Source organism: Nymphalis io, chromosome 7 (assembly GCF_905147045.1).
Source record: "Nymphalis io chromosome 7, ilAglIoxx1.1, whole genome shotgun sequence".
Classification (NCBI taxonomy): Eukaryota; Metazoa; Arthropoda; class Insecta; order Lepidoptera; family Nymphalidae; genus Nymphalis; species Nymphalis io.
The window spans coordinates 2,616,963-2,734,429 of NC_065894.1; the positions used below are offsets into that span (position 1 = coordinate 2,616,963).

Below are 117,467 nucleotides of genomic sequence, written 5' to 3' on the forward strand. Positions count from 1 at the left end.
CGAGAACCCCCTAGGATTAGGAAGCCCGCAGAAGCGGGCCAACCGTCGGGACGGCACGGTAGTATGCGCAAGCGATCCCGTGACGTCCACCGACAAGACGGAATGGGTACCGCTGGTTTTTTAGTGGGTATTCCGGTGCCTTCAGCGCCGGAGAGTCCCACATACCCCCCCCCCACCTCATGTGGGGGAAACACATAAATGTGTTGTTCCAGCGAGAAAAAAAAAATGGGTGCCAAATGTATTTATAAGGGCACCCAACAGAACTTGAGTCATTCCTGTTCGAGTTATTAGAGCGTACAGATCTCTCGTGACGTACAACTGAATAAAACGACATTGATAAAATCAGTCGACGATTTTCTACTACTATATTATCCGTAATTATTAGTGAAATGGTGACGACGGCTATGCTGACGTCGCTCTATAAAATTTACCTCGATATGTCCCCCTGCATATTTATATGCATATTTGTCAGCCAAAGACATTTTTTTCTCTCAACCAGCATACTCCATGATCGCTCGATATACATCTATCACCATTTCATTCCATATAAGCAGGCTTCCACACTAAGTTTTGTTACACAGAGATGATTAATTATATGATGATGATGATTATAATATGACGCGTCTACGCGAAGAACGGGATGTTTTTTCAACTGGCTCTGACCTTGGCTCCATATTATTTTTAAAACAAATACTATAAATTTACTGTTAATTAAAAAAGCAAAAGTTTAAAAATGCATAAGCTTTCGCCATCAAACAGAGTGATAGCTAATCCTATATTTATATGTGAAGAGAAAACTTTGTACATCCCTTGTAAGCATGTTGCGTAAGTGTGAGAATTGGCTTAGTTAGTCTGTAAGGAGCGCAGAAAGCGACAATAAATCCATAATATTTATTACACAAACATAAGACTAAATAAAATAAATCATTCTTACTTTAAACCCAGCCTCATTGTTCCTAATTTAATATTTATTTTTCGATACCAGCTCACGTTTTCCCATCCTGTTATAATCTGGGTTCATACATCTTATAAAGTCATAAGCTTTGTAGCATATAATTGCGAAATTATTGTTGAATGTTCTAAATTACCAGAAATAAAATATCAGCTATTGGAATTGAAAATAATATATGATGTCAAATTTACCAATTTTTAATAAAAATGAATTACGGTCGAAAATCGAGCAAAAGGCGATCAGTAGAAAGAAATAAAAGGCACTGAAAAATATTTTCATCCGGGTTTGCGGTTGTTAAAGCCCTGGAATTACATATCAAGGAGACATTAACGTAATTACCGTTAACAGCCAATACACAGTTATTACAATCCACATGACATTATTGGTAATACTGCATCTGACATATTACATTATTAGAAACAGTAGATCTATTCTGTAGAAACAAACCCGAAACTTGCCACATAACACAATCGTGATTTGTACAAGCTTGTCTGGGTAGGTACCACCCACTCATCAGATATTCTACCGCAAAACAGCATACCTAGTATTGTTGTATTCCGGTTTGAAAAGTAAGTGAGCCAGTGTAATCACAGGCACAAGTGACATAACATCTTAGTTCCAAAGGTAGATGGCGCATTGGCGATGTAAGCGATGGTTAACATTTCTTACAATGCCAATGTCTATGGGCGTTGGTGACCACTTACCATCAGGTGGCCCATTTGCTTGTCCGCCTACCTATACTATAAAAAAAGTATCAGAAAGTGATATGCATAAGAGTACATGTATTAAATAGTATAAGTAAGCCAGTTAAATATATAACATATTTAATTAGTGAGTTACGAAGAAAGTCCTTATATAAATAGAATAGCAACGCAGGTTCCTATTAGATATATGTTACCGAAATAAAATTTAATATAAAACAAAAGTGTTTTGTGCAAACCCGTCTGGGTAGGTACCACCCATAACATCGCATGTTCTACAGCTAAACAGCAATACTTATTATTGTTGTGTTCTGGTTTTAAGGGTGAGTGAGCCAGGGTAACTACAGGCACAAATAACAAGTCATAACATCTTAGTTTGCCAGGATGGTGGCGCATTGGCGATGTACCGAATGGTTAATGTTTCATACATCGCCAAAACCTATACGCGGTGGTGACCAATTACGATTGCATTGTCTTTGTAGGTTCATTCTTCTAAAACATTTTCACAAATTCATTTTGAATTATATTAACATATTTTAGTTTAAATATTATAATTTTGGTACATGTTTTTGTACTATTTAAACCCAGGCTATTATTATTTTTATTTGGTGCAAAACGAATGAAAATAGATACCAATTATGGGGGAATAAGGGTCAATTTCGATTGTCAATTCTAAATAAGTAATTACATCGCCAACAAGGAGATAACAAGCTATAAACATACAAGTGCAAGGTTTACTTATCAAATACCAACAAATGCTATAACTATTTGAAAAATTATTTCATTTTTATAAAATGGTATTATAAACTTTATCTTTTGCCCAACTGGTTTTGTTCTTTGATTAAAAAAATAATAATAATGGCGGGGAGTTGAATAATGGCAGGATCGGAGGTCGGTACAACAATTGACTCGGTTGTGATATAAATGAAATCGTGTTGTATTGTTTTGATTAGGTACACAATGAGTCTTTAATATACGTCACTACAATAATGAGAAATAATGTGTGATTATAGATGTTAGGTATACTTAATATAAACGAGGAAATATGTGTATGGGGTATTTAATATGCATTTTATATATTATTTCTATCATAATTAAACAATTATAAAATTCCTAAAACTTTTTACAACAGATCAAATAGTTATTAAATTTTCTAAGAATCTAGAGAATTCGATAAATGTATTTTAATTGTCGCTCACGAATATAAACAAAAGTTTTATTTTAATACTAAAAAAGAATAACTTTTGTTAGAATCGCTTATAAAATTCACCTTTTGTAACGAACATTTATTTTGACAGCTTCCGATTTCGATAGTTTTTATTTGTACCAATGTTACAATGCTCGTAACGAGAGAGCCACTCGCTGTTAATGGCTCTAAAAGCCGGTCGTGGCTCGTGCCAGCCAGTACTAAACTTATGGGATGTTTTCGGCTTACAAACATAGACTATGTTATATGAAATCATAAGACTTGCTGAGTCGCAGTTTGATAATTCCGTTTATTTTTTAAATAAATTTTTTACTTTTAATCTACATATACAAACTAATAAAATTTTATTGTACACACTAAATATATGCAGCAGTACTTTTAGTAATAAACATTAAACCTTATTTCTTTCAGAAAATTTAAGAGTCTGCTTGTATTGAAACAGATGAAAAGGTGCATTACGAATTAAAGAATTTAGAAATTTATTTAAAAATACAAATAATATTGTAAGTATGTATGCATAAGCATACACATCAATAATTTAATAGGCTTTATGTTTCTTACGGGAACAAATAATTAAACAATAATTTGTCTTCTTCTTTGGAATGACAAAATAATGGTGATAGAAAGAGATTACTATGCGTCAGTCCCTTGGAAGGAACGTTGCAATAGCAGCTGCTATTACTGATGAAATTCTGTTGGGGTTGGAATACTACATTCCTTACTCAGATCTCATCAGTAAGCGTACGCGTAACCTTTGGTTCACTCGCGAATGTGCCGATGGTTTTTTTTTCTTTTATTTTCTCGCAGTGGAAACCTTCAGAAAGGTACCCGGGTCCTATGGGGGTGGGATTCTTACTCACTAAAACCACTGCTATGGCCGTCCTCGGCACGGATCGGAGAGGCTGCGGGATCGTGTTGATATAACGCATCCGCGGCCTCTCCCGTGCTTTGCTCCACTCGTGGCTCGGCTTCGTGCCGATGCTATGTTATCTAAGCAAGCGGCATATCGCGCGTGGATCAATGGCTGCGTTGGTAGGGCATCTTACACTGATTCACTGAAAGCAACCTACAACAAAAACTCCAAGTCCTGTAAGAAGGCATACACAAAAGTGGATGCACAGTGCATTGTGCAGATTAGCCATGACCTTGTTTCACATCCCGTAGCTTTTGGCGTCTGACCAAGCCTGTGCAAAACGGATCACTAGCTCACAGTCCGCAGGAAAAAGCCGATATTCTGGCTAAGCTCTTTGCGGATAACTCTGTGATCGATGATTGAAGTGCGCTACCACCAACAATACCACCGTGTGGCCACACAATGCCTGATAATAAAATCAGGCAGCATCATGTACCTGCAGAGCTGCAATCACTTGATGTGCGGAAAGCTAGCGGTCCCGATGGAATACCAGCTATAGTACTGAAGAAGTATGCAGCGAAACTGTCTACCGTGTTAACGCGCCTAATCCAGCTTTCTCTTTCTACAAGATGTGTGCCGAAGGTTTGGTGAGAGGCTAATGTGCAAACAGTTCCCAAAAAAGGGGATCGGTCTGACCCGGCCAACTATCGGCTAATAGCTATCACTCCAGTACTTTGTAAGGTGCTGGAACGAATCTTAAACAACCAACTGATCCATTACCTAGAGGATCACTGTCTTATTGTGACTGTTCGGTGTGACCTAAATCCAAGGGATTATATCGAGGCTGTTATCAAAATAGCCTCACGGAAACTCGGGGTCCTAACAATGTGCGGCGTTTTTACACGCCCCAACAACTGCTCCTGTTATACAAAACGCAGGTGCGGTCTTGCGTTGAATATTGCTCGCACCTTTGGGACGGCTTCGCTAAGTATCTACTGGAGGTCTTGGATCGGTTGCAATGACGTGCAATTCGCATTATTGGCGATGTAAAAGTGGCTAACATCCTTGAGCCTTTACAATTGCGTCGAGAGATAGTTTTCTATAAAATGTATCACGGTGAGTGCTCTGAGGAATTATTCCGTCTCATTCCTGCTTCCCCTTTCTTTCACAAGTCTACGCTTGCTTGCTCTCGATATATAGGCGGTGACCTAACTGTGACATCAATTCCATCGTGGAAGAAGAAATTTGGCAACTTTTTTCTTTGTCGCACCACTACAAAATTGAATTCTTTACCAGAACACGTGTTTCCCTCCTCTTAAAACCTGGGTTCTTTCAAACGAGGCGTGAAGAGAAATCTTGCGGGCCGGCAGGGCGGGGGCGGCTAGTGCAGGACATTATTTCCGACTGCACTGGCCGTCGTCGCGTTTGGACTCCACTACCACTTATCATCATGTGGAATGGAGTCATTTGCTTTCCCGGTATATAAAAAAAGAGAAAAATCAGTGTTTAATAAAACATCTGCTAAACTACATGCAAACGGCATGCTGTCAAGCTCACTCTCAGCCGCCTCACTCTACTCCCCTATATGAGCGTGGCGCGCTTACTTCGTTGCTATATAATAATTTTAAAGAAACTATGTTAATATTTATATTATTTCACATTTATTCATTGGTTTAATTGCCAGGCGTCCCGTGACGCTTAAATAAGTTAAAAAGCGACAGTAAATAAGAAAAATCTGTTTCGAAACGTCTGATTTTGGTGGGTAATATAGTAGCAGTATTTATAAGGCTCGTAACAAGGAAACCACTCGCTTCTAATGGCTCTAAAAGCCGGCCGTGGTTCGTGCCAGCCAGAACTGAACTTATGGGATGTTTTCGGCATACAAGCGTCGGTACATCCTTGCGTTTTGGGTGCGTAACATTTATAACCTTGTTTTGTGTAAATTATAGCACTTTCAAAATACATTGTGTTAAGCCTTGCTGAGAACATGATTAAATTTATCGTTTGTTAAAACGTTAAACAAAATTTTCAGTGATTCTTTTAACAACGGAGCGAGGGAAAATCAAGTGTAACCAGGTGTCTTTTTTTACTGAATATATATGTTTAAATATTAACAGCTTTTTCCAATGCTGCGCTAAGGCCTCTTTTACTTATAGAACAGACTGGTGACATTACTGGTGGTAGTGCTTTGTGCAAGCTCGTCCGGGTAGGTACCACCCACTCGTCAGATATTCTACCGCAAAACATCAGTACTTAATATTGTGTTCCGGCTTGAAGAATGAGTGAGCCAGTGTAGTTACAGGCACATAGACATAACATCTTAGTTCCCAAGGTTGGTTGGTTGGGGCATTGGCGATGTAGGCGATGGTTAACATTTCTTACAATGCCAATGTCTATGGTCGTTGGTGACCACTTACCATCAGGTGGCCCATGTGATCGTCCACCTACCTATTGTATAAAACATATTTGTGCTTTTTGTGTTTATAATTCATCTCATAGTAAAAAAGCATAACTACGAGAGACAACCTTCCACATATGTTTGGTTAATCGTCATTGAAGCCACTAATGATTTAATTCTTTTTAAAGGTATTTGTGATCTTGTTACCTGTACCTTGTTACCTGTTTACACCTACCACCAGTAAATAATGCATCTTACCCGGAATTTTATCTGTAATCTTTGGCTTGAATCACGTATATCCATTGGGCTACTCTAACTTAAAGTAAAAAATTTAATTCAAACCGTTTCCTAGGTAACATTGTTATAATAATTTGACTATACTGTTTTGTATACAGTTCAATTTCAACTCAAAGTGGAATAGTGCTCATGACAAGCGCCATTAGCGGCCTGCCTTTCGCAAGCTAATCGATTTTATGCATAGGACAATAATAGTGAATATCTACCCTTCTACACGTGACCAGTCGTATCAAGACGAAGCAGCCAATAGTGGCATTATTAATGCACTTACCGTGTGAAGTAAAATTCGAAGTACTTTATTTGAAGAAAATGGTCCTTGGTTGCAATAAGATTAAAATTTCAATGTCGAAATTAAGCACACGTAGTGAATGCTGGGGTCCCCCAGGGATCTGTGCTATCTCCCACACTCTTTCTTTTGCATATCAATGATATGCTCTCGCTTGGGAACATACATTGCTATGCAGACGATAGTACAGTGCATGGTGGATACCACGGACGCGCAGTGGCTGGGCGAGCGGAAATTGAGGAGAGGCGGAAGGATCTTGTCATTGAACTCCATAGGACGTTAGAGCTCATCGCCAAATGGGGCTCTGATAATCTTGTTGAGTTTAATGCCAAGAAAACACAGGTATGCGCTCTCACGACGAAAAAGTCAACATTTTCCCCTCTTCCCTCCCTCTGTGGTACTCCGCTGGTGATGCAAAGCAAAATCGCCATGCTGGGGATTGACGTTCGCTGCGACCTTAGTCCAAGGGATTACATCGAGGCTGTTATAAAAACAGCTTCACGGAAACTCGGAGTTCTGAACAAGGTGCGGCGCTTTTTCACGCCACAACAACTGTGCCTGCTGTACAAAACACAGGTACGGTCTTGCGTGGAATATTGCTCGCACCTTTGGGATGGCTCCGCTAAGTACCTACTTGAGGCCTTGGACCGGTTGCAGCGACGTGCCGTACGCATTATTGGCGACGTAAAGGTCACAAACACTCTTGAACCTTTACAATTGCGTCGTGAGATAGCAGCACTGAGCGCTTTCTATCGACTGTATCACGGCGAGTGCTCTGAGGAATTATTCTCTCTAATTCCTGCTTCTCCTTTCCTTCTTAAGTCCACGCGAGCTGGTTCTCGATGTCACCGCCTAACTGTGACATCAATTCCATCGCGAACAAAGAAATTTGGCAACTCCTTTCTTTGTCGCACTTTCAAGAAATGGAATTCCTTACCAGCTCACGTGTTCCCTTCCTCTTACAACCCGGGTTCCTTCAAACGAGGCGTGAAGAGGCATTTTGCGGGCCGGCAAGGCGAAGGCGGCTAGTGCAGAACGTTTTTCCCGTCTGTACTGGCCGTCGTCGCGTTTAGACTCTACTACCACTTACCATCAGGTGGAGTAGAGTCATTTGCCCTCCCGGCGAATATATAAAAAAAAAAAAAACATCGAAAATCTAAATATTCGTTATTTATTTTATTATTGAAAACATCAAACATAAATAATAATAGTTATAATATAAAACATTTTGTTGTTTTCCTTAAATAAATAAATAAACATATAGTTTGTTGTTTACCATACCGATATGAGTTTTTACAACTATTGTAAAAACTATTCTAGTAATTCGTGCAATAATAATAGTTTTTAATAGGCAACCCTTACAAATTATATAAAAGTTAATAAGAAAATTTACTGTAACACAAACGAATCTATATACTAGATCGATTTACCATAGTAAACGAAGCTTTAAAAAAAAATTAATAAAAATAATTATGAAAATGAAAATGTACTTGGTAAATAAAAAATAAAATCTTTACAAAAATAATAAAAAACTAGAAGTTTTTCAAGACCATGCAGTTCAATTTCATCGGAGAGTGAGACAGTGTTCATGACAAGCTCCATTAGCGCCTGCCTTCAGCAATCTAATCGATTTATTTACACAATAATAGATATAGCTTGCCTCCTGTATATGACACGTGACAGGATGCTATGGGAAGTAATTGTGTCATAGGACCCGACTGATATAGACTAGTTCTATATTTATTTTTAAACGATCAATCGTCGGTCTATTAACTGCCTTAATTGCCTAGTAGTTATATATATAGTTATGTTATACGGCTGGAGATCATGGTCAAGGATCTCGGATTCGGATTTATTTCTCTGCGTTGCCGGTATTATATCTCTGGATGGTCTTGCAGATGTGATAGTCCCAATTTTATTTCCCATCTTACAGAAGTATTGTCAAAACAATCGTCACCATTCATTACTTCCGTAACCGTACCCGTAACAGTATGTGAATGTCCCACTGCTGGGCTAAAGGCCTCCTCTCCTCTTTTTGAGGAGAAGGTTTGGAGCTTATTCTACCACGCTGCTCCAATGCGGGTTGGTAGAATTCACATGTGGCAGAATTTCAGTGAAATTAGACACATGCAGGTTTCCTCACGATGTTTTCCTTCACCGTAAAGCACGAGATGAATTATAATCACAAATTAAGCACATGAAAATTCAGTGGTGCTTGCCCGGGTTTGAACCCACGATCATCGGTTAAGATTCACGCGTTCTTACCACAGGGCCATCTCGGTTATTCATTACTTACATAAGTCGCAATGTGAGTCTTTGCTTTCATGTTATCCATGGTAAGCCCGGTAGGTCATCTCTCACTATAAGTGTACACATACCGGTGCCTGCAGAGCCGATCGCATGAAATTGCTAGAGCATCCTTTGTTCCAGTCAACTTCAAATTCCCGTCCTTTGTCCCCCTTTGGTCGCGTGTTTTTTATAGGTTTTCACGCCCATTTGACGACATTCAGGGGAATGTCCCACCAGCATGTCCTGGAGCAGAAAGCGAACTATGGCTGTTGCCACCTTATAGGATATCATATGATATCTTCATACTAAGGATATTACTCGTACTACGGATAGCCACTCTCAGCTACAAACTCTGGAACTTTGTTGCTTAAAAGCAAAAGAGTGCGCGCCATAGAGGACCATCAATCGCATGACACTGGCATAAATATGGCCAACATTCACTCTGAATCCCCCGAGATTGGGCAGCAGTCTTTGAATAATACATACCTGTAATAAGACCCCCGGTTTTTCTCTTTTCTATAAGAGAATATTATGAAGCTTGTTCTACCACGCTGCTAGAGCGTCTATATCATCCGATATATGCAGGTATTCTTCCTACGGTTTACTTTTGTCTAAACAAAAGTTATTACGAATAATTATATGATAAAGTATTTGTGTTAACCAGAAGAAATATACTCATCATAAGAAACTTTTCCTCATTTATTTCTCTGTACTTGGTACAAACAGATCAATAAAGTACGTTAGATACGTACATTTGTATCGTATATACTAAAACAAAGACAAAGTGGTTTTAAAAGTTTTATTACGAAACGAATTTCCATATTACCTGGAGATACAATGAACTACAGTTCAACTTTTGAAACAAAATAAAATCACCATTTTTCAATACAGCGCATTTCGAGCGAGGCAATCGAAATGCAGAGACATAAAATTTTAAATTAAAATTTATTATTGCTATTGAGATGCATCATAAAATTCAATTTTATAGTGTAGATGTGAAAAAGATACATATCATGACTTATATGTGAAAATTTTGTTGTACCTAAAATATTTGTAGGTTAATATTATTAGGATTAACGATCAGAACCGACTCTGTTCTATTAATTTTATGAAAAAGTTAGAGATACATTTCAAGGCGGATGTTCACATCACATTTATTTATATAATACACCTTATATTTTTTTTAGTGATACGACAAGGATTTGTAGCCAAGAAAGTCGGGGCTTGCGGCCTAATAATTCAGTCAAAAGTCTAACGATATCTGAGTAGAAATCGGGTTATGGGGATTGAGATTTCCTTTTCGACATGGATAGAAGAGGCTGAGGGAACGTTTCGACATTAGATCCGCAGCTTCTCGGCACGGGTGTGCTTCGTTCGAGACTCGGTGAAGATGCAGAGGGCAAGAGCGATCTCGCTTCCCATCACTATATCGCCATTCAATAGACAAACAAAGCAGTTAAAGATATGAATATATACAGACCATGTAACCTATTCACCACTTTAATTTACATTTTAATATGTCACTGGTAATACGGAGTAAATTATATCAATTTTTTCTTAATCTTTCACATGTTTGTTGCTATATTTCTTCAAGATTAAATTTATATGTTTATTTCCCAAGCGTCCTCTGATTAGTCTGCACGGCTTCCTGAGGTAGGCTATTTGGGCACGCCTTCGTTTCCCGCTCCGCCTTTAAATTTGTATACCTTGATTGGTACTTACATAGAGTAATATAAATTTCTATATTATATTTTAAATATACTTTATTCAGATTTAATTTATGCTAAAATGGCCCAGTGGCTAAAACACTGTCTTAACCGTAAATTGATCAGGCCAAAAACAATTGAGTTTCTCTATGCATAATTTATATTTAAAATTCATCTCATTCTGATCAGTGAAGAAAAGCATCGTGAGGAAACCTGCTAGGTTTAAAATTCTGCAAATTGTGTGGTATTAGCAAAAACCTTCTCTTCAAATGAGGTCTTTGCTCATCGATGGGACATTCACAGGCAGTTCATTTAGTACTTTTTACTGGCAATCACTGTAATCTGTTTTAGATACTGACCTTATGAAATAAAAAAAATACATTTGATTGGAATATCTTGCATAACATTTAAAGCAATATAGCCTCGACTCTTTTAGAACTATTTAATATATTCGGCATTCCGGCCCTTACTTTCTGACTATCACTAGGGTCGACATATTTGACATATTTTGGAAAAACAAAATATTAGTTTTGCTTATAAACTACATTAACAAACATGTTCATAGCTTAAAATGAATATTTATCTATTAGAAAGCGAATTTTAAATAACTTACACATTTCTGATGACGTCACGGTGTGCTAAAACGATTCCGTTTATAAGAGAAACGGATACCTTTAGCTGAAACTGATTGAAGTTTAAATAGCATATTTTTAAAAAATCAATAAGCGGACAGGCAAATGTACCACCTGATGGTAAGTGGCCCCCACCACCCATAGACTGGCACTGTAAGAAATATTAACCATCTCTTATACGGTCAACGCCCTGCAAACTTTGAGAACTTGTTATGTCCCTTATGCTTGTAGTTACACTGGCTCACCTTCCAACTGCAACAAAACAATACTTATAAATATTGTTGTTTGGCGGTCGAATATGTGATGAGTGGATGGTACCTACCCAGGAAGGCACAAAGCCCTATCTTTGTTTTACGTTTTATTTATTTATTTATGTAGTAGTGAAAAAGAATGAAAAGAATTTTTCAAGTATTTCATATGTTTGTCCGAGTTTTAAACGCGATCGTATTTTACTTTGCCGAACGATCGTATTTTATTTTTAAATTTTTGATTCCATCCATTCTAGGATTCCAAACAATTCTAGAGGTATGCAGAAAAATCGAAATATTATTTTTTTAAGAATGACGAATGAATTAAAATGTAGAACGTATTATAAAACTTGAACTTTCTATAAAATAATTAATTAGCTGTCTCGACTTCGTACGAGTAAAATAAGGAATTGCAAAATATTTTTACTTAAGAGATATAAATGTTTAATGCAAAGCACTTTCCTTATAGTTTTATCAGCGTTTGCTTCAAAAGCCCCTGGACCGACAATTTTCTCTTCGACTATGTCGGCGCGTACCCGACTTTTCCATTGAAAGGGTTATCAAATGATCAACTTAAAGTAATCGTACTGTTGTGTGTTATTGTAAACTGACGTCCTATATAAAACGAATTGCCATTATCAAGTTACGAATAACGGTCATTTAAATATCTTCCTATAAAATTTTAGGTATTCTACCCGTAACGCACAGTTAATGGCTAATATAATTGGTAAAAGGGTTATCTTACTTATCGATTATTTAGTAACCCGATAATAAGTAATAATTGGAACCATTTATAATGGATAATTCATAAGTAATATTTGCAATATTACTAATGAATTATCCATTAGCTTTTCGTCTTTTAATATCAATAAAAAAAAATTGTTCAACAGAACATGGTAATAACAGCTTAGTGGATATAAATTCACGCTCATACCAAATTATATTATGTCTAGACGCACTTTAACCGATATAAGTTGCGAAATTCACTTACTTTATCATTAGATTTATAAGTACAGTTATCACTTTATCGCAATCGAATAAAAATATGAACATTGAAACCGTATTGTTCATAAATAAAACAATTTTATCAGCTTGAAAATTTTCAAAACGATTACAAAAACAGATGGCACGGACAGATGCACGTCCAAAGCAATTAAATATACCCAATTAAAAGCTCATTACATATTAACATTTAACTAAAATGTTAATAGAATACACATGTGGTACGTTATTAATATTTTGCTTTTGAAAGCAAACTATGGTTTTCAATGTGGTTGAACATCCAATTTAGCCAACTGTCCAGAAAACCATTGGTCCATATTATTAAACAAACATTAATAAGTAGGTTTAATTTACGACTTTATTTATAATAGAATGTCTGATGTCCGTGGTAATTCATTGCTAATAAAAATGTTGATTTAACTTTATATTATTTTGTTTATTTTTTTAGGTATAGCAATAAAAAAAGTTAACCAAATGAAATGTCAAAAAACGTTTGACAATGAACGACAGATTATGTGTTTGACATTGGCAGTATAACCGTACAGTAAAATTTTATATTATTTAACGTATTTATAAATGTAGACTTTAGCACTTCTAAATTTTTCGATAAAATTTAATTAATGAAATATCAATAAGTAAATATCACGCACAAACCGTAGCTTACCTTACAGCTGCGTAGAGGCGTCTTGCCAGTTTAGGCTTCGAGCTAAACTAGCACCGCTACTAAAAAGGATAATCTCATTATACACTAACCAATGGTTCATGTTTCATCCTTATTGGAATCTGCAACATTTTTGCAACAATTTATTTACATTCTATCTTATTTCATCCACATAAATGCGACTAAAACTACTAGATCATATACAAATAATATTTTATAAAACGTAAATATACTTGTACGTCAAACTTCAGGAAATATTTACATAGCAATATGATATATCAATATTGATTCGTGGAAATTGAAGATAGTTTCAAGTAAAATATTTTTGTACTGTGTGTTAACAAAATTTAAAACGATATTGAGTATTTAATTTAAAACGATTGAAATTTAATTTTATTAAAGAATTAGAGGTGGATCATTAATTTGTTAGTATAGCACTATTCAGGCACTGTTAAACTTTATTTTGGAAGATCAAGTTTCATTAGTAATTAAGATTTGATGGTTAAATCTCTTTGTAAAATTACCATAATTTATCACTTTTTTCTTTTAGTGTTTTATAACACTGACAATATAAAAACCTTTGAAGACATTGGAAAACAGGCTGCACAAGAAGATTCTGGACTACTTGTACGTCAAACTTCAGGAAATATTTACATAGCAATATGATATATCAATATTGATTCGTGGAAATTGAAGATAGTTTCAAGTAAAATATTTTTGTACTGTGTGTTAACAAAATTTAAAACGATATTGAGTATTTAATTTAAAACGATTGAAATTTAATTTTATTAAAGAATTAGAGGTGGATCATTAATTTGTTAGTATAGCACTATTCAGGCACTGTTAAACTTTATTTTGGAAGATCAAGTTTCATTAGTAATTAAGATTTGATGGTTAAATCTCTTTGTAAAATTACCATAATTTATCACTTTTTTCTTTTAGTGTTTTATAACACTGACAATATAAAAACCTTTGAAGACATTGGAAAACAGGCTGCACAAGAAGATTCTGGACTACACCCTAAAAAAGATACTTTATAATGTTATAGAAATGATCGATCATATACAGGCTGAGCGTACACCATCCAGACCAAACACCACCATCCACCACCAAATAACACCATCCTGGGAATCTAGAATCCTACGAAGACTTTTAAAGCGCCACCAATATTTATGGGTAGATTATATAAAAAAAATCATTGCAAGAAGCTTTGTAAACGTCTACGGCTGCTCATCTGCTTGATGCTAAACCTCCTTAGGATTGGTTAGGTTTCGGTTTAAAAATTATTTATTCATTAATTTAGTTTTGAGATAATTTTTTTTAGTTGATGTTCGAAATTTAAAATTAAATAACATTTTTATTATTTTATTTTGTAGGACTTGTAGTTTGTCCAATCGTGTTGTGGTTCTGTTGGTTTGGTTTTCAACTATACGATTTGTTAAGGGGCTAAGTACTTCTGATATTGATTGATGTGTTTAACACAAAAGTTTCCCTTCGTCGGCATTTACGGCACCCACGGGATGACGTGAGGTAGCTCTATTCAATTCTGCTGAAAACCACACGGCTAAATAAGCCAATTGTTTAAATTAATTCACAAAGTTTGGTTGAATAACCTTTGCAAAAAGCTTGAGAAAGCTCAAGGCAAAAATTATTATTAAATACTAGGTATCGCCCAGTAGTAGAAATTCGACCGTAATTAATTGACAATATAAATGAAACATGATATTTGTTTTTTGGTTAAATTGTAATCAGCTTACACTAATAAATACGGTTTTATTAGGTTAAAGTGGATTTGAAAACAAAATAAACATTAATGGAATTAGACAATTGCAGTGAAAGAATGACGTAATAATATTTTGAAGGTGAGGCCAAAAAAAATATTACTACAAATATCTTAAGATTTATTTTCGTCTATTAGATAGCTATTTTAATCATAAAATATGAATTGTAAAAGTGAAAATTCGTCGTTTAGTCGAAAGAGCACGTCGAAATCAATGAAAACAGCCATTTTTCATAAAAAATTAAACTTTCGTAATACCACCAAATGACTGGACTTAAGTTATAGTCCAGTCATTTGGTAGTATTTATTTTTAAATATTAGATAATTATATAAACATAACTTAATGGAATAAAAAAATGTATTAAAGTATGTTTCATATGCACATCAAACTAACAAGCTCTAAGCTGATATAAGGATACGCCCAATACACGGACAACAAACCCTTGGAGATACAAAGAACATAAAAAATCAGATTTCACTTCCTCTCAAAAGGAGAAGAGGTCTTAGCCCAGGAGTGTGACATGTACAAAACTGTAGGGCTATTCTGTAAGAACAAACCCAAAACTCACCTCAGAAAAACTGTCTTGAAACATCAGAAAGTGACATGCGATATTAACCATAATAATTATAATATTTCAAAAATACGTCGGTTGTCTACATTTCACGGATGAGTAATTAAGTGAATTCTTACAAAATAGCGATGCTGATACTTTTATTACAATTTCTAACTTTTTTTATTTACTTCAAATTTACTACTTACTTAATTCTTCTCGTTACAATATTTCTTGTAAATTATTTTCATAGCAATGTTTAAGGACAGATTCTTAAATGAAGAGCAACGAAAGTTCTACTACTAGTGACAATTAATTGAACAAGTTACTTCACGATCTTTTTAATTTGAACTCTATCAGCGAAGTCTCAGAGTTTTAATGTATCTTAATGTTAATAGTGTTTCTAACTAGTAAAGTAAAGCCTGCACCAAAAAACTCCAGAAATTAACGAACGCAATTGCTGCCAATACATATCAAGTTATCACCAATTATAATGAACTTTACTGGTGGTAGGGCTTTGTGCAAGCTCGTCTGGGTAGGTACCACCCACTCATCAGATATTCTACCGCAAAACAGCAATACTTGATATTGTTGTGTTCCGGTTTGAAGGGTGAGTGAGCCAGTGTAATTACAGGCACAAGGGACATAAAATCTTAGTTCCCAAGGTTGGTGGCGCATTGGATATGTAAGCGATGGTTGACATTTCTTACAATGCCAATGTCTAAGAGCGTTGGTGACCACTTACCATCAGGTGGCCCATATGCTCGTCCGCCTTCCTATTCTATAGGAAATATATATATATATATATATATATATATAAAAAGAACTCCTCACAAGCAAGTCACGTCTTACTTTTTTCTACCTCAATGCACGGAGCATCCGCAAACGAGGTAAATTCTATCACGACACATATAATCTTAATAACGGAAATGTGAATAGCCTCTGGGGAACAAGCGTAACGACTTAAAATCGACAACTACACGCACTATTATAATTACAGGACTAATTCAAAAGATGGTGTATCAGTTTACATTCATTACAATATAAAACACAGTTTAAGTGAATCAAACTTCTTAGGAGGCAATTATTATTTTTTTATAGAATAGGAAGCTGGACGAGCATATGGGCCACCTGATGGTAAGTGGTCACCAAACGCCCTTAGACATTGGCATTGTAAGAAATGTCAACCATCGCTTATAGCCAATGCGCCACCAACCTTGGGAACTAAGTATTTATGTCCCTTGTGTCCGTAATTACACTGGCTCACTCACCCTTCAAACCGGAACACAACAATATCAAGTATTGCTGTTTTGCGGTAGAATATCTGATGAGTGGGTGGTACTTACCCAGACGAGCTTGCACAAAGCCCTACCACCAGTAAAGTTCATTATGATTGGTGATAACTTGATATGTATTGGCAGCAACACCTACAAACAAACTTTATAAAGAAACAAAAACTATGACAATCAAACAATTATTTATTTATAAAACATGTATTTATATTAAAAAAAAAACTTAAACAAAGCTATACATACTGCATAGCCTTTAATAGAAAATTAAAAGAAACAACTAGTCGCACCATACTTAACCGTCGTGTGAGTCTTCTAGTTTTGCCGAAAACTAAAACTAATTACGTATAACTTTTGAAGGCGCACAATTGTACAATAAGATACCCTCATTTATAAAAAAAAATACTCTCTTACCTCATTCAAAATAAAACTAGCTAATTATATTATGAACAGCTTTTGACAATACAATGAGTTAGGTGGATGAAAACTATTTTTTAATTCCTAATATAAGGATATACATATGTATATATATGAACAAAGATTCATGTACATATGAAATACTTAATAACTACTAATTAGACAAAAAATAAATGTATTAGTATATATACTAATATTTTCATACATTTTCGACGAACCGTCGGATATTTATGAACCGAAAAAAAATATGCTTTGTATCAATTTACAACTCGTAAAAAATATTATTGTCGATGTGTGAATATACCCTTATAACGTCGAATATTTATTTTATGTACATATTGCTTACGACTCATTTCATATCCCATTTCCATATATAGACAAGACCTTATCCTTTCAGACTCTTTGTAAATACTTTTCATGTTTCACGTCGGTAGTATTCAAAATTATATTTTTACGCAGATCAAATTATTTCCATACGAGTAACATAAAACGTTCCTGGTAAGGCAATAAAAGCAAGTGGTTATCAAAAGGTTTTATTATTAACGTTGTTGTTACTCAAAAACGGATATTACATTAATTCTTTTTGTATTTTTTGTTTTGCCGTAACAGTATGATTTTCGAGATAACTATAAAATGATTATAAACATTGATTGATGGTATCCGGGCCGTTTTTTGCCTCTTTTGTAAGAGCTAAGACTTAAGCGTACGAATGAAATTCAGCTACATGGAATGCATTAAAATAACGTGACAGAATAAAATCTAAACATTATCATCATGGGACGAAAACTTTGCCCAGCAGTGGGGCGTTTACAAGCTGGTACATTACTACTATGTTTTCAATCCTCATTATCAATATTTAATAGACCGTCCCGTTTATACTTCATTACATACGTATGAATGTATATAAATTATAATTATATTAAACCCTACTGGTGGTAGGGCTTTGTGCAAGCTCGTCTGGGTAGGTACCACCCACTCATCAGATATTCTACCGCAAAACAGCAATACTTGATATTGTTGTGTTCCGGTTTGAAGGGTGAGTGAGCCAGTGTAATTACAGGCACAAGGGACATAAAATCTTAGTTCCCAAGGTTGGTGGCGCATTGGATATGTAAGCGATGGTTGACATTTCTTACAATGCCAATGTCTAAGAGCGTTGGTGACCACTTACCATCAGGTGGCCCATATGCTCGTCCGCCTTCCTATTCTATAAAAAAAAAAAAAAAAATTACAATTGGGAAGTGAAGAGGTATTTGTATTTACCTTTTCGAGAGCAGATTCAATTAGAGTGAGTGACAATTATTTATTGGTTACACAAGTCTTTTGCGGTCTTGGAAATGGCAGCTGTGTCAAGCTATGCATTGCTAATTTCTTACGAAATGTCATCTCTCATGCACATATTATACTCTTCTACCTTTAAATAATAACGCAACAACAGACTACTATTAGGAAAAATAGAAATAAATGATCAATGTTCAATGTTGAGTTAAACACACTGATAATCTATTATATTTGGGGTGTAATGGGGAGCCTAGTGTGAATACTTTCGGGGCTTCACCAGCCGGCCCATAACGGGCGGTGTGGCTTCGCTAATCACAGGCTTTCTGCAATCTCTCACCAGTGGCTCCAAGAAGCTGTAGTGCATGCAGCGGCCACACCCTGGTAACCGCGTTGGCTCGCGGGCTAAACCTGGTTAACCAGAATGGTGGACCTACAAGCGGATCCTTCCCGCTTAATGCATAAAGTCTACCTCGGCGGGGAAGGCAACCCATCGTAGATATGCAATCGGGCTTGATGGAACTGGCGAGGTAGCTAGGCAAGGTGAACGGCCTAGGGCGACAGCAGAAGGCGCACAGTTACTGTCGGCCAGACACATCATCGGATCTTTTCTTCAGTCGTAGCGGTTTCGCGTTCCACTGGATCAAGGAAGGGGAAGACGAGGTTGTGCACCTGCGTTTTGCGCGTACGCTTGTGCACTGAAATATCTCCTGCGTAACTGACTGCTTCCGTATATGGACTCCGATATCGATAAAGTCCTGAGGCGATGGGTCAAGGTCCGGTTTGATGTAATCCGGGCTTTGTCTGAGGCCTGCACATGGGCGGCTCTGGGGGTGTGTAACACCGTGGTCGCTCTTGCTCTGCATAGGGGAGACAGAGTAAACCCGGCAGCACCTGGAGTGACAAAGCAGCCCTATTTAGGGAGGCACTGCTTTCCCCGCTCAGCCGGGGAGGGGGCTAGAAAAGGTGCCCTAAACAAAAGCTCTTCCCAGTCATTTTTTTCTGAGGGTAGTAACCACGGCTACCTTCGCATCCTTCAATTTCGTGGTCGACGTTACAGAAAACAAAAAATAAAAACACCTACACTAACATTCGGCGCGTGGAACGTGCGAACACTCCTTGACCGTGATGACAATGCTTGCCCGGAACAGAAAACTGCCGTCTTAGCTCGAGAACTTCGACGCTATAATGTGGATGTGGCTGCACTCAGCGAAGAACATCTAGCCGAAGAAGGGGAGCTAGTAGAACATGGTGGCGGGTATACTTTCTTTTGGAAGGGACTTACTACCTCGGAACCGCGGAGGTCGGGCGTAGGATTTGCAGTTAAGAACCAGCTCATTAATCAATTACAAGAGTGTCCAGTGCACATCTCGGACCGCATCACCACACTGCACCACTATCTTGAATATGACAACTACCTGAATGTCATCAGTGTCTATGCTCCAACGCTGGATAAATCTGATATCATAAAGGGTAAGTTTTACGACGACTTGACCCGGTGCATCGAAAGCATACGCCCGAAAGAGAAGATACTTTTCTTCCCAAGACTTTAGGCCAGGCGTCGTAATCCCGTCCAACTCTAGCATTGAAATCCCCCACTTCTTCGGAGACTTCAGTTGGCAATATGAACATCAACGGTCAACTGCTGCTCAGCTTATGTGCACAATTAAACCCAGCGATCACGAATACAATGTTCAGGCTTCCAGCCAAGCACAAAACTACACGGATGCATCCAAGATCCAAACACTGGCATTTGATTGATTACGCTATCGTGCGCTAAAAAGATATCTCCGAAGTCCAAATCACCCGCGTCATGCGCGGTGCCCACTGTTGGACCGACCACCGGCTTGTAGTCACTAAGCTAAATCTCCGTCTTCTTCGTTCCCGAAGATCCAAAAGAGCGAAACCTGCATCTTTGGATGTCGAGAAGCTACAAGATTTCGAAACTAGGAAGAAATATGCTGAAGCCTTGACCAGCGCACTTATATCAAATGAAAGAACCGGTGATGTTGAAGCTGATTGGGGTTCCTTGTCTTCTCAAATATTAGATACTGCCACTGCTACTATGGGTCTAAAAGTCCGCAAGAACGAGGACTGGTATGATGAGAATGACGGAGTCCTTACTGAGGCAATTGACAAGCATCGGCTTCTTTTACAAGTGCGTAGCAGAACACAGCCAGGCCAAGGCGTATTGGATCAAGCAAGGTGACGTGAAGCTGCGAAAGCTATCTCGAGAGATTAAGGACAAGTGGTGGCGAGACAAAGCGCGTCAAGTGCAGTGGCTTGCTGACACTAATTAGCTAGGAGAGTTCTACAGTGAGGTTCGAAAGTTGCTCGGTACATCTCGCTTGAGAAAAGTGCCACTTCGTCCAGCATCTGGCGATAGGCTTCTTAAAAGCAGGGAGGAAGTACTCAGGTGTTGGGCAGAACACTTTAATTTCCTGCTTTATGTAGACCGAACATTTAATCTGGAATACATTTATACCTTACCTCAGCTGCCTACTTTTATCAAGCTGGATGAGCCGCTGTCACGTGATGAGGTTGTTTCAGCCACCAGACAACAACAGAATAAGCGCGCGGTTGGCATAGACTTTATACCGGGAGAACTACTCAAATACGGTGGTGATAAGTTGCATTCGGCTCTATGGGAACTTTTTACCCATATTTGGGAAAAAGAACAAGTCCCTGATTCGTTCAAAGTATCTATCATCAGGGCACTGTATAAGGGAAAGGGGGACCGTTCTGACTGCAACTCCTTCCGCGGTATTTCACTATTATCGGTCCCCGGAAAAGTCTTCGCCAGAATTCTTTTAAGCCGCCTTACAGAACTTTCGGAAAAGATTCTGCCTGAAACCCAGTTTGGCTTCCGACATGACCGGGGTACATGTGAGGCTATCTTCTCAGTGCGTCAACTGCAAGAGAAAAGCAGAGAGCAGGGTCGTAACATGTATCTTTGCTTTATCGACCTTGAGAAGGCATTTGATAGGGTGCCTCGTGATGCTCTTTGGACTGCGCTAGGAAAATTGGGATGCACGGAGAAGTTTGTGCGACTAGTGAGACTACTGCATGACGGAATGAGGAGCTGCGTCACTATTGACGGTGAACAGTCGGACTTTTTTCCCGTTACCTGTGGGGTAAAGCAAGGATATGTGCTGGCGCCCACACTGTTTGCCCTGTACTTTGCAGTTGTAGTCCGCGATGTCCTATAGACGACTCCCGAGGGAGTTCGCGTCCATTTCCGCACTGATGGCAGTCTTTTCAATTTAGCCAGGTTAAAGGCCCGAACAAAAGTGTCTCACGCAATGTTTACTGAGATAACTTATGCGGATGACTTATGTTTTGTAGCAGAATCCCTAGACGGCCTGCAAAAGCTCATGTCCGAGTTTCATGTGTCCTGCCGCAAGTTTGACCTAAAGATCAGTGTCAAAAAGACAGAAGTAATGTCTTTGGATATCCACGGCCGTGAAACACTGGTCATCAAACTTGGAGATGACGTACTAAAGCAGGTCGATCAGTTTCGTTACTTAGGGAGCACTGTTACATCCAAGTGCGAATTAGATGCCGAAATCAACAGCAGGATCGGTGCTGCAGCCGCGGCATTCGGCAAACTGAAGGTAGGTAGGTGGCATTGAAGCTTACCTTATGCGGCGACAACTTCGTTGGTGTAGTCACGTCAAGGATGGCGGATCAGCGTGTCGCTAAGCGCATCTTTTATGGCGAATTTAAGAAAGGCAAGCGTAAGCATGGCATACAACTCCTTAGATACAAAGATGTGCTTAAGCGGCACATGAAAAGGTGCAATATAAAAACCGCGCAGTGGGAGCAGCAGGCCACCAACAGGGAACAATGGAGATCCACTATTAAAGCGAGGATCCAAGGATTTAAAGTGAGTCGCATCGCTGAGCTTGATGCCAGACGCGACCAGTTGAAAGCCCGACCACCCGCGGCAATCAACTACAACTATATCATTGGAGTGCTCACATGCCCGCTATGCGCAAGGATCATCAGTAAGAAGATTGGCTACATAAGCCACATGCGAGCACATGAACGACACCATGCAGGTAGTTGAAGCGGTAAGTTGAAGCGGTCGCCGTGGCTGATTTCGGCTACGGCGACCTCTTCAACTTACCGCCATATTTTTCATAAAAACCATGAAAACTGTATTCGAAGATTATCGTGCAGGTAAAAAAATTTAAATATAAATATTTTCAATCACCGTGTATTTAATTTTATTATATTAAGAAAAGTTTAATTTCTAATAATAATCTCAGTTAAATTATATCTACTATTACTTATTCAAATGCTCTATATAAAGCAATAAGAAGTAACAAAACAGTCTATAAATGTTCCATTCCATTCAATAAATATTTCACCACGCTGCTTCGATGTGGGGTTATTTAGTTGTAATAATTAAAACAATTAAAGGTAAATTGCTGAAAAAAGCTGCTGTGTGTACAACAATTATTATCTCTTTCTCATATGTGATGTTAAAAAAGGCTAACACTATTTCAAATATGTATAACATTAATCAAGTTCTGCTTTGTTTGATTTAATTGCAACCCTATCGTTCTTATATTATTTGGAAGTAGTACTAATTTTAGAGGAACCAGATCCAAGGATGGGTGTCTAAGTACGATGGTCATTAAATGCAGAGGTGTAAGGCTGAATGTTCTAGAATAATATCGAGATATTTAATGATTTTTTTATTAAAAATTAAAAAAATTAAATCTATAGTGTTATTTATCATATACGTATCATTATAATATACAGATTTAGTTTTTGTTGATTCAATCAAAACTTATGAATTAAAAAATGTTATAAGTAATATAATAAAATAGTTATAATAAAATATAAGTAAAATAGTTTTAAGATGAAATCATCAAGTTTTGACGTCCCCAGGATTTGAAGTCATTTTGGTAAAAAGATCTAATCTTTTCATCGGATAAGTAATTTATCTAAATAAAAATTAACGCTCGAACACTTATCTTAAACACAAAAAGCAATGTAATTGTAGTAACACAATAATTGTAAGCTATATTTCAGCTCGCTACCAAAAAAAAAAGAATTGAAAATCGGATCAAATCTAAATCATCAAGTGAAATGTTGATTGTATGGGCAGACTATTTTTATTATTGAGAATCAGATTATAGTTCAGCTTTTGATAGAGTACGTAGTGAAGGATAAGCCTTACGTCTTTGCAGTGAATTGTTAGTGCCCTGAACGCTTGAAATTGTATGAATGTCTGTTTTGGTGAGTTATGGCGGTTTCCGTAGCATAGGATAGGAGTGAATTCAGGTTTTAGAAACGCTTAAATCGTTCCAATTTGTTAGATTTCTAGGTCATACAAAATAATACATTTTAAACCTATATTAATACGTGAATAGAGAACCTCTCTTTTAAGCATATTTCGTAAACGAAAAGTGTAAGATTTATCATAGTTAAAGTTTAGAAGAAGAAGAAGAAGTGGAGAAGGAGTTCAGAAAACTAATATCCCATTCAGAGTATCCGATTACAACGTTTTACTACCAATTTTAAACACATGATGTGCTATTTAAACGAATCGATTTCCGCTGTGCGATACAAAGCCGAAAACAAGACAGCATATTTATACAGTGAACTAAAATCGCAAGCGACTAAGACTTAGTCATTTTCTTTAAAATTGAGCAGAAGAGACCGGGCGATCGCTTGCAACCGAACATTTTTACGGTCGATTTTAGTCTCCCGCCGCTCGCCAGTTGCACGTCAAAAGTCGAGATCTGCTCTACTTTGGTTTATGTGATTTTAGTTTTAGTTTTACTATTTACACGGTCGATGTTAAGGGAAATTGAATTCAAAGCTACCACCAGTTCAGATATCTTTTTCTCAAACGGAATACGCAGTTAATTATATATAGTTAGTAACATAATCTTTTCAAATTATTCAGTCATAATTGCTATTTATATTTGCTTATAGTAAATATGTCCTTGTCCGATGTGACTTCATGAGAAATTTATAATAATATATGCATTTTATAGAGGTCACGTCTGTAATACTGATTTATCTATTTCTGTCATTTGCCAATCGAAATAAAATACAAAGCATTTATAACAAAGTACTCCATTAAAAAGACGTACAACCGATCACGTTGAAAAAACTAAATAAATAAATGATAACTACAGTATTTATCCTTAAAATACTAAATATTTAAACGTTATCCTTAAATATAACCGTTGTCATTTGCACATGTAGGTACTTTTGAAGTTTTATTTTTTATTAAGTTTATGAAAAAAGGAGTATTAGTACAGACGAAAATATTGTTTGTTTTGGTATTCATTGCATTATAATATTTGTTTATAACTAATTATTTAAAAACATACCATGGGGTATGGGAGGTAACTTAAATTTCACGAGGTTATTTAGTCCTTAAATATTTGCACAATAATTTTATTTTAAATGTAACTTTTTAAACATATATAGACATTTTAATTTCAGAACGGAGAATAAAAAATAAGCAGTTATTGAAATCAGTCAGTAAAATGAAAACAAGGCGCAAGAATAACTGTAATTTAATTGTATATTTACATAACTATACACCTATAATACTAATAATATGATACACCCAGTTCGCTTTAAACTTCAAATACATGTGTTATTTACAAGCTTTTTAATATAAATCCAAAACAAATACACCTCTAAGAATTTAGCGACACTATATGACCGAAACATTGTAAATGCTCCGGGGTTTAATTAGCTTCAGGAAGATCTGCTGAATTGAGATAAGCCGTGATTTTACGCTTGACTGTCAAACGGACGTTTGCTCTACCGAATTTCTGTTGATAGTGTCGGATTAAAACACTAAACGACGGACGGACTTAGGGAGACGGGGAATTCTTTATTGCTCTGCTGATTTCATGAAATTTAGTGTAATATTGTTGGAATGATTTCAAAATGCTGATTGGAAATGAAATGAGAGCTTATCAGATTAATACTAATCTTATTGCGCAGTCGATTTCAATCAAAACTTCTATCAATTACTACGGCATTTATTTTATTAAAACATTCAGTAAAGCTTATTTTTAAAACCGATATATTAATTATGAAATAAAAATAATAAGACAACATATACGTATGTGATGTTAGAAGTAACTATTTTCTTTTTTCTATCTGGTGTATAATTTATCTAAGTAATGTATTTATAATTTCTATTTCACGAATTACTTCGTGTTTTAATTATTTGTAATAATATTTTAACATATTTTTTATTTCGTAATAACTTAAACTACGTAACTAATACAACTAATAACTTAACTTTTTTTTTCAGAAATTAATTCTTAGGGTTAATTAATTCTTATCAATCCCTAGTGATGACTTTTCGAGAATCCAATTTTAGATTATTGTATTTGTAGTATTAGGAACACCAATTTCTGCTTTTGTGCTTGAAATTACACTGACTCACCAAACTTAAACCGGAACACAAGATGACTAGGTATTGCTGCTTGACTGTTAAATAAGTGGGTGGTACCCAGACGGGCTTGCACAAAACCTTACCACTAAATAAGCACAAAGATAATTAATAGTAGACTAGAATCAGAACATCTGAAGTAACGCCACACTTATATAAATAGAAATATAAAACAAAGAAAATAATAAAATTTTCATAAAACTCCTACACGCGTTTACTTAAAATTATATAATAGTTTATTTGACTAACGTCCGTAATAAAACTTTTCATTTGAGAATTTCTCAAAATCTAATATGATGTTGAAATGAAACTTTTATATAATTCAAAATCTTAAAAGCAGGAAATGTATTTTGTGTGGCCAAGACGGAAATAATTAATGGTCATAACTTAACACTTTTATTAAATATGTGATTAATTTTATTGTTAGACTAGTCTATTTAGCTTGTGACGAAAATCATTTAAAGGTTGCCATTATAACTTACATAATACATATTTGAGTTATACATATAAAATATTTAAATTATTGGGTAGCAGCGGTAATCTAATATAATGTTTTTAAGGTTTTTGTAACTCACAAACAGCCATATTAACGTAAAGGTAGACAGTTATTTTGAAATCACAGATAGAAATTTCAATTTAATTTATTTGTATAAATGTACAAAATTTAATTATACAACTAAGATTTACTTCGTAACTTATGAGTCATAAATGATATAAACATACAACAATTATAAATAGAGTTAATTTAATTACTTTCAATGTTAGTAAAACAAATTATAAGCATAAAAAATGACTTCTAAATATAAATAATATTCAGAAGTCATTTTAGTCAGAAATATTTTTAAAATAATTTAAATTTCTACAACAACCACTTAAGAAAGTTAAAGAGACATTGAAAACATTTATTTTTTTGTTCCATTACACAAAATTAAACTCAATATCTCTGTCCTCTCGTCTGAAATACTTTTTACTTTAAAATGACTTGATAATTCCGAAAATTTTATAACCTGTTTGAAAAGACCAGCATCATTAAATTCAAACTACGCTTTATTTTTTTAAGCTTATGCATAATCCTTGAGCTATTATACAAAGCATGCGCAATTTCACTGTTTAAAGAATTTATTATGCCCTGAACATACTTTCAAACTTTACTTCATTATTTTCTATTTAACATAACAGAAGTTTCAAATATATGATTTAAGATAAATCTCGTAAATCGCGTAAAGAAATATTATGCAATGACACAAAATCTGATAGCATGGTAGCTGGTGGTTCACTTTCTTGACGGTAACTGGACGTAATGTCAAATAATGGTATACTGTCACTTCTCCTTATTCTTCTTTTCCAACGCCAGCCTATGACCCATGAGAACGCGGATAAGAATAACCCAAATAGTACTCCAGTCCACCACCAAACCAGTTCATATTTAACAAAACCATCAATCTTTATCCAGTCATTACACGCATATGCGTGAGCTAACGTCGTAGAACATATTCTCACTAAGTATTTACTAGCTTTATTTGATTTCACAGTTAAGCTTGTTTCATTACCAGGAACGCACCATGTTTGTGGTACCAAATGGTTCATATCGCTTACCTTAACATTTGGATAAACTTCAATTGTATAAGCCAATAATGGTCCGTTAGTTACGTTTGGTGGTTCCCATTCTACATAAATTAACCCTGAGTTAATGGCACTCTTATGAGTTATAGAAGCTATATCTGCATTTTCTGAGTGCAGAGTTCGAACGACATTTTTAGCCGTTCGACTACATAAATCTTTGGTACAAGCTCTTAAACGAAATTTATAATCTCTAAATGGAGCTAAGCCTCCGACTTGAAAGTCATTCCTTTGACCACTGATATCTAAAGATAAACTTATAATATTTCCTTTAACACTGGAGTTTTCAGATCTTTTAGAATCATCGTCACAATCACCAATAGAATCGCATACGTCAAAATAATCTTCAACCATAGTACCAATAGGTACGGAAGATAATATACCACACATACTTTCGCAACCTCTTTCATAATTCTTTGGTGGTCGCATTACTTTTGCGTGTCGTGAATAGTCTATATCAAACATCTCATCATCATTGATAGTGCAATGATCTCTTGTAATAATATTATCATTGTTAATATCAACCAGATTAATATCTAATTCATAGCGTGTTATAAATGGTCGGTAATCCATGTGATCCACCCATCTAATGACGATGACGTTAGACGAGGATGCGACCAGTTCCAATATAAATGGTGGTTCAGGCTTACCGACAAAAGTTTTGAATTTAACAATACTACTACGTGCCAGATGACGTGATGTTGGGTCATATTTTTCTACACAAATAGCATAAGTTGATGCAGGTCGAAGAGATGGTAATGGAACTTGAACAAAATTATTATATGTATCTGGAACATTAATTGCAAACCATTCCGAATCACTACATGTTTCTGGCACAATTGAAGCATTCGTCCCATGAGGTATCCTAACGTATAAAACTGTATAATGCATCGCTTTCAATTTCGAAAAGAACGATGCAATAGCAAATGTCTCGTTCTTTACTTGTATGGTCAATTGAAGAAACATTTCATTACAACTACCGCTATATCCATTCATCCCCTGAGGTATGTCGAGCTCATTGGGTGCAACTGGAAACCTTTGCGTCAACTTATTTATTTGATGCATACAGAGCATGGGGTTTCTATAAAATCTTACAGTTCCCCTTTCTACAATAAGCCCTTTTATAATGTGTGGTAAAAATAGAGATTGAAGATTATGCATATCATAAATAACTAAGCTATATTTTCCATTAAACAAACGGCGACCCTTAATCCTTTGAAGTGACGAAAGAAAATCAAGCGAAGTTAGTGTGATAGAACCATAAATTTTAATGTAATCTGATACTTCTACAATATTTTTCATGAAATATCTTAGCTCATTACCAGCATTTGGTATAGACCAAATATGAATACTCAAAGATCCGTTGATATATACACATTTTTCAGCCAGTTGAATGGTATCTAAAGTTTGTATAGTCATGTTCCCACAAGTCTGGAAATAAAAATATAAATTAAATATTCAAATTTGGTTGATTATCCCTTCTTATATATTATCTTTTAGCAGATTCTCAGTAGAGGTTCATACCTGATGACAGTTATGGCAAGGAATACATGTTGTATTTCCAGCTTCTATCCACTGAACAAAGTTTTTAGGACATTCTGATACGCATTTGTTATTCCATTCCCAACGATTCAAATGGATACATTCATCGATTGTAACACAATGATTGCTCACTGATAGAACACGACTGAAAATTATTAATAATAAATTATTATTATTTTGAAACATTAAAATATAGCTGAACTGAATGAAAAATGAAGCCGTCATAGTACATACGTATTATCTGGGCAACGCGAGACACATTCTTCTTTGTATATGTACTCTCTGCAAAGTGTACAACTGTTTGGATTTGTATTACGGCAACCGAGACATTTACTGCTGCAATTCCAACTGTCTGGTCCTTCAAGGAAAATCTGACATTTCCTAAAAAATACCAATCTTAGCAAATTTACTCAAAAAAAAATCTTCTTTCTTTATTGAAAACCATTTTAGGAACTCAAAATTTAAAAAAGTTACCCTGTCAACAAGTATTATTGATATAAAAATTTGCAATGATCTAGTAGGTAAAATACGTCGCTGATATCAGAAAAAATATCATGATAATATATAATATATTGTCAGATGAGTTTTCATATACCTAATTTTTTTATTAAAATTCTGTCCCCGAGGATAAAAGGAAATATCGTGAGAAAATCTGCATGTGGCGGATGACAACCAACAATGATCAGCAGCAATGGAATAGCTTCAACCCTTCTAATTAAACAGGGTAAGAGATATTTCTCCAGCAGTGGAACATTAATGACTATTACTGCAATGAAGAATAAATATGGGTTATAGTTATACATATATATAGGTTGAAGTATATGCAAATTCTTAATTTAACTTTAGACAATGACAATTACTTACTTATTGCTCCAACACCGATTAGTTGCGGGATTAGATGAACAAGTGCAAGGAAAATTGCATTGGGCATGTTTGTCTGGTGAACTTAAAACATGTCGAGATCTCGGAGCGATAGCATTCCAATCGATTGTATTAACAAAGCAGGTAAGGGGACCACCCCAGATTATTACACCTCCTCTGTCTATCTTAATCAAACTATTTAAGCCGATCTATAACAATATTGGATGAGAAGTTTTTGTTTATAATAATAATTACTTTGATAATTATTGGAAATGTAAATGTTTTATACTACGATAGTAATAATCATTCTGTGCATACAAGCCTTCATTTAACGCTTGTTTCTATGTTTAAGTCAAATGTTTCAACTGAATTTTAAACTGGTTATATTCAACCGATTGAGCTGAAATTTTGCATACACTACATTTACTGACAGTAAAAACTAGTATACTAAATGTTATTATTTAGGTACAAAGCAAAGCTTGTTTTTTACATCTGTTTGTGTAGTGAGGTGACATCGCAAAGCTTAACGTCGTTATGTTCTTATACATAATATTACGTTTATTTTCATTCATATATTATGTCTTGCGAAGTTATTATTTATTTGCTTAAGTCAGATATATAAACAATTATATTATTTAACTTGTAACTTGTGTATTCGAATTCTGACTTTATTTAAACATAAACATCATTTGTCTTTGCACTCGACTTTCTTTTTTCATAAGAACGTTATATTCTTTAAATTAATCTATGTAACAGAGGGTTTATCTTAATTTTTTTAATAAATACGTTATTTTTAAACTTTATATGTGTGTTTTTATTATTTGTACTTCTTAGGACTTATACTTCTATTTTGACTTTTTTGTGTATCTGTTTTATTTCTGGTAAGTGTAATGAAATGTTTATGAATAAAAACCTATACATACAATTGAATATATTCTTTTCTTAGATAAAGTATTTTCAATATACAATAAAATAAACTCACTTCCCTTAGATATTCGACATCATACACGATCAATGCGTAGTTATACAAAAGTGTGTTCCCTCGTATCCTCGCTAGATTTGGTAACAAATTGCTGAGTGTTTCTAAACCAGCAACTCGATAGACAACCATGTATCCTGTAACCTGAAAATGCAAAACATTAAAAATTTATAACTTTATTATGAAAAAAAATCGGATCACTATATAAACCAAATTGACGAACGAAATATCCAGTATGGTCTTTCATTCAACAATGTGGTGCGAACATCGTAATATTTTTATTTATTTGTAATCTAAACAAGTTAACACTTAAAAAATTAACATTTACGTGAATTTTTAGCACTCATTAACGCCTCTTCAACTTGTCTGGGTGCTGCACATTTTTCAATAAAAATGTAAAACAAACAATCAATATCATGTTATATGATGTTGATGTTCGTAAAATAAATAAATAAAACTTAAAAAAATATTTCTTTTAACCAGGAAATAGCAGGACAAAGCTGTATTGTTTGTAGTAGCAAAGTGTAGTATATGCACACTTGTAAATAAACAAGTTTTATTGGAATGACCATTTCATACAAAGCAAAAATCATTTATAATATGTTTTAGTTTATGAGCAATATAGGATCGAATTGAATAAAGCCTTTTACAAAGTTCTGACCAGTAATCGATCGTAACGAGTAATCTCAAGTACTAACCAAGTAACAGCCTGTTAATATCCCACTGCTGGGCTAAGGCCTCCTCTCCCTTTTGACGAGAAGGTTTGAAGCTTATTCCACCACGCTGCTTCAATGCGGCATACATGCTGCATAATAGACTACACATGTGGCATAATTTCAATGAAATTAGACACATGCAGGTTTTCTCACGATGTTTTCCTTCACCGTCAAGCACGAGATGAATAATAATCACAAATTAAGCACATGAATATTCAATGGTGCTCGTCCGGGTTTGAACCCACGATCGTCGGTTAAGACTCACGCGTTCTAACCACTAGGCCATCTCGGCTTTTTGGCACTAACCAACTAACAGAGACGGAATGATGAGCATTAGTTTGTCCATTCTACTATTTTATAACGATAGCGATACATTGCCGATTCAATTCCAGTTCAACTTTGACGATTATATATATATTCGGATCTGAAGCAAACCTATATGACGTTACCGTATACGATACATCCATATATGTTAAAACCAATTTTAATTGTAAACTTTTATATCAATGATATATAATTACATTAAAGAACAGGAAAATAGATAAACGTCAACGATAACGCTCCGATTTGATTGCGATACAGTGACAATTTCTTAGCAGAATTGGCCCCCAGATGCACAATTGGTTGGTGCCAATGGCTTTACTTACTTTCTGGGGAAGTACATGGAGCACTCAAATATAACACTGTCAACTTTCTAAACAGCTTTAACCCCTATTGAGGTTGAGGATGCTATTGAGATTTTTTAGAACCTTAAAATTACTTGAAACCTTATTGATTTTTTATTACCGCTATATTTGAATTGAGCCCTTGGGATCCTCACTCGTATAATTTGCCTCTAGATTTTATAGAAGCAATAAAATAATTTTATTCATGCTTCTTAATAAAACTTTTGATAGTATTTACAATTGAATATAATTCCAAGGAATAGGCTACAACAAGTACCCATGCTTGATTCAATAAAGAAAGTCTTAGTTTGTAAACAATATTTTATTCGTCTTTATTGTTTGATATTTACTAAGAACAATAGTGCTTTTAAATATTGTTAACAAATTAGTTATGAAGTAAACCTTTTTATGTTTTATTTTTTATTGTACTAACGTGATTGAATTAATTTAATTGCTATATTGGCTTAAAATCCTGCAGCAACATACGGAAAAAATATATTTGAGAATGGTTGGCGTTATCTACGAATTCCTTAGGTAGCATATAAATAATGATAAAATTTTAATAAATGATGAAAGCTTTATAATTATAATTGTTGGCATTCTAAAATATAATGTGTAATATTATTTGATAGCAAGAATATTACGTTAAATACTTCTTTCAGTGCCGATGTCTATGGGCGGTGGTTACCATTTACCATCAGGTGGCTCATTTCTTGAAATAAAAGTACATAAATTTGTGGAGATACTTGTTAAGCAACAAACGACACCAAAATCATTTTAAATACCGTATCCATACTGACCTCTTTTAATTTAGGAAATGTGAGATTCTTGAAATCCTTTGGCTTCGTTCTCTCTAGAAGTGAAATTTTTAAATCTCCAACCACGATTGTACAATTTTCCAACTTCTTCAATTTTTCTATGTCATTTATAAACATGTTCATACATAGTCCATGGTACTCTATCGGATCTGTACTTTTGAAGCCATAAGACACAGTGGCTATCATAATGCTTATTATTAACCTGTGGATTAAGTTTTTTATTGAGTTAATAAACTTAAGAAATCAAGCAAAGGTTGGAAAACATCCTAGATATTTCAAGATGAATTCTAGAATGTTCAATGGGGTGCGATGATTCGTTCGATGTCTTGTCTTTTGTCTAGTTAATGTTAAGAATATACTAAGCAAAAGCTTTGTCAACTAACTACGATAGATAAACGTATTTTCAGATGGTTTTTTAGTGATGAACATAAAAGATCCTAAAAATTGAGGAATTTTGCAAGTTGTGTGAGTTACTAATATCTACATGAGGAATCCATGAGGTCCGAAATGAAATAATTATTATTTATTACTATTATTTTTGTTTCGGAAATCTCAATGTATTATCTTAATAAGCAAATGAATATATTAATAATATTTAAATATATGTTTATACTTTATTTAATTAAATAATATATAATTCATTAATCTCTTTAAGGTTAGTTGATGTAAAATGCTTTCATTTATAATCAACGAAACTTAAGGAAAACATCGATAAAAGAATATCGATTGATGGTGATCAAATCATCTGGGAATGATTACTAAATTATAGAAATAGTTTTTAAAGACAAATAATTATTAAAAATGTAACATTTAATATTGAATAAATGTATTTATATCAATGAAATTTCCATAAAGTTACTTAAAATCTCACTCGGCAAACGGTATCTAATAATGACCATTTCTTTCTGGATACATTTAATCTATCTCATAATTTTTAATTAATTGTTTAAGGTTTACATTAATTTAATTAAATGTACAGCAAATTAAATGTAATTTTAAAAATAATAAATTTCAGAACCAGTATTTAAAAAAAATGCAATTGTTTACTCCTGAAATGTGGCAAAACTCATAATATTCACATCATGAACGAACGTAATTAAAATATTTCATAATGTTATCAATTACAAAGTTATTAAAATTAACCGTCATTGCATTAGTAATACGATAACGAGCACAATGTACCTATAACGTAAATACAAAATATATAAAGAGACTTAAGCGACATTTGAGAAAGGATGTATGATAAAACAGTCCAATTAAGACTTGTTTTAAAGTAATTAAAAACATTTTTATCGGTACAACGGTAGTCAATAACAACAATATATTAAATAGTAAAATATATGTGAAAACCCATTAAAATATTTAGAAAAAATGTCTTATTTATCAAATTACATAATTTATATTATATAATATATATTTATTATACATATATTAGGAAACATAAAGAAGATCATTTATTATAATTCTAACGTTAAGTAGATTATAGAGATTGTTATTCTCTTTCCAGTTAATTACGTAAACGCCGTCGGGTTTTTTTTATAATTCCTTTTTAATTATTATTTTCTTTATAATATAAAATAAAGCTTCTTTATTTAATAATGTTTTTGCAATTATCATACCAATGAACAACGATTTACAGTATGACGTAGTAAAGCTTTGAGCTTATTTAACGTGGACAGCTAAATAATGAATAACATTTAGAATATAATAGAATAGAATATGTTTTTATTATACACCAAAAGAGTCAAGGAAACATACAGATGCAGCAATCTTTGACCCTCAGGCAGATATAAGAATTAAATTTAAAATTTAGGCAGATATATCTATAATGCATAGTGAGCCGATTGCAATTTCGGAATCATTGTCATATGCGTCATCTTGTGCCGGAAGTCAGGATGTTATACTGTCGGATTCAAAGAGCGCCCTTTTTCACTTGGCTCGGTTAACCTCGACCTTTCGAGGATACCCGGTAGCCTATGATATTTTAGAGTTTATATGCAATAGACAAAGTGCAAATAAAACAATAATTATCCAGTGGATACCTTCACGTGTTGGAATCGTGGGCAACGAGGAAGCTGACAAAGCAGCAAAACAAGCTATTCATGACGGAATTCCTTATCAGTGCATCCCTTTGCATAGTGAAATTTTAAATAAATTCAAGAAAACATGTAAACAAAACTGGCAGGAATATTTTGATGAACGATCGCGACATAAAGGTATATAGTAGAAGACAATTGTATGTGAACTTACTCATTGCCCATGGTTTCAAAAAATTAAAAGTAGCTGAAAAAATATTGTGACATTTATGAGACTTCGTTCCGGTCATATTCCGTCAAACAAATTTAATTTTATGATGGGCAAAACCAACACCTATAAATGCGTACAATGTAACTGCATGGATGATGTTTATCACCGATTGATGGAATGTGCGCGGAATGCGTCGTTCCGGCCCCGTTTATTAAAATCATATAATGTGGGTATATGTAATAGTTTGCTTGCGGTACCATCATCAAACGAAGCTAAGCTATTATTGAAAATGTATATATAGAATACTTGCTCATTTTCAATACTACCTTATATACAAAAGAAAAGATTATGGATGTATTATATTATTGAAGTAATGTTAAGTTAATTAGGTGTTAAGTTGTTTTGATTTAGTATCATTATAATGTGTTGTGCTTGTACGGGGGTAGTCAATCTGATGACTAAACTCTCAGGTAAAATAAAGGAAAAAAAAAGAACAATACAGATATAAATAGAAAAATAAATTAATGATATAAACGGTACAATCTTATCGCTAGGAAACCGAACTCTTACAGACAACCTTTGGATAAAGGAGATGAGATTAATAAAACGCTGAGGTGGTGTACAGTTAGAACAATTATAAAAATAAATGCTTTTTAATATATTTACAACTAGTTTTCGCTCGCGGCTTTGCCCGCGTGTTTGGAGGTTGGGTAGGTGTTTGGTATAAAAGAAAAAAAAGTAAAGTAACAGCCTGTTAATGTCCTACTGCTAGGCTAAGGCCTCCTCTCCCTTTTGAGGAGAAGGTTTGGAGCTTATTCCACCACGCTTCTCCAATGCGTGTTGGTAGAATACACATGTAGCATAATTTCAATGAAATTATACACATGCAGGTTTCACGATGTTTTCCTTCACCATCAAGCACGAGATGAATTATAAACACAAATTAAGCACATAAATAAAAATGTGTTTATATTCTAACTTGAAGTTCAAGCTTGCTTTCATGAAGGCGTGCCTTGAATGCGTAACATACAGACATAGTCACTTTTATATTTAAAATATTATAATTACTATGTGTACGAATTTCTACAACAATGCATATATACATACTCATACATCATTTACTTATATATTACTTATACAATTGGGTACGATTTCAAAATTATATCTAAATATAATTATAACATAAATATTAGTAATTCGATTATATAACGAATAACGAAGAGATGCGCGAGTGAAATCTGAAGTATTACTAGCTTGAAGCGCGCTCCTAAGTATATGAATGGGCTTATGTATGGTTTCTATGGTTTTCCCTCAAACTGATCTCTAGATTTACGGTTGAAATAAAAGTTTTCTACCGACTGGGCCACATCGGCTTTTACCTACACCTAATCTGTCTTACAAAAAAAAATTGAGTAAAAAACTACGAATTACACTATTGGAGTCTTAGGATTAATAAATAATATAATATGTGAAAATTATAGAAATTTGTTGTAAAAAAGTTTCGAGAATATATAGGGTTAAAATCTATTTCACTTATATTATATAGAAAAATATAATTACCAAATCAGCGTGACTTTCTCCATGTTACTCTTAACTTCTTGGTATCAAATCTTTTATAGTTTTTCTGCTTGCGAGCCGATCGACGCTTTCTCGTAAGATGTCGGAAAATTCTCATATAGGTAGTGACACTTAGAAAACACATAGCTTTATTCTGCATCCCATTTCCCTTGTAGCGTTGTCGTATCAATTATATTTATATTGAGAACTAAAACTAAATAAAGAAAGTTCGTAATCCATAAATATGCTTACAACATGTTCAAGTGAAACTTTGATATAGTCAGAGTCAAATACTTTTTGTCAATATGATAATGCTTCTAGCATTATACTTCTTTATTAATTATTTCGGAAAGAAACATCTCAGATCAAAGAAAATATTTCTCCTCATATTTCTGAAAAACTACCGGGCGAACGCTGGAGCGGTTAAAATTAATATGTTATTTATTTTGATGAGAAATAATATTTTATTTGATTGAATCCCAAAACGCAACAACAAATTTCTGTGATTTATCAATAAATGACGCCGCTCACTTATATTTAGACGATTTTGAGACTTAAAAAAAATTCTCATAAAACTTTTCGTGTATCAAATATGATACACCTCAACAAATATATAACATTAACAAATTATAAAGTCGAAACTATAAAGTTAAGGTGCTGATAATAAATTAGGATATAATGACTTCGCATTATTATCATATGCCTTCTTGAACAATTTCCAACAAGCGACCGAACAACGGATCTTCAAACAGGAATACAACAATACCAAGTAGAATAACTGATGAGTGGGTGGTATATACCAGTATATACTAATAATCCCTACGTTTTATTAATTTTCCGTCAGAAACAACGCCCACAGTTTAGTAATGTAATATAGTTTGTATATAATAAATACGCGGTACAAAATTCAAAACTATTTCTTCTAAATATTCCATATAAATGTTGTCTATGAAACTTCTAATAGCTGCCCCATCAATGTGACGTTAGTGTTCACCCCTGTACAAGAAATAGTTTCGGCTCAGACAGTTTTCAAGTAGAACAATAATTGAGTCAGGACCCTTTAATAGTGATTTATACCTAACGACATTTAAGCAATCCTTTATGAGAACACTTATGAACGGTTAAAAGCCGAATATAATATTCAAATTGGATAACATATATTGCGAACGATTAAAGTTACGATGATAATAATTAATTACATAGTAATATACTTATTCAATATAAAATATAACGGAAGTGTCTGTCTATGATTATAAAGTAACAAATTTCTTATAAGTTAGTATAAAAATTAAAATAAATTTTTTTGTCTCTGTTTGCCTATAATTAGTTAATAATAATAACTTACAAGCTTACTCACAAACATTGCTTAGCAGGTGATTAGTCAAACAATGTTGTGTCTTTTTCTTTCGAACGTAAAACGTATTATGACAGAAAGAGCGAAATCAATGTTTAGCTGCTAAACAACTTTTATAAGTAAGGACGTCTTGCTTAAACAGTTGCTAACCAATAATTATAATTTTAGAATCAGGCTTGAAATGTACTTCTGCAAAGTTTTTGGCATATAATATTTACAAATAAATATATAATTCCAAACACGATAATGATTAAATACCACAAACGCATTAAGTAAGATAAATAATTCTCAGACATCATTATGTAAATAGCATAATATTGAACATTTACTTGAATAAAGTAAATTATGATTGAAAAAATGCCTGATTTTTCGCCAGTGTAATGAATAAGACTCCTTAAATGAAACGAATCCGAATTTATTAGGGTGTTTAATAGTTAGCATTACATTAAATCAATCGTAAAGGATTTTTGAATTGTCATCCAAAAATATTTATTTCGAAAGTTTCAAATCGATACGAAATAATAAGTAGTTAATATTGACTTTCTTAATTATTATACTGACATTGTTACTTTTAATACTTTTTTGACCGACATGATGATCTAATTTTGACCGATCTAGGTCATGGCGGGCATTTTAAGGGGGACATGCCAAGTGAGCAAACAACACAACACAAGTGCAAAACACACAAGCAAGTGCACTCTCTATTCCTTCTTTATAATGCACTGGGACAGAAAAGCCGATACAATCGAAAATAATTCAGACACAACATTGTAAGCACTACCAAAGTATTTCAGAGAATTTCTTAAAACAGATATTCAATATCTTTTTACTGGTTCGACCGGATTGAACTCAGGACCTCGAGATTTTCAGGCCAACAGTCAACATACAAGTGAAGCTAGCATAGATAGTGTTAAAGTAAATTTAATGAACAGGGGGCCAATTCTAGTAACAAACTGTCACTTAATAGCAATTGAATTAAAAAATACCTGTTGCCCTTTAAACGTTTTCTTATTCTACTAAAACAAAGACCCAGTTGCGTTTCGGTCGAAGTCGGTTCGAAAAAAATCAGGAATGTATAGTAACCGTTATAAGTAAGTAGAATTGTCTCCCAGTTCGTTAATGTCTCACCGCTGAGCAAAGGCTTTTTATTAATAAGCAAAAGAATTCAGAGAATATAAAAGAACACGTCTTTATTTGCAGCTTATTTCGCTTCATTTGCTCTAAAGATTGTTTATTTACATGTTACAATTATTCTTTCGGTATTTGCTGTTCTATTTATCACTCTCTACCAACCCATAGTATTAAATAAATTGTACGATAATTTGTATTCATTCTTAAAACTTCAAATTGTACAAATTCCTCGTGTGTTATTCACATAGGCTTCATTATATACATAAATAGCTCCGCACGGTTTTATCCGCGTTAAATGTTCCTGCTCCGCCCCAATGGGCCGTAGCGTGATGGCGAATAGCCTATAACTTTCCTCAAGAATTGAGATATCGAATGCAAAAATATTTTTTCGAATCCGAACTGATGATCTGACATCAACGCGTGCAAACAAATATTAACAAAAATTCTTTAGCTATATTACTTAAAAGTACCGACTACTAATTAGTTCTAATTATATATATATATATATATATATATATATATATATATATATATATATTACAATTACTATGCGGTATATATAATATCGTATTTTTATAGTAGTCGGTACTTTTAAGTAATATAGCTAAAGAATTTTTGTATTTATATATATATATATATATATATATATATATATATATAAATCCACAATAATTTTAAAAAGTAAACATCGTTTTAAAATAAATGAAAAAACTAAAGTACCAAACCCTGCACTTAACACCCGTTTCACTATCGTATGAAAAATTCTAAAAGAAATATTTATTGTTTACATATTATACTAATTTATATATATTTATAAGCAAAATCATAAATAAATACAGAAATTATATATTATACATTACCTATCAATATAATAAATAATCGCACACTAATTTAAAAAAATCTTAAAATCTAATGTGTCACCTCCTTTAGTTATCGTTACTTTGTATCGCACTATATTTTTTACTAGACTACCCTACCTCACATCACAAAATATTCGTACTTGTTTGCACTGTACTGGTATTATTAGGTTATGGTAACATTCATCGTATTACTATGTACGCCTATTCGATTTAATTTTTCTACTAATTGTATTGTAATTTTGTAATTGATTTAAATGTAAATCGTTTGAGAAAATAAATGTCTCTAACCGTATATTATAAAAACACTACAAGGAAAATGTGATTAGAACAATTATTAACGTATTGTTGCGCCCGAACAAAGTAAAGCAACAGTTACAACTGACCGTATGAGTGCAAATTATTTAATTATGCCCATGAAGATTCGATAGACTCTTAATTTAGGAGCTCGATCGCTAAAGGTCATCTTTTTACAGGATGATGCGGGATTATTTAATTTGAATGCTTTTTATTGCGATATAAATATTTTGTTTTGACCTTTTAACTCTCGGACTTATCATTTAATAAGGCATGATCTAACGTTATATTCACAATCTATTCTAAGCATTATCAATATTCAATCGAAAGTTCTCCTATTTTTAAACTCATGTAAAAATGTTTCTATTTAATATTTTTCTAAACGCAACTATGTAAACGTAAATGCGTAAATTTCGCTTTTAAATTATTTCAGAGAAAAGTGTTTTTATTAAATCATGAATCCATTCAACATAAGATATTTTTAAAAGAATATAAAAAAAATAAAATAAGCAAGGCAAAGAGATTATCTCTTTTGATAAATGTCTTTCAAAAAGACATCATAGAGACATTAAACTTTTTCTATTAATATTATTCATTTAAAACAAAAGAGATTTACGTCACATCAGAAAACCACTGTCATAAAAAAAGTAATTACCTTCTTGGTTTTAAGATAAAATAAAAAAAGAACATAGGACTAATAACGGCCACAATTGAATCAATGATTTGCCGTTTTATATTTCAAACACATCTGGGTAGGTACCATTACAAGCTCATCTGGGTAGGTACCACCCACTCATCAGATATTCTACCGCAAAACAGCAGTACTTGATATTCTTAACATAAGGGACATAAAATCTTAGTTCCCAAGGTTGTTGGAGCATTGGCTATATAAGCGATGGTTGACATTTCTTAGAATGTTTAAGAGCGTTGGTGACCACATACCATCAGGTGGCCCATGTGCTCGTCCGCCTTCCTATTCTATTAAAAAAACACACATATCATACGCTTTTTACCTTAATATCAGTAAATGTCTTATAAAAAAGAAGAGTTTAGTAGGCAATTCATTACTCTACTTTGCAGAGCTAAAGTCGTGTAAGAATTCATCGTCTAAAACAATTTTAATTTAATTTAGTTAAGCATGCTCTTTTGTTTTAAGGCTTCAAGTTTAAGTTGATAGACAATCTGGTTGACGTTTTAATAACCATTAGAGTAACCGTTATTAAAGTGTTAATAATACCTTAAGTTTCATCACTTGCTACAATACGCTTCTTATCGCGGCCTCTTTTGAATTTCGTGGTATCGTCGAGCACTGTAATAAAACAGCCTGTATAAGGGGACCTGCGGGTCAAGTGGACTTAACAAGTAATATTGCATTTTGTGTCCCGCTTGAATGTACTATGTTATGAGTGCATAACTTTAAAAAATACCTTCTGCTACTGTACTTCTATAGACGATTTTTTAGCCTGAATTTCCAGTATTTTACAATCATTCTGTCTTTTGTTCGCACAAGGAACCTGTTAATGATATGAAATTTACGGTAGTTACCACAAATACTTATGGCTTTATACCGATTGTGATAACGCCATTGTTGCATAATATTTTTGTTACAAGCAGCCAACAAAGTATGAATCATAGGGCTGATTATTTATTTTTTTCATCACATCGACAGACAGATTGACAAATGCGCCACAGTACACCGATGACAGCACTTCGGCCTCTAGATTCCAGGGTGGGGTCCTCGCCACTACGCACCCCGCCTCATATGCAACGGTGCGATAGCCTCTAATGAGTTTGACCGCTTAGGCTCATTGTGGTCGGCGCAGATTTGTTTTATTCTGGTCCGTGAAAGCGTCGACCCATATTGGAGCTCCATAGAGAGCCATGAATCGCGATCTGAGACTGCAACAACTAACATTCGGTTCACCCACATTCGATTTCAATGTCGGTTCAATGCTACGGCTGCTCCGATAAGCTTAGGATCGCTCCTAAAGGACCAGCGTCAAGGACAAGTCCTGGGTACTTCATTGTCGACTCGACGCCAATGGAGATACCACCAATCAATAGCCTCAGACTTTTGTAGAGCTACTTCCAGTCCTAGCTGCCGAAACCAGGAGGGCTGCATTTTTGCATGGAGTGAATGGTACCTACCCAGACTGGCTTGCACAAAGTCCTTCCAAATTCCAATTCTCTTAACTCTTCTTATCACCTGATAACAAAAATACTCCCAAACAGAACGTGTGATAAGCCTTCATTTCGTAAAATCAAGATTTGGTTCTTCTTTCTGATTCCACAAGAGTTTTTGACAAGTATATTCTTGTCAAATAAAGAAGCCTCCCTCACAGAACGCCAAATTTTTATACTTTATGTATGAAGTAAATGCGAAAAGAGTTGTTTTGGTACTTTTACATGTAATTTTAAATGTATAAATTAATGAAGAATGCAATCTATTGATTTTAATAATTATTATTTTCAGACAGCAATCATTTGCTATTTTTATATAAATAATCGACCCGTTGTTCTGTTTGAAAATTATAATCATATATTTTAACGTTCATCAATATTAACATTTATAACGTTAAGATTATTGATACCTATTTGATTCTATTATATTCATTTATATGTTCATCATTTTTTAAATTAAGACCTTAGGTAGGTTGATCACTATAATAGTATTGTGTTTGGGCTTTTCTATTATTACAGTAGATGCGGTCGGTGCGTGGTCGATACTGTGTGTAAATAAAAAAAAAAAACAAATATCCAGCACGGCAGCTATTTATTAGATATCCCCACATATTAATAACTTTCTGTGCCACCCTTTTAACAGATCATTTTGCCAACTTAAAAATATTAAAAAGACATTTACCACTTAACAGAAAAATATTACGTCATACTTATTTATAAATTATAACAAAATGAATGAAATATGGGAAACCAGAATAACATAAATTAAATTTATTATTATGAAATATTTATCAATCGCCTTAATCACTAATTGCAGGTAACTTAGAAAGGTTTTTTACACTATAATTGAAGCTGGACTCGGGGTTCCATACCCACTGGTATGGTTTAATTTCACTAAATTAAATCAAATCGCAATCTATATTAGAGATACTTGAAGTCAGTTTTATATATTACGTATCCTAAATAAACTAGACATATAATATACCTGTTGTGTCCAAATAAAACCTTTTTATTAAACCAAAAATATTTTGATAATATTGGTCGGAACGGAAAAGATCAAAAGATTTCGAAATCCAGACCAAAAAAAGGATAGAAATAGTAGTTACTACTATTATTAATATAATTATAATATATATTTCAATTTTCCGAAAAATTGCTAAATAATTATTCGTCATACTTCTAAAATATGCACCATAAAGAATTTGGTTATGATCCAAAAAGATCAGGATATATCTTAATTTTATCAGTAAATAAAAAATTTACTATATATATAGGTATAAGTACTGTTTTATTACTGTTATTTTAGGTTAAAAAAATAATGTTTCTATTAGCATATAAATTTTATTCGATTTCTTTATTTTTCATATAATTACATTAAACCGTTAATAGGTATCGATGTATGTATCCTACTTTTTTTCCCTTTTCTGGCGTCTCAACGCTATTTGAGCGCAAAATATATGTATTCTAAACTTAGAAACAAGTTACGTCAATCAAAGCCATACTAATTTACTAATTGTGTTTTTGAAAGTAAAAATTATTTTCTAGTTGCATAATTTGCATATAATATTAGAGTTCAAATCACACTTTGATTTGACAAATACATCCGTCCGTCCGTAACAGCCTGTGAATGTCCCACTGCTGGGCTAAAGGCCTCCTCTCCTCTTTTTGAGGAGAAGGTTTGGAGCTTATTCCACCACGCTGCTCCAATGCGGGTTGGTCCTCGGTAAGTCGTATATCTGTGTTAAAACGTAGATACGACATGAGATGATTTCACTTTGACCAAGTCATGACAAATACATATGAAAATCAATTCAATATTTATTCAGTCCAAATATAAAAAACCCTTTTAAAAAAAAAAAGGTTTTCACAGATGCATCCTGATCTTATGATTCGGACTACTATGCCGAAGCTAAAGCTGAAAAAAGTTAGTCTAATATTTTCCATTAGAAATGATTAGGTAATCAGTTGTGTGTTTAAGTAAGTGTCACTGCATGAACGATTTAATGATGATGAAATTATATTTTGTAATAATTATTACTTTCGTAAAAAAAATTATGAGATTAATAGTTTTACAAAACAAATATTTATTATAAGGCAACGTCGATGTTCCATAAGTCGTTGTCAAAAGTTAGTTAATCAAAGTCAAACAGTCTAACGTCAGAATTATATGTTTACCAAATAGAATTAAAACATTGTTAAAAATAAATAGATGGATAATAACGTTAATTTAGTTGCGTAAGTAAATAAAAAAACTTACTATTATTTTTTACAAGATACATCCTTGAGATTTATACCTATGTTTTAATTAAATTATATTTAATAAAATCTTTATATTATTTTTTTCCTTTTAAATTTCGTCAATACTGCTTTTTACATGTAAACAGTTTAAATATTTAACTCCTTGTTTGTTAAATATTCAATGTTTATGCCAATGATATAAAGGCTTACTTCATAACTATTTATGAAATATCATAACACCTAATTTCAGGTCAAGAAAGAAAAAAAATAAACGTAAAAGAAAACATGCTTTTGCTAGACGTTCACAGCAACAACCTCAAGACACAAATCCCGCTGCAACTCTTCAGCGTCTGAAAACAATTGCTAATTTATTTCATATACATCAGCAATTAGCTCTAAGTAGAACTAATTATGTGTCGGACAATCCGAGACCGCTAATGTCGAGACCTAGACTTACTAGACCAATGTTTTCGGGCTGCAAATTGCCTGGATTTTTGGAACCTGGACCGAAAACTAACACATTTCTATCTACTGAAACAAAAAGTACAAATGTAGAAAAAAATAAATCTAAACCTGATATGGATGAATATCAGTTTAATAATTCTCCATTGCAGAAAGATACATCTGTGGACATTAAAACTGAAGTCTCAAATTCACAAGACTGTCAATCTCAAAATGCAACTATGAATTCCAATACTGTGATATTCGAATCAGTTTTAAAAAAATTTCAAACTACTGAAAAGCAAAGTTCAAGAAATGAAAGTAACCAAACAGCCTACAATAGAAATATCTCATACTCCAATGATTTAAAAAAAGAGCAGATGGAGACCAAAACATTGAGAAAATATTCAAGAGCTAAAGACAACCAATTTGATGACTTTGAAATACATAACAATCCATCATTCATGAGTTTTGAAACGACAGAAGAAATTGTTGATTTAAATGATGATGACCTCATATTAAATCGCTCAATTAACGATACAAAACAAAATGAGAATCACAACAAAGAGTAAGCATTGAATTATTTCATAAGCATAAAGCTTTTTAGCATGGTTCACTAATATGTTTCTTTGGATTACATTATTTTGTTTACAATGTTATATTTTTGAATGACCACATAGAATATGTAAATAGTAAACTTATTACTAAGACATTGGAAAACACTGATTTTATATTAAAAAACAAAGCTACAAACAAATCTATGACTACAAGATTTTATTAAGAAATACAAAAATAATTCTTTATGTTATGAGATAGGACATACAGTTTTCCATTTATTATATAGAAAGCAATAACAATGAACTCCATTAATGATACATCATTTAAAATTATCACAATATTTTAGCAATTATGTTTATATAGCTTGACTATTCTTAAGCTTTTTTGTTCTTTTTTTACTTGTATTTATCTTTTTTTTTCTTGTAAGTGTACAATAAAGTCATTTAATAATAATAATAATTTATTGTTTTCTTAAATTTCAGCAATAGTCTCCAGAAGAATATTCAATCGAATTTCCAAATAAAGTTACAAGAACAATATGCTAAGAAATTAGAAATTCAAAATAAGTCTGAGCCAAGAACTAGTCCAGAACATGATAGGCCGGAGAAACCTTTACTAAGTGGACAAGGTAAATACATATAAAGAAATTTATATCATACATTATTATTGTAAGACAATATAAAAAATAATTACCAAAAAAATATCACATCAATTCATTCTTTTAAATTTTATTATTATTATATATTTTTTATTAATACAAAGCTCATTCAGTAACATACTATTCTGATGGTTAATAGCCATATATTAGCCTACATTGGCTATTAGCCAGCACATACAGTAGCCATTATTTACTAGGTGGTAGGGCTCATCATATATTCTGCTGCTAAACAGCAATACTATATTTTAATAATAGTATTGTTGAGTTCTGGTTTGAAATGTGAGTGAGCCACTGTAACTACAGGCATTGAATTGGCTTTACCAATAACAAAACAAATTTAGTAATATTCTTATAAAATTACACTACACAAAGAATCATGCAAACAACCTTTGACAACAATAAACTTATAACTATGGCAGATATTAAAAAAAAATATTAAAAAAATTTGGCAACTCCTTTCTTTGTCGCACTTCCAAAAAATGGAATTCCTTACCAGCTCACGTGTTCCCTCCTCTTACAACCCGGGTTCCTTCAAACGAGGCGTGAAGAGGCATCTTGCGGGCCGGCAAGGCGAAGGCACTTACCATCAGGTGGAGTAGAGTCATTTGCCCTCCCGGCGAATATAAAAAAAAAAGCTATAATATCATGATAGTTAATAGTTGATAGATAAACGCATAAATTAATAAATGTATTGAGAATGGACAGAACATTAATGCCGAGTCAAAGACTACAGTAAGAGTGTTAGGTTAGGAAATAAAGCAAAAAGCACCAAAAAAAACATGAATGGATGTGATGACGTGTACAAGACAGGAGTAACTGTAAATATGACTAGAGATTTGAATGGAAGGGTAGAACATGTTGCACCAAAAGCAAATAAGAATGAAAAATTATGCTGAGTGTGTTCTTCCACATGTAAATTTTTTATAGAACAGATTTTGACCATGGCAGTTAATCAAAGATTAGCCAACTGCGTACGATTACAGAAACCGTGTATAGATCAGACACTCATTCACTTCTATACTCCGATTGTATGGAAACCTGGAACGGTAGTGTAAGACTGCCAACTTCCTTTCCCTATGGTGCTACTGATAATTTTGACTGAAAATCCAATATGATCCAACCTGGTATTTAATAACTTTTGATTCTGCTTTCTGCAGTTCTGGTTTCCGTATAAGCTAGCTAATAATCCCAAATAACAAAGAATCCACAGCAGTTATATGTCATACCTAAGTGTTAGACATGACTGCTGTAGATTTATTATGATAAATATGTTAGATGAAGCGAAGAAGAAAGCAAACAGAGAACTGCTAGAAGGTCTACATTCAGACATTAAGACAGTTGTACAAAATAATATAAAGTCAGACATACAATGGGACAATGTTGGCGCAAACCACAACACTCCACCAGGTATGACTATCACATACTATTGACTTTTTTAACTAAATATCATTAAGATGTTTTGTTTAATATGTAGCAGACAGCTTTGCAATAATTGTCACCTCTATCCATAGATTAAGAGCTATGTCGCAGCGAGATATATAAACTATTCATAACACTACTAATATTAGGAATTAAGATGTATGTCCTTTGTCTTTAAATACACTGGCTGATTAATCCAGCGCCGGCCTGGCCTTTGATAAGGTAGCGAGATTGTCCTTCAGAGCTCCTCTGGTCGACGCTTTCACTTTACATATATGTTATATAAATAATAATTACCACATTTATTAAAATAATAATATTAATAACCCTGGAAATTGTTTTTGTCATGTTCGCGTCGTTGCTACCTGCGCTTAGACCGATTGCTCCTCTCGCTCTGCCCTAGGGTCGGCGCAGCGCTCACTTTTTTTTTATTATATGAATACAGCAGTACAAATTATATTATAAATTAGATCCGTATAAAATAATTATAATTTTTATTATTTTCAACATGAAACTCGAAATTTAAATGTTTTAACTGACTTTTTTATTTGTTTCAGTAACGAAACGGTTACCAGCAGGTAAATGAAATTTATGATATAATAAAAAAATAATTTAAAACCTATTTTTAAAAAATACCGATTTCGAATAAAACTCTCGAAAAAAAAATACTCGTGACATAATTTTCATTGAGGATTCCAGTGGCTTTCTGTAACTTTCTTCATCAGTTCAACTTGATACTCTTTAATGCAAATGCTTGACTTGTTGATGAAAATATCAAAATCCCTATATCATCAGGGATACCAATATAAGAATATTTTTTTTCAAATTGCCTTATAAACGACGGAGTTCTAAACTAACACACATAAGGATAATCAATCGAATTAAGAACCTTATCCTTTTTAATATATTTATTCTATATCGTGGGTTCAAGCACCACTGAATTTTCATGTGCTTAATTTGTGATTATAATTCATCTCGTGCTTAACGGTGAAGGAAAACATCGTAAAGAAACCTGCATGCGTATAATTTCATTGAAATTCTGTCACATGTGAATTCTACTAACCCGCATTGGAGCAGCGTGGTGGAATAAGCTCCAAAACTTTCTCCTCAAGAGGGAGAGGAGGCCTTAGCCCAGCAGTGGAACATTTACAAGCTGTTACTGTACTTACTACTACTACTATAATATATATATATTATATATATAGCGAAATACCACATCACGACATCTCTTAAACTACCCGCCCGATTGACTTGAAATTTGTCACAGTTTTTTTTTACCGCTGGAAAAACGCCTTACGCGTTTCCCCCACGGGAACAGTGGGGGGGGGGGTATGTGGGGCTCGCCGGTGTCCAAGGCGCCGAGTGAGCCCCGAACATCAGAATACCCAATAAAAAACCAGCGCTACCCTTTCCGTCTTAACGAGGAGCGCCACGGGATCGCTTTCGCATGCTACCGTGGCGCTCTGACGGCCGGCCCGCCTATGCGGGCAGTTACTCCTTCCCCTACCCCTACTTAGACGCTCACAAAGAAATGATTTTACGCAAATCCAATATCTACCCGTGCGAAGCCGGGACGATTAGATAGTCATATATATATATATATATATGTCGACAATGATTATATATTTTTTTCTAATAATATATTTTTACTTTTGTTACTTTGCCCATATTATTATATTTTTAATGTAGGTATTCCAAGATCATTCTTACTAATGGATAAGTATACAGAGCCACAGCAACAAATTTGTGAGTAATCACCTACCAATATTTGAATTATTTTAATGCTAATGTAATTTATTTATAAAATAAAAATATATTCATGTATAATTCATGGAATTATTATACTTATATAAATTATGCAATAATAAATACACATAATAAAAGTGTCAAAGTCCTTCATATCGAATTTCATTCTGTTAACTTCACCTCAATTAATTCGAAATCAGATAAATTATTAATCAGAGGAAATACGTTTAGGAACGATTATAAAATTAATATTTTGCATAATAACATTAAAATTTTCATTTAAATTATTAAATAACACAATTTAACTATTCATAATGCCATTGCTATTTCTTACAGATTCTGAAAATCCAAGTACGTCAAATACTCGAAGGTCATTCGATTGGACGCCAAATACGATTTTACAAAACCCACAAAAGTTCATTCAAAATCAACTTATAAGCCAACCTCAAATTTACTCCCCCAGCGACGTTTATCAGGAAGCGAAAAATAAAGAAGGTTAGTGAAATGTCTAAAAAGACACCCCCTTATCTGAATACATTGCTTATAACGTTTCAAGTAGTCTTTCGAGTTTTTTGTTTCGTCTTTTTCAACATTTGTTTATGCTACCGCCATACTGTTTCAGAATGTCGACTCTACTGAAAGACATCAACTAACTTATTATATAAATATTTTAATTACTTACTCATTATTTTATACTTATCTATCCATACATATTATTTTTACCTATTATTTTAAGTAAAAATAAAGTGTGTATTCCACCAACCCGCATTGGAGCAGCGTGTTAGACTAAGCTCTAGACCTTCTTCTCAAAAAAGGAGAAGAGCCCAGCAGTGGGACATTCACAGGCTGTTACTTAACTTTACTTTTATACTTTAGTTAGTCTCGTCAAAGTTTCTCTAATATTGAAACAAGCGCCAACAGACGAAATATTTACATAATAAGGATTAAAAACTAATTGGTAATTAATATATTAAATAGTAATTGAATAATTCACGATCTTCAAAGCCCATTTGTGACGAATATTCGCACACGTTGTTGATGCTTTTGTCATTGTTTTTTCATGCCTTGTCTCAGAGAGAAAATCGTCTGGGCAACCTTTTAGGTCGCATGCAGATAATTTAAGCCAGACATATTCCGAATTTATTTATGAGAGTTACAAATGTCAATAAAATCATGAAAAAGACGCTTTCGCTAGGACGTTTTTTTTCAACATATAAGCTAGAGTAAGGTGGAGCGTGCTTGCCTAAAAGAGGCCTATTCACTCTTGACTTAAAGCACCCATATTGTAGGTGGTGGGGAAAATGGAAGTGAGAAGGGTTAAGGGTGGAATAGACCTTAACGGTGCGTATCAGAAACGAGGAAGCAAATCGTTTCGTACGTGTCTTAAATACGTTAACTACGTAATATTTTGATCCATCATATCATAACTCACTCATGTTAGCGATAATTTTCCTTCGTAACTTGTAATAAGTTTAATAATCAATTAAAAATTAATGTATAATATATTAAAAGCTTCAAAGTTAAGGTATATTTTTATGTATTATATTTTAATTATTATCGTCAGACCTTCTGTAAGGTCTTAGAATTATGAGTTTTTCTTTGTTATAATTTCTAACATGAATATATAATTTTAAATTCCAGATTCACAAGACGGTTCAGAATCACCGGATGTATTGGATTCTAATAAACGTGTAAGCGCTTTCCAAAGATTAGGGCCATTATCTCAACCAAAAAAACCAAAACTAACGATAAACCTCTGTTTGAATAAAGAACAAACTGTCAGGTAATATTTTTATTTTTAACTTGACATATTTTCGGTTTACATGATATAATAATTGGCAACACATGTTGAAGATTTCAGGCAATAACGCACCAGATATTGGTAATAGAATATTTCAATTTATTTGATTTAAACATAATATACATTTTTAGTCATTATATTTATGTCAATTTTTATAAATAGTTAAGTTGATCGGTAACCTTTTACTTCGTGTAGCTTTGTGCAAGCTTGTCTGTGTCTGACTTTACGCAAAACAGCAATACTTGATATTGTTGTGTTCCGGTTTGAAGGGTGAGTGAGCCAGTGTAATTACAGGCATAAGGGACATAAAATCTTAGTTCCCAAGGTTGGTGGCGCATTGGCTATAAGCGATGGTTGTCATTTTTTTACAATGCCAATGTCTAAGGGCGTTTGGTGACCACTTACCATCAGGTGGCCCATATGCTCGTCCACCTTCCTATTCTATAAAAAAAAAAGTGCTTAATTTGTGTTTATATTTCATCTCGTGCTTGACGGTGAAGGAAAACATCGTGAGGAAACCTGCATGTGTCTAATTTCATTGAAATTCTGCCACATGTGTATTCTACCAACCCGCATTGGAGCAGCGTGGTGGAATAAGCTTCAAACCTTCTCCTCAAAAGAGAGGAGAGGAGGCCTTAGCCCAGCAGTGGGACATGAACAGGCTGTTACTGTTACTGTACCTTATAATCATACTTTTATTCGCAAATTCATTCATAGCTGTGTTTTTTGATAAAGCGATTTGGTTTCCATTTGTACTGTATGGTATGTAAAATTGTTTCTCACTACATGTTTTGTTTTTATAATTAATTTTTATAAATACTATAATTATTTTAATTTTGAATTTTTGTAGCTCTTTTAATATAACACTTAACTCACATTTGCACAATTTAGTCTTAGTTTAACCATTGTTTACATTTTTTATAGTTTTTATGATTTTTTATTGAATATCCTACGTAACATTTATTTTATATATATTTTTTAATTTCTGCCATTATTATTTATGCGCTTGCTGTGGTCTCCTTTAATTGAAGGAGCACACATATTTAAAAATTTAATCCACGATGTAATGTACTGTGTAAGTATGTATGTATGTGTGTATCCTGCGTTGGTGATCCTTAATAAATAAATAACAGATAAGTGTAGCAAGGTAACATCTTACACAGGGAAGTGATAGATGAAACACACAAGGACTTACCCGTCAACGAACGAGAAGAAATCCTTAACAGTAGAGACGATATCGTTGTGAAGTATCTTCCGTTTTGGCCGTGGAATAAACCCGTTGCTGTTAAGAAGAGCGTCACCGCAAGATACTCTAAGGTAAGTTCTTGCTTCTTGGTGGCAGTGCCTTTTGTAAGCCCGTCTAGATACTGTCTCGAAAGAAAACAGTTACTAAAACTATCCATTTTTGAAAGATAATATTTACTCGTTTTTTTTATAGAATAGGAAGGCGGACGAGCATATAGGCTACCTGATGGTAAGTGATCACCAACGCCCATAGACATTGGCATTGTAAGAAATGTTAACCATCGCTTACATCACCAATGCGCCAATAACCTTGGGAACTAAGATGTTATGTCCCTTGTGCCTGTAATTACACTGGCTCACTCACCCTTCAAACCGGAACACAACAATACAAAGTACTGCTGTTTTGCGGTAGAATATCTGATGAGTGGGTGGTACCTACCCAGACTTTGTGAGAGCCCGTCTGGGTAGGTATCACCAACTCATAAGATATTCTACAGCCAAACAGCAATAAGCAGTGTAATTACAGGCACAAGGGACATAACATCTTAGTTTCCATGGAAATGAAAGGAGTAGTTAATATTTCTTAGAATCTTCACGAAACTTACGATTACGAAGATTTACTTACTATTATTGCTTATAAATATCTTATAGCAATAGTATGCATAGGTGTACATTTATCTGCCTTTTGCCGATTGCCTCCTAGACTTTCAACGTACTTGTAAGATTTATACGTTAGTCGAGACGACATCGAAATAACTTCAGAATTGTTGATATTTATCATAATGACCGTACGCTCACATATTATATCACCAGATTTACAATGTCGTTATACTTCTCTTAGGTCCTCGATTTTATTCATCTGACGTGTTCTCTCTTGTCCATTCACGAAAACAATCAATCCATCAGCCAATAACACATTTAAAAATTTAATACCGTGCATGTTTGAATTAATTTCCTTCACCGCAAAATATGTATTATAAAGTATTCTCGAAGAATCCCTTGTACTTACGTCAAATCATATTCATTTGATTAAAATATAGGTGTTCTATTAATTTTTTTTTTTTTTTTTGAAATAACTGTATTTCTAAACTTGATAAATTTATCTCAATTGCAGACTGTAATGATGATGGAGAAAGAACAAATGGAAGAAATATATACCAAAGATAACTCCTTAATTATGTTATCGGTGGGTATATTTTATTCTACAAATAATATTACATGGAATCTACACAATCGCATAGAAATCTACTAAGACCTCTTATTTTTGACGAGAAGGTTTGGAGCTCACACCAACAAATGCTTCCCCCTTCCTTCTTAAGTCCACGCGAGCTGGTTCTCGATGTCACCGCCTAACTGTGACATCAATTCCATCGCGCATAAAGAAATTTGGCAACTCCTTTCTTTGTCGCACTACCAAAAAATGGAATTCCTTACCAGCTCACGTATTCCCCTCCTCTTACAACCCGGGTTCCTTCAAACGAGGCGTGAAGAGGCATCTTGCGGGCCGGCAAGGTGGTGACGGCTAGTACAGAACATTATTCCCGACTGTACTGGCCGTCGCGTTTGGACTCTACTACCACTTACCATCAGATGGAGTAGAGTCATTTGCCATCCCGGACATATAAAAAAAAAGAAACAAATGCTAATGCGGGTTGGCAATTATACATCCGCTACTAGCCCGGGTTTGAATCGAATATTGCTTAAACTCCTGGACCATCGGAAACCACGTATAGTTTCTGAACTCTTTCCGGTCTTATCAGATTTTCTGTTCCATCAGATTATAGTGATTTAAAACGCAATTATCTAGTTTAATATATTACGAGTCTTGGATTATGAAGATTTGTAACTCGTGATCGATTCACTTCATTCCATTTTTAAAACCACAATTTTCACTGTTTTTGATTCAATAACCTATTGACACTATATATACATTATTAGAAATCAAGATAGAAATACGTTTTTAAAAAGAGATAAAACAATACAACTATACAACAATAAAGTAAACGTAGATCGACACGTATAATTCCACACACAAATAGAACAAAGGAATCAAAAATGAGCGTCTGAAATTTTATTTATGAGATATCCGCCACAACCGGTCCAAGCAGAAGTGTTAAGCCAGCCTGGCCGGCCGATGAGCTCGGCGGGGCCAGTCCCCACTATGATGATCATCACGTGATCAAGTCGCGCCGCTAGGCCACGCCCCGTCGGAAGACATTCCTAACAATATATTACATATAGAACAAATGGCTAGAGGGTAATTAAATATTTATTTGATGTAATATTGCAGGTAACCGGGTATCCAACATCTTGGACGAAAGAGAATTTATTGGATGTTATATTAGAGAATTTAAAAGGAAAAAGTTTCATACCAACTTTTATTGAGGTATTTATTATTTAATCGTTTCAAAAATAGTCTTTTATGTTTTTATTTCAATATAAATGTAATACAATTAAAAATAGTCATACCTTACCCCAAAAATATGTATTTGATCTTATTTAGTATATTCTTATATCCCATAGTTACTCCTCTTACAACCCGGGTTCCTTCAAACGAGGCGTGAAGAGGCATCTTGAGGGGCGGCAAGGCGGGGACGGCTAGTACAGAACATTCTTCCCGACTGTACTGGCCGTCGTCGCGTTTGGACTCTACTACCACTTACCATCAGGTGGAGTAGAGTCATTTGCCATCCCGGGGCATATAAAAAAAAAAAATAGTAAAATCCTTTACGTTTCTCGATATAACGATTTTCTTAATTTATGTTAATACGCAGATCATATAATCCAAGAATCGAATCCCGAAATCTGCATATTTAAATTTTATTCTTAATTTAAGCATGCATATGTAATTCGATTAAGAAAAAATACTATAAATTTATTCAACAATTATTAATTAATTCTAATCAACAAATTGTTCTAGTTTACAGCAAAGGAATGCAAGTTCTTCGTGTTTCGTTGCAGCGGGGCCTTAGTGTTGATACATTGGCTTGGGTTTATAATAAAGAAGGACGACGTTGAATTATCGATAACAATATCACAAACGCAATTAACGAACAAACAGATAGACTTTGTGCCGCGACTCGTTTTGAGTAAACGACTCGTGTCGTTATATGATGGGCAGAAAATCGATTTGAGTGAATTTACTTTGAAGAAAGGTGAGTTTCTATAGTAAACAATCGAGAGATTACTTGGTCTACTCGGTCTATGGGGCGAAAACTTGGGCTAGTAGTATGGCCTAGGGCATCAAAACTTGATGAGATTTTTTAGTAGTCACGCACTATGTGAACCGTCTTTTTTTTTAAACTTTTATTTTATAGGCAGCCTATATATCGGCCCCATCGTTACACGCCAAATTAAATCAAAAAAGGCTCAAAAACTAAGAATGACTCAGTTTGAGAGAATCACTAACAAATTCATATATTTTAATTGCCGAATATGTGAACCGTCGTCACGTTAAAAAATTAAAAAATGCGACCGTACGTATCGCAAAAAAAAAATACCGAAATTTAATTAATTCAAATTATTAAATGTCTTAGAGCAACAAAAGTATCAAATCTCATGCATTGCAATTAAACTATAATAAAATGCTTATAACGACATGCATTACTAACGAAAAATATGGTTAAATGAATATGTGCTACGCAATAAATTTTCGTTAAACTAGCATATTTGAAACGTGGCGTTTATAATACACATACGTCGCCGCGGGGAAAGTCAAATCATAGACAAGAAATTACATTCAAATTTAAAGCATTAACCTGAATACACTAAAGTATACACATCTAATATTCAAACATAATCGAGACTACCGATTGTGTCGTGATAACAATACACTTATAAAAACAGCAGTACTTGGTATTGTTGTGATCCGGTTTGAAGGGTGAGTGAGCCAGTGTAATAAGGGGCACAAGGGACATAACATCAAAATGCCTACTAACCTAAGCATAGTAAAAAAGTGGTTACCATCGTCCGTAGACTGGACTGCATTGGTATTGTAATACCAACTTAACATATCCAATGCGCCACCTACTTTGGGAACTAAGATGTTATGTCATGTTATTATCGATGGGCCGGTTGGCGTGGTTGGTGGATGCTTGCCTTTCACGCCGAAGGTTGTGGGTTCGATTCCCACCCAGGACAGACATTTGTATGCATTAACATGTCTGTTTGTCCTAAGTCTGGATGTAATTATCTATATAAGTATATATTTACAAAAGAAAAGTAGTATATGTAGTATATCACTTGTCTGGTTTCCATAGTACAAGCTCTGCTTAGTTTGGGATCAGATGGCCGTGTGTGAATGATGTCCCAGGATATTTTTTTATGTCTCTCGTGCCTGTATTTACACTGGGTCACTCATCCTTCAAACCGGAACACAAGAATACTAAATATTGTTTAGCGGTAGAATATCTTATGAGTGGGTGGCACCTACCCAGACAGACTTGTAAAAATCCTACAGCCAAGTTAAATAATAATAATATATGTTTTTCTTTTAAGATATAAGTCATTTTATATACTTCCCTTTAAATCATATACACAATCAATCGGAGATCATTCAGATACAAAGTGATGTGACGTGGGAGCATTTGACGGAACTCGATCTATCGTCTAATAGAATTACGTAAGTTTTTTTTTTAATTTATGTTTTAAAAGTGCTTTCAATGTCAAAGGTTATTATGAAAATAATATGAACATGTCTGTTTGTCCTGAGTCTGGGTGTAATTATCTATATAAGTATGTATGTACAAAAGAAAAGTAGTATATGTAGTATAACAGTTGTCTGGTTTCCATAGCACAAGCTCTGCTTAGTTTGGGATCAGATGACCGTGTGTGAATCAAACCGGACCGCTGGATGAAATAGTTTTTTTTTTATTTATGCATTAACCAAATTATGTCACATGTGTATTCTACCAACCCGCATTGGAGCAGCGTGGTGGAATAAGCTCCAAACCTTCTCCTCAAAAAGGGAGAGGAGGCCTTAGCCCAGCAGTGGGACATTTTCACGCTGTTACTTACTACTTTTACTTAAAGGAAATTAGTTATTTTGATCAAATTGATTATTATATGTATGTGTATATATGCATATTTTTGTGTACTGTGAATAATATAAATTACTAATTACCTTTTGACTAATGACGGTTGACTGGCAGAGAATGCCTTCAAGCATTAAGCCCGCCTTTTGTTCCACATTACACATTGTGGTAGCTAATAAAGTTTTTAAATAAACAAACAAATTTTTCGAATTGCTTGAAAATGTTTTTACTGCTTCTCAATCAAAACATCTTGATTGTCTATGATTTTCCTATACTGTTCCAATTAAATAGAACGGAAGAAAACACGAGTTCTATCATTTGATATTTTCTTTCAGGTCAATAGAAGGATTCAACCTGGCAACAGTGACGCCACGTTTGAAAGTTCTAAATTTATCACGTAATTATTTAGAAAGCGTTCTAGTTTTACTGCCGTGTAAACATTTGCCTTTAAAGAAACTTATGCTGGAGGGGAATCCCCTTTGCATTAATTATATAGAACCAGACTATTACGTGAACGTTATTAGAATGATGTTCCCCGGCTTAAGGGAGTTGGTAAGTTACAAGGTTCTCAACCGAGCCCTTACATTACTCTCATCCAATAAACCGTAAAGATGAAAAAAAATGATATTAGTAATTACATAAAAAAATATATATGCTTCCTAACGCTTATATTAAAATAAAGCATATACGTGTATATTCTTAAAAGATTAAGTATAATATCTTTTTGCTAATTATCTGAAACGTATACCAAGACACTATTTTTTGTAATTTATTTGTACGTCAAATCGACGTCGTTACAATTGTACAGAGATCAGAGAGAGTACTAATATAAGACTATACATATTACGATCATGATTAAAAATATTCACCACTTTAAATGCGTACTTGTGTGTGTGTGCGTGTGTGTGTGTGCGCGTGTGTGTGCATGCGTGTGTGTGTGTTCATGTAAAATTTACTAAAACGAATTCGGCTGGTATAAAAAGACGAATATTTCCCCTTCCATTTGAATTTTAAAAAATATAACTGAAACTTGTCTGTTTCGCAGGATGGAGTTGAAATTACTTTAAAAGGGGATTTACCGAAGTCCTTACAAAACTATTGCCCAGAGGACGCTCGTCCTATAGTTGAAAAGTTCCTAGAAGTGTTCTTTCCACTTCTAGACTTAGAGAACGATGATAGACAATGTATCCAAGATATGTACATGAAAAATGCGGTTATGACAATCACGTGTAGGAACAGACTACGTAAGTAATTTCTTCGTAAAAAAAAATCTAGCAGATCAGAAATACCAGAAAAAACCCACAAACCTTCATATTTCCTGTACCAGCATTTCCGCTGGTAAAGAATGATTTACGCACATTTCGTTTTTTTGTCCAATATGTATCTTGTGTTGTGCAAGAAGTATATAAATGCCTTTATATACGGCAGGCGGTATATTAGGTGAATTACACATATGTATATCTAAAAAAAAAACAATATAAAATGTTTTAGCAAATATAAAATATCCCCTCAGCATCGCGGTTTTAATTTCTCAAAGTTTATTTTAACCTTTAATTAGTATTGATGTAGTCTCTGGCTTTATCGTATGGTAATAAATAATATTTAAGCAATTCATATCGATTAAATAAATATTATTACGGATTGCTTGTCCGCGACAAATAATTAATTATATATGTTTATAACTTGACAAAAGCGCCACCTGTCGAATCCTAGCATAGCTACAAAGTATATGCTAAACATTATGTGAATATTATCTTTAACGGACAATTCGTTCGGACGAAAATACTATTTTTATGAGAAAAATTATACTTTACGAGAAAAATTATGTCTAGAAAAAAAAATCTTCTCTTTCTTCATTGTAAAATAGAGCTGGCGCTGTACAGCAATACAAAGTTCTTGCATTTGCATTATTGTTGGAAACTCATCGACTTTTTATGTATTACCTTGCTTATGTATTATAATTTTTTAGGTTATGATTCAGCCTACAAACATATGCGAAACTTCTCAATCAAAAGTCAAAACTTTCTAGAAAGGAACATGGACAAAGTGGAGGGCGTCACAAATATTGGAAAACTTATCAGAAAATGGCCGAATACACAACACGACCCGACAACTTTCACCACTGATGTTCTATACCATGATGTGAGTTATGATAACCTAATTTCACCTGTATTTGTCCGAAGACATATATGCCGCGGATTCAAATGGATTGCCATTTGAATGGCCGCCATTGTCGTCCAATATGTTGATTTTATTAAATCAGTCATCGCGCACGTCCGGCGCTGGCGCTGTCCTGAGAGCGAGAGACTAAGGGACCAAGGGAGTTGCTAGACGAACGATCACACGCGCTACTGACATACTCCTTTATATTTTATATTTCCATCAGTCGGCTACATAATAAAATAGGCCCCCGTCTTATAATTTTCACACTTGACGTCTGACAACCGACCAACCTACATGACATACATCACGTTGTTTGGTGTTGCTATTCTAATAAGTGACGTCGTATACCCGCTTAAATTTATTATCTCTGACATATATACAGGCGTAATTGATCTACAAAGCTATTCTGTAAGAATTCACTTTATTATTCATCCTTAAATGTTCACAACCGACGATTGTTATATATTATGGTCAATATCGCATATTACTCTCTAAAATTTCACGACGATATCTGCGGTGTTTCAATTTTGCTCTAACAGAAGATTCTCTCACATTTATAACCATCAATCAGCGCTAGAACAAGCGTGGTCAAGTACTCATAAAAAATTTCTACACATAATACAATATTTTCCTAACTGTGGATAATTTATTCTCTATACTATTTTCATTAAATTGTTGATTTTCCTCAAAAAAATATTACTTTTGTGGCAATGTAGAAAAAAGTATCTAAATCACACTAAAAACTTCCATGTCGCTCAATCAATAACTTTATTGGTTCAACCCTAGATTTAAAGTCTTGACCTTCAAATGCCTACTACTATCGCCCATTGTCATTTGCGCTGAAAGAAATATTAACCATTCCTAACAAACCAAGCTTGGAAACTATATAATATACCTTGCCTGTAGTTACAATCACTTCAACTTGAACACAAGAATACTATGTATTGCTGTTCGGTTGTTTAAAATGTAATGAATGGATGGTACCCACCCAAAAATGTGATGAGTGGGTAGTACCAACCCAGACGGGCTTGCACAAAGCTAACCACCCCATAGTCACTCTAGACCAAAGAGATAATTCAATTAGTTTATATATTCGTACTATATTTAATTTATGATTACACAGGATTCTTCAACCATATTTAAAATAGCTGGTATACTGAAAGTAACCGCGGAATCTTTAGCAGAAGAAGAACCTCTAATGGCATTCTCTCGTACAATAGTTCTACATACCGATAATGGTTATCACTATAAAATACGAAACGAACTCGTGTACTGGGATGAACCGACCGTGGAATATTCTTGTAACGCCTTCAAATCTGTTATGGTGAGTACCACACCAACCAAGTAAAAAATTACTCACGTCAAAAAACCTCTCAACCTCTCGAAAACTTTTCGCATCTCTATAGTTATGATAAAGGCTTAGGAATATAAAGCATTACAATATTTCCAAAAAACTAATTATTTATTTTTTAATCATGCGTAATCTATTAATAATAAGCTCCAAACCTTCTCCTCAAAAGGGAGAGAAGGCCTTAGCCCAGCAGTGGGACATTAACAGGCTGTTACTGTAATCTATTTAAACAACGGACAATATTACATTTTAGTAGAGTTTACTCAGAAATAAATCAAAATTTTAAGTCTTTGCTGTCTTTACTAATGAGTCGAGTGAATATTATCATATTTCAAAAAGGGATAGTTTTAGTAACTGTTTTCTTTCGAAACAGATATTTCAGACAGGAAAAAAAAATACTTGACACATACATTTGACAAGCCGGTTGGCGTGGTTGGTTGGATACTTGCCTTTCACGCCGAAGGTTGTGGGTTCGACTCCCACCCAGGACAGACATTTGTGTGCATGAACATGTCTGTTTGTCCTGAGTCTGGGTGTAATTATCTATATAGGTATGTATTTACAAAAGCAAAGAAGTATATGTAGTATATCAGTTGTCTGGTTTCCATAGTCTATCTGCTTAATTTGGAATCAAATGGCCGTGTGTAAATAATGTCCCAGGATATTATTATTATCATTACATGTACATACATAATTAATATTGCTATAAAATATAGAAAAATGTAATTTTAGTTAGGTATATCGTTTTTATTCAAACAACTAAAATAATAATTACCCATGCAGAAATATAGAGTTGATAAAGAAAAAAATGTATATTTTAATAAAAATATTTTATTTGTCACTGAATTCAAAATGTGCAGACATTCATAAATGGCTTCATGAGATTACCTACCATCTGTATCACTCTCAAAAATAGTTACAAGTATTTGTTCATGAAATATTAAAATAATATATTTGTATCATGTTTCAATACAAAAAAGATACATTTTTAATTTTTATTATCTCATTAACAAATATATAAGTTATGTAAATATTTTCTTGAAAGATCATATATACATTCACTTTAAATACAGAAGCACACTAAAATAATGTGATTATTTACTGAAAACTACAATCATTACTTTGAACTTAAGGCAGTAAAAGACATCAAATACATCAAAATTACATATATTTGACTTGGCACTTTTTAAAACACGCTTAAAATATGGGACGTGATACAAGTGGAACCTTTAGCTTACTACTGACATATTACATTTAACCTAAATATATTTTACACTGTATCCATTGATTCTTCATTAGTTAGTTCAGTCTCCATCTCCATTTCCTTCTCATCAATACCGCCTGCATACTTCAATCTTAGTTTCTCATAATGTAATTGTTCTTTAGAAGATACTGAAGGTTTGCATTTTGTAAGGGCAGCTCTGAAGTCGTCGAAAGATACAAATATCTCCCCTTCGAGAGTTCCATTTGCAATGTGGTTTGTTAAAGAATTCGTCGCCGCAGCACGCACTAAACCGGACAAATCTGCTCCTGTGTAGCCTTCTGTTAAGCCTGCAATAACTTGTAAATCAACATCTGGTCCAAGTTGAGGTTTTGTTCCGGATTTTGTTAGCTTTTTTAAAATGTCGAACCTATCTTCAGTTGCAGGCATACCGACATACATTATCCTGTCTAGACGTCCAGGTCTCAAAACCGCTGGATCAATAATGTCAGGTCGATTCGATGCAGCTAAAACAAAAACTCCCTCGCGACTTTCTATTCCATCCATTTCCGTTAATAATTGATTAACTACTCTGGCGGCTCCATTATTGTCGTGTGAACTCCTTCTCGGACATAAAGCGTCGAATTCGTCGAAAAATATTACACAAGGAGCTGAATTACGGGCACGCCTGAAACACGTGCGAACTGCACGTTCACTCTCACCCACATACATATTTAATAACTCTGGCCCTTTTACGGAAATGAAGTTGACACCAGCTTCATTTGCAACGGCTTTTGCTAGCAACGTTTTACCACAACCTGGGGGTCCACATAGTAATACGCCACTTGGTGCAGAGAGCCCAAGTTTCTTTAACTGCTCTGGATATTTCACAGGAGCTAATACAGCTAGCTGTAAATCTTTCCGGACTTGATTTAATGAACCGACATCATCCCATGTAACATCAGGTACTGTAACTATACCCTCTCTAACGGCACATGGTTTTGTTGTTTTAAGAGCTTTTAAAAAATCATCATGTCTAATTGCAAGCCCAATTAACTCTTCTGGAGGATATGGTAAATTATTTTCAAGAAGACATAAAACTTCGTCCACTGGGTCAAGTGGTTTACTTACGGGCTCATCTACAATATGATTTGTTAATTCACTTCCATTTTCATTACTTTCCTCGGGTGTTACTTCAGTGGAATCTGTTTTTGGTGGTGGTTCCGTGGTATTCTCTCCAGGTTCATCTGGTTCTTTTACAGATTCCTCACTGCTGCCATCACCATTGGGTATAACATCTTTAACTTCATTATCAATTTTTATTTCTTCAGTTTTTTTTAAAGTTTCTAATTTATTTTTTAAACGAATCTCAGTAAATATTCTTTTAACAGCGTATGTACTAGCTTTGTTTACAAGAGCTTGCAAATCAGCACCCACAAAACCCGGAGTGATTTGAGCAAGAGCATTCATATCTACATCATCTGCTAAGGCTAAATTTTTACAAAGAATCGATAAAATTTCTTTTCTAGCTTTTAATGTTGGAATTCCTAAAGTAATTTCTTGTTCTAATCGACCAGCTCTTCGTAATGCAGGGTCTAAAGCATCTGGATTATTTGTTGCAGCAAGTATCAAGACAGAGGCAATATTTTCATTCAAACTATCTAAGCTAGCCAATAACTGGGCAACCATTCTCTTTTCCATATCTTTTTGAGCATGGATTCTATTTCCACATACTGCATCTATTTCATCAATGAATAGCACACAGGGTGCAACCGATACAGCTCTATCAAATAACTCCCTTATTCTTTCCTCTGACTCACCAGACACTCCACCAACTAGTTCAGTACCAGTAACAGCTATAAGCGGTAATTGAAGTTTACCTGCTATTGCATGAGCTATTAATGTCTTTCCAGTACCCGGAGGGCCATGTAATAATGCACCTCGAGGTGATTTTATTCCTAACTGAGTGTAAACTTCAGGATGCTTCATGTGTAGAACAAGATCACCGATTTGTGTAATTAAATCTGATATACCTCCGACATCTTCAAAGCTAACCTTAACATTTTTAACAGAGCCAAATTCGGCCTTTTTCTTTGGTGGTGCATTTTTATTTGAGTCTAGTTTTCGTTTTTTATCCATTGTGTTTAGTATTTGTTGTGGTCTCACTGTACTTTCGACAGTTGTACTGTTCGCATTTCTAGACGGTATATGCGGTGTAATTGTTATTTGATCATTGATTTTCGGTATTTTTGGCGCGGCACTACCATCCTCATCACTACTGAGTATATCAATGGGTTCACCTGACTTATCAGTAGCTCTGCGGGAGGCCGGCGCCCGTTTTTTATCCTGCATCTTGTACATTGCTAACAAACGATCATTAAGCGCACTATTGTTTTCGTCTAACAACTCTAAGTCCGATTCTTCTTCTGAACCTTCAGACGTAGACGCACCATCAAGACCGTAGCTTTGTAACACTACTTTATAGGCACTTTCGACCATTTGACAAAAAGCGTTGTCGCTTCTGTTGCTGTATTCGCGATAGCGCTCTTTTAGAGAACGCGCCATTTGACTAACATCGACAAATGTCTTGTCCACGTTTTCAGCCAGATAATTTTTGACCCGTGAAACAATAACCGGGTCATTTAAAGTTTTTTGCCTTGTTTGATGTTTCTTCATGTCTTAAGAATGCTTAAAAATTATGTTCAAAAATAATTTTACACTGACTTCGTCGCAGATTGCAATGTTTGACAGCGGCGTCGCCGAAATCCGAATCAATGGATTAATTGCCATATGAAAAAATACAAAGTTTCTAAAGAAAGTTATCCATTCACAACACTAAAATAACATATTTGATAAGCAGTAAATTGTTACATAAAATATTTCAGGTTCCAAGAAAAACATTAAATCTTAGGTTTGAGACAGTCCCTGACGATTATATTAAAAAGCAGCTTATTGCAATCTTTATGATGCTAACGGAACTTGAAGCAAAACCAAGCGAAAGGTATGATTATAAAGTTGTATACAAATGAATATTGTTTTTAAACCCAAAAGACGAGAAATTTCAATAATGCATACTTCTAAATAAACCGAAAATTTATTTCAGGTGTTTGGAATTAAAGAATTGGCATTTTCAACATGCATTGGAATACTTCATAAAACTCGAAAAATTAGACAACACACAAATATTACATGATTAATCGGTTGAAGTAAAAATAAATGCTATTAGGTATAGAGGTATTATAGAAGGAAAGAGGGTCATAGAAAAGAAAAAAACAAAACATTTGTACTAGTAATAATTTCAATTAAAAATAAACTAAGAAATGAAAACCATGGTTTTATTCTTTTTATTTATTAACTCCATTTTTAAACACTAAGATCATGATTTACACAATCATTTCAAGATGTCTAGCATATTCAATAGTTTGTTCTGCAAGTTCAGATGATGGGAATACACCAGCTGCAGCGGCACAGGTTTCTTCAGAAGCATTGAAGTGATAACAATTATCAGCTCCAAGTACCCAGTTGCGCTGTAAAAGTGTAATATATTACTACAATTTTAATTTAATTTATCATTACATATATTAATAAATAAGATGTATTTAAAACACCCAGAAACGGAGAACAAATCATAAAATAATCTAATTTATGTCATGACACTCAAAAAACCCATTTTCATGTTTACACAAATCTCTAAGTTAAAGTTTTCTATTAAGCTTCAAAATAAAGAAATAAATAATTAGTATTATTTCTAGAGATATATCCATCCTTCTCCACATATACATCCTCCTTTGTTTTTTATACCTTCTTCCCATATTCCAAAACAGCCTGTTGAGATGGTAGGTTCAGCCGTCTCGCTGCCTCTGTGCATGATATACACAAATAAGCTTTTTCAATACAAGCCGCTATTTCTCCTCGAACTGTATCAAGAAGGGTGTCCATGAAAAGTGTGTAGCTTTCAGCTGGAACATTGTCCTGAAATCAAATTAAATTTTAAGGAAATGAATAATAAATAATTGATGGAAATTTATTAAATGTATCTATAGCTTTTTTGTTAAATTCTGAAAAATTCATCGGTTTTTAGTGTCTATTTATTTATGCACTACAAAAATATTACATACCTTAGCCAAAAATATTTTATTATAGCTTCCTTCCATCAGATATTGTTCCAAAGCTAATGGATGTCGTACATATGGATCTGCTCTAATTACATCAACTGAGAGACGTTCCAGTTCTGTGTGGAACTCAGCTACTCTGTTCTGAGATAGTAGAAAGAGTAAGTTCAGACCCAACAATTGGTACATAAATGCTGATTCTGGTAGATGGTCTCTGAAATGTATACAATATTTTTATTTATAAAAAAGCCGAGATGGCCTTGTAGTTAGAATGTGTTAATCTTAACTGATGATCGTGAGTTCAAACCCGGGCAAGTACCACTGAATTTTCTTGTGCTTAACTTGTGTTTATAATTCATCTCATGCTTTATGGTGAAGGAAAACATAGTGAGGAAACCTACATGCGTCTAATTTAATTGAAAATCTGCCACCTGTGTAATCTACCAAGCCGCATTGGAGCAGCATGGTGGAATAAGATCCAAACCTTCTCCTCAAAAAAAAAGGAGAGGAGGCCTTAGCTCAGCAGTGGGACATTAACAGGCTGTTACTGTACTGTACATAAGTCAAATAGAATGATGGCAAATTAGTCACAAGAATGTATCCTGCTGAACTGGAAATAGAATAGAAGAATGTATAAGCTTTTATTTGTAATTATATTGATCTTTTTGTCTATACAATAACAGTCTAACCTTTATCATTATACAAAGGATAAGAATGTAGATTGGAGTCGTAAGTCAAATTAAAAGCTTATATTTACATTTTTCAAGTATCAAGTGAGTCTATCTTTTTGCTAAGTTTGTTGTACCCACCTAACATTTAAAAATATTTCAAAACAACATGATTGGAATATACTTACTTGTAATCAAAATAGTAACATTTAAGTTGTGACATATATCTTTCAAAGGCCTTAACATCTTTAGCAGCTACAGCCCATTGGGCACCAATTTCCAAAACATCACGAGCCAATATCAATTCTTTTTGATTTGCCGCGGTATTATTACTTGGTAAAAAAGTAAGTTGTGTTAATGCTATCTGAAAATATATTAAGGTTTTAATTAATAACAAACAATTATATCGATGATCGAAACAATATCGATGAATTCATACAGTATTTGTCAAGTCACGCTCCGTACCTTTATTTTATTTAGTAGTTCGCCACATTTGTCTAGCTTACGAGGTTTCTTAGCCCACTCTGTTTTCAGATTTTGATACAAAGAAGCTACATCTTTTACAGAAGCCATTTTTTCCGTATATTTCGAGAATATTTTTAGAAAACCGTTCCTTATTCACATTAATGGTTTGCTATTGTAAAATGACAATATAGAGATAAAGGTACTGCTCACGATCAGTGCTCAAGCAAGCAAGTCATTGCTTGTCAAAAAAATTTTTGATGTGTTCACACAAAGGGATTACATTACTTTTCATAAACAAAAATATTTCATAAAACATCTTTTTTTGAATTATATGGAAAATAATTATCATTAAATATCAATACGTTATTCATTTATGTTATATTTTTTTTACAAAACTCAACCACAATATACGTTTTTTATCAATATGATAAATTACACTGTTATACTACCAGAATCTGAATACAAAACTATGTGTATTGCAATCACGGCAAGTCAAATTAATATTTGCTCGTGATGTTTGGAAAAAAGTGTCCTATGGGTTGCAGCTGCTATACATACGAGTATTATCAGTTGTAATATAAAATAATAACGGACTTTACAAGTCTTTTATTTACAAGCTATAACACATAAAATTAGTAATTTATCTTGTACTTATCAAAATATTTAGTAATTTACTAACTACCCGACCTGGCATTGCACGGATAGAATATGGTTAAGAACAAATATACAAAGAAAAAATCTTGTTTTTTGGATAAGCGTACGCGGAACTACTTACCAACGTTTATTAAAATCGGATGAATGGTTTTAGAAAACCTAAAGGTAAACATAAGTAAACATTCAAACATTAATTTATATACAAGATAGATAGAACTCGTCTCAGCTTCGCAATAGTAAAATAAGAGTAGTCCATCAAACGTTTTTATTTAAGAATAAGAAAAAACATACAAAGACAAATCCCTATTTTTTATTATTAACGATTAAAAAGTAATTGTAAAAACCTTTAAATTAGTTAAAGTTTTTACGATAGTATACGATTTTGTACATACTAATTTAAAATTATATTATATATGTAAAAATAAAATCCATTTAGTATCATTATTTTTTTTTCTTTCGATTTTCCTTAGGTAGATCTCTACTTTTCATCAAATTAAAAATATGTTTTTTACATACAGTAATTATTAGTCTTCATAATCTTTTACATTTTGTTGAACAACTTTTAGCATTTAACATTACATTTCCAGAATTAAAATTAAGAAGCAAAATAGTCCTAGGTGATAAAATTATCAAATACACGTTAATTACACCAAGTTGTTATATTCTCTTTGAATTACACATAAAATATAGCATCGAAAGCGCTATAGTGGCAGCACTTTGCGCCATTTTTAGTAAAGCTAGTAACAACAAATAGCAACTTTATTACTTTACTGTCATTTAGTTGTCAAGATTTTCTTCATCAGGCGATGTCTTGTTCGCCGTTGATTATTCAATAATGAATAAAAAGATTTTTAGCGATAAATATGATTTGAATACGTGCGGTTTTGTTTTTAAATAAATTAAAATATGATATCTAATTATGAGTTCACCGTCGGCCGTGGTGTGCCGTGAGATATTTGATGAGAACAGTCAGCCATCTGCAGAAGGTTGGTATTGTTTGTATTTTTTATATACTTATATATTTGTTATAGTACCTATAAGTTTTTTAAATATTTGTAATTATATATTTATCTAATTATATTTGATATTTCAACAACCAAACAAATTCCATAAATTTGTTCTTATTAGCTATTAAATTTATAAATTTACGTATTTTTATTTAAAATGTTATCAGAATATTATCAATGTAGTATGTATTACTGAGATCCAATGAAATTGTTACTGAAATATTATTAATGCTCTTTTAACTCTTACAAAAGGATATATTACTAACAGCCTGAAAAACGCAAATTAAATTTTTAATGTTATTGATTCATTTTTCTTTAGAAATATCTGACTATGCCTAATTAAATTTTTAATGTTATTGATTCATTTTTCTTTAGAAATATCTGACTATGCCTGTCAGCTGGGCATTGATCCTGAGAGTGAGAGCCATCTCTTGCCACTGGCTCGGGATGGCCTCATGCAAGCATTACCGGCACCATGGAAGGCATAGTAAGTACAACTTTAATTCATGTAGTTTTTTTTGAGTTTTTTAAGACTATGGAAACATGGTTAAACTTTAAGCAAATTCAATGCAAAGTTTATTAAGTTATATACTGATATATTTTATAATAAAAACATGTTAAAATGTAATTACTTTTAGCTACATAAGGTTCCTTAATTGAGTAGGAGGGTTCGCAGTATCTTCCCCTTAGGAGAATGGAGGCCAGCATAGGCGGGCCGGCAGTCAGAGCGTCACGGTAGCATGCGCAAGCGATCCCGTGGCGCTCCTCATTGAGACGGAAAGGGTACCGTTGGTTTTTTAGTGGGTATTCCGATGTTTAGGGCGTACTCAGCGCCTTAGATACCGACGAGTCCCACATACCACCCACTGTGTCCATGGAAGAAACGCATAATGCATTTTTCCAGCATTAAAAAAAGGTTCCTTTATTGAGCATTGAGGAACATTTACTTTCATACTGTTATTTAATCATTTTATATCATACTCCACCTTTACCTACCTACCTGTACAGCATCTTTAGTAGAATATATTTTTATTGCTTTTGTTTAAAAAAATGCAATGATCAAATAGGAGGATTTGGAACATATATACTAAATTTACTAGCATACAATAAATTATACAAAAGGTGTGGCAATCTACTAACATATAACTATAATAAAAACACACATTAGCCGTGGCTTTAGAAATAAAAATGTTATGACGTCAAATAGAATAGAGTGTTTAACTTTAATTATTGCTACACATGACATTCACTATGCATGTTTCATGTTTGATATTTAATAGAATTCCGATTATATAAATTTTAAATTTGTATTCAAATATATAAAAAAAACATAGCCTTAATTTTACAGTAAACAATGCTATAAGTTTATGAAAGTTAGTCTGTTTTGTAAGTGCTTAAAGTATATCTCTGGTTTCTGCGTGCCTTTTAGCAGAGGTCTTAGCAGCTGTTGCCATTGGACAATATGTTGCCACTCTAGTCTAGTAAGGTCCATCGTAGCTGGCATCATCCTTTGATGTTTTCTGACTCAGGGGTACTGATGTGTCACTGGCTTATCAATGTTGTTTGTATAGAGGTCAAATTTTAAAATGCATATCAGCACTAGCGTTTTTCATGTGCTTAATTTATGTTTATAATTTGTCTCCTGTGCAGCCAGTGCTTATCTCTGGTTAAATGTTAACGTATTTTTAAGAATTGCATTTGTTCAGTACCGAGATATATCCATGCTGATTGGTTCAAGATGGCTTTTTTGAACTTACTATATTTCTAAGTCTAATAAAAATCTAATGGGGTTTCTATATAAATAACAAGTAAATAAAACATTTTTTTAATGGTAACATTTAATTTTAATTTCATTAAGTGTCCTATAATCATATTGTTACTTTGGTCGGTTAACAGATGTGGCTTAGTGATATAATTATTTTTTTAATTTAAAGTCGATATAGAATTCGAAATGGAAAATACTTCCGATGGTTCTTCTTGGTAGGATCGACATTATTAACCAGCTCTAACTGTAAAGTCATAGCTTAAAAATACTGGTAACAACCTACGTGAATAAAGGATTTTCTGATTCAGTATTAAATTTTACTGTTAAGCTAATGTGGCTTATTTATAACGACTAAAAATCGCGACTTCAGCAGCTTAGAGTTCAGTTTTTGACGAAAATCCATCAAATTAAATTTAACGTACATAATGCTTATTTGAATTATACCCATAAAATATTAAAATGGTTGGTAAATCGTAAATAACAATATTAACTTACAATAAATTTTATTTATTTGTATAGATGTCTAAAATAGTGGACAACAAAGATACATACTTGAACTTGAAGTTGTTATAACTTTTGATACAATCAATCGAATTTGATGAAAAAAAGACTAACCGACCATTGGAGCCTAGATGGCCCAGGGGTAAGAACGCGTGAATCTTAACCGAATCACCACTGAATTTTCATACGCTTAATTTGTTATTATAATTCATCTCGTGCTTGACGGTGAAGGAAAACTTCTCTCGTGCTTGATGGTGAGGAAACCTGCATGTGTCGAAATTCACTGAAATTCTGCCACATGTGTATTCTACCAACCCGCATTGGAACAGCGTGGTGGAATAAGCTCCAAACCTTCTCCTCAAAAAGGGAGAGGAGGCCTTAGCCCAGCAATGGGACATATTACTGTACTGACCATTAGATACAGTTATTTTAAATTATATACAGACGCGTCAATTTTGATTTTTATTACGTGAAAACTTCAATTTGAAATATTAGTAAATGTATCAGCAAAAGGTTGATATTTATCTGTCTTCTATGAATCTATTATAATAAATGAAAATAACTTGTTTTTGTAATGCCTACCTAACAAAACTACAAACTAATGTACATAACATGTATATGCAGCGTGTTTCGACGAAGATTTAATATATAATATTTGTATATAAGTAGCTGAGCTTCGCAGTTCCATCCGCTTTAAATTTAGACTATTAACGTGACATGCGTGATTTTAATGTTCATGTTTAAATAAAAATAACATGCCATTTTGTCTAAATGAAAAGTGTTTTTGTTTAGTATTCTTTAAAGTTTCACAGTTCAGTAAAATTGTTAAACAAATTTACAATTTAAAATAGGAAACAGAAATAAATTGGTCACACTGATCGGTTGTTTTGTTGTTATGAACTAGGAACAATTGCTTGGCAACTTCTACCTATATATGCTCGTATCCTTACAATGTGACCCTACTTCTACGAGATCAATAAATTGTTATAGATTTTGTTTCAACTTCTGATGCAATTGGCTGTTATTGGGATATTAGGTTGAGGTAGGCCAGTTATTTAAAATTACTCTTAAAATTGGTGATATTTTCGATTACAACAGTCTGCTACGCCATTTTGTCCTGTAACACGATTAAAGGCCTTGTACCTTTTAAGATTTTTTTGACTAAGTTATGGAATAATTGAGAAGGTAATTAATTAGTCGGCCTCGGAATAGATCGAAATCTGCTGCTCTACGAATCTGAAACATACGGTAAGGGTCACGATATAGTAAGCAACTGAGGCCGAATGCCTCAGGCGCGCAATTTAGACATTCTTCCCCGAATTTCGGAATCAGTAAATTATTTCACGTTATCGAAATAGCATTAATTGTAATTGCGATGGATAATTTTCTCAATTTCAGATATATATTTTATTGTGGCTGTACGAGACATATTTTATTGTCATTACACAAATAACACATATAAAAATAAATATTGCGTTGCAAACGTGACCAGGCCGATTATATCTCGATTTTTGTATCTGTATTTCCCGCGGTTCGACTTTGTTAAAAAACACCAATTATCAATTTGAACTCACTTTGATCAGTACCCGCTAATCATATGAAATTAAAACAAGTAAAATTTTATAAACTTTACTTGTTTGATGTTTTAAGTTTTTGCCAAATATCGATTTGATTCAAAGCAAAGCAGCGATCAAAAACTGGTATTATTTTATGTATGTTAAATGTGCTGCCATTAAGCCATTTTATTTTATGGTCAACACCGCACATTTCCAAATATTTTTTTAACCACAGGCCTTTATGTCCTCTAGAGGGTGATATTGAGTAACGCCACATACCGCCAATAACCAGCAGACGATCAAGATGCTTCTAACGATAACTCATTTGTCAAAATATGCTAAATAGTTTAGAACGTTAGCGGGAACAGGTACATACTTACATACCAACTGAAATCATATAAGTCGCTTCCGTAGTCGTTTAATAAACGTGAACCTAAAATATAAGCCATCTTGATTTGTTAATAATTCATTCGCAAGCTAATAAAGATATTTTAAAATTTGGACTGAAATTATCCTAGCATACCTTATTTCGGAGATGTGCTAGGATCTTACGTAAAGCATTTCATATTGTTATATTACGTACGCACGTTACATGGTACGCAAACCATAATCAAGGTTACACTAACAGAGTTCTAATTTTAAATTTCTTTTCTTTATTTTATACATATTTAGATAAAAACTGCCAGTGCTTAACGTGGTAGCAACATTTCTATAAAAATATATATTTGTTTTAGTTTAGTCTTGATTTACTCCCTTCCTTGATATACCATTTTATGTATACCGAGGGGCATTATAATGATTATTTATTGGTTTTAGCTTTTAAATGAATTATTAGGTTTTTTTTGGTGCGGGCAATTTATAAATGTAAGCTAATCTTGATCATTAGTTGTCACCCTCCAAGCTTTAGGAATAAATTAAAATAATTAAAGTATGAACCGCTTTATATTCGAAGCGTGCATTAGTGCATTATAAAATAACATTCATTTAAAGCGTGTGAAACTGCAAAGCGCAGTTAGGCAGTTAAGTATTTCAGAAAAATGTCTCCGTACTACAATGTATACTTATTAGTATACATCTACAAGCTCGTCTGGATAGGTACCACCCACTCATTAGATATTCTACCGCAAAACAGCAGTACTTGGTATTGTTGTGTTCCGGTTTGAAGGGTGAGTGAGCAAGTGTAATTACAGACACAAGGGACATAACATCTTAGTTTCCAGGGTTGGTGGCGCATTGGTGGTGTAAGCGATGGTTAACATTTCTTACAATGCCAATGTCTATGGGCGTTGGTGACCCATATGCTCGTCCGCCTTTCTGTTCTATAAAAAAACATTGTATAATGACTATATATCTTTTGTCTTGTTTCAATTCGCTATTATGACAGAGGTATCTGGCATGGGTCCTCGCGTGTCGCCTGTCTGTGGTGTTCTGTCAATGCAAACTAATTAAAGACATTAAAGTGAAACCATAGACAAATTACTAATTTTTTAATGATTTGATATATTCCTAACATAGATTAATTTAAAAAATATATATGTAATAAAATTGTAAACAATTTGGATGTGTTCTATAACAGTTTCGACGAAAAGCTTCAAACCCATTACTATTACAATGAAGATACAAAGAAGACCCAGTGGGAGCATCCCCTAGATCACGTATACAGAGAACTGGTGAAAAAGGCGCGAGATGCGTCAATGCAAGATGACACTTGTGCCTCGGTACAGGTATGTATGTAAAAATATATTTTATGTTATTAAAGCAGCTTTACAATTAGATTTATTTAAAAAATTGGATATATTAGTTTAAATAACGCATACCTCTTATAATGTTTATATTGACGTTGATCAATGAAAAGTATTTTATACCAAATAATGATATACATATATCTCCAAATTCATTGTGATTCAAAAAAATTTTCTTCATATTTTTTTAAGTAATATGTAATAATTAATAAAATTATAAAAGAAACATATAATACATATTTGTTTTAATTATACAGCATTATTAAATTATACAGGAACTTCTTACCTCTGAAGAGAATACTAAAAATCTCGAACGCGTTGAAACCAAAGTGGAAAGTGAAGATGAGGATTTAAGCACAGACAGCGAACAACACGCTTCAGATGTTAAAGACCATACCACGTTGGTGCCCGGAAATAGACGGCTAACGCCATTAGGACGGCCACCGCTTGCTCCCCTTTCTAGACTGGATAAGAAATTAAGTGATCTCCGAATTTCGCCCTTAAGACGAAGCGTGGACAGCACTATATCGCCTAAACCAAGCCTCGTGAGGAATATTTCAGACAGAGATATATTAAGTCGACCAACATTTGAAAGACCTAAAATGTTATTTAAACAGCAATCTGAGATTATTGACCTGAAAATGCATGTTCTGACCAGTCCAGAAGAGGAGAATTTCAGTCCACTGTTAGCTTCTGCCAAAGTTGACAAGGGTTTACCTTTGTCTGGTATGTGTTATAATATTAGAACGTGATTTTTTAACGAATAAATTGTCAAGTAATTAGTAATCTTATCGAAAACTAAGATGACGTAACTATATTGAGTTTCCTTTAATAAGTGAGAGTTTACGTCCTTTTATAGGTAAAGGCAGTATGTTCTTCAAGATGTCGCGCTCCAATCTCCCCAGTCCAGATACAGAGAAATCTCTTCAACTCGATTCAGTTACGAAAAGTGATCCACCAAAAGGTATCCTTAGGGAGAAAACTTCTGATCTTTTTCATAGGAAGATTGAGAGCTTAGTGCTGGGGAAATCGAAACAGACTCCAAGCTTTGAAGAGGACAAGAAAAGTGTGAGGTGAGTAACCTAAATTCTCGATATAATTAAAATTTGCTATTTTTGTAGAAATTTTTCATATGAAATGTTGAATAGATAGTCGAAATGATTTTATACCCGTTAGCGATAAATTCTAGCGATGAAATAAGTCATTGAATAATTTGAAAAACTACACTGAAATTGGTAATAAATTGATGAAAAGTTGATATTTACTAAAACGGTTATGGTGTTTCATGAATTAATTACGTATTATGTTTTGAAAACGAGTGAGTTAGTTTTTTTTTTAAAGCAAGTAATACAACATTTTATATTAATGTAAAGAATGAATTATAGTCTTTATTGACATTGTTTGTTTGTCTGGACCAGACCAATAACAATTAGATGATTTGTTCACCTACTAACTTTTTATTAATATAATATATAAGTTAGGCTGTAAATGTAAAACATTTAAATATATTTCAAAATTTTGAGAAAGGTATGAATGCTTAAGGTAAATAGATCAGTGTGAGCAGTTCACAAAGAAAAATAAGATAAAAAATAAAATAATTTTATTTGCAGATTCAAATTAGAAAACTTGCCTGATCCAACCGTCAGTCCGGGCTCGAATAGTTCGTCGGAACAAAACGACGCACAGAGTTCTATCATTAGTGTAGCACCCACAGTTCCATCGCCTATCATCCCATCATCACCTATAATGGTATCTCCTATCACACCTATGACATTAGCACCGATCACACAAACAGTCAATACATTGTCCCCGTTAGTATCTAGGCCCCCATTACCTCCTCGTGTGATAGAAAGTCCGAGAGAACCAAAGAGCGTCTCGAATTCAGAGAGAGATTCTGTTGGTAAGTTAATTGCGAATATAAAAACATATAACAGTAATAACAGTCCCTTTTTGTCTCCTCTCCCTTTTTGAGGAGAAGATTTGGAGCTTATTCCACCACGCTGCTCCAATGCGGGTTGGTGGAATACACATGTAGTAGAATTTCGATGAAATTAGACACATGCAGGTTTCCCCACGATGTTTTCCTTCACGGAAAAGCACGAGATGAATTATAAACAGAAAAGCACATGAAAATTCAGAGGTGCTTACCCGGGTTTGAACCCACGTTTATCCATCCAGGCCATCTCGACTAAAAAAAAAACATATATTATAGTAAATATATACTTTATATGTACTTGTGGTAGGTCTTTGTGCAAAGCGACTAAATAGGTAGCACCATTTTATTTATTGTACGTCAACCTAACATCAATACTTTGTATTGCTGTATTCCAATTTCAAGGACTAGTGAGCTAGTTTAATTTCTGACGTAAGGGAACTATATACATATTACAACTGAAAACATCAATGAATGATGATGAAATATTATTTATTTGGTAAGTAATTGATGTTGTAAAGAATCGTTTATATTTTGAACAATGCCAATGTTGCCAATAGGCAGATGTGATCAATTAGCAGAATTAACCTTATTATCAAGAATAATCTTAGGTATATATATAATATAGTGTTACCATGTTTAGAATAATTGCTCACCCTCGCTTGACATACTCTTCAATGACGAAACTTTAAAAGTTACTATATGTATTCAATGTTTGCAATTTTTTTTTTCAGACAGTGAAAGCCTAAATCGTGGAACGTCACCACGACGGCGCCTTGTAAAGCCACCGCCAGGTGACTATATCAAACCAGAGTTATTCCAGAAGAATTTCCAAAAAATATCCGAGTTAGTTCGTCGAACAGATATCGAACCTACGTCAGTGACCTTGGAGGAGCCCATTTCGGACAAAGAGTCGAGGCCAAGGTAAGTTTTATAGTAAAAGTGAAATAAATTATTGAAAACGATATCATTTAATGTTTATCAAATTATTTACAATGTCGTTTTACATCTTTAATTTTTCTCTATAGGTCTCCTATGATACCTCTAAAAAGCAAAATTTCTATAAACTTGATGGAGAGCATTGAATCGGAAACATCGATCGATTCGCCTGATAGAGAATTTGCTAATTTAGATCTCAACGACTTAGATGATTCGAATACACAAAATAAACAAGAAATTCCAGACGATATCAAAGATAAAGAAAAAAGTCCACGTACCGACGAAAGTTCACAAGAAGGAACACATTCCAAAGCAACGGATTCAGTACAAAGATCACGAGACATTCCAATACCTCAAATAAAAGTTCCTAAATTAGATTTCACTCCAAAACAAGCCAAATTTACACATTCCGATTCAGAAGATTCCAGAAAAACGGTTAAAGACGATGAATCTAAAAGCAGCGTTAGATCAAATAGTATAGATACACCCAAAGATATTAAGACTCAACTTAAGTTATCGCCTACCCCTAGCTTAGGATCAGACAGGTCACCTAGATTAGAATTCACTAAAAATTGGTCGAGTCCGTTATCAACATTCAAACCATTGAATAAACTTATACCAGCTCCATTAAAATCATCTGATTCAGCATCTAGCTTAGGTAAAGGTCTGTCTAGTCCTAGATTAGATGGAGTAATACTATCTCAAGGGAAATCTAGTTCGGATAACGTAGTTGTAGTTTATCAATTTGAAACTCAAGAAGAAAGTCCAAAACCTATAAAGTCTCCGCTAATACCAGATATGGGAATGAGAGAAATGTTCGAGAGGAATAAGCAAGATGAAAGGAGAAGGCTAGAGTTATCTTTGCAGAAAGATTTGGAGATAATACGAATGGAATTTTCGGCAAAAGAAAAGAGATTAAGAGCAGAATTGCAGGAGGACTTAAAAGAAGCCGAGGAGAAGTTTTTGAATGAAAAGAAAATACGATTATCAGAACAAGCGGATAGACATCGACGGGAAATGGAAGATGTAAGCACATATAATAGTAAAATATCATTAATATTTATCGTAATCAGTAATTTAGACAATACAACTTTGACTTCCCTTATGTCGCGTTATATATAAAATGAAAGGCATATTTAAAAAATGATAAACATAAAAATATATTTGTAGAGGAAGTTGGGCCTTGCTATTTTAAAGTCGTTTTACTTAAGAAATGTTGTAATTGAGTTTTTATATCAATTAAAGCTCCTAAATTTTACTATTTTCGGTAGTCTTAGTAGTTTTCCAATTGTAGGCATTAGCGGAAGCCGAACGCATTCAAAAACAAGACTTGCAGAACAAATTAAAGGAATTAGAGAGGAGGTATCGAAACGATGTCGAAGCAGCTGAGAAACAACACGACAATAGTATGGCAAAATTGAGAAATGATTACAAGATGAAATACAGTGAATTACGTGAACAATTGGAGATAGGTGACATACTTGATGTAGATTATATTGTATTTCTATATTGTATTAAGAAAAAAATATAAAACGATGTAATTAAATTAATATAATTAATAGGTGGTTCTTTTTGTGGTGATTTTTATTACGAGAATAATAAAAAATAATTAAAAAATATAATGTAATAAACCTCTTTGTTAAGTTTTTCTTTAAATTAACTTTGACGTTCAAAAATACAAACGTTTATATTTATTAAAATATAATAGTTAATTAATTATTTTAACAACAAGAATGAAAATTAATAATATGAAATAACAAGGTAATAAATTATTTCTTGCAGATAACGAACGTGCTCTCACAGAGGTTCACAGCCAACTACAAATGAATTTAAATAGAGAGAGGTCTCGTATGATAGAAGAAAATAGAGCCACTATAGAAACATTAAGGGAGGAACACACGTCTCGAGTTACCGAACTGCGACATGATTACAGAGCTGAGGTAAATCCCGTTTTTTATATATTTGGTACAATTTTATATAAATTTAATCTAAATATTAACTTCTCTAAATTGTCGTATTCTTATTTTTTAAAGCTCTTTATTCAATGGCCTCTGCTAGAAATAACTCTAGGAATTTCAAACTATGTTTACATACCAGGCCACCTGTGCCTCACAATGTTTTCCGTCACAATCGAGTAGGATATATATTATATATTAGATCGGCTAAGATTTTACTAGGTGGGAGGGCTTTTAGCAAGCCCGTCTGGGTAGGTGCCGTCCACTAATCAGATATTCTAGCGCTAAACAGCAATACTCGGAATTGTTACGTTCAGTGTAGCTACAGGCACAAGGGACATAACATCTTCGCTCCCAAGGTCGGGGGCGCATTGGCGATGTAATGAATGGTAAATATTTCTTCCACCGCCAATGTCCATGGGCGGTGGGGATCACTCAACATCATGTGGCCCGTCCGCCTATAACAAAACAAATCAAGTCCGGCTAGTCAGCGCCCCGAGCGGCGGGCCCGGGGCGCGCTAGTGCAGTGTGTGCGGCGCAGGTGGAGCGGCTGCGCGCGCAGCACGCGTGCCACGTGGACGAGCTGCGCGCGCGGCTGGCGGGCGAGCGCGCGGCGCGGGCGGCCGACGAGCGCGCGCTGGCCGACAAGTACCGCTGCCTCAAGGAGAAGTACGCGCGCCTCAAGCACGACGTCAAGGTCGCCACCGATACTCGATACGGTTTATTGGCTTCAATAATAATAATTTATATCATGTTTAGTGACATGCAAATGCATTTTAACTAAAATTAACTAATACGTACTATTTATAATACAACACTATTCCACTCGAGTATATTCACTTTAACTAACGAACTAACTTTAAAACTAAGTAAAAATCGTGTAAAACCTGTACGTTATATAATATCTCGAGTGAAGATAGTTAATAAAATGTGAATCTGAAGATCAGTAACAGTACAGTAACAGCCTGTTAATGTCCCACTGCTGGGCTAAGGCCTCCTCTCCCTTTTTGAGGAGAAGGTTTGGAGCTTATTCCACCACGCTGCTCCAATGCGGGTTGGTGGAATACACATGTGGCAGAATTTCAATGAAATTAGACACATGCAGGTTTCCTCACGATGTTTTCCTTCACCGTCAAGCACGAGATGAATTAAAAAAACAAATTAAGCACATGAAAATTCAGTGATGCTTGCCCGGGTTTGAACCCACGATCATCGGTTAAGATTCACGCGTTCTAACCACTGGGCCATCTCGGCTTTATCTGAAGATCATGATCTGAAGATCATTGCAAACGAATTAAATATTATCTTTTTTACTATTAATGATTTTTTGGTTTGTTTATATTCTGTGTGATTTGAAAGTACGGCGATAATTAAGATTTGAAATAACGTTTAAATATCGTAAACTTCGTAAGTATTAATCAGAATTATTTATATATTTAGATGTCGATAGAGAGACGTAACAAACGACGTGAAATGAGCATGACTACGGGTTCAGAAACGGAGAAATCTAATTCGCACAAAGCCAATCCATCGTTAGAAAGGTATGTTTTTTGAACACATATAATTATTTAACGTTTTTTTAAGGCAGCGTAGGGCGCCCTCCAGCCAGGTGGACCGATGACCTTAAGAAGGTGGCGGGCACCAACTGGATGCGGAAAGCGGAGGACAGGGAGCTTTGGCGCACCTTGGGAGAGGCCTATGTTCAGCAATGGACAATGATTGGCTGTTAATATATAATTTTTTTATAAGAATTCGCTGAAAAATATTTAATATGTACACTAGATAATTTGGCTTTGTCCATATCAGTCTGATATAACTCACTTGCCATTTATTGTAGCACTAACCAGCAACAATTCATGGCGTTTTAGTTTGGTTTGATGTGAGTGTAAGCCAGTAAAACTCAGGATGTATTGAATGCCATGTTTGGTGAATGGGTAATGCTTGTTGCACTGTAGCGAAGATGGTGGTTAATATCAGTTGAATTAATCCGTCCGGTTTAACCGATTGAATTAGTGGGTCTCCACTGTATGTCACTATATTTTAACAATATTCAATGTAACAATCAGGTACTCAATCTCTAAATCTTTAAGTAAAGCCAAACCGCTATGTAATAGTAGGTCTATGATATTTTTTTTATTTCGAAAGATTTTTCATAAAACAAACGGCAGATAAAGATTCTATAATTGCTTGTTATGACAAGTTAAATAAAATACAATAAATAAAATAAAAATTGTTATATAATTTTATTATTTTATTTTATAGATGTAAGGAATTGAATGAAACATCAGTAAGCGTTGTCGTTGAAGCCGAACCGCCGAGGATAAGGAACAACAATCTGACAATAAAATTTAACGACAATGAAACTTCGTATTCGGAGAGTAACGCGCAGAAATCAGTTGACAATAACAATGACGAATGGAAAGTCAGAAGAGATAATGTAAGTGTATGAAACATATACTTGATAATTATTAGTGTTATTATTATAAAGTAGAGGCTTAGATCATTATATATACTATTTTCTTGATGGAAAGGCCGTCTGGGTGTATGGTACTCAAAATTGTTGTGTTCCGATGGGAAGGGTAAGTGAGCGAGTGAAACTTCAGCCACAATGGACATAACATCTCAGGACTTAGTGTCTAAGGTTGGTAGCGCATTGGTGATGTAAGCGACGGTGCGTTTAATATTTTTTACAGTGCCAATGTCTATGGGTGGTGGTGGCCACTTATCATCGGTTGATCCATATGCCTGTCCTACTACCTATATTTAAAAAATAAACTTAATTCCATGACATAACAGTGAGATACCGCATTTTTTATTCATAAAAAATGGGCCACGCTTCTGATAGTCTGAAATCTACATTTTTTAAACTTCATTCGAAGATTCACTCCATATAAAATGAATGATTATCCCCACGAATTAGTTATTGAATAAAATATTCTTTTGGTTACACAATTTCGTTTCATATAATTCTTATATATAAAGTTAAGTATACGATTAACTTTATTCTGTAGTATGAAGTTCATACCATAGAGTTACATAAATATAGAAACCCCAATGGAATATCATGTGTGTCATTAGTATCAATTTTGGATTTTATGGGAAAACTAAAAACAGATCAGGATCGATGCTAAAAAAAACTATTTTCTATCACAATTAATTTCTTTTCAGACCCTTCAATCGGATACATCACAAATGTCTGCGATTAAAAATCCAAGAACGAAGAGAAATGCAGTCGCGTTCAGAGAACCGCCTCGACGGAGACGAGATAGAGATAAGGATGCTGGTTAGTTTTATATTTACGAAACCAGATATGGTACTTAAAAAACTGACCTTGAATATATTTGACCTGGAATATGAAAACTCATACATTTTCTTGACATTTATTTATACAAGTAAAATTTATATAAATAATAATAATAATATTTCTTATATAAAGTAGTACTATTTGATCGTTTTATGTTATTTAATTTTTTTTTTATAATAATAATAATAATCTTTATTCACATACAAAGTAACAAATTATAATGAAGTCCCTGATTTCTGAGCTAGGCTCAAAGACCTTTATTACAGAAATCAGTGTCCTCTCTCATATTTTAGTGACATATCCGTAACCGTAACAGCCTGTGAATGTCCCACAGCTGGGCTAAAGGCCTCCTCTCCTCTTTTTGAGGATAAGGTTTGGAGCTTATTCCACCACCCTGCTCCAATGCGGGTTGGTGGAATACACATGTGGCAGAATTTCAGTGAAATTAGACACATGCAGATTTCCACACGATGTTTTCCTTCACCGTATAGCACGATATGAATTATAATCACAAATTATGCACATGAAAGTGTGACATATCGTTCTATGTAAATAAAAAATAAATGATAAATGGATATTTCCTACTGTATACTAGAGGGGAGGTTCAGAAGATTTGTGTGGAGTGTGTAGGTATGTGTGTGTATGTGTGTGTGTGTGTGTGTGTGAATGTTGATCTCAATTTATATATTAACAGGTACCACTACTGACTGCCAAGATTCATCGGATGCTACCACAGCTGATGAAAAACCAAAAGAAGCTATTAACGGTGAGTATAATTCTGAGATTATAACTTTCATAACCAATAAACCAACCAATAAATATTATAACCAATTAATCAACTGTTAGAGAATGCAGTAGCGTTTAGTTCATATTTTGTACAATATCTTAATAAATGTATAAATGAATTTACTTAATAGTTTCCCACTTGTAGCTGGACAGTAACAGTAAACGGCCTGTTAATGTCCCACTGCTGGGCTAAGGCCTCCTCTCCATTATGAGGAGAAGGTTTGGAGCTTATTCCAATTAACTGTCAATTTTAAATAATATAACATATAATGTCTTGAACTTTTTAACGTTTATGTTATCGAAGATTTTTGTTGGTTATAGAAATAGCTACGCAGAGTGGGGAATAGAACAACCTGATGTAATATGGTAACTACCGCCTATAGACATTGGCTCTATAGAAATATTATTTGGGAATTAAGATGTCAAGTTCTTGCGCCTGTTTTTACACTGGCTTACCCTACCCTTGTTTGACAGTAGAATATGTGATAAGTGGATAGTAAATAAAAAAGCTTGCAAAAACCCATCACCGAATGACAGATGCAATTCTTTCATTTAATATCAATCCCCCTGTACCTTCATACCCATAAAACGTTTGTACACACTTCTTGTAACGCCATTGTGTGCCTCGTTGGTTTAATATTTTCTTTTAAATATTTCAGGTCACAGCCGTCGTAGGTGCTTCACGAGATTAAAATCTGCGTCGACGTCTCGTCTTAATTATTCACCGAAGTAAGCATATTGTTTTCAACAAGAAAAAAATATATGTCTCAAAATATCTTGCCTATTTATTTTATCCTTGCTTAAACGAACGTATGAATGATATGCCTGAATTGAATGATAAATAAATGAATACCGAGCTAAACGAACGCTATCATTGCCTCAGTTTTCGCACTGCTCTGCTTGCATTACAATTTTAAATATAATTTTGCACTTGCTTCTTATTCTGCTAAAACAAAAAATACAGCTAATGACTTTTAATGAATTGGAATTTTGCAAACAATCAAAACCGTCTTGTAGATCTTGTAAAAAATTTTTCCAGACGTGGCGAAGGTTGGTCAAGCCCGCTTGAATCGCTCAGGCAACAGTTGCGCAAGTTGGACGATCTAGAAGACCAGTTTCCGGACTTAGCTTGTCAGCCTTCCTACAGTTTAAGATATCCTTTTGCTGAAATAGGTATTCGAGTTATTTTATGACGAACAAAATTTAAGTAATTAATCCTGTCAATGTGCCTCTGTTGGACAGATAAATATACATATGGCAGAAGTTTATCCAGAGAATGTAGGTTTCCTCACGATGTTCTTCACCCCGATTGCGACATGAATTAATTATAAATACAAATTAAGCGTATGAAAAGTTAGTGTTTCTTGCCTGGATATTGGCCCGAGTCTAGGGTCTAGTCAAGTCAAGTCAAGTCAAGGGTTGGATTAAATCTACATGTTCTAGCCACTGGGTAAACGTGGCTCTTATTTATTTATTTTCACTTTTAATCAACAGTGTTACAGAAAATGTTGTACAGTTATTACTTATTACTAAGGCCACATAGGATTACAATTTTATAATACGAAGCTTGAAAGATAAACAAAATTAAAAGTCATAGTATAAGTATTAATACTTACAGTAAAAAAAAATCATGACAAATTTTTCGTCAACACAAATCTATAAGGTCTTGAACTTTTCGGTAATTATTTGTTTCTATCACAACGCCAATCGTCATCACAATAAATAGTTTTAAGCATTTGTCAAAACTTAGTACGAGGGCAAACTCTAAATAGTGAATTTAGTGCAGGGTAATAAGTGACTTTATATTTAATAATTATAGCCTATAAAGGATACACGCAAATGTAGCATAATCGCAAGTTGGCTTTTAACAATTCACGAGTGTGTTTTGATGTGTTCCTTAGAGAATAGGACTGCAATATATTTAGGTATTTCAAACTATAAAATATAAATCTTTATTATGTCAAATTATCGTATAGTCTATAAAAACGAATAATATTAAATTCTTTATGGCAACTTTAAAGGAACTTTAAATTCATTATGGCAACTTTACTATGAAATAATACTTTTCTAATACCGTCTAGTTTTTTAATAACGATATCCTTATACAAGCCAGACTTATGCTCTTTATTATTCTTAATGCATTGCTAATAGTCTTTTTTTTTTTATAGAATAGGAAGGTGGACGAGCATATGGGCCACCTGATGGTAAGTGGTCACCAAACGCCCTTAGACATTGGCATTGTAAGAAATGTCAACCATCGCTTATAGCCAATGCGCCACCAACCTTGGGAACTAAGATTTTTTGTCCCTTGTGCCTGTAATTACACTGGCTCACTCACCCTTCAAACCGGAACACAACAATATCAAGTATTGCTGTTTTGCGGTAGAATATCTGATGAGTGGGTGGTACCTACCCAGACGAGCTTGCACAAAGCCCTACCACCAGTCTAATTTAAATGTGGCGGTGTAAAATATAAGAAATAAACCATTACCCTCCTCGGGATTTTTTTATTAGCAACAAGTTATTATGACATTTTCCAAATTCTTAAAATGTATCTAGATTCATAATCATTCATTCATTTTTTAATTTTTTATCCTATTATCTTAAAATTTTTATTAATTTTATAATGTTTTATTTTATTAATTAACTTTTTATAATTATTAGTTTTTTGACTGTTGACTTATATTTCAAGTAATTCTAGAACACCTTTAAAAAATAGGTAATTTACGTAAATAATTATGATGAATTTTGGGCTATATTTGTTGTACTACTTTTTGGTGTTGACAAATACATAAATAAAAAAAAAAGTAAACAATGATATTAAATTTAAATGGCAAAAGTGCTTCGATTATTATATTTCGTTTATTTAAATATAATTTGTTCCATGCAAAATGCATGTAAACGTGACCGAAGTGAAATATCAAAAGCGTTCAATTATGAAACGTTACGTAACGAAAGAAAGAAAAACTTCAAATCTGACCTTGACTTGACTATTGAGCGTAAAGATGATTCATTTTAAAATTGTTGCCTTCCTAAATATTATATAAATACAAAATGCATAAAAATAAACAGACTTTATATATACATATGTTTGATATATATGATTTGCTTATATATCTAATGTAAGGTTTATTATGCGCTAAAAACAGGTATTGATATTAATCAAGACGGATAGATAGAGATTAATAAATATGATTATCTAATATATAATATTTCTTCTCAAAAAAGGGAGAAGAGGCCGTTGGCCCAGCAGTGGGACATTCACATACTGTTACGGGGTTTACGGGAATGTATAATTATTTATTTATTTAATAGAAACACTAACAATATACATATTAAATGGTGGTATACATAACATTCACACAGTATCGCGTCAACATAAAATACAATCAATCAAATCAATCAATCAACAGCCAATCGTTGTCCACTGCTGAACATAGGCCTCTCCCAAGGTGCGCCAAAGCTCCCTGTCCTCCGCCTTCCGCATCCAGTTGGTGCCCGCCACCTTCTTAAGGTCGTCGGTCCACCTGGCTGGAGGGCGCCCTACGCTGCGCTTGCCGATTCGCGGTCTCCACTCTAGGACTCGTCTGCTCCAACGGCCATCGGTCCTACGACATACGTGACCAGCCCACTGCCACTTCAGCCTGCTAATTTTGCAAGCTATGTCGGTGACTCCGGTTCTTTTCCGGATAATCTCATTTCTGATCTTATCCTTCAAAGATACTCCGAGCATAGCTCGCTCCATAGCACGCTGAGCGACTTTGAATTTGTGGACTAGTCCCGCAGTTAGTGTCCACGTTTCGGCACCGTATGTCATGGCAGGTAAGACGCATTGGTTGAAGACTTTCGTCTTCAAACATTGCGGTATAGACGACTTGAGGACTTGACGAAGGTTGCCAAATGCTGCCCATCCCAAGCGAATTCTTCGATCGGCTTCCTTCTCGAAGTTGTTCCTACCGACTTGTATTATCTGTCCTAGGTAGGTATATTCACTAACAACTTCGAGAGGTTTCCCCTCGACGTATATCGGTCCCGGCACGACATGCCTATTGAACATGACCTTGGTCTTGCCCAAGTTCATACCGAGACCGACACACCGGGAAGACTCGCCTAGGCTACGCAGCATTTCGGTGAGTTGTTCCAGCGACTCTGCTATGATGACGATATCGTCGGCAAATCGAAGGTGTGAGATGTACTCGCCGTTTACATTGACTCCATACCTAGTCCAATCCAGCGTTTTGAAAACGTCTTCCAACGCGTTGGTGAACAGTTTCGGGGATATTACATCCCCCTGTCTCACCCCTCTGCGCAGTTGGATCGCCTTCGTCTTACAGTCCTGGATGTGGACAGTCATTGTAGCGGCGTTGTACAGACATCTCAGTACCTCGATATATCTCCAATCGATATGACATCTCTGCAATGAGTCGAGCACTGCCCAGGTTTCGATGGAGTCGAAGGCTTTCTCGTAGTCCACGAATGCCATACACAGCGGCTGATTGTACTCTTCGGTCTTCTGCACAATCTGCCGAACAGTATGGATGTGGTCCACGGTGCTGTAGCCTGATCGAAAGCCGGCTTGCTCTGGGGGCTGGAACTCGTCAAGTCGTCTGGCGAGACGGTTCGTGACGACTCTTGAGAACAGCTTATACACGTGACTCAGGAGGGAGATTGGTCTGTAGTTTTTCAAGAGGGTTTTATCACCTTTCTTGAAAAACAGTACCACCTCACTCCCGCTCCACGTTTCCGGGGTCTTGCCATGTTGGATGACGGAATTAAAGAGGCTTGCTAGCTCTTTCAGGACCGGAGTCCCGCCTGCCTTAAGCAACTCTGTTGTGATTCCGTCATCTCCCGGAGCTTTGTTGTTTTTAAGCTGTTCTAGAGCCGCCCTAATCTCTCCTTGGTCAACGACCGGGAGCTCCTCGGAGTAATGGCGCATAAGAGGGGCGCGCTGGTCATCAATACTGATTCCCACGGGTTTATCCGATCTTGAAGAGAACAACTGCCCATAAAACCTCTCTACTTCTCCGATAATCTCAGGCCTAGAGGTAACGACCCCACCATTTTCAGTTTTAAGTTTTGTCAGACGCGGCCTCCCAAACTTGCGAGCGAACACTTTCGATCCCCGATTTTGCTCAATCGCAGCCTTGATGGCACGGGTATTGGAGCGTCGGAGATCGCGTCGCGTCAGCGTTTTTATTGTTCGGTTTAAGGCCTTATCTGACAAAAACGATGGTAGTTCTCGTCGTTTTCTCATGAGCTCGAGTGTCTCAGCAGAGAGTTTTGGTGCGTTGTCTCTTCTCTGTGGCGGAAAACACTTGCGGGATGTGTTTTGCAGTATTTTGACCAGCGTGTCGGTTCTCTCATCAATGCTGCTTATGGTTTCCAACGCGGTGAATTGATTTTGAAGTTCCATTTGGAACTTTTCGGAGCCTTGAGCAGCTTGGAGCATGGTAGGTCGGAGAGTAGACCTCATCATTCTCGATCTTTCGGCTTTTAAGTTGATATTTAGAGTGCCTCGAACCAAGCGGTGATCACTTCCGGTATTAAACCTGTTGATCACTGAAACATCTCTAAATATGTGCCTTTTATTCGAAATGATAAAGTCTATCTCGTTCCTTGTCACGTTATCGGGGCTTCGCCAGGTCCACCTCCTCTGAGGCTTCTTTTGAAAGAAAGAATTCATCAAAAAAAGCCCCTGCGCTTCGAGAAAGTTTACCAGCATTTGCCCCCTGTGATTTCTGCAGCCCAAGCCGTAAGGTCCGACTTTCGATTCACCGCTATCTTGTACTCCCACTTTAGCATTAAAGTCTCCCATAACAACATTGTAGTGGGCCCTCGAGGTGTCGTTGAGGGCCTTTGCGATGTCCTCGTACATCGCTTCGACCACATCATCAGAGTATGTCGAAGTTGGCGCATATACCTGTACAACCTTCAGGGAGTACCTGTCGGAAAGTTTTAGGACAAGGTACGCTACCCGGTTCGACACACTACTGATTTCCACAATGCTGCTAATGAGACCCTTTTTGACTAGAAAACCGACACCACCCTGGGAGAGGTTATCACCTTCGCGGAAGTAGAGTAAGTTACCGGACTCTAGAGTTATCGTGTCCTCCCCCTGTCTTCGGACTTCAGATAACCCCAGTATATGCCAGTTTATATGACTTAACTCTACTTCTAATTCGGCGAGGTGATGGTCCAGCCTCATCGAGCGTCCATTATACGTTGCCATTTTCAGTCGTTTTATACGGTAGCCTGCCGTGAACCGGTGATTCTTAGCACCCCCTGCCCTGCCGATACCGCGACCGCTACCTTGGTCGGGCCTAGCGGGCTTGCCGGTAACTGGGGCCTTTTTTTGGGCGCATCTGCCATTAAGGGAGGGGTTTGCCCATACTCGCCGCGCTGGGCAGGCGTGTTGGCGAGCGCAGTAGGGGGTAAGATGTTTATGGGAGGGGGGACGCTGCTGCCCATCCCCCCTTTTCCCCGTCCCTCAGTCGCCTCTTACGACACCCACGGGATGAGATTGGGGGAGTACTATTCTAAGCCGGTACTCCACGGCAATAAAATACAGTAAAAAATAATTATTTTTGATCTATGCTTTCTTCGTTAACACTAACTAACATATAATATATGAATATCTTTATTTATAATACAATATCGTTCCACCGAAGTACTTTTATCCATTTTATTTTAACTTGCGATCATTTATATTTCCAACATTCCAAATTTCATTTTTTCACAAATCCATAATTAATATCACTCATTATATACATCTCGACCATTTTTGTTATTTCCATTCAAGGTCAGTTATTTATTTGTTATTGCTCCTTTCATTACACTCGGCTGTGTAATGTTAATGAGGTAACTAATGAAAGCATATATAGAGTTATAGTATACCATAAGATAGGAATTTATCTTCCAGGAACAGTGGACGCAGCCGACACTCCAGAGCTGGAGTTCGTGCGACACCGCGCCTTAGTGGAGCGGGAGGGTATGCGGCGCGCTCGTGCCGTGCTCAAGCGCCGCAGGGCTGCCTTACGGGAGTCTAGGGCTTCGTTGTCGCCTCACAGGGCTCCATCGGTGAGTTATACGTTACTGTTCTATACGAAATTGACTATATTTTCTGCGAAAGATTTTAACATAATCTTAAGAAAATTATAAGAAATATTGTACCTACAGTTTTTTAACATCAAAACCGTGATAAAAAATACAATAAAAAGTTTAAGGTTGTATATATTTTATAACAATGACACGGTTCTCTGCAGTCGCTACACAGAGGAAGTTGAGGAAGTAGATTTATTATTGGTGGACATATTTTAGTGTACATGTTATTTTTTGAGAAACACGAAGTAACTAGAAATAATTACAGTGTCATTAATCTGTTACCCCTTCGGCGATGACGTGCATTAATTTAGTTAGCTTATATTTGTTAACTTTTATTTAAATTATATTTTAGTTAGTTTAGATCAAGACGAGATGGCCTAGTGGTTAGAACGCGTGAATCTTAACCGATGGTCGTGGGTTCAAACCTGTACAAGCACCACTGAATTTTCATGTGCTTAATTTGTGTTTATAATTCATCTCGTGCTTGACGGTGAAGGAAAACATCGTGAGGAAACATGCATGTGTGTAATTTCGTGGAAATTATGCCACATGTGTATTCTACCAACCCGCATTGGAGCAGCGTGGTGGAATAAGCTCCAAACCTTCTCCTCAAAAGGGAGAATAGGCCTTAATCCAGCAGTGGGACATTAATAAGCTGTTACTGTACTGTACTGTAGTCGATAAAGTATGTTCACGGATCAATATTCACTCTATATTAGTCGCTCATTCACGGTCCAATGTTTTCTTGCAATTCTCTATGACGCGATAGGAGGAACGCGAAGCGACCGAGCTAGAAGTGGCGTTACACCGAGCGCGGGCCTTGCTCGGGGAGAAGGAGATTCGGCTGCGACACATCGAGCGCGCGTTGCGCCGGCTCGCGGACGCGCACCCGCCGCTCATACAGGTGTCCAGCAACGCATCGATTGTATATCACTGCCCATGTCGCATTTTTTCTTTTTTGTCGATGTCGCTTATTTCTTTTCATTTCACACGGAGGGTGGGGGACTTGAAATAATTTGCCAATTAATTAATTTATTTTGAATTTAATTAATAATAGGATCGCATTTGTTTTTATTTATTTTTCGTTTCAGGGACTTTTACGAACATTGATGATTGTTTTGTTATCGCCTGACAGTTATTTGATTTCGTAGTTATTATTTATTTTGGTTTATCGTTTCATTTCGACATTGAAGGTTTGTCTCGACCTCGATACTGGTTTTTCAAATCTCATTAATTTAGATTATTTCAGTTTTTCGATTTTAGTTGTCTCGTTTTGTTTTTAGGGCTTATTTCACATTTACATTGCATAGTAATTTATATTAATTTTCAGGATGTCATTATTATTTGTTGAAACTTATTTTTATCTTGACTGTACTGTATATTTTGCAAATTCTAAATTATGGCCGTACTAATAATCGTTGTATAGCGGTGACTTGATTATTCGTTAATCTTTGTCTGTTATTAGTTGAGTAAAATAGATTTGCGAGAAGGAGACAAAGCATCGTACATTAGCTATAGAACGTTTGTAAGTAAGGCGATATATGAAATTTTGGCAAATACTATAAACTAATTATATTAATATATCTGGTAATTATTATTTATATGAACTTTTGATGAGAAAATGATTTCAATACGATAATAAAATTATAAATAGGTGTCGATCGTCGAAAAGTTCAAAGCACTCGCGATACTCGTGGCTGCTTTCAAGTACTGCTGCGACGTAGCTACCGTTAATTTTCATTAAAAAAAAAAGAAATCTACCCTGAGTTTTTGTTCTAAAAGCCCAACAACGTCGGGGATATTGACCGCGGAGTGCGCGTTCCGCAGGAGGCGACGACGAGCGAGGCGTCGTCGGCGGAGGACGGCTCGGCGCGCGGCGCGGCGGGCGGCGCCGTGCTGCGCTCGCTGCGCGCGCTGCACGCCGACGTGCGCGACATCTGGCGGGCGCTCGACGCGCGCCGCCCCGCCACCGGTGAGGCGCTCGCCGCGGGAGCGGCGGAGGGGAACTCGGGAATCTGCACGTCCTCGATGAAATACTATCGTATTTATCCATTGGCCTCCACTTGAGCACGTTCCGACCCTAAAACGCCTCCTTCAGAGGTGGCCCTTGCCAATCGGTTACGTATTTTTTTTTTTTTATAGAATAGGAAGGCGGACGAGCATATGGGCCACTTGATGCTAAGTGGTCACCAAACGCCCTTAGACATTGGCATTGTAAGAAATGTTAACCATCGCTTACATCACCAATGCGCCACCAACCTTGGGAACTAAGATGTTATGTCCCTTGTGCCTGTAATTACACTGGCTCACTCACCCTTCAAACCGGAATACAACAATACCAAGTACTGCTGTTTTGCGGTAGAATATCTGATGAGTGGGTGGTACCTACCCAGACGAGCTTGCACAAAGCTCTACCACCAGTAAATAACTACCACGAGTAAAGTATTTATGGGTTGTGACGGTGTGGGGGGAGCCTACGAGCCTTATGAGCAGTCGTTGTAGAAATCTATATCATTATTCGATTGAATATGGATGCGACCGAAAATAATGTAACAGTTACCTTTAATACTGTTTTTTTTATAGAATAGAAAGACGGACGAGCATATGGCTCACCTGATGGTAAGTGGTCACCGACGCCCATAGACATCGGTATATTTTGCGTAAATTAACGTAATTTAACGTAACGTAATTTACGTCCATATATAAATTACTTTCCATACTATTTTTTATATAAAAAACAGAATGCTAATTGCACGTAATTTATTACATTAATTTTATTCTGATATTATTGTATATCTCATATGTTACTCTATCATTGCTCAACGAGTGATAGAACATTTTAATAAAAAAATATCATTTAATAGATTTTTTGTACAATTTTAATTTCAGCTTCACCTGAAACCAGCTCCTGTAACATGCCAACTACGTCTCAAACAAGAATGACATCGTCAGCAGTGAGTATAATACAAATACATGTTTTTTGTTGAAAAATATCATATTTTTTTTTCTTTATTTAATTTAGGGACTTTTGCCCTACACAGGCACGTCAACCCCATTGTCCCTTCTATATTTTGTAACATCACTTATTATTTATTGCGATTAGATAAAATTCCAAGAGCATACTAGCAGATTCTGATAAAGGTTCTGATAGAATGCTCTGAACTAATCCAACATCGAAGAAATATACTTTTAAATTATTTAAGAGTAACAAAATTATCAATGCTGTTCAGCTTTCGTTAGGAGAGGATACGTCAATAGTCCTGTAACTTTTTCATCGCTAGGGTGACCCGTAAACCATGACACTATAAATAATAAAAGTAAAGTAACGGCCTGTTAATGTCCCACTGCTGGGCTAAGGCCTCATCTTCCTTTTGAGGAGAAGGTTTGGAGTTTATTCCACCACGCTGCTCAAATGCGGGTTGGTAGAATACACATGTGGCATAATTTCAATGAAATTAGACACATGCAGGTTTCCTCACGATGTTTTCCTTCACTGTCAAGCACGAGATGAATTATAAACATAAATTAAGCACATGAAAATTCAGTGCTTAAATTTAATTACATCCAGCGTTTGTGTATTGTAAATTAACTCAATAAAATCGTCATTTATAAAGCTGTAGATTAAACACCATCACTTAAATGATTAGTAAAAGAATAAAAAGAGACTTAAATAAATGTATCTCTTGCAGCCGGAGCCAGTGGTCCACGACAACTCGGATAGTGTAGCGGAGAGAGCTAAAGGCTTACGCGCCTGGCTACAAACTGCCCCCTAATATTGTTAACGTAAAACTTCATATTCTAACCATAGACTATAACATTTCTAGATCTTTATAAATTCGAGTATTTCATAGTCAATAGACTGAACTGTTTTTACGATAATATCATTTTACGATATATATATATTCCTCTAATAATATATTCCTCTTGGTCTAGTGGCTTGATGTATGGCCGCAGACCGCATACTCAGGGTCTGCGGCCATACATCAAGCCACTAGACCAACGAGGCAGTCAATCTTATCTATTTATTTACAATAATAAATATTATAATTATAATAATATTATGTATAAATCTAGTTCTCATCGTATCGTTTTACATAAACAAGTTGTTTGTTAAAATATAAACTATTTAATGTTGCAATAAACGACACCGATAAAGACATTTTCGATACTGGCATCTTGGACTGCTTGTTTAAATAATATTTTTAATGTTTCAAATATTGATTGAATTGTTTATTTATATCTAGTCAAAAAACCAAAGATAGTTACTTAAAACAAATTTTAATCTTAATAGAAAATTAATAAATATTCATTTGAGTTATATTATAGTATGAAGTAAAAAGCACAGCATTTTTACGTAATACTATAACGGAGTAAAAAGTACAGCATTTATTTCTAAAAATTGAATTAATTAAACGTATGTTTTGTGGAAGAGGAATGAATGTATGAGGCGATATATTTTTAGTTTGAAATGAATATAAAAATTCGAGGGTATTCATAACTGATATATTTAGTTAATTTAGTTACTTTTATAATTCATGAGTACAAATTATTTTTTATCTGTAATCATTAGTAAATATAACGTGATAGAGTTTTAAAATGTCATAGATTATCATGATATGGACATAAATGAGGCATGGATATAATATTGCAAGAAGTGTTTTAGGCTCAAATGTGGATACCTAAAAGCGAGAATATTAAACAAATAATGAAATAATAACAATGGTAACACTAAAACACACACACAGCGCTGACAAATAACAATGAATATTGGGATAGGCGTAAGTTATTGATGATGGTGACTTATAAGGCTATGTGTGCGTGTTTGTGCGCGTGAGTGTGTGTACAAGAGGGGATACCTTCAAGTAATCCTACTAGAGATAGAGATATAGAAGATTGAAAGAGACAAACAATGCACAGATAACAAATAAATGAAGTATCGTGATGATGGTCTAGTCATATAAAAATCATATAAATCTCATTGCCAATTAAATTAATTACGACCCCTGCATTATTTGTATATTGTTTACGTAAAAATATCAATCAATTCAAAATAAAACTGTATTTAAACGACTTTCTAATTAATGTAAATTTGAAAGTTAGAAATAAAAATTGAAAGTGATTTGATAAAATAGATCTTTGAAAGTAATTGTGAGAATGTAGGTACTATTACTTAAACTTGAAATTACAAACTTACATAGAATAGTTAGAAACGCTTAAATAAACTTATCACTTTTAACTTTGATAGTTTTATTTTGTTAGGATTTTGAATAAACAGCTTTAAATCATTAACGGCTTTTAGAATCATGCAAATGATATTGAATCCTATGCCGTACGTCACAAAGTTTATATTCAAATTTCGTGTGTTCAAATTTAGTAGATTTGTAATATGTGAATATAATCCTTATGTTTATAATAATAGAGTTCAGTTTAATGTGAAGACATTTTAAACGATAAAATATTTGGTGCGTTTAATGTTGCATTTCTTTCATCGTCTAACGATAAAAGTAGTTTAATTGACTTTGACCAATAATTTCTTCGTCACGTGTAATTTTTGGACTATTTAATAAGAATTTCTTAAAAAAATTAACGTTAGGATTAAGCGATTTTCGTTCAATTGTGATTTCTAGTCCCCATTTTGAATAGTTTAAATATTGAATCGACTAGACTGAATTATTATAAAGAGATTGTTTCGGCTAGCAATTTAATATACCTTTATAATACTTTAAAACAATATAATGTTCAATATAATTATTAATCGTGTCGCCGTAAAGTATCAAGAAAGTGGTCATTTTATTGGAAAGATCTTTTGAATATCTTCAATTAAATGTATGGTAAAATTGTTAGCGTGAAGGAAAGACAAAAGGTACTGTGATAATAATGTAGAGTTGTATGTATTAATTCCCCATTATAACATCGTTTTGGTGTATATAACACGTATACGCTTAATATGTATTTTAATTTCACCAATATTAATAAACTATTTATTTGAATTATTTACAAATTTTTATTGTATATCAGTGACCGAACAAGTTAAAGTCGTATGCGTCGCATACATGCGTAACTTTAAAGTTATTTTTTTTATGGGAATTATTTTGTATGACGCCTTATTTATAAACGTTACTATTGCTTCTGAACTATAAATATAATTATATTAATCACTGTTCCGCATCAGCTTACGTTGTTTATTCTAGAATATTCTAGAATAGTTTATTCAAGAATAATACTAGATTCGTAATTCATAGGATTCATACCGTAAAGAAAACGTTGATAATAAAAAACAATAGAATGTCAAGTTGAATTCAACAAGTCGTATTATTATGTTATATTATATTCTAAATGGTTAAAACGCACAAAGTAAATAAAAAAGGCGAACTTTTTACAAACATAATCAACTTTCAATAAATGAATTATATGATTATAATTTTATCATAGTGATACAATTAATAGTTTCTATCATAATGAAATATTAGCTAAATATATTCTCGACGTTAAAAACATATTGAGCTCCGGTGACCTAGTTATTTCATACTCTTTAGTACATACTATATTTACATTGTTCGGTGGCCTGTTGCTAAAGGATAAAGTACGTTTTAAGTAAAATGTAAACCACATTTTTCCATTTGCTGAATAATTTAAAAAATATATAAATTGATTCATGCTAAGTATCTGTTCATTGATTCTATCCTGATTATAAAAGGCCCCTTTAGCACCAGGTCACATGTTTAATTTTAATTGTTACATTTCTAATCAATTGTCAAATTACGTCCATAAAAATTTATTATTTACAAATGTACAGACATTACGCTATATTCAATTTTAATAGTATATATAAAAGTGAAAAATAAAACTATGAAAACAATTATAATATTTTGAAATATTATCACGTCTACTCGTTATTTGTCAAGGAAAATAAAATTTATTCTGAAGTTTGAAAAGCAATAGACAACATAATAATTCAAAAAAAATTGACAAAAATTTACGGCCTTATTTATAAACATTGCTTAGTAACTGATTTGTGAAACAATGCTCTGTCCTCTTCTTTCGAATGTCAAATCAATAATGACAAAAAGAGCGAAATCAATGTTTAACTAAACTAAGCAACGTTTATAAAGATCGCCGTCAATGCATTTGATCCTCTCTCTCGAATGAGAATTTTAATTGCTAATTTCTTTGACAATTGACTTGCTGACTCTACTTTACTTTTATTTTACAATTATTGAAAAATAGGAAAAATATATTTTGTTGAATTTAAAACTAGTCTAAATGGTATTTTGTCGTTTTCTTTGTTAACACATTGTACAAAGTCATTGAAAATAATCTTTATGTCATTGAAAATAATGTTTTTAATATATAATAATTCACGCACATTACAATTTTAAACGGTTCTATTATGAATAAGATTCTCTTAGTTACATGTAAGTTGGATTTTAATGATGTAATCTGAAAATTACTTCTAAAGTATAATCTTTAATGACGTAACTTAGTAACTCTAAGAAATCCTAACCGAATGCCAAAATCATTGTAAGGTAATTTCCACGCTGACTATTGAGACATGTGGGCAAAAATCTTTATATTTCTTTTATATATTCAAATTAATATATTCTGAAATTTCCTCTACAAAATTATGATAACTTGAGTGAAATTTGTCATGTCTTGCAATTTAAAATAATTTAATATAATAAATTGAAATTAAAAAAATAATTTAATTTTTGTTCCACATGTTTCATTATAACCTTAATTTTTTAAATGTGCAAATTTGTTTGTCATTGGTGTCTATATTATCAATGTTGTCCATAGAGTAGCATTTCTACTTGAAAATTAATATATAGCTATCCTTATCCATATACAAACCTATATAGCATTGTGTTCTATGAAATTTGAGTGTTTTTTTAATATTTTCATGTTTAATTTTGATAACTGCTGCCGTCATTCATAAATTAAATATCTGCTATATTACTAAAGCAAGATATTTCATAGAACATATTGATATAAAATTATAATATATATGCAGTGTGGAGATTTTATTAATCAATATTTTACTAAGATAGTTGTTACACTGTGAACAAATTCACAGATAATTTAACAGTAAATATTAGGCCTTTGATATAGCTACATGTTAAATGATTTACTAAAAATTATCAATGATGATATTTTATTATCTGTGCTTATTGTTCCAGAGTAACCACCCCTCCTTAATGTTTCTAAGTCAACAATGATATCCTAATGAAATAAAAAAAAACATTATTAATAAAATTTGCAGTTTCATTTAAGTAAAAGTCCATATAAAGTTCACCTTAATAGATGCAGAAATAATGTCATAAGCATGATATGCCTTGTACCTGAAAAGTAAATAACATAATTAAAAAAGTAACAATTTTCGTAATACTAATTATATGAAGCGGTACGATGTTTTGAAATTGGGGCAAAAAGTTAACATACACACCTGTCCTTCTAGCTCTTCAAAATAATGATATAGGAAAAATTACAGAGCGAAAGTTGAGCGAGTTTTTTTTTAAATATTTTGCTTTAATAGATCTTGCAATCTATTTATTATATTTTTTATGTTTATTTGATGATTAAGAAAAATAAGTTTTTTGCTAACATTGATTTAAGGCACTTTTATTTGCTATCCAGGGAAATTAGCCTAAACTTAATCCGTGTTATTTTATATATTTTAATCAATCTTTATTTTATTATCAAAATATTAACTGACAAATGCAACATATATCATCAGATGCGGCCCTTATGCGGTTCTAACTGCTTATTTAAAAAAAATACCCTTATACGCTAGAAACCGACCATCAATAAAATTGTAGTATTATACTATTGTCTATTTTATTTATAACAAGTATAATTAAATAAATATATATCTGATCATCATCATACTTTGGGAGAAATCATTACTGACAAATCATTCATAATTCATGTTTTCATCAAATATTTTAAGAACTGGTTGTGACTCACGAGATAAGCTGATGTTAAAAAAAGAAAATCTTACCAAAATATCTAGAAGCTGAGTTGAACTCCGCTGGCGTTCCTCTAATAATCTCATTACTAGAATTTACCTCAGGAGTACAAAGGACCTTAGCGTCTGTGCTCCGGGTATATGATAGATAGGACCAGACGTTCCATAGTTTTGACGTTGCATTCCAAACGCGACCAGTGAAATCTGCTTGTAACTATAAAAATATGGTATTATAGTAAACTGTCCAAATTAAAAACATTATCTTTCCATTATGATAGGGTTTTGTGCTGGACCAATTGTGTTATGCTAAGCTTCCCTGTTCTCATAGACATTGGAATTGTTTGTTTTGGTTACAACGTTACGTTTGGCGCTTACATCACACACAGCATTACTGTTTGGCGAAAGATATCCAAGAAGAACTATTTTGATGAGAAAATTAGCCTTAGCTCAGTTTGCATAGAGAATTCGGTTATTCAATGACTAAGAGGATTGTGACGCAAACAATTGATGGAGCATTGATTACAGCCACTTCTCCATTGGGTATGAGTATTGGAAAATTCCCGAGTGAACCATATTCAGTGCATATATTTTCATACTTGATATGCATTAATTTGATGCATTAACTTGTTTTTATAAAATATTTGGTAAGTATTTATTACTGTAGTAAGTTAAACCTGACAGAAAAAAAAACACTACACTTCCGTTTTTACGACACCTAAAAGCCAAGAACCAAATTATTATTTTTTTAAAAGTGCGTTTCAGTTTTTTTTGTTTGGATTCTACGTCGGATATGTGAGAGGTGTCTACCGCCTGGGACTATAATATATTTTATTACTCAATTAGAAGTGTTCTTACTATGATTTTTATATTCAATGTTTAAGATTCATTTTATTTATCTGGATAAGCTCGATATGCTTCGGGAAGACTACGGTTCGTGAAATTGATAGGTTTTTATTTTTTGTAAATTACTTATTTACTCATTTTGGGTTATGACTTCAAGGCTCAATAAATTTACGTTACACTAAAAATTTCTATAGTATCAAAATTGTAACTCACCTTATCTTGATCAACAGTCCACAGCAAATTCGGTGCAGGAAGACCAGTTGAAGAGCAGTTGAGCATTACACGGGTTGGAGACGAGTTATCTTGGGTTTTGCTTGTCAGCGATGCATTTGATGGTGGAACTAAAAGTTAACAAATATATGATAAAACGCAAATAATAATCTTATTCATAAAAATTAGTTTGCTTTGTCTATTTGAGATTAATAGGTATTGACACTTTTTCCCAAAATTATAAACGGATAACTTGTTTAAATCTTGCTTTTTAGATTTGGTTGGTTAATTTAACTTTACTAAATTAAACTTAATATGTGTTTATAATTGTATCTTTTGTTCGACGATGAATAACATAAAGACATGAAACCTCAGTCTCAAATAAAATTCTGTTACAGAGCTAGCCACATTGGAGTAGCGTGGTGAAACCAAAATGTTTGCAAGCAGTGGTATATTAACAGACGTTTACGATTTACTCATATGTATACAACAACGTACCGAGAATTTTAACAAGGTAATCCTTCTTCCCAATTCGGAACATCGGTCTTTCGCCAGAAACTTCGCACGTGTATGTAAAATCGTTCACGGAGGGCTGGTAAGGTTCCAGAAGCATAACACACCTTCCTTCTTGTCCCCTATCTACGGTTATGGCGCAGTCCACGTGCATTACTGTCTGAGGAGTTTGGAACACTTCGCTTCGTGCTGGACCATGTCTCTGTAAACCAATATGATTATAACATCCCAGTTACATTACATGAAAATGTAATGAGACTGGAATTGTGAAAAAGAAATTGTGAAAAAGAATTGTGAATGAAATTATTTCATAATTATATTTATAAGATTATTAATAGAATATTGAAAAAAAAAACATTAATATTTTACTGATTATGCTATTTTCAAACAAGTTACAACATATGCTTTTTCAAAAATCTAATGATTTATAGATTTACAGGGATATCCAGTGATTTTTTAAATAATTTGTTTTACTTATTTAAATTAACTTAATAAATATTATATACTTATTTTAGCACGTACGTAAATAAATGCATATCTACATATGCATACGTTTACGGTTTAACTTACTAAACTTACGGTTTAACTTATTAAACTTACGTTTTATCTTATTTAACTTATTAAATCTACATTTATTGTAAATGTTACCAATGAAAATTCAATGTTAGTTCATTCATGTAAAATTACAAAAGATTCGTACTATTAACTAAATTTGTCATCAACAAAGCGGTACTCATTGAAGCTTGTAAACAAGCTCATAATAGGGAGGAAACAGATTGTTACTTGGTAAAATACTCGGAAGAGAAAGATTACCCACTCGACTCGGTATGATGAGTCAAATAGGTGAATATCCGAAATGTAGATTAAATTATGTAGGTAGAGGTTATTAGGTATAATTTACATACGCGCGATCTAACTTTGCCTGTGTGAAATAAGTCACGAGTATGTTCATAGATGATACCTATAGTTTCTTTCATCAACAAAAGCTACAGGAGAATGATGCGAATATGAATTGCGCGATTGTTTGCTGTTTAAATGCGCTCATCTCTCGCCTAATTTCAGGATGGTCAATTTAAATTGCGCGTAAGTGTAAGAAAACTATTTATACCATTGAATTTATTATTATTATTTTTATAGGAATGGTGACATTGAAAAGTTTTATTGGGAGCTTAGTTTCCTTAAGGAAGACATCGTGAAGACATTTACGCGTAAAATAAAATACCGAGACACAATTACTACATATTGGCCGGCACATAGTAATATGTATAATTGTAGGATTGTACATTATTTTATGGCTTAGAGCGAATATATTATTAAAATATTTGTTAAATCGGGTTTTTAACTTACAAAAATATAAACATCAGAAGACTATTAACAAAGATTTTCATATTTATGGGTCCAATAAAACATACATTCCAAAATACTATGATTTAAAACATACAAAAAAGAAGTTTTTGTCAACTAGCAATAAAGATTTTTAAAGTTCGGTTACCGTTAAGAAATGAATTAAAAAAAAAAGTTTGTCAGAAGTGGGATTCGAACCCACGCCCTCAGAGAGGACCAGAATAGCTCGTACACCTACTATGTAGGCAAGGGTAACCTTGAGTCTGGCGCCTTAGACCGCTCGGCCATCCTGACTGATAGCAATACCGGTGAAATAGTCGTTCATATGCAACACAGTCATATAACGATATTTTTATTATAATAATATTTTGTTAGTAATTAGTTATTGTTACATAAACAAGTAAAAATGATTGTTTTTTTTTATTTGATGTAACAAAGTCGGCAGTGTTGACATTCCCGTTCTTTAGTTCAAAGGTCTTGCCCCTGAATTGAGACTTACATTACATACTTCTCGTAAGAATGACCGTTGTGAACAAAAACGTCATGAAGTTAGCGTGTTCTTTAAAAACAATTTGAAGCTTAATTAAATTAATATAACATTCAATATCAATGGTTCATGATTTTGTCTAAATATAAAATCTAATTTTAAACAAGTTATTTATAAGGTTTACGTAATGTATTAGTTAACGGTTACGTTATTTTGATTTCATATTTTAAGTAAAAGTACTATTTATCAGATATTACTGTACTAGTATTGAATGATGTATAAAATATGCTACGAGTAAATGGAAACTTATACTAAATTAAATTGTAAATAATATATTTTCATAAATATATTTTAAAATATTTCATAGTGTATGTAAAATATATTTAACTCAAAATAATCTTGACCCCTTTTTAACATTGTCTGTCCGTTAAACGTCAGTAAAAATGCATTTATCGCGGTTAATTTTATGTTATATAACATCCATTTCAAACATGTTATATAACATAAAATTTAACTACAGACATTGAAAAAGTTTGTGTAAGAAGTAAAAACAATTATAACAACGAACTTTATAATAAAGCGTTACTACATTCATGGAAAAAGTATTCCGTGATTAATGAAAATAATTACCTGCACTACGATTATATAAAGGTTAATTAAGAATTATGGAAATTATTATAATATGGTAGAGTTAATAAAATAAGCAAAATTTGTTTATACTACTTTATACCGCGGTATCGCTTACTTGGTTTTGTGCAGGTTTTAGGTATCATATGTTACTTTCAGTACCCCTGACAATGTGTACGAGTAATTCGAAATGGCCCAGTGCTTAGAACGCCTGAATCTTAACCGATGCTCGTGGCTTCAAACTCGGGTAAGCAAGACTGAATTTGGAGCAGCGTGGTGAAATAAGCTTCAAACCTTCTCCTCAAAAAAAGGAGGCCTTACCACGGCGATGGGATATTCACAGACTGTTACTGACAAAATTTCATGATGATCAACCAGACTAGTTACGGCGTACAAACAAATACAAAAATCACTCACTCACTCCCACTCAACTCACTTAATTAAAATAATAATAAGTCAATTAATATTATATAGTATTAAAATGTCACGTATGCAAACCTCAGGTCGATAAATCATGAACTGCTGTCCATTGTTATATAATCTGACTGACTGTAGGGTGTCATTGGACAGTGTTTGCCACCCACAAGTAACTTCCCATCCCAGGTCTGGACGCCATTCACCCGTAACGTTCACCTCTATTGCGTGTGCCATTGTCGCTGCAAAAATTGTAACAGGTTAACGACCTTTATATTGGAATTTATTCAGTTTTTTTTTAAATATAAAATATAGAACTTTCTTCATATATATCGTTTATTATGTATGTGATTACTTCTTCGAATATATGGATAAATACTTCTATAAAAGGAAAATACTGTAACTTTTAAATATTTACAAAATAAAATTGGGTCACACTTCATTTTTTTTATAATGTAATTAATTAAGTTACTTGTAAAATATATTTCATTTTATTTTATTTTCACCTGATTAATGAAAGTAGTCACCACCGATCATTGACTGGCACTGTTAGAAAAATTAACCATCCCTTACATCTTTAATGCGTCACCAACCTTGGGAATTAAGATGTTATGCCTCTTGTGCCTTTAGTAAAACTGGCACAACCTTCCAATCGGAGCGCAACAGTACTAAGTATTGCTGTTTGGCGGTAGAAAATGTAATAACTTGACGGTACCTACCCAGTCATTGTACAAACACCTAACAAAAAAGACTTACGTTTACTTTTTGTATTGCAAAGGATTATCTTATAAAAGACAACTTATATATTTGCAATGCGAGAAACAAACAAATTATAAGACTTTAGTAAAACAAATTTAAGTTCGTTACATTTTATTTCTTATCAAACGCAATCACTTAAACTGCTAAAGCGGTTTTGCATTTAGAAATAAACAAACGTTGTTTACGGCGCTAAAACTTTTATTTACATAAGTAAATTGTTTTTGTCAGGCGCAAGTGGATTAAACAATTAATTATGCAAATGTGAGGTATGAACCTAAACAAGGGCGGGTCACGCGGATTATTCACGTAATACCTTCGAAATAATTACTGTTCAAGTTTTAATTTTATAACGTTTTTGGTAAGATAGCGCATGAATGCATTTAAGGCTTCTTAGAATGCTTATATTTTTATGTGAATTTTAATCGAATTTTAATAAATATAAATTATATGTATACAATAATTCTTGTGTTCTCAATAAATTGGTGAAGAAAAACATCGACAAGAAACTTGCATGTTTCTGTAAGAAAACTGTTACATGTGTATCCAACATTGAAACAGCGCGGTGGAATATGTTCCAAGCCTTCTTAAAAGGAGAAGAACAAAGCCTCTTCCAGGTTAAGTCCAGCAGTGGGACATCTACAGGCTGTTCCCTTCCTTTTTTACAATTATATTATATGCACAAAATGGGGAAATTATAGCATTTTGCCGCCATTCCATGCGGTCATCTGTATATATTAAATTATGTTTTCAATGTAACGTTTCTTATATAAAAATAAATTCCTAGTTTTTAGGACGTATAAAAATAATAGAATTTAATAATTTTGTTGTAATGTTTTCTATGGTGTAATTTTAAACTTGAATGACGTAAAATCAGACTATTGAGTCGTGTAATAATACACTTGTACATCACGATCACGCCTTCACATTAATAAGTTTGCTAGTATGAAAGAAACAGAAAAACGAAGAGAGAGAGAGAAAGAGATAAATGAGAGAATAAATGTTTATAATTAAATTAATATTTCGTTAGCAAATAGCCTAAATAATTGTGTGCATGTTAGCAGTTTTATTTAAAATAACGATTTATTTCAAAACCTTACCTTATTTAAGCATGTCATAATATATTTTCTTAAAATAATTATTTATTAATCTGATTATTTATACGGTCGCGGTATCGGCAGGGCAGGGGGTGCTAAGAATCACCGGTTCACGGCAGGCTACCGTATAAAACGACTGAAAATGGCAACGTATAATGGACGCTCGATGAGGCTGGACCATCACCTCGCCGAATTAGAAGTAGAGTTAAGTCATATAAACTGGCATATACTGGGGTTATCTGAAGTCCGAAGACAGGGGGAGGACACGATAACTCTAGAGTCCGGTAACTTACTCTACTTCCGCGAAGGTGATAACCTCTCCCAGGGTGGTGTCGGTTTTCTAGTCAAAAAGGATCTCATTAGCAGCATTGTGGAAATCAGTAGTGTGTCGAACCGGGTAGCGTACCTTGTCCTAAAACTTTCCGACAGGTACTCCCTGAAGGTTGTACAGGTATATGCGCCAACTTCGACATACTCTGATGATGTGGTCGAAGCGATGTACGAGGACATCGCAAAGGCCCTCAACGACACCTCGAGGGCCCACTACAATGTTGTTATGGGAGACTTTAATGCTAAAGTGGGAGTACAAGATAGCGGTGAATCGAAAGTCGGACCTTACGGCTTGGGCTGCAGAAATCACAGGGGGCAAATGCTGGTAAACTTCCTCGAAGCGCAGGGGCTTTTTTTGATGAATTCTTTCTTTCAAAAGAAGCCTCAGAGGAGGTGGACCTGGCGAAGCCCCGATAACGTGACAAGGAACGAGATAGACTTTATCATCTCGAATAAAAGGCACATATTTAGAGATGTTTCAGTGATCAACAGGTTTAATACCGGAAGTGATCACCGCTTGGTTCGAGGCACTCTAAATATCAACTTAAAAGCCGAAAGATCGAGAATGATGAGGTCTACTCTCCGACCTACCATGCTCCAAGCTGCTCAAGGCTCCGAAAAGTTCCAAATGGAACTTCAAAATCAATTCACCGCGTTGGAAACCATAAGCAGCATTGATGAGAGAACCGACACGCTGGTCAAAATACTGCAAAACACATCCCGCAAGTGTTTTCCGCCACAGAGAAGAGACAACGCACCAAAACTCTCTGCTGAGACACTCGAGCTCATGAGAAAACGACGAGAACTACCATCGTTTTTGTCAGATAAGGCCTTAAACCGAACAATAAAAACGCTGACGCGACGCGATCTCCGACGCTCCAATACCCGTGCCATCAAGGCTGCGATTGAGCAAAATCGGGGATCGAAAGTGTTCGCTCGCAAGTTTGGGAGGCCGCGTCTGACAAAACTTAAAACTGAAAATGGTGGGGTCGTTACCTCTAGGCCTGAGATTATCGGAGAAGTAGAGAGGTTTTATGGGCAGTTGTTCTCTTCAAGATCGGATAAACCCATGGGAATCAGTATTGATGACCAGCGCGCCCCTCTTATGCGCCATTACTCCGAGGAGCTCCCGGTCGTTGACCAAGGAGAGATTAGGGCGGCTCTAGAACAGCTTAAAAACAACAAATCTCCGGGAGATGACGGAATCACAACAGAGTTGCTTAAGGCAGGCGGGACTCCGGTCCTGAAAGAGCTAGCAAGCCTCTTTAATTCCGTCATCCAACATGGCAAGACCCCGGAAACGTGGAGCGGGAGTGAGGTGGTACTGTTTTTCAAGAAAGGTGATAAAACCCTCTTGAAAAACTACAGACCAATCTCCCTCCTGAGTCACGTGTATAAGCTGTTCTCAAGAGTCGTCACGAACCGTCTCGCCAGACGACTTGACGAGTTCCAGCCCCCAGAGCAAGCCGGCTTTCGATCAGGCTACAGCACCGTGGACCACATCCATACTGTTCGGCAGATTGTGCAGAAGACCGAAGAGTACAATCAGCCGCTGTGTATGGCATTTGTGGACTACGAGAAAGCCTTTGACTCCATCGAAACCTGGGCAGTGCTCGACTCATTGCAGAGATGTCATATCGATTGGAGATATATCGAGGTACTGAGATGTCTGTACAACGCCGCTACAATGACTGTCCACATCCAGGACTGTAAGACGAAGGCGATCCAATTGCGCAGAGGGGTGAGACAGGGGGATGTAATATCCCCGAAACTGTTCACCAACGCGTTGGAAGACGTTTTCAAAACGCTGGATTGGACTAGGTATGGAGTCAATGTAAACGGCGAGTACATCTCACACCTTCGATTTGCCGACGATATCGTCATCATAGCAGAGTCGCTGGAACAACTCACCGAAATGCTGCGTAGCCTAGGCGAGTCTTCCCGGTGTGTCGGTCTCGGCATGAACTTGGACAAGACCAAGGTCATGTTCAATAGGCATGTCGTGCCGGGACCGATATACGTCGAGGGCAAACCTCTCGAAGTTGTTAGTGAATATACCTACCTAGGACAGATTATACAAATCGGTAGGAACAACTTCGAGAAGGAAGCCGATCGAAGAATTCGCTTGGGATGGGCAGCATTTGGCAACCTTCGTCAAGTCCTCAAGTCGTCTATACCGCAATGTTTGAAGACGAAAGTCTTCAACCAATGCGTCTTACCTGCCATGACATACGGTGCCGAAACGTGGACACTAACTGCGGGACTAGTCCACAAATTCAAAGTCGCTCAGCGTGCTATGGAGCGAGCTATGCTCGGAGTATCTTTGAAGGATAAGATCAGAAATGAGATTATCCGGAAAAGAACCGGAGTCACCGACATAGCTTGCAAAATTAGCAGGCTGAAGTGGCAGTGGGCTGGTCACGTATGTCGTAGGACCGATGGCCGTTGGAGCAGACGAGTCCTAGAGTGGAGACCGCGAATCGGCAAGCGCAGCGTAGGGCGCCCTCCAGCCAGGTGGACCGACGACCTTAAGAAGGTGGCGGGCACCAACTGGATGCGGAAGGCGGAGGACAGGGAGCTTTGGCGCACCTTGGGAGAGGCCTATGTTCAGCAGTGGACAACGATTGGCTGTTGATTGATTTGATTGATCTGATTATTTTAATAAACGGTATGCAATGTAGAACCTTTTTAATACAATCACAGAGCCACCAAGCTTGATGATATCGAGTACCTCTAGCTATAGAATCACGTGAATTGTGCTACAAAAATACATTTATTTATTCTTGTAGGTAGATATATCCCAAATAACCTCATATGTGGCAATTAGAAGTTTTAGAGACTTTTGGCTGACGACTATTCGGCAGAATAGCCTTTACTGTGGGACGGTCATATCACGAGAAGACTAGATGATCACATGACCCAAGCAGTGGCACTTTACTTGGTGGAAGGGCTTCGTGCAAGTCCATTTCGGCAGATACGACCGACTTATGGAATATTCTAGTATCAAATATCAATACTTTGTATTAGTGTTTTTCAGTTTGAAGCAAGTGAGCCAGTGTAACTATAGGCACAAGGTATATAACAACTTCGTTCCCAAGGTAGATGGCGCATTGGCGATGTTAGGTTAATCTATGATTATTTTTTACAATCCCAATGTCTATGGGTGGTAGTGATAACTTATTACAATAAAAAAGATTGTTAAACTTGAGAAATAATATACAAATATTTATTGGAACCAACGATTAGAGTCCAGCGTCGTAAAATGGAAAAATTAAGCAATTAATGCAGTAAATGATGATTTTTTGTATGAAATCATTAGTTTTGTATATTTTTCAAAACAAGAAATTTAAGCTAGAAATCGAAACTACTTTAATTTATATTACTTAATGACCGCATATTACCTCTATGCCATTAAATATTTTATGGTCGCAGTTCCCCCTAAGGGAACTTTATAATAACGATTGAATAGATTTTCATATTAATCATTAAAACATAAAACTATTTAACCATTTTAAAAGTAGTTTAGAATGTCTCATAGATGACAGTTTATGAAGCTTAAATAGTCATTCACCCAGTTATGTTTTATTTTTTTAAATTAAACAAATTACTGAACGCATGTGAGGGGAGACGCTCCTTTATCTCGTTAATAATCTAGAAGCGTAGAGTTCTTTGATACAATATCTTCTTTAAGCTTTATTTTGTATTATTATATTATTTAATATAATAATAGAAGTTTTTCTCTCATAACTAAAATCCCAACCGTGAATCTATAATGTACATATAGTTCGATGACATAAAATAGTACTATATATGACGAGCCGGTTGGCGTGGTCGGTAGAACACTTGCCTTTCACGCCGAAGGTTGTGGGTTCGATTCCCACCCAGGACAGACATTTGTGTGCATGAACATGTCTGTTTGTCCTGAGTCTGGGTGTAATTATCTTTATAAGTATGTATTTACAAAAAGAAATGTAGTATATGTAGTATATCAGTTGTCTGGTTTCCATAGCACAAGCTTTATACAAGCTTAATTTGGGATCAGATGACCGTGTGTGAAAAATGTCCCAGGATATTATTATTATTATATTATATGTATACATAAAATGTAAATCACATTATGGGTTTACCGATTTTTAGCCAAAAACTAGACAACTGCTAATCCTTGAAAAAAATCAAGAAATCAAATAAAGCTAGAATTTATATTTCCCTAATCGGATAAAGCGATGATGGCACGGCATTCTGACACAAGCACGAGAGCTTAAGGCCAACGTCTTTACGTGTTTTCCGAAGCACAGAGGTGTATCACCTACCACGTTCCTTTAATAATATCCGATGCCGTTTTCTAATTTTTAGAGCTATATAAAAGGATCAACAAGGCAGTTAGGCGTCTACTGGTATTGATTTTTCAACCGCCTTAAATCATGCATCGCATGTTAATTTACTTAATGAATATTGTAGTGATGTTACAGTTTAAACTGGATAGTCTATGACTATTTTATCGGGGACAAAGCATTTATAATGGATTCAACAGTGGACGGATCAAGTTAAATTGGACTATATTATAAATACTTCACGTACGACCTCGTGAATGAATTATAGTATAAATACAAATAGATGACAGTATAATTATAAGAACTGAGATGGCCTAGAGAGCCGAGATGGCCTAGAGGTTAGAACGCGAGAATTTTAACCGACGATCGTGGGTTCAAACCCGGGAAAGCACCACATAATTTTATTGTGCTTAATTTGTGCTTAATTCATCTCGTCCATGACGGTGAAGAAAAACATCGCGAGGAAACCTGCATGTGTTTTATTTCACTGAAATTTTGTCACATTTTGTTGTGGAATAAGCTTCAAATCTTCTCCTCAAAAAAGGAGAAGAGGCTTTATCCCAGCAGTGGGACATTCACAGTCTGTTACTTTATAATTACTTTATAGTTAGACACACATCAGAGTTATAATATTATATATGGGGAATGTTCTTATGAATAAATATTACAAACATGGTTAATATATACCTTTGAGGTGTGATAACCATTTTAAAGTCAAAATCAAAAATATTTATTGAATGATGTATTATAAAGTCAAAATTATTTATTCAATATAGAAGCATTACATTTACTTATGACTCTCACAAATTTACCACTGGGTTGAAAATAAACACCTCAGACCTGAGAAGAAGAACCGGTGAAAGTGAAACGAACTTGTCTTATATTATTGGAACTCATAACATACGTGTGGTAGAATTTCGTTCTAAGGAAACTTGCATAGATTTCTCACTTTATTTCACATCCGAGAATGAATTGAAATAGAAAAACATGAAAGCCAGTAAACAATGGACTGATTTGAAGCTGTGATCTTCGGTCAAGACACATGTCTTAATGTCTCCATTGGGCTTTCTTATCTCTACATAGAAATTAACTTAAATTAACTTATATTTTATTAAATTTATAGTAATTTATATAAGAAAAAATTAAGTTAAATATGATTATAAAATCTTATTATAATTATTAAAAATATCATATTTTGGTTTGTCTGTGGCAAAGTTTAGGTTAATTTGAACGTATTAAATGATTTATATGAATAAATATATAAACTTTTATATGAATAAATGTCCCAAATCCACGCAAATGTTACTTAAAAGCATTGTATGTAGTTTACTATTAAACAAATACATTTAATAAAATTGATTAAAACCTTCTAATACCCCGTGGAGACTAAGTAATAAAATGAAACTTGACTTATACGCTACACATTTACTTTGCTATATACATATATATAAAAGGGGATATCTTAAATGATTTACTATCAACACAAAGCTTTAACTATAATACAAAAAAATATATATAGGAGACGTTCGTTTCGTTATATACTTCGTAGTAAAAAAATAATTATATATTTAATAAAAAAATTCATTCAATTTTAATGTTGCTGTTTGTTTTGATTTTGATTCGTAAAATATATAAGATGACAAAATAAATGTTTAATAATGTTTTATTCAATCTAAAGTAGACACATTATACTCAGTTTTCGGTATATAAGAATTGCTTAATATGCTCAATTGGTGCGTCGTGCGCGCCTTGATACTTTAATAAAGCATATTAAGGACTACTTGTGACTATGGATACTCTCGTAATGATAGCCATTAGAAGTCAATAGTTTCATTGCTAAGCATGTCGCTTCTCAACTTTATCTGTGACAACCTAAGTAATGAAAAAAGTAAATATATAATAATATGAAATTTCTTATATATAAAATATTAATATTTGCTTTAGACAGATACCAATACCTCCAATCTGTTGGGGTCGCGACCCACAGATTGAGAAACGGTGATCTACCGTATCGCCTACATAACACAAATTGGAAAATATAATAAAGCTATAGAGTTCGTGTTAATATTTCTATTTGTATATATTTCATAAAATCAGAGTCAGACTTGTGGCTGATAGACTATTTTTGTTGCGTGTATTCTTGAAATCTTATAATTATTAGGGTAAAATATCACTTTCTGACGTTTCACGACCGATTTCTGCGGTGAGTTTCGAGTTTGTTCTTACAGAATAGTCACACAGTTTTACAGTTACAGTTAGGGTAGCAGATAAGTATTTTATTCTGACCTGATTTCTGGTAATTTGGTCATATGTACATACAGCTATAATAATTATTTTTGTTACAATACGTTTTTGAAAGTAGCACATAACATAACACTCATATAATAAAATATTGATTATTTATTATTATCATTTCCGTATGAATTATTGAAAGAAAATGACAGCGTTTTTTGACAGTGCGATTGATCCCAACATACAGACGCTTAAGAATTATTTTTGCCTAACAATGTTTTAAGTAAAATTCTAAATTTAAAATTTTTACTCTATGTACTTAATAATTCAAGCAATTGTTTTTCAATTTCAAAAGCGCGCATTGTCTTTCTCGCCGAGTGTCGCGTAATAATAATTCTAATGTTACGAACTTATGAACTATGAAGATGCGTCTTAAGTGGTCACGCGACTCTCGCGTTCAAGCAATCAGCTTCTCTAATGTTCTACGTTTACGCTAACGCTAACGCTTTTTAATCGAATGTAAAGTATTAATGACATTGACTGCCTCGTTGGTCTAGTGGTTAGATGTAAGGCCGCAGACCCGGAGTTCCTGGGTTAAATTCCCAGGTCTGGCCAGTAAAAGGATATTGGGTTTTCTGTTAGAAAATTCTCAGTAGCAGCCCGGAGTCTAGAAGTTGGAAGTGTATACACTCCTGTGCCTCGGAAAGTACGTTAAGCCGTTGGTCCTGCACTTGAACTCTTTTCGGTCGTGTAGTTGCCGTCCCATAGGATTATGAGAGCTAAGAAATAGAGAGTGCACCTGCACTTGTGTATTATAATATCTCCTGCTCAGTTGGTTAATCTCTCTTGAGATTTGCCGCCGTGGCCGAAATCGCTCTGGAGGATTTTATTAATAACATACGTCCTTTTACCAAATTGAACAGCCTTACAAAGAAACATTGCTTATCGGTTGTTTAGTTAAACACTGATTTATCTCTTTCTGTTATTATTGATTTGACATGAAGAACTCGCATCATTGTTTAATTAAACAGCCATTATATAACGTTTATAAATAAGACTGTTAATAAATAAAATGCAAGGTTAAATACAGACTTGGTCGCGGTTTAAAAAAATTATATACTGAGATAATAATACGTGGTTGCTATAGTTAACCTATAAGGCTACTTGAAATCAAGAGTCGGGTCAGAAGGTTATTAAATATTTCACTCCTTTGACGAATGAGTTGTACTAAATTAACATTAATACAGCACAAGATGAATTATAAACACAAATTAAGCGTGTAAATTCAGAGTGTACTTAGGCCGAGTTTGAACTCGTAATATTCGGTTAAGATTCACGTTTGCACTAAGTCATCTCGTTTTAAAAGCTTTTTAAATTGTCGTTAAAACGCTGTTATAACCTTTAAATCCAAGTTTTATACAAAGATAAACTTATTACACGTATGTCATCGTGTACCATAAGCATACTATATTAATCAAATGTCTTTTTATAACCGCCATCAAAACTAAGTGCAATTATGAGCTCTCTTTATGGAAGCTTTGAGTTATTTAGTAATTGGTTCCAATTGAGAATAATTAAAGAGACATCTGCAATGGACGGGTTTGATGTGAAAAATTAAAAATGCAAGACGGGGTGCGGGCACCGTGGATCTGGGTCGCATTTAACTGCATAATTTAAAGGTTTCAGTAAGATGATCTTTTTGTTTTTTTTTTTAATTTTGATTATTTTTATCTGTTTATGAAACATTCGAAAATTGAATTTGATAAGTCAGCGAAGAGTAAAGGAAAGAGTCGATTGGGTTTTAAGAGTTAAGTGGAGTTTGTGAACGAACTTCGGTATAAAGCTGGTATTTGAATTTGGAACTTTTTTTTTAATAACGAAATGCTGAAGTCATTCAAACGTCGCATAAACAACGTGGTGTAAACCTCTTGGCTCGATATCCTTTTATATTTCTTTTGTTTATATAAAAAGTATTAGTGAAAGAGTTTATCAATCCGCAAAAATTTCAAGGAATATATACAAAAAAAAAAAATTCAAATTGAGAACCAGATTCTATTTTGAAGTTAGATAAAATGTTCTTTATTTATGCACTATATTTGATTGCTTCGTTGGTCTGTGGCACCATTGCGGTTCATCAGGTCAGGTCAGTAAAAAGTTTTAGGTGTTTCTGTAGGAGCCCGATGTTTTTAAGTGGGCAGTGTTGAGTCTCGCACCTCGTGACATTGGCGCCTAACATAAACTCTCTCCTGCCATGTCTGATTGCTATTGAATTACGAGAGTAAGGGAAAGCGTACCTGCGTTTACAATGTGTGTATTTTTGTCGTACATACATGAGCACTATAATATCCTCCTGTGAGAATGCCTGCCGTCTACGATAAGAATAGTCATATTTTTAGACATTTAATTGTATAACTATGAAAACCCCGTAACCTCTTGTTTTACTTACACCTAACGGAACTTCACTGGAGAGGAAATACGAATACTGGAAGTTTTCTTAAAACACCTGTTTATCAAATAATGCGCATTATTCAGATGAATTCTGATCCTGTTTGCTTCAAACATTTTAGAGACGCGACCCTGTTTACAAATTTGAAAGCGTCTTCAGGCAGAGCGTGGACTTTTGCAGCCGCTTATGTAGTTATTATATATATAACATATCTAAAGTATACAAGAGAAATATAACAAAAAAAATTAATTTTCGAAGACTTTCGATTCAATGAATTTTAGTACACCAAGGTATGATTGTCAATTATAAATATTTACTTTACTTATAAATATTGAAAGGGAGGTAGTTAGGCAATGCTGTGTTTTCTTTTTTCCAATGTCAAAGTGTTGGTAACAGAAAGAGAGAAACCAGTGTTTAACTAACTTGTTAAGCAACGTCAAGTTTATAGAGAAACGTCGTTAATAGTTAGAGTTGGGGTTGTGAAACTAAACAACCGATTGGTTATCCGTTTTGGACGTCACACCATTTTATGGATATTTATTTTTTGTTTCAAGGTTTATTTTGTATAAGCAGACGTTCGATGTGTTATGTGAGTGCAAATAAAGATTTTATCTATCTATGTAATATAAGTATTGTATTGCTATTGTTCTGTACATTGTATTCAATTGGAGTTTTATTGAAATTGCGTGATGGCGTTTTATTTTAAATAGGTAGACCAGTTTTTATTCAAATATAAAAAAGTACATATAATAATCAAATTTAAATTAAGAAATTTTATATATAATATCATAAAAATTTAAAAATACAATTTATTCAAAATACTTAAGTCGGTTAATTATGTATATTATTTATAAAAAGTATATTTAATTATACTTTAACAATATTACACTATATATATATATATTACATAATAGTCCTTTGATAATTACCTAACAGTAGCCATGGTATAATCGCTCCAATTATTCCGGAGGTCATCACAATAGTCACAGTTGTTAATCAAACTAAATGGAATCGTAAACAAAACAATTAACTAAAATATAAAACACGTCCACTTTACAATACCGTTTCGACTAAACTGTCTGTTGTATGAAAGCTGCGCACGCGTCGACAATGAATGACGTTGAAGTACATTCGAATAAAGCATGTGCGTGAACTTATCTATGACAATAGTACATACTCTTTGGAACAATCTCTAAACTAAATTTGTAAGGATTTAAATATTGCTATCTCTTTCCCATGCATGACTTTTGCGTTTTAAATTTTTTATTTATCTTTTGGTATCTTAACATGTTATGGTGCTTAACATTCGCATTAAACAATGTGTTTCGAAAAGAACATGGCTGCCATCCCATCGAAAGTAGGCAGTGATGCTCTACCTAACCTAAGTAAAAGATTTAGGTAATAATAATGATATCAAAATTGTTGAGTACAAAGCTAAAAATATAGTATGTAACACGCTGTATAAGTTGTGCGAAATTATTTGTGGTTTATAAATTTCGTTTCCATAATTGACAGATAGCCGACAAGAGAACAAAGAAATAATATCTGTAAACGCATAATAGCAGTTAATGAAAGTTTAATTTGACCACCATAAATGCAATTTTACACACTATCCTTGATTCCGAATGCATGATGAATTCTGACGCAAATGAATTAACGCTTAAAATTCATATTCATCTTTAATGATTGGTCGTATGTTTTATATGAATCCTTATTC

General features: G+C 34.3%; 6 protein-coding genes and 1 non-coding gene across 15 annotated transcripts; 2 read left to right on the top strand and 5 right to left on the bottom strand.

Moving 5' to 3' along the window:
* Window positions 1–26,815: 26,815 nt before the first annotated feature.
* LOC126769377 (insulin-like growth factor 1 receptor) lies at window positions 26,816–40,703 on the bottom strand. Of its 5 annotated transcripts, none has more exons than XM_050488112.1 (8): window positions 40,627–40,703; window positions 36,997–37,201; window positions 33,172–33,391; window positions 30,994–31,134; window positions 30,015–30,220; window positions 29,385–29,531; window positions 29,133–29,295; window positions 26,816–29,039 (listed from the first exon to the last, which is right to left on the bottom strand). In XM_050488112.1, the coding sequence occupies exons 2-8, from the start codon at window positions 37,017–37,019 to the stop codon at window positions 27,186–27,188; spliced, it is 2,754 nt and encodes a 917-aa protein (XP_050344069.1). In that variant the 5' UTR covers window positions 37,020–37,201; window positions 40,627–40,703; the 3' UTR covers window positions 26,816–27,185. The 5 variants fall into 5 exon arrangements, with proteins under 5 accessions (XP_050344069.1, XP_050344065.1, XP_050344067.1 ...); XM_050488108.1 differs by having other exon boundaries at window positions 36,997–37,207; XM_050488110.1 differs by having other exon boundaries at window positions 36,997–37,207; window positions 40,431–40,703.
* A 4,254-nt stretch (window positions 40,704–44,957) lies between these two features.
* On the top strand, window positions 44,958–65,990 carry LOC126769375 (uncharacterized). 4 transcript variants are annotated; one of them, XM_050488101.1, is made up of 19 exons: window positions 44,958–45,048; window positions 45,302–46,060; window positions 46,533–46,678; window positions 47,984–48,115; window positions 48,685–48,705; window positions 49,817–49,873; window positions 50,210–50,368; window positions 51,515–51,656; window positions 52,838–52,991; window positions 54,034–54,105; window positions 55,210–55,305; window positions 55,840–56,074; window positions 57,417–57,540; window positions 58,288–58,504; window positions 58,998–59,196; window positions 59,922–60,094; window positions 61,239–61,439; window positions 65,553–65,668; window positions 65,771–65,990. In XM_050488101.1, the coding sequence occupies exons 1-19, from the start codon at window positions 45,023–45,025 to the stop codon at window positions 65,862–65,864; spliced, it is 3,123 nt and encodes a 1,040-aa protein (XP_050344058.1). In that variant the 5' UTR covers window positions 44,958–45,022; the 3' UTR covers window positions 65,865–65,990. The 4 variants fall into 4 exon arrangements, with proteins under 4 accessions (XP_050344058.1, XP_050344059.1, XP_050344060.1 ...); XM_050488102.1 differs by lacking the exon at window positions 49,817–49,873; XM_050488103.1 differs by lacking the exon at window positions 47,984–48,115.
* On the bottom strand, window positions 62,276–65,453 carry LOC126769386 (nuclear valosin-containing protein-like). The gene has a single exon (XM_050488132.1). It carries the CDS (start codon window positions 65,341–65,343, stop codon window positions 62,737–62,739), a length of 2,607 nt encoding a protein of 868 aa, XP_050344089.1. The 5' UTR covers window positions 65,344–65,453; the 3' UTR covers window positions 62,276–62,736.
* Window positions 65,989–68,135, bottom strand: LOC126769617 (26S proteasome non-ATPase regulatory subunit 8-like). The gene is made up of 5 exons (XM_050488489.1): window positions 67,913–68,135; window positions 67,636–67,811; window positions 66,786–66,993; window positions 66,469–66,639; window positions 65,989–66,194 (listed from the first exon to the last, which is right to left on the bottom strand). Exons 1-5 carry the CDS (start codon window positions 68,018–68,020, stop codon window positions 66,051–66,053), a joined length of 807 nt encoding a protein of 268 aa, XP_050344446.1. The 5' UTR covers window positions 68,021–68,135; the 3' UTR covers window positions 65,989–66,050.
* A 1,225-nt stretch (window positions 68,136–69,360) lies between these two features.
* LOC126769373 (centrosomal protein of 164 kDa) lies at window positions 69,361–95,061 on the top strand. Of its 2 annotated transcripts, XM_050488096.1 has the most exons (21): window positions 69,361–69,552; window positions 69,949–70,060; window positions 74,972–75,119; window positions 75,413–75,863; window positions 75,997–76,210; window positions 76,748–77,037; window positions 77,805–77,994; window positions 78,099–79,035; window positions 79,304–79,481; window positions 79,792–79,949; window positions 80,506–80,661; window positions 81,405–81,505; window positions 82,227–82,401; window positions 83,133–83,247; window positions 83,963–84,034; window positions 84,714–84,783; window positions 85,094–85,227; window positions 90,974–91,131; window positions 92,983–93,127; window positions 94,045–94,109; window positions 94,845–95,061. In XM_050488096.1, the coding sequence occupies exons 1-21, from the start codon at window positions 69,486–69,488 to the stop codon at window positions 94,926–94,928; spliced, it is 4,020 nt and encodes a 1,339-aa protein (XP_050344053.1). In that variant the 5' UTR covers window positions 69,361–69,485; the 3' UTR covers window positions 94,929–95,061. The 2 variants fall into 2 exon arrangements, with proteins under 2 accessions (XP_050344053.1, XP_050344054.1); XM_050488097.1 differs by lacking the exons at window positions 69,361–69,552; window positions 69,949–70,060 and adding an exon at window positions 70,247–70,373.
* Window positions 95,062–97,424: 2,363 nt separating this feature from the next.
* On the bottom strand, window positions 97,425–116,818 carry LOC126769619 (uncharacterized). Its single transcript, XM_050488493.1, has 6 exons — window positions 116,680–116,818; window positions 104,643–104,800; window positions 101,672–101,888; window positions 101,177–101,304; window positions 100,154–100,334; window positions 97,425–99,494 (listed from the first exon to the last, which is right to left on the bottom strand). The coding sequence occupies exons 1-6, from the start codon at window positions 116,723–116,725 to the stop codon at window positions 99,445–99,447; spliced, it is 780 nt and encodes a 259-aa protein (XP_050344450.1). The 5' UTR covers window positions 116,726–116,818; the 3' UTR covers window positions 97,425–99,444.
* Trnal-caa (transfer RNA leucine (anticodon CAA)) lies at window positions 103,208–103,324 on the bottom strand. The gene is made up of 2 exons: window positions 103,287–103,324; window positions 103,208–103,252 (listed from the first exon to the last, which is right to left on the bottom strand). It is a non-coding gene; the product is annotated as a tRNA-Leu (tRNA).
* Window positions 116,819–117,467: the final 649 nt, after the last annotated feature.

Coding starts and splice junctions, on each gene's coding strand:
- LOC126769386 (XM_050488132.1), bottom strand. CDS start 65,343: ATGAAGAAACATCAAACAAGGCAAAAAACTTTAAATGACCCGGTTATT.
- LOC126769373 (XM_050488096.1), top strand. CDS start 69,486: ATGAGTTCACCGTCGGCCGTGGTGTGCCGTGAGATATTTGATGAGAAC. Junction 85,228..90,973: donor ATATCCTTTTGCTGAAATAG/GTATTCGAGTTA, acceptor TTTATCTTCCAG/GAACAGTGGACGCAGCCGAC. Junction 91,132..92,982: donor CGCCTCACAGGGCTCCATCG/GTGAGTTATACG, acceptor CGCGTTCCGCAG/GAGGCGACGACGAGCGAGGC.
- LOC126769375 (XM_050488101.1), top strand. CDS start 45,023: ATGGATAATAACGTTAATTTAGTTGC. Junction 48,116..48,684: donor AAACCACAACACTCCACCAG/GTATGACTATCA, acceptor TATTTGTTTCAG/TAACGAAACGGTTACCAGCA. Junction 55,306..55,839: donor TCATACCAACTTTTATTGAG/GTATTTATTATT, acceptor AAATTGTTCTAG/TTTACAGCAAAGGAATGCAA.
- LOC126769619 (XM_050488493.1), bottom strand. CDS start 116,725: ATGACCTCCGGAATAATTGGAGCGATTATACCATGGCTACTGTTAG. Junction 104,801..116,679: donor TATACCATGGCTACTGTTAG/GTAATTATCAAA, acceptor CAATTTTTGCAG/CGACAATGGCACACGCAATA. Junction 101,305..101,671: donor TTACCTTGTTAAAATTCTCG/GTACGTTGTTGT, acceptor GTTAACTTTTAG/TTCCACCATCAAATGCATCG.
- LOC126769617 (XM_050488489.1), bottom strand. CDS start 68,020: ATGGCTTCTGTAAAAGATGTAGCTTCTTTGTATCAAAATCTGAAAACA. Junction 67,812..67,912: donor AACTACTAAATAAAATAAAG/GTACGGAGCGTG, acceptor ATATATTTTCAG/ATAGCATTAACACAACTTAC. Junction 66,994..67,635: donor TGTTACTATTTTGATTACAA/GTAAGTATATTC, acceptor TATACATTTCAG/AGACCATCTACCAGAATCAG.
- LOC126769377 (XM_050488112.1), bottom strand. CDS start 37,019: ATGGAGAAAGTCACGCTGATTTG. Junction 31,135..33,171: donor CATTTCCTAAATTAAAAGAG/GTCAGTATGGAT, acceptor TTGCATTTTCAG/GTTACAGGATACATGGTTGT. Junction 29,532..30,014: donor AATCGGTGTTGGAGCAATAA/GTAAGTAATTGT, acceptor GGTATTTTTTAG/GAAATGTCAGATTTTCCTTG.